Below are 144,179 nucleotides of genomic sequence, written 5' to 3'. Positions count from 1 at the left end.
GAGAACAAGAGGTCATATGTAGGAGGACAGAAATCCAAGGTCAGTCCTGGCAAAACAAGATCCTACCTGAAAAATAACTAAATCATAAAAGGGCTGGGTGTGTGGCTCAAATGGCCGAGTACCTGCCTAGCAAGAGTTCAAATCAAAGTACTGCCAATGAGCCCCAAAGTTGCTATGTCTTACCGACATAGCCAATGTATAGAAAGTTTCAAATAAAATGCATAACAGAACCTCAAAACATCATAGCCATTTTTTGTTAATATATATTCCAATTATGGTTGGACTATTCATCTATTTACTGCTGCTGATAGGACTTGAATTCAGGGCCTGAGTCCTGTCACTTAATTGTTTTTTTTTTTTTGGTTTGGTTTTTTTTCTCAATGCTGGCTTTCTACCACTTGAGCCACAAGGGGTTCCAGCTTTTTGGTGGCTGATGAACATGAAAGTCTCATGGACTTTGCTACCCAGTCTGGCTTTGAACCAGGATCCTCATATTCTAGCCTCCAAGTAGCTATTATTACAGGTGTAAGCCACCAGCACCAAGCACAGTTGGAAGAATTTCTGGCAGCCAGAGCGGTGCTCTGAGGTGCTCCTAGAGTCAGGTGTTCTCCAAGGCTCTATGGATAAATCTTGAACTCTGGGTAATTCTTGAATCTCTTTGGGCTTTACTTTCCCTCTAAGGTAAATGAGGATGACTATGCGGTCATCCTGCCAGAGGTTTATTTGCTAATTTAGCCAAGTTTTAGTGTCAGCTACTGGATTATTGGGAATTTCAACCAGCCAACTTCTCTAGTCCACGCCAGAAAGATCAAAACTTTCAAGTTAGCTAAAAGTATCAAGATCAGCGCCCAGGCCCAGAGTTCAAGCCACAAGACCAACAACAACAACAAAAAAAGAAAGTTATCAAGATCAAAGAAAATAAACTCAACAGACAGTCCTACACGATTTTAACAAAGCACTTTAGCCCCTCCCCCACTGGCCTTCCCCAGCCACCTATTAATCCAGCCTGGTGGGTGGTTGAGGGGGGCTGATATCTCTGGTCACTTAGAAGGAAATGGCTTAGGCTTCAGAAAAGACTTGTCCAAGGTAATCCTATGATGGCAGAGCCACATTGAACCTCAAGTTACAAACTCATGCTACTCTGCAGCACTGGGCAAGCATTTCCCAATTAAAATAGGAGGAATGAGCCAGTGAGGGAGCCCTCAAACCTGCAAGAGCCATCAATTCTCCCTCCCATTCCACCCTAGCCCAGCCCAGCCCAGCCCAGCCAAGCTTCCTCTGCAACAATTCCAGTCCTCACTGGCTGCTGCTGTTTTGGCCCCACCCAGCACATTCCAGAAAGCCTGCTGACTTCAGAATCCGGGGCAGTCCAGCCAGCCCAAGGCTGCTCTCCTCATCAGTAAGACCATCCACTACTACATTACTCCCAGGCTGTGGAACATATCCTCTGCTCCCTCTTTCCTTGGGAGAAAAGTTTGAGGGGCCCTCAAGAAGGTAGGACTAAAAGTTGCCTTGTTGGACAAAGATGCAGAATTTGAGCTAACACAGAATGATCTCCAAAATGATCTGGAATGTGAATGTGATAAATTTCTAAAGCCCAGAGCAGAGATCTGTTCTCAAACCTGTTGTGACCTTGAGATCATTGGGGAGCACTACAGGCACTACAACAGGGGCTGAAAGAGCCTTTCCTAGCTTCTTTGCAGCTTTCCTGCAGAGGAGATACCAATTCTCCAGCCCAATCCCCAAAGCAGGCATTCTCTCCCAACACCTATTTTCCCACCAGCCCCTGAGTTGACTTGTTCATCCAGTCCATATCACATCATTCATTGTGGCCAGCTACAAATCTGTCCATTTATATGTACCCCAAACGGTCCCTCCTTCAGCCACTACATCTCCCAAACCAGCCTGACACTGGAATCCCACGTTTCACCCTTTACAAAATGCATGGTTTGAGAAAGCATCCTAATTTCTTGGAGACACAAGTGCCTTTTTGCCAAAATGAAGATAATGCTACCTACCGTTGCAGGATTGTGGTTTGGAGAGGAGAACAGCAAGAAAACAGCGACTGATTATTAAGTACAGAACAGATCTCCAATAAAGGGTCCTTGTGCTGGGGCTGCTTGCAGTCACCTTTCCTTTCAGAGTTGCTACCCCACTTCCTCTAAATATGAGCTCCCTTTAGTTCCTCCGTGCTGCAACACTGAAATCCCGCCCTCTGCCTCCCTCCTCCCTTGCCATCCATCCTGCATAACCTTTGCCAGATTCATTTGCTCACAGCAATCACTCCTCTACTTACCAAATTATTCCGCATTGCCTACAGGATCAGGGCCAAACCCCTCTGCCTGACCTTCAAGCCAGACTCTCCCCACATGCTCCCTGCAGACTTTAAAGCCCTGAATCCACATGGGGTTTCTTTATAGGCAGAAGGAAGCACTCACCCACTTAGCCGCTGCTTACAAATGGGTTTACCTGGTGATCCTTTTGTCTCTCTCTTCCCCACCCCCCCTCCTCTCCCCCCCTCCCCCTCTCCCTGTCCCTCTCCCTGTGATTGTTTTTTTTCAGTGCTAGGAAAACTGCACATGCTAGGAAAATGCTCTGTCACAAGTCACATTCCCAGCCTTGGGAATCCTGTGTGTGTGTGTGTGTGTGTGTGTGTGTGTGTGTGTGTGTGTGTGTGTCTGTCTGTCTGTCTGTCTGTCTGTCTGTGTCTGTGTGTCTTTGTGTGTGTGTGTGTGTCTGTGTGTGTGTGCGTGTGTCTGTGTCTGTGTGTACCTATATGTGCACTGGTACTAAGGTTTGAAATCAGGACCTGGGCACTGTTCCTTTCACTAAAGGAGAGCACACTGCCACATGAGCCACAGTACCACTTTTGGCTTTTGTGACTAATTGATAAGAGTCTCATGGATATCTCCTGCCTGGGCTGGCTTTGAACCTCAATCCTTGGATCTTAGCCTCCTGAGTAGCTAGGATTATAGGTGTGAGCCACTACCTCCAAACCTAAGAATCTTCTTTGGAAGCCACTTACTACTTACTCCTCTCTCAGGCTCCCAGGTCTCCTTACAGAATATCCAAGGTGGGTACCATGCCTGCCTAGGTACCTGATCCAGTACTGATCCACTACTAGAAGAACATAGCAAGATCACAGACAAGGAGACAAGGCTCCATCTCTCCCCCCAGTTCAGATGAAGAACTAAGGTAGGTGTCAGTTATATAGGCACCATAATCTGTGTGAAAGGCCAAATGCAGAAACTGATGCTTGTGAGGGAATAAGAAAGAAACCTTATGTGGAGGGGTCAAGTGCTTTGTGTGTATCCTTAGATAAATCCCTTCCATATTCTGGACTTCATTTACCCTATCTAGAATTGGGAGATTGTCAGGCACTGTTGTTTCATGCCTGTAATCCTAGCCACTCAGGAGACTGAGAGATGAGGATCACATTTTGAAGCCAACCCTGGGCAGGAAAGTCATGGGGCTCTAATCTCCAATGAATCATCCAAAAGTGGAGCTATGGCTTAAGTGGTAGAGTGCTAGCCTTGAAAACAAAAACGCTAAGGTGGAGTGCTCTGGGACTGAGTTCAAACTCCAGTACTGACACAATGAGAAAGAAGAGAAAAGAGGGGAAGGAAGGAAGGAAGGAAGGAAGGAAGGAAGGAAGGAAGGAAGGAAGGAAGGAAGGAAGGAAGGAAAAGGAAAGGAAAGGAAAGGGAAGGGAAGGGAAGGGAAGGGAAGGGAAGAGAAGGGAAGGGAAGGTAGGGAGGAAGGAAGGCTCAGCGCACATAGTTGGTTGGACTGACTTAGCACTGCAAGCCAGATGTGTACTTTGGCCCATCCTCACTCCTCACACTTACCCTAACATTTTACTCTTTCAAAATGCAGTAGGCATGGCTCATGTAAGTATTTTCAACATATCCAGAGAAAAGGCCTTGAACTGATCTGGCCCAGCCCAGTCTTCCTTGAAAAGACCTGTAGTCTTCAGCAGGAAGGCCCGGCACATGGAGAAGGAATGCTAAAGACTACTGGCTAGAAGAAAGAGTGTTAGCATCAGTTTGGAAGCCCAGAGGAAGGAAAAAAAAGCCTTTAGGAGATGAAAGCAGTGAAAGATATCTGATTAGAAATGCAGATCAATCAGTGGCACCAGTGGCTCAAGTATGTAATCCTAACTACTTAGGAGGCTGAGACCTGAGGATCATAGTTTGAAGCCATCTCTGGTGGAAAGGTCTATGTGATTCTTATTTCCAATTAACAATCAAATGGCAAGAAGTGGAGCTGTGTATCAAGGGGTAACCTTAACAAGAAAAAAATCAAGTGAGAGCTCAATGACCTGAGCTCAAGTCCCAGTACCTGCAAACACACATAAAAAAGAAAGAATGAAATACAGATGAAAGTCCCAAAGGCCCTTGCAGGACCAGAATGCCTAAGACCGTACCAGCATCCCCCACTTCTAAAGACATATTCTCTATTGTCCATATTTCCCCTTAGTCCCAAAAGGGGATGTAAAGGAGCAATTCATAAACTCAGTTGGTTTCTGCACCTCTGCAGGGTTCTGGTTTTCTGCTGGCCTTGCTGGAGATACACTTACACATGCACAGGCAGAAGAGATAGATGAAAATACGGCAGTCAGATGAGAGAGATGAAACATTCTGTGATTATTGAATTCAGAGAACAGAAGTTGGGGGTGGAGAGAAGGTTTAGTGCCTGTAAAATCTCCAATGGATTTTTAAGCAGAAGAGCAATGGTAGGAAGCTGCTCTCAACTCCACCTAACACACACACACACACACACACACACACACACAGTGGGCAGGGGAAGATATAACTGGAGCATGCAAGGCTCAGATTAGATTTGAGGAAGAACTTCCTATCACTATATGAATATTTGAATGACCCAGGAATAATGACACAGGAAGGTTATAAAATAACCTCATCTGGGGACTTAACATTTATCATCTAGTTTATCTGCCCACACAAGATCTGAGGCAGATATTAATGAACTAACATCACCCATCCCTTTCCTTTTTAGCCGCAGCTAGCCTATTTGTTAAATGAAGGAGCTAGAGACCAGATCTTTCTCCCCTTTTGTGCTAGCTACTATTCCTCTATGTCTTTATTCCCCTGGGCCAGTAAAAAGGATGTTTCCCCACCCACACACTTACTGAATGGCTCAATGTAACAGTCCTTTAGGAATTTTTGACACCTCCACTCTACTAGAAGGGACATCATCAGTCTGCCAAAATTTTCCAATCCCTTCCCCTCTTGAAACTTTCAGCTCCGAGAGGCAAGGCAGGCACCAGGAACTCACAACTGTAAGACTACCTACTCAGGAGGCTGAGATCTGAGGATCATTGTTAAAAGACAGCCTGGAGGGGCCAGGATTTAGGTCTAGTGGTAGAGTGCTTGCATAGCATGCACAAAGACCTAGGTTTGATTTCTCGGTAATACATAGAAAAAAGCCAGAAGTAGTGCTGAGGCTCAAGTGGTAGAGATCTAGCCTTGAGATAGTGCTCAGGCCCTGAGCTCAAGCCCAGGACTGGCAAAAAAACAGACAGCTTGGGCAGGAAAGTCCAAGAGACACTTATCTCTGATTGATCACCAAAAAGCCAGAAGTGCAGGTATGGTTCAAGTGAACCTGTATGAAAAGTCTTAGCGACACCAACCAAGCCTTAACTTCAAGGACCAGTACTTTGTACAAGTGCACATGTGAGGGCGCACACACATGCAGGCGTGCACACACACACACACACACAAACACACATACACACACACACACACCTAAGAGGCAAAAGATACATGAAAAGGGTGTATAATCCCAAGCTAACTCAAAGCACATTCACTCTTGGGGAATAAGGAAGTGAGAGGGAGTGGCATTGAGCTGGATTGAGTGAAGGCTACTGGAGACCAAAGGACTTAAAGCAAACAGCCAACACAGCAGGCTTTGTAAGCTTAAGGACCTGCTGCTTTCCATGGCTGATGGTTCACATCTACAAGCAGGGATCTAGACTGCTGTTCCTTAAAGACTTGTCCAAAGCCAGGTATGATGGCTCACGCCTGTAATCGTAGCTACTCAGGAGGCTGGGATCTGAGGATGGTGGTTCAAAGCCAGTCAGGGCACTAAAGTCCCTGAGTCTTATTTCCAATTAACCACCAGAAAACCGGAAGTGGCATTGTGGGTCAAAGGGTAAGGCAGTAGCCTCGAGCTGAAGAGCTGAGGGACAATGCCCAGGCCCAGAGTCCAAGTCCCACAACTGACAAAAAAAAAAGAGATTTGTCTAGCTGAAAGAAAGGAGTCCAGCCGAGGCCTGGAAGATATGTCTCAACCCCCACCACATAACTATTTAGGACCAAGTTCATCCCTTTTCCAACTTGCCTTTGCAAGCCAAAGGGAGAATTACATAGTGAAAATTCCCTCTGGAGACAGTCTGCCCCCCAGCTCTATTTCCAAATCTAGAGGTGACCTCTATCCTACCTGAATCCCAGCACACTTCCTTCCAATCCCTAAGACTCCATTTACAAACCTTCTCAAAAACCTTGCTTATGGAGTGTGTGTGTATATGTGCATGAGTGTGTGTGTGTGTGTGTGTGTGTGTGTGTGCGTGTGCGTGCCTGCGCAATGCATACATGCATGCATATGCGTACCAGTACTGGATCCTGAGCTCAGGGCGTGGACAACTGTCCTGAGCTTACTTATTCAGGGCTAGCACTATACCACTAGAGACACAGCTTCACTTCTGGGTTTTTGATGGTTAATTGGAGATAAGAGGTTCCTAGACCTTCCTGCCTGGGATGGCTTTGAACTGCAATCCTCAGATTTCAGCTTCCTGAATAAGTTATGATTACAGGTGTGAGCAACCAGTGCCTGGTTTCAGAATCCTTGTTTTTATCACAGAATATTTACACACAGAAGATACTAACAGATCTCTTCATCTCCAGCTCTTCAATGTCCCCTTTCATCCAAAAAAGGTTAGATTATCATTTCATAGCCTGGTAATTAAGCCCCCACCACTACCTGACTCCAACCTCTGTTCCACATCTTCACTAGGTCTTACAATCACCCTGTTTGCCTCCCATCCTTAATTTTGTTTATGTTTCTCCTCCAAAAGCCCTGTTTGCACACAGCTTCTCAGGATGATACACACAGACTGTATGTATTTATCCTCTGCACATACAGCTTTCTCATTTCTGTCCCTGGCAGTTTGCCTCTAGGCTCATGAATCAGCAACCAAAGGTATTGCAAAGTCTCGGGTCCAACCGGTGCAGATCCTGAGACTGCTGGTTGAGGGAATATTTCATGATTTTTCTTTTGTAGTTGCAACCCAACCCCCTTCTCCACCCATTTTAAGAATTCTACATAAGTATCTGAGCTAGAGAACTGTTTCTTAAGTCACTTTTATTTGGGTCAGGACAAGCACAAGATAGAAGCATAAAGGTCCTCTCAAAAAGCTCCACAAAGATACCAAACCCTTTTGAAGCATTCATTAACTACTCTGTCCTGCTAGGTTTTGAGAGGGTTGTGGCTGAAGTCCAGGCTTTACAAACTCCATCCAAGAAGATTTCTGAGTGAACCCAGACATTCATGATATCAGAGAGACAAAGCAGAGGCAGGGAAACTTAATTACAGTCAGCCTCCTATTATAATTTAAACCCAAAAAATGCCCATGAGAAGCAGACAGCACTGGAGGAGTTCCAAGAGAGAGAGAAGTCAACCTGAGAAACAGTAGAGACCCCCAAGGAGAAGGCAGGCTGATAACTGGGGGCTGAAACTGAAGAAGATGTGGACAGGTAGCGGCTCAGTGAAATTGAGTGCAGGGAAGAGTTTGCATACAGCAAATATACTAGCCAGTGGTTAGGCTGAGGCAAAGACAGAGGACAGATGCAGCCCTGGGCTAGAGATGCTCAGCTTTAAAGTTAAGGTCTGTATTCAAATCTGATATGATCAATGTAAGTGATTGTTCAGTAACTTTAATCCCAGCTGGTGTCCAAAGGGTCCCTAAGCCTTCTCTTAAGTAAGCAATTTGCTGGATCTCTGCTGCCTCCACCTCAAAGATATGCAGGCTTTGCCTGAGCCCAGCAACTGACAGGGTTCTCCATTCTCATAGGCTGATCAACCATGCCAAGCCCCTAGGTCACTCCCTCTCTCTGGTTCCTCAGGAAGGCCTAGACAGCCCCACAGCCAGAGATACACAGTGGTGCAGTGGGTGGGGCCCAAAGAGCAGGAGCTGCACTGGGGGAGGAGGCTCTGCTAGAATCTCCTGGGTGGTGGTGCAGTGGGAGTCCAACAGCACAGTGCCCTCCACCTTGCTGGTGCCCATGGTGCTGCAGCTGGCACGCAGGCAGAGCTGTGGAGGGAGGTGTGTTGGTATGCAGGACAGAGCTACCTTGATCGGGGGAGGGGGTGGGGGGCAGAGAGCACACCAAGGTGAACCAGCGGCTGCCTAGGGCCTTAGGCTAGCGGTGTGTGTGGGCCCCTTGCTGCCAGGCAGCTCAAGCTAAGTCAGGCGATCCTAGTCCTGGCGGTCACTAATGTCAGAAGTGTGTGCAAGCAGACAATGACAGCAGCCTGGCGGGCTGGGTATGGGTATTTTAAGTAACTGCGAAGTTGGAAGGTTTGCTTACCTCACTGGCACTTTCAGACTGTGCATTCTTTGCTACCATAATTTCCATCCCTTGGCCTCTGGCATGGAATCCCCCTCCCCAAACACGCAAACACCACATCGTGACTATTGCTATTTTAAATGGGAATGTGGAGAGAAAAGGCGGTCAGTGTCTTCCAAGGGGGGGGGGGAAGAGGCGATGGTAGGGGGGCGGAGACAAAGCGGCCTTGCAGCTCAAACCCAAGGACTTTCTAGTGCTGCAGCTCTAACCCAAGGACTAGAAAAAGCCCACTAGTAACCCGCCCTCCGGTCCGAGGGGGCGGGAGCCAGATGCGCCTGGAGGCCCAGGAGGGAGGGAGCTGGTTGGGGCTGTAAGGCTAAGGATCCAAGGGAAAGTGAGCCCAACTGAGATCGCCTGAGGAGGGGGAAATTGTAGACACCTTCATTCATGCTTAAAGGCAGCAGTCTCCGTGGGCCCCAAGCTTGCGCACCGGCTTCCCGGGTCCGCAGAGAGGAGGGAGAGGCAGTAGATGCGCAGCAGAGGGGAGGGGCCGCGGCAGGGCCGCGGGGGTGAGAGGTACCCGCGTAGCACAGCTGTTCCAGCAAATGTGCTACAACAAAGCTGCGGAGCTCCTGGCCTACAAATGCACGGCTTGGGGTGCCGGTGAGCGGCGCCCCTCCCGGAACCGCGCGGCAGCACGTGTGGGCCCATCCCCGCCTCCCTCTGGATCCCCCAGGCAGAGCTCTGGCTAACCCGCCCGCCAGCCCGGCCTCTACCCCACCCCCAGCCTTGACCGCCCGTGTGCTGTAGACTCACGGCCGCTCCGTCCCTCACTGGACAATCTGCAAAGCGGATTCCAAGAGAAAGCAGTAAGCGGCCCGGACTCCGACCAGTCCAGCTCTCACTGCCCTCTTCCAGGAGACTAGAGCTGAGCACGCGGGAATGCACCCGATCGCCGGCAGGCGGAGGCTCCCGGTTTCGCGCAATGCTTACCCGGCCGGGTCCGTCTCCCAACCCGGTTATTGTCTGCTGCGCCGCTCTGACTAGGGCCGGAGCCTGACTAGGGCTGCTGCGGCTGAGAATGCCGCCACCACCACTGTTCCTGCTGCTACCGCCGCCGCCACGGCTACAGCCACCTTCTGCACTGACTCCCCTTCCCCAGGATCTGGGCAGCTCCCCCATACCCCCTTCCCCCGGACTCCACGGCTACAGGGTGGGGCGTCCGTGATGTGACTGACAAGCCTGTAGGCCAATCACTGCAATGGGAAGGCGTGCCTTCGCCTGCCCACTGTTTTCTTTGGTGCATTTCTCTTTAAATGCAAATAAGCGCGGGCGTGGTGTTGGCAGGGGGCGGAGAGGGTGCAGAACCCCTTGCTGGGGCTCCCCACTCCTGCTCTTGGCTGGGCGGGTGGCTGCTCTGTTTCGCCGTCGGCTTTAGAGGCTGGTCCCGCCCAGAGGGTGCTCGCCAGATCCCTGGAACTCGGTTTCGATTTTGCGCGCACTCCCATTTCCGTGGCCGCGGTGCCTACGTCTCATTGCTCCCTGGCAGCCACCTGGCAGTTTATCCCCAGAGCTGGAGGCCAGTGGGAAGAAGCTAGGCAGAGAAACTAGGAGACTTGGGTCAACTGTACAGCCCCATTGGCACTTTGGCTGGCCCATCTTTAGACGTAGTGCAGGGCGCCGGGGGCTTGATTTCTCAGGCCACACGGAGGAAGAAATCACCTGCCAGGAAAGCCGTACGTAGCTCCAGCAACTCTGCTCTCTGCCTCTTAACATACCTAAGTCCTTAGGGAAGGCGCCACAGAGGCCAACTCTGGTTCCCGGAGAAAGGAAGGCTGTTCTTTAGTCAGCCTGCCCAGTGACAAGGGCACATTTAGAATTCAAAGTCTTGGGCTCATACTGCAAGGCTACCGACTCTTTTCTTCTATGGGAAGATAGCTGGCTTCATAGTTTTGTCCTTCACCTAAATATCTCACCTTCCACAGAACAGACAGGATTGTCAAGGTCTCGAGAGCGCCCCCCTCGTTCCTCCCCTTAATTAGGAGCTTGGCTTTCTGCAGATCGCCCTCCCTGGAAACTCTAGATAGAAAAAATAAAAATAAAAAAGAATCTTGTCTGGGCCATAACCGGAGGCTGGACTGAGGACAGAGCAAAGGAGGCTTGTCTAACCAACCTCGGCCTCTACCTCTGGGTTTTGATGTTGAGGGGGAGGGGGACGGCAACTGAGTCTGCCTGAAGACTTTTAAGTGCCATTTGTGGCTGCCAGGGCCAGGTGAGCTGAGATAACAAAGAATCCAGTTCTACCACTAGCTCAAGAATGTTCAGAAATTCCAATCCGAAAATTGTAAATGTTTTAAAGGAGAGAAGGTGGATTAAAGTCGAGGAGGGGAGGGGTGTGTGTGTGTGTGTGTGTGTGTGTGTGTGTGTGTGTGTGTGTGTGTGAAGGATTAACAATGTAAGCTGTTTTTTTTTAATAGTCCGAGAGTATTCTATGCTGCTCCACTAGGTCCTGTCAGCCTTAGAAAGATTCAGCTACACTCGAAAGAAGAGGTCTACTGCCTGTGCTTGTGTGGAACACAGAAACTGACATGGCTGCTGAGGCTGTGCTCTGCCCTGCATTAGATTAACTATGACACCATGATCAATCCATTTTCCTCTCTGGGAAGTCTATCATTCTGTCTCCACAAAGAGTGTCTATGTTCTATCAGTTCAACTTCATTCGTTTTTATAATATTTCATTATACTCCAAACCTCTCTAGATATCTCAAAAAAATCGGCACTGAACATCAGACTCTCATTCTAGTTCTAAGTTCATGTCTTTAATCCTCGCTACCCAGGAAGCTGAGATTCAAGGGTAGTGGCTCAAAGCCAGCTGGGGCAGGAAAGTCTCTGAGACTCTTATCTCCAGTTAATCACAAAAAAGCCAGAAGTGGAACTGAAGCACAAGTGGTACAGTGCTAGGCCAAGAGACCACACCCAAATCCAGAGTTCAAGCCCCAGTACTGGAAACAAACAAACAAACAACAAATAAATTGCTGGTCTCTGATGGTTCACATCTGAAATCCTAGGGGAGACTGAATATGAAGACTGTATTTCAAACCCATACCAGGTAGAAAGTCTGAGAGATCCTTATCTGCAATTAACCAAAAAAGGCTGGAAGCAGAGGATGTGGCTCAAGTGAGAGTTCTGGCCTTGAGCAGAAAATACCAAGCAAGAGTGCAAGGTCCTGAGTTCAAACCGCAATACGATCACAAAAACAGATAGCTAGATGAATAAATAAGTAGGCTTGTTTTGATTCCATTTTCCCAGTTGAATGACTGGACAGTAATGTTTCTCTGTAGTTGTACTTTTCTAGTCTACAAAGTACACATTCATTTGTTGGACCTGATCTAGAAACAACTTTTCCCTGCAGCTCCCTCATAGTCTACCCCTGCTGCCTGAGCTCTTGGTCACTTACAGTCCATTCACATTTCCACTCAGAACTTTCATTCTCTCAGTTACACTATGATTCTAATGTGTGAAAAAATATGTCTTCCTAATATGGAGTCCAATAAAACTAGCCACCCGGCCAATTACAGCTATAGAAACATAGAGAGAGGTGGCATGCAAAGTAGTAAGGTCTTAAAGAAGCCCTGTCATTGTAATGCTGTTCCTCTCACTGGAGCTAGTCTAACTCCATGCCTTTGGCTCAGCTAGTTACCAAACCTTCTGCCATACCTGTCAATTTTAGAAATGACACGCATTGGGCTTAGCACAAAAGAACAAGGCTTCAGGAAAATAAAAGTAGTATTTGAAATGCTTAAAGAAGCTTCCTAATTGGACTCATTAAGGTGAGACTGTGATAGGTTGGTCAAGTTCTAGGATTCTGATAGGCTGGAGTCATTTGGGTAGTGATGAAAGGAAGAGCTAGAAATTGGACTAGAAAAAATAGATCTGAGGCCCAACTACAAAAGACATTTAAGAAACTGGAGGTGGCAGGGAGCTGGTGGCTCATACCACTCGTGCTTCTCAGGAAGCTGAGATCTGAGAATCGCTGTTCAAAGCTAGACCCAGCAGGAAAGGCCGTGAGACATTTATCTCCAATAAACTACTCAAAAAAAAAAGCCAGGGGCTGGGAGTTTGGCCTAATGGTAGAGTGCTTGCCTAGCATGCATGAAGACCCGAGTTCGATTTCTCAGTACCACATACATAGAAAAAATCCAGAAATGGTGCTGATGCTCAAGTGGTAGAGTGCTAGCCTTGAGAAAGTCCAAGGACAGTGCTCAGGCCCTGAGCTCAAGCCCAGGACTGGCAAAAAAAAGCCAGAATTGGCAATGTGGTTCAAATTGTAGTGTGCTAGCCTTGAGCACAGAGACTCTCAGGGATACTGCCCAGGCCCGGAGTGCATGCCCCCAGAACTAGCAAATTATAAACAACAGAAAGAAAAGAAAGTGGAGCTATGTCTCAGGCAGTAGAGTGTCGAATGGAATAAGCTGAGTGGGAGCATGAGGCCCTGTGTTCAATCCTCATTACTGGTACAGAAAAAAAAAACGCAATGCCTTCATTACTAGATGTGTTAAGGCTCAACTAGCTAACTTCATCCTTTCTGTGGAAACAATACAGAGAAGTTGCTTTGCATCCAGCTAGCTGGGCTGGACTACCAGATGTACCCCCTTTGGAACAATGAAATCTGGACAATTCACCATCCAAGTATCAATATTAATCTACAAAATAAAGATCCCGTGCCCTATATCATAGAGTTTTGGTAAGAATAAAAGAGCGATTTATGGCACAAAGCGTGATGCATACAAAGCTCTTAGGAATATAAGCTGCTGTTACAGTGGTGGTGAATTGCTATTATGATTTCTCATATTATCATTATTCTAATCTTCAAAGTTGCAAAACTCATACTGTGACTTCAAAATTACTTTTTTGGTCATATTTCATTTTATTTATTGTTATATTATGTAATCTTATGTTCTTTAAAAATTACATCTCTTTAGTTGTACAAAGAAATTACTTTTTTACATAATAACACATGAGCCTGTGGTTCTTTCTACACAGATTCCTTTTGATTTTACCAAGTCTGATTTTCCCAGAGCCTCTTGTTCATCTTTACACCCTCAGTCTCCACAAGAGTGTTAAGTACAAATTTAATGCTGAGTACATTATGTTTGCAAAACATAGTCAGATGAGACATTTTCTGGCCTAATAATCAAGATTAGGTGCTAGCATTCTCCAGTGACGTATGATGTTGTCAATCACTGAGGGGCCCTTCTGTGCCATATCCCATGTTAAATGCCACATTCATTATGCAAGAGGGTAAACTAGGCACAGCTTGTGCCACTCTAGTAAAGTATAGTAGAGGAGGAACACAAGTCAGTAAACTGCCTTACTGTACTTTCCAAGTTGAGCACAAAGCTGCCAGATGGTGTTGAATATAGGACCTGAATTAAGAAAACCTAGTGACCTAGTGATTCTTTTTGAAACATTCAGAGTTTTTCCCTATCAGAAATCTCACCTTCAGGACTGAGCGCATAGTTCATAGGGAGAGTACTTGCCTAGAAGGCACAAGACCCTAAATGTCCATCCCCTGACAGCATAAAAGCAAGTAAATGGGAAAAAAAATCAATAAATAGTTACGATGGTAAATTTGAGCCATATATGGTGGCATAGACCTATAATCCCAACGTTTGAAACCCTAAGGCAGGAGGATCAGGAGTTTGAGGTCAGTCGAGGCTGTCAAAAAAGCAAAATGGGAACTGGGAATGTGGCTTGGTGGCAGAGTGCTTGTCTAGCATGCATGCAGTCCTGGGTTCCATTCCTCAGGACCACATAAACAGAAAAGGCCGAAAATGGCACTGTGGCTCAAGTGGTCGAGTGCTAACCTTGAGCAAAAGAAGCTCAGGGACAGTGCTCAGACCCTGAGTTTAAGCCACAGTACAGACACACAAAAACAGCAAAAGCTCCAGATGCTGGTGACTCACCTATATTCCTAGCTACTCCAGAGGTCAACATCTAAGGGTTGGTTCAAAGCCAGCCTCAGCAATAAAAACCATGAGACTCTTATCTACAATTAACCAACAAAAAAGGCAGACGAGGAAGTTGAGCATCAAATGGTAGATCATCAGCCTTAAGGAAAAAGGCCAAGTGGAAGCAAAAAGTCCTGAATTTAAGACCCAGGACTGGCACACATAAAAAAAGAGCAAAACAAAAAATTCCATCCTAGACACTTTGCCCTTGCCATGTTTCTCTGCAAAAGATGTTTGCCCTCTGCATATGGGCATGGCTCGTGCCTCACTTTCCTGTGTCATTACTAAGGAGACTTTCTCTGAATACATTCCAACTTTCTTGACTTTCTCAGAACTTAATTGATGTTGCAGTCCTTTTCATGGTATTACCACCTCCTGCTACACCATGTATTACTGTTGTTTTTTCTATTTTTCCTTTTTTTGCTGGTCCTGAGGCCTGAGGCCTGGGCACAGTCCTTGAGCACATTTTCTTAAGGCTAGCACACTGCCACTTGAGCCACAGCATCACTTCAGGCCTTTTCTGTGTAAGTGGTACTGAGGAATCGAACGCAGGGCTTCATGCATGCTAGGCAAGCACTCTACCACTAGGCCACACTCCTAGCTCCTGTTTATCTATTTTCATTGTCATTTTTTTCTATTGTATTTTTAGCAATACTGAAATTTCAACTCTGAGCCTTGTGCTTGCCAAACAAGTACTCTTCCATTTCTTTTGTGGGTCATGAGGCTTGATCTCAGCCTGGGTCTTGTCCTTGAGCTCTTCAGCTCAAGGCTACCACCTTACCCCTTGAGCCCCAGCGCCATTTCCAGAATGCCCCATTGTGGAAGGTCGACAATGGTACAGTCCAGCCACCTTTGCCCTTCCAGGGAGGGGCAACCTTGACCTTCTCCCCACCTCCCATGAGGAGGGATATCCGCTTGGGTGGGGGTGGGCCTGCTTTGTGTGGAGACCTTCCCAATTTGCGGGCCACCTCCAACTAAAGTGATAGGTAAATTCAGACACTGGGCTGTAACCCTATTGGGTACTTGCATGTGGCTGGAGCTGGCTATGGTCCCTCTGTGTATGTAACTATCCCATTGGCCACCTGTGTGCGGCCCAGGAGGTTTTTGTCCTTAAAAACCCAGCTTCAGCTCTGCTCGGGGTCACAGCGTCAGCTGTGTCCCTGCACTGTGTCCCTGGCCGGTCAGTTCACCATCTATTTCCCCAATAAATTCACCTTTTTATATGAGACTGTCTCTGTGTGGTGGACTCTGGTGGGACGTGGAATCCCCACCTGGAGGGATGTGGAATCCCCTCCTCTAGACCCCAAAACATTATTGAGTACATTCTTGTCGAATACTGTTAATCCCTCCCTCCTTGTCTCCCACTTTCCCTTCCCCCTTGACTCCCCTCCCTCCCCAAGTTGTAAAGTTCCCCAAGTTGTAAAGTGTCTTCTGATATCACTGTTGCGTGTGTTCACCCTTCGTACTTTGTCTCACCATTTTGCTATTCCCCTTCCCTTACCCAATTTAGATAAAGAAGACACAGGATATCAAAATCAAAAATAATGACAGGGGATAAACCAAAGGGAGAAAAGAAAGCAAAAAGAAATAACTTCACGCACACATACATTTATCTAAAAAAGCAAAAATAAAATCTCTTGTGTCCATATTTTGGAGTTCACTTTCATTAGCATCATTTTTATATGGCCATATGTATATGGCTATTGAGCTATTGTGATCCTCTGTTAGGACTATCCTAAACATATACTAATTATTAAAAATGAGGGAAATAATGCAGCCTATGTTTCTTTGGTTCTGGCTTACTTCATTTAATATGATTTTTTCCAAGTCTTCCCATTTCCTTACAAATGGGACAATGTCATTCTTTCTGATGGCAGCATAGAATTCTGTTTTGTATATATATACCACATTCTCTCTGTCCATTGATATACTGAGGAGCATCTGGGTTGTTTCCCCTTTTTGCTTTATTTATTTTCTGGGGGCGGGTCGTGGGGCTTGGACTCAGCCTGGGCATTGTCCCTGAGCTCTTCAGCTGAAGGCTACCACCCTTCCCTTGAGCCAAGCCCCACTTCCCATTTTCTAGAAGTTCATTGGAGATAAGAATCTTGGGTCCTTTTTTGCTGGGGTTGGCTTTGAACCTTGATCCTCAGATCTCAGCCTCCTGAGTAGCTAGGATTACAGACATGAGGCACCAGGACCGGCACTTTCCTTATTTTTTTAATAGGGTTTCAAGTTTATACTTGACCTGGCCCTAGACCACTATCCTCCTGTTTATGTTTCCTGAGTCACTGAGATGACCATTTCATCCAGCTTCTATTGTTTGCAATGGGAGGTCAAAGGATTTTTACTCAGGCTGGCTCAGAACAGTAATCTTCCCTACTTTTACCTTCTGAAGAGCTAAAATTTACAGACATGAACCACCACTCTTAGCTTTTTTCATTGTTTTCATTGTCTGTTTTCCATCACGATAATGGAAGGCTAAAATGAAGGCTAACAGACCTTGAACAAATACATCTGTAAAGTGTGCATTAGGACAGATGGTGATAAATGTGCTGGAAAAAAAAACAGAGCGGGAGGTAGTATAGGGAGTACTAGGACTATGAGGTGGCTGTCACCCAAGAAGGTGATATGCAAGTAAAGCCCTGGAGGAACGAACTAAGGGAACAAACCACAAGGACATCTGGGAGAAGAGTTCAGGCGGAAGGAATAGGAAGTACAAAGCCTCTGAGGGGAAAACACATTAGGATACAGCCAGTGCAGCTGGAACAGAGGGAGGGAGGGGGGATGTGGTGGGAGAGGTCAGGGAGGGAGAGCATGGGGACAGGTGGTGTTTGGCTTTGTGACTCATTGTAAATACTTTGGATTCTGCAGGATTTAGAGCTGAGTGAGGAGTCTCATTATCTTAGTGAAATGTTTAGGTTGCCTTAGCAGCAAGAGCAGAAGCAGGAAGGCCAGGCAGGAAGCCCTGCAAATGATGTTCATGAGAGGTGATTGTGGTTCAGATCAAGGTGGGAAGCAATAAGGTGACAAGAAGTATTTGGATCCTGAATGTATTCACATAACTTAACTGGCTGCATTTTATGATGAAGGGTGTGAAAGAGAGGGGGGCCCTAAAAGGGAAGGATGGGCAAGGTGAGATACAACCAGGAGAGCTGGCTCTCCTAGAAGCCAAGGGAGGTACAAGAATACAATTCCCATACAAAATAAAAATAATATTTATCAAAATGAAATTCAGGAAATGAAAACAAGGATATTTTCTGGGTGCTGTTATTGTTTTCCTTTCCTTTTTTCTGTTTATTCAATTGTATTTTAGGGGAGGGGGAGTCGCAGAAATGGAGGGACAAAGAATGGACAAAAGCAGCAGTGGTCCTCACTATGTTGAAAATGAACCACACAACTTCTTGTGGGTGGGGATAAGAGGGGAAGGAATTGGTGACCAAAAGAAAATGTATACTTTACTTGAGTTATGTAACTAACCCCTCTATACATCACCTTTGTAATAACAATAAAAATTAAAAAGAAAGAATACAATTTCCAAGCTGAGTGCTGGTGGCTCATGTCTATAATTCCATTTACTTCAGGAAGCTGAGATCTGAGCATGGTGATTCAAAGCTACCCTGGGCTGATAAACTGGAGAAACTGTTATCTTAAATTAACCACCAAAAATCCAGAAGAAGAGATGTGGCTCAAGTGGTAGAACACCAGTCTTGAGTAAAAAGCCCTAGGGGAGAAGGCTCAAGGCCTGTGTTCAAGCCCTAGTACACACACACACACACACACACACACACACACACACACACACACACATATACACACAGAACACAATTGGTAAGAGTGCTGTTGGATACTATCCACAGGCCAAGCAAGACAAAAGTAGAAAATATACTATTGTATATGAATCTAGAAATTGCTGGTAATGTAGAAGGACTGGGTATATATACCAAACAGACTCGGGTGGGGTGTCAAGAGAATATGCTCTGATGAAAACAAGAATACATGTTACCTCTTTGTTCCAGAAGTTTCATGCAGAAAGGAGATAGCTAGAAAGAGCTATGCAGTTCGGGTTTGTTTTTACAACATGGAAGGATGTGAGCTTGTTTATATGCTGACAGGAAAATATCAATCAAGCAGAAGACACAGGAGACAGAATAATTGATGGGTAAGAGGCTATGAGGGGGGAGGGAATGAAATCCAAAGTACCTACATATCAGTTAGCCTTGGCAAGGAAGAGGAAGAAGAGAAAGAAGGAATGTCAGAGGATTGTGTAAAGTTTGTTGTAGAAAATTGAAGATGCCAGGCCAGGAGCATGGCCTAATGGTAGAGTGCTTGCCTAACATGCACAAAGACCCAGGTTCCATTCCTCGGTACCACAGATATAGAAAAAGCCAGAAGTGGTGCTGTGGCTCAAGTGGTAGAGCGCTAGCTTTGAGAAAGCCCAAGGACAGTGCTCTCAGGCCCTGAGTTCAAGCCCCAGAACTGGCCAAAAATAATAATAAACTCAGAAATTTAAAGGTGCTATGCTTAATGACCTCTACCGGCTCTAGGAGGTGGGTGTCAAAGACCTTCAGATGGACTGAGCACCAGTCGCTCACACCTATATCCCTAGCTATTCAGGAAGCTGAGATCTAAGGATTGCAATCCAAAGCTAGCCTGGATAAGTCAATGAGACTCTTGTTGCCAAGTAAACAGCAAAAAGCCAGAAGTGGAGGTGTGGCTCAAAGGGTACAGTGCCAGCCTTGAGCATAATAAGCCAAGGGAGAGGTCCTGAAATTGAGCACCAGTATCAGTGTACACACACACACACACACACACACACACACACACACACACACACACACACACACTAAATAATTAAAGCGAGGGCCTTACAACTCGGCTCTTTCCATAAATCTATCCCCTTACCTGAGCCCGTTCAGACTATCCCCAGTGTCTGGAGCTGTCATTTGGATTTAAGAAAGCAAGACAGGAGAGTGAAGGAAGGGGTGGCATTGTCATTGTCTACTCTTTACCTGACTTACATGACTGTAACTCTTTATGAATCACCTTTATAATAACAGTTAAAATTTTAAAAAGAAAGCAAGAACAAGGAAAGAAAGAAGGAAGGAAGAAGGGAAGGAGGAAGGAGGAAGAAAGGAAGGAAGGAAGGAAGGAAGGAAGGAAGGAAGGAAGGAAGGAAGGAAGGAAATCATCTTACCTAAAACATTGTTCTCAAAAGTAAATGATGGAGGTGGAAATAATTTGGTTTTTTTTGTGGGGGGTTGCCAGTCCTGGGGCTTGAACTCAGGCCCTAGGCACTGTTCTTGGGCTTTATCAAGGCTAGAACTCTACCACTTGAGCCACAGTGCCACGTCCAGCTTTTTCTGTGTATGTGATACCAAGGAATAGAACCCAGCGCTTCAATGCATGGTAGGCAAGAATTCTACTACTAGGCTACGTTCCCAGCCTCAGTGCAAATAATTTGTAAGTAGCAAAGCATTCTATGCCCACAAGAGAATGACTATTGTTGCCAGATTTTCCCTAGGAATCAGAAAATATGTTCTCAGTATATTCAGTCAGCCATTTCTATGACTCTCCATGCTCCATACTATGAAAAAACCTGCTAGGACATTCTCAACTTTTTCCCGTATAGTCCACAGATTATCCCTGTTCAAATACGCCAAATGAGCCAAACTGAACTAAATTCTCAAACTGCTCTGTCTTTATCTGTATCTGTGCTTTACTCACAGAGTTTGCATTCACTCTGATAAATCCTTTCCACCATTCAAAGCCAGATCAAAGATCATCTCTTCTGTCAGGCTTTCCATCAATTTAGCAGTAACAGGGGTACTTCTGATTTTTGGAGTCCTTTGGGCCATTTTCCGCATTGGAACTAGTCTTTAGGGGCCATATGTCTGAATAAAGTGAATGAAATTTTCCATTTCAAAGAAAGTACAGGCTTAGTGGAATATGCAAGGCCCAGATTTGGGGCACTTCCAGGGAAGAAGAAAGGGAAGCGTGTTAGTCCACTTGCATGGCTATAACAAAAAGTTTCAGACTACTTATCAATAACATGAATTTATTGATCTTAGTTCTGGAAGTGAGCAAGTGCAATGTCCAGGCACCAGCAGATCCCGTGTCTGGTGAGAGTCAATTCTTCCTAAAAGGTGTTTGCTACTTGACCTCCCATAGCAAAAGGGAGAAAGGGGAGCTCACTGGAGCCTCATTTAAAAAAGGGTACTAATCTAACTCATGAAGGTTGAAGCCTTCATGACTTAATCATTTCCCAATTATACCACATCCCTTTAAAATTGTTATTATAAAAGTGATGTACAGAGGTTACAGTTATATATATCAGGTGCATTTCTTTTTTGTCACCCTATCCCTCACTCTCTCCCAGTTTCTCCCTCCAATCCCCACCCACAAGTTGTGTAGTTCATTATCAACATAGTGTCTAGTGAGTACCACTGCTATATTTGTAATGACTCATATCTCAATATAGCATCAGATTGAGGATTAGGTTCCAATATATGAATTTTGGAAGACACTAGAATTCAGACCATAGCAGGAGGAAAGCTGGGGAGAAGAGGATGTGGAAAAGAAAGTCAGGATGAAATAAAAAGTGAAAAGAAGGGAGCAAAGGAGCCTGAAATATTAAGATACAGCCTTCTTGAAAGCTGGTGGCTGGGGCTGGGGGTGGGAAGGAGGGGGATGGGGAGACCAGACTCTCACTTGGAGTCAATATCAACTAGTGTCAAAAGATCTAGGGGGGAGGATGATATCACTCCAGGAACAGTAACATTCCCTCTACTTCCTCTTCATGTCTCCTAAGGAAAGTCAGTATTTGAGATAACTATAAATTCTGGTTCCATTGTCTAGATGGGAATGATTAGGCCTGTGAAAGAATAAGAACTAAGGCACCAGGTGTGTGTGTGTGTGTGTGAGAGAGAGAGAGAGAGAGAGAGAGAGAGAGAGAGAGAGAGAGAGAGAGAGAGAGAGAGAGAGAGAGAGAGAGAGAGAGAGAGAGAGGGAGAGAGAGAGAGAGAAAGAGAGAGAGAGAGAGAGAGAGAGAGAGAGAGAGAGAGAGAGAGAGAGAGAGAGAGAGAGCGCGAGCGCTCTGTGTCTTCAACAATGAGCCTGCTATCCCTGAGTTTTATGTGCTCAAGACTAGTGCTTTATTGCTTGAGCCACAGCTCCTTTTTCAGCTTTTTGGAGGTTAATTGGAGATAAGAGTCTTGCTTTGGCTGGTATTGAGAAATGATCCTCAGATCTCAGTCTCCTGGGTAATTAGGATTACAGGTGTGAGCTACCAGTGCTGGGTGTGGCACCAAGTTTTGAGATTGTATGTGCCTACTAGCAACATATGCAACTGGAAAATGAAGAGTTGAGAATAGTCTGGAAAGCTAGACCATTAAAAACATGAGACATTGAACTCTGGTAAGATCTCACTTTCCTCATGTAGAAAATAGGGCTCTTTTATGCCTTTCTTTTTGCCCAAAATTTGGTACACCCCTATAATGTCCTCATGTGTAAGTCTTTTGCAATCCCTACACAATCAGTATGCTTTCATAAGTTAGAGAATATGTGCCCCAAATGTCACAGGGAAAAATGACACCCCCCCTTTGATGTATGTGCTTTCCTAGGGGTTTGTAGCAGATAGGGCTACTGAACTTGACTCCAAATCCCTGAAGGCATTGACTATGGGAATAGTGGGCAAGGCCACGGGTGGGGTTCCAGACAATCCACACTTCTGGAGCCCAGATTGATTTAAAAGGTAGAGGAGAGCTCAGAATGCCTACTTAGAAGCCATTTGTGCTTCTTCAGCTGTCATTCTCCTTGGAGATAGACAGTTGCCTTGTTCTCCACAGTGCTACAGAATGAAAATCCAGAAGCTGAGCGCGACAGTATGGGTGAGTGGAAAGGAGATATGCAATTGTCTTGACTTTCTACAGTCTCTAAGGCACTAGTAGCTAGGCAGAATGGGGAGTATAAAGAAGAGAGACAAAGCAGTTTAAGGCCCCATCCCTTGCCTCCATTTTCCCATGATAGGGGAGCATGATGTAAGGGACTGTCAAGGCAGCTCGCAGGAAGAGCTCTAAATATCTACAATGCTTCCTGGTATACGTTATCCAGACTCGCTTCCTTCTTCTCATGTCCCTCTCATTAATCATCCATATCCCTACCCACAGTCGAATAGAAAAAAATGCAAAAAGGTCTTGTGGAAGGATGAAGACTTAGGTGAACATCTGAGTTAGCCCAGCATCAATTTGCTTCCTTCCTCAGCTCTGCTCCATATCACAGGGTTTGGGGGGGGGGTGGATGACTGCTGTGTGCTGTACTACTACTTCTCTAGTATATTACCTTCTGGTTTGGTTCAACCAATGGGAGGTACTAATCTCAGGAAAGGAAATATGGAGCAAGCAGGGTACTTACCTTCTACCTTCTCTTCACAGGCTGTGGCTCTGATCCTGCTGTGTGGTTGGAGCTCAGGTCATATCACTTTGCCCCATTATTCCTCCATTCTTTATCTCCCCCTGCTCTGCTGTATTACAATGGGCTGACCTGTTTGTTTCTCACAATATAATATTAGCTGACTTCCAGTTTCCACAAAGAGATAGACATCAGAGACAAATTAGAGGTCAGGAATGAGGAAATGAGAGGGCATTTTTTTCTTCTGTTTTGGACAGCATGTTTTATCTGTCAGTTTTGCTCTCATGGACAGACAGGCTTGTGATCCCAATTTCCACGAAGTGATCCTTGTCTCTGGACTCTAAAATACTTCTGTCACATCGCTAGCTAGAGATCATGTTTGTTTCCTCTTTTGTCTGATCTTTAGGTTATCATTTTGTCCTGTTTGCACTCTTAGCCTATGTTACTAATTTATTTTCAGCATTAAATTCTTTGTCTTGCTTGTTTATTTTCCTAGTGGATCATGACTATAAACTGAACGAGTAGGAATACATTCTATAATTTATAGTGAATGAATGAAAAGTTCATCAGTCATCTGACAGGGGGATATAGTGTTAGGAAAAGTTCCTTGTTCAGGGAAGTGGACAGAGGCTCACGGGTTGGCAGGCAAGCTGATACTAACCTTATACTCAGTTGGGTTTTTTATGGCCTTGTTTTTTTTGTCAGTTGTGGGGGTTGAACTCTGGGCATGGGCACTGACTGTGAGCTCTTCAGCTCAAGGCTAGTGTTCTACTACTTTGAGCCACAATAGCATTTCTAGTTTTCTGGTAGTTAATCAGAGATAAGAGTCTCATGGGCTTTTTTAGCTGGGCTAGCTTTGAAGCATGATCCTCAGAACTCAGCCTCCTGAGTAGCTAGGATTACAGGATTACCACACCCGGTGTTTCTGACTTCTTCTCTGGTGAAGAGGTTTAGCCATTGCCTTACTTACTTTTCTCTTTTGTTTTCCCGTGTTGTCACATGCCAGACCAATCCCATCCCTCCTAATAGCTGATCAGAGCCCTTGCCCCAGAGACTTTGTTTCTCCCACATACACAAACAGCAGATACCATAGATTGATTTTGCTGAGGATTTTTATTATGGAAGTCAACATAGGAGAGCAGCTCAAGATGAGTGGATGGAACAGCATAGCACTTTAGCTACCTGGGTCCCCAGGTGGTTTGTTGTTGTTGTTGAGGCCCCATGGATTCCTGATTACGGTAGGTGTTTAAGGTAGTTAATCAACACTGGAGGAATATCCAGCTGGTCAATAGCTTGTGGGTGGCTATTCTTGCGCATGGCTCTGCGGATAACTAAACGAGCCTGGGAGAGGAGCGATCGTGGAGTGGCTGCATCAATGAGAAACAGGTAATAATGAACACTTCTCAATGTAATTATCCAGCCCAAGCCTACAGCCACCCAGTCCTAGATTCTACTGCCCCAACGTCCTCTCCTGTTCTGAGAAATATCCCCTACCCCACCTCTACTGCATGCTGCTTCTGGTGATGCATAAGGCCTTGAACTTCAGAGGGCAAGTTCAAAGCCATAAAACAGTCATTAGCAGAAGCAGGGCCCAAAATTAAGCAAAAGTTTCCTCCCTCCTTCCCTCCCTCACCTTTAATAACTCTTATAATAACATGGAATCCATACTTCCTTCCCACTGGGACCCCAGGAGAAGAAGGAAGATGGTGTTTACTCCCGTTCATAGCAGAGGAATCATGTGGATGATCTGGGACTGTGGGCTCTACAAACTAGGAAGCTTAGGAAGGGAGCCCTGCTCCACCACTCACCTCGGGCCTGAAGCAGCAATGCAACCCCTTTATCATCTTGTGAGGTCAGTTCCGGAGGGAGAGATGGAAGATAGATGTTAGCACCAAAATCAATTAACAGCTGGATGTACTCTGGCTCACAATTATGGTGGATGCAAATTTCCAGCAGAGTACGGGGTCGTGGAACACGAGCCAACAGTCCCTGGTCAGTGCAGTTGTAATCAGGATCTGCCCCATAGAGCAAAAGCAGGCGGAAGCAGTCGAGGTGCCCGTAGACTGCAGCCAAATAGAGGGGGCCAGAACATGAGGCTACATTTGATGCCCACACTGGTAGTTTAGCCTTGACATTGGCTTCTGCACCATGGCCTAGAAGCTCTTGCAGGATGGCAACAGCACCATCACGAGCAGCAGCTAGCACAGGAGAACAGTTGTTGTAGATGCTCCCGCCAGGACATGCTCCTGCTTCTAAAAGCACACGCACACACTCCAGATGGCCATGACTGACGGCAGTAAAGAGTGGTGTCTGTGCCTTGACGTCCAAGCTGTCAACATCAGCGCCATGTGCCAGAAGGACTCGCAAACAGCTTGAGTGGCCATAAGAAGCTGCCAAGCGCAAGGGGGTCCCAGGTACACCCCAGCCACTCCTGCTGTTGATGAAACGTTTGTAACGTTCCTGGTGTAGAAGCTGGTCCAAGGTATAGGAGTCATTGTCATATACTGCTTGATTAAGAGCTTGTTTCTCTCCCATGTTGGTGTCCTCCTCCTCTTTTTCAGGCTGCAGGAGGGAGAAGATCTTGGTGATGTCCATGAGGTTCATCTTGGCTGATTGGAACAGAACTATTTTCATTATGAGGAGGAGGACATGCTAGATCTGTGGGTAACAAAAGATGGGGACTAAGGGTCCCTACAAACACCTACAATGTCAGCCTCCACTTGAGCCTCTAGCCTGTTGCCCTTCAACACTAGACTACTCACGAGTGGGTCTTCTGCTGTCATCCTCACTCTCACTGTTGTATTTCCTGCATTATGAATGGTGGTCAAAACCTGCCTGCCAGGCTATGTCACAGCTTGTGGCTTATGTAAGAGGCAACTTAAAAAAAAAAAAACTTGGTATTTTTTTTTCCATTGAGAAAGATGACTTTCAACTTGGGGCCCGTAAATTAACTGGGAGAAGGATCAAAATTAGGTATCTCAGATTTTTGTCCATTTTGTATCTATGTTCTTTGTCTTTCCTGCCGTCATTTTCTAGCCATCTTAGAATCCAGACAGGGCTAGACCATCTGACCACTGTTAACAGCTCTCCTTGTCCCACCTGAAACAAGAAACTGTCAGACCAACTAGCACCATGTCTGAACCTGACTTGGGGCTGTTTTAATTATATATACAATCTGTCACCTCTGTCCTCTTATACTCCTTATCTAATCTGAAGCCAATGTCTGTGTCCCTGAAAATGGCGGAAGGTATACTGAAGTGCTGTCTTCTCACGGCTTCCATGTAATAAATCTCCTTTTGCTGCCTTTTATCATAGCTCCTTGATGGCATATAGTGGGTGATCACAGGACCTGACATGTGAGACTCTTGGAGTCTGGATCTGGGGTCTAAAAACCCAGTTCAGCTTTGGTGAGTCAACCAGAAGAGAATGTACTCTTTCGGTGCAAGCCACTCTCAGCTAGTCCATCCTGGACAAAGAGGAAAGATGGAATTGGTTCCCTGGAGCTGCTAGAATCACTTTTATTGCAGGGATTTTTCTTTTTCTTTCCACTTTGGCCAGCATTGACTGCTTTGTACCACCATTTGGTGAGATGCATAAAAGGGTAAATTTGAAGGCCTTTTGAGTTGAATCACTGGCAAGTTCTTTCCATTAGCACACAACGACCTTGCTTTCTTGTGGTCTGAATAAGCCATTTGTTTTAGACAAGAAAAACAATGAAATCTTGTGATTGTTGTCTTGTTCCTCTCTTGTCAGATTCCCTTTTTGGGCTATTTGAGGCTTAGGCCATTTATTTCTAGACAGGGAAATTTGAAACTCTGCAGGACCAAATAGTAGAGACAAGGTATAAGGATATAGTTGCTTGGGAGATCGCTGCTATAATTTGCTTAAGAATGAAAAGTGCTAAATCTATCTTGCCCCAAAAGGAGAATTCTACCTCACTGTTCTACAAAAAGGAAAAAAGAAAAAAAAACCTGCCAGGTGTGGGTGGCTGACACCTGTAATGCTACCTACCCAGGAGGTAGAGATCTGAGGATCCCAGTTCAAAGCCAGCCCTGGCAGACAAATCTACGAGATTCTTATTTCAAATTAACCAGCAAAAAGGTAAAATTGGAAGTGCTGCTCAAGTGGTGGAGTACCAGCTTTGAATTAAAAAGTTAAGCAAGAGCTGGAGGCCCTGACTTTAAGCCCAATACCAGTAAAAATAAATAAACTATAGCAACAACACCAAAAACAAGCAAAAAGATAATTTGTCTAATAGTGGTCTCTGAATTAATGTAAATATTTTTGTGTATTATTAGTATTATTTGGTCGGTTGTGGGGCTTGAACTCTGGACCTGGGCACTATCCCTGAACGATTCACCTCAAAGCTAGTGCTCTCCCACTTTCAGCGACAGTACCACTTCTTGTTTTTGTGTATTATTTTTGTGTATGTTTATTGGTCTGTGTCTATGATGATTGGGTTGATGGAGGCAAACATTTTAACAGCAACAGCAACAGTCTTATTTAGAAATTCATTCTTGTTTCGACTACCAAGATAAAACCTCACAAAATAAATATAGGGCACAACTCAGTCTGTTTCTGGAATTCCAAGAAATAACTGACTGAAATATTTACAGTCACTACATTGAGTTTTTGCATTTCCTTGAGCTTGTTAGCACTTAAATGTAATGCCTAATATAAAATCGTTATTTTCACATATGTATATGTGTGAAATATATATTAATATTTTAGGATAATTCTTAATTGAAAAAAATTATGTAAGGATTTATTTTTTCCTTCTTTTATTCTCATTCTGTGTCTCTCTGTCTCTGTCTCTGTCTCTGTCTGTCTCTGTCTGTCTGTCTGTCTCTCTCTCTCTCTGTCATGCCATTTGTAAGAAAACTGGTTTTCCAAAGTTCTTATCTCAACTAGGTCTAACTAAAATAACTCTCAAGCCCAGATTTAAGGGTGGAGGTAGGTCATTTAAAACTTCAGGCTTGAAGTTAAAGCAGGATGCTGTGATTGCCTAATGCTTGCAAAAGGGCTGAACAAGTAATCTTGATTTGTTTCATTCTGTCCTCAGTATGATATGATCTCTCTTTTACAATATTAGTTTATCAATACACTTTTAAAGTCAATTTTTTTGTATACAGAAACAGTTTGGGATTGCTTTCTAGCTAAGTCTTCATTAATATATAAGGGATAATCAGATATGAAAGTTCATGCCCATCATCTCAGCAATGTGAAAAGCTTAACTAGAAGGATCAATGTGCAGAACAGCTCCAGTAAAAAGCCTTAGCTCAAAAATATTTTTTTTTAAAAAAAGAGAATTTTTAAGCTTGGCTCAAACAGTAGAATGACAGCCCAGGAAGCATAACCCAGAGTTAAAACCTCAGTTATGTCAAACTATATGCAAGGATAATAACAGTAGTTTCTTTAATTGAAAAATGAGCCAATTTTGTCTAAATTCAAAATTTTGTAAGAGTTATTTCAAATCGCACATTCATCAAAAAATAAGCAGGAACGATATACAGTAAGTTACTTGGACTATGATATTAGAGAAGGAAGTTAAAAAGAAAGGGAAAGCTCATATATGTGTGTCTGTTTTTGTGCCTTTGTGTCTCTGTGTATGTATGTGCATGTGTGCTTGAACTTAGGACCTGAGCACTGTCCTTTAGCTCCTTCCTCCCTCCCTCCCTCCCTCCCCTCTCTCCTGGGATTAAACTCAGAGCCTTCGCTCTGTCCCTAGGCCTCTTTGTGCTAAAGGCTAGCTCTCTACCACTTGAGCCACAGCACCACTTCTGGCTTTTTCCATTTATATGAATTGAACCCAGGCTTCATGCATGCTAGGCAAGCATTCTACCATTAAGCCACATTCCCAGGTTCCCTTTGCTTTTTCAATCAAATTTGGTGCTTAAGCAGACAACCTACACTTCTGAAGGAGTGATTTTAAGTGAGGGGTTTCTGGAGAATATGTTTTGTCCTAAAATGCTCATTCCAAAGTTGAAAAAAATAAAACAGGCTGAGACAAATATCAGAAGACTCAAAAAACCTTGTGCTATATGTGTGAGGAGTTAAATATGTGAAAGGTGGAACTTACAAAAATTTCATGTGTGTAAATTAAACTGGTTGGGGGAATGTGGCTTAATGATAGAGTGCTTGCCTAGCATGTATGAAGCCCTGGATTGGATTCCCAGTACTGCATGCATATACAGAAAAAGCGGGAAGTGGTGCTGTGGCTCAAGTGTTAGACTGCTAGCCTTGAGCAAAAGAAGCTCGTGGGCAGTGCCCAGGCCCTGAGCTCAAGCCTCAGGACTGTCAAAAAAATTTGACTGATTGTAGCTTAAATACCTGAAGAATTCCCTAAAATCAAAACCAAAACCTGATTCTCCATCAGCTGTCTTAAAGATATTATTCTTATTTTGTAATATTTGCAAAAATAGCTTAGAAAGAAGATGAATTTTATCAAGATAATTGCTTGTCTGCTATTTAAATATTTAGAAAACTCAACATTAAATCAGAGTTCATTTAAAACAAATGCCTATATGTACATATTGTGTGTGTGTGTGTGTGTGTGTGTGTGTGTGTGTGTCCCCATATATCCTGGAAATCAGGACCTCATGCTCTTGCTTGGCTTCTTCTCAACACTGACACTCTACTACTTATGCCACACTTCCACTTTTATTTTTGTTTGTTTTGGTCTTTTTTTCTGGCTAATAGGCAATAAGAATTTCTTGAACTGTCTACCCATGTTGGCTTTGATCTGGGATCCTCAGGTCTCAGCCTCTTGAGTAATTAGTACTACAAATGTGAGCCACTGACTCCCAGGCCTTATTTACCTTATTCAAAAAGATTGTTGCTGTTTTAATTGAAATAAGAGTTTCTTGAGATTTGCCTACCTGGGCTGGCTTCAAATGTGCATTCTCAGGTCCCAGCCTTCTGAGTAGCTGGGATTACAGTAAGTGCCACTGATACCTGGCTTTATAAGTATGTTTTTATTTGGTGTGCTGATCCTGGGGCTTTAACTCAGGGTCTGGCACTGCGCTTGAGCTCTTTTGTTCAAGACTAGTGCATTATCACTTGAGCCACAGCTCCATTTCTGGCATTTTGGTTTATTATTATTATTATTATTATTATTATTATTATTATCATTTCATTATCATTTTGCCAGTCCTGGGGCTTGTACTCAGGGCCTGAGTGCTCTCCTTGGGCTTTCTCAAAGCTAGAGCTTTACCACTTTGAGCCACAGCACTATTTCCAGCTTTTTCTATGCATATGGTACCGAGGAATCAAACCTTGGTCTTTGTGCATGCTTGACAAGCACTCTACCACTAGGCCAAACTCCAAGTCCCTTTGTTGGTTAATTATAGCTAAGGTGTCATGGACTTTTTGCCTAGACTGGCTTCAAACCTTGATCCTCAGATATCAGCCTCCTGAGTAGCTGGGATTACAAGCATGAACCACCAGTGTCCAACTATCGTCCAAAATTTTAACCGTGGCTATTCAAACTTTTTGTCATTGCATGTGGGTCCTTCTGGTACATTTACACTCAATTTCATATAAAAGACTCTAGCGAATACTTAACTGTCAAATGACTTGAGCAATTTTTTGAGAGATTACAACATAACCTACACAACAGACAAGACTAAATAAAAATGTCAGGTAGCTGGGCACTAGTGGCTTATGCCTATCATAGCTATTCAGCAGACTGATATCTGAGAATCATGGTTTGAAGCCAGCCTGGGCACAAAGGTCTAATCTCCAATTAACTATCAAAAGGCCAGAAATGAAAACAAATGTCATTTCCTAATTAAATGAAGTAGTATTGGAAAGCATCCACTGCAAGAAAAATGAAGATGAACAGATATCAGGAATCAGTTGATGCTTTGTGTCAATTCTCACTGGTGACAATTATTTTCTTCCCCAGGACCACTACAAGCCAAGGTATCCTTTTGATTTCCAACACCTTCACAATCCACTGATTCCAATCCTCTGAATGAAACATTACCCATGTTCTCTCTGTCAATCCAGCCTGGAATCTTAACACAACTCTCAACTTCTCATTCCATATCCCCCAGGCCACATAAAACACTCATAAGTCAATGGCTGACTCAAATTTTCGCAACCTTACCAATTCTGTTCCTAGTTTTTTTTTTTTTCAGTGTGTGGCCATCAGGGTAAGTTGGTAGATTTCTCAGAGCTTGAACCTCTCTTATTCATCCATATCCTGCAGCTGAAAGCCCAACACTTTCACCCACTTTTTATTCACTCTTCCTCCACACCCCTCTTTGTTACCCGGATGCCTCAGGTACTCTCTTGAAAGAAAGTTGTGAGGTGGATGAATGAAGTCACTCTCAATGTTAGGCCTCCCTCCACCTGACAGCAGCACTTCAATATTGAACTTATGTATTCATTGTATTACTTTTACAATGAGAATATAAGTTTGGAAATTCGGCAGGCCCTGATTTATAATTTAGCACCCCTAATTTGTAGCAAGTAACCTTAGAAAAAGTATCTTCCTTTCTTAGTGACTCAGTTCCTCATCTCTTAGACAGAAATGGTAGCTCATGCATTTACAAGGCTGTTAGGAGAAAGAAACTAGTCTGATGCTAGATCTTCAAGAGCATACTTCTTTTCTCTACATGCCAGTTCCTCTCCCTCAACTATCTTAGGAAACAAGATGGAAAAATCTGTCTATACTTCATTTGTAGATGGCTCCCATGGCTATAGCTCCATACTTAATATTCTATAATTTCAGAACTGGAACAGACCCTGTGTATAATTTAATTTCTTTGACTACAGATGGGGAAATCAAGGCTCAGATAGGAGCCAGGACTTTCCTAAGGTCACTTGGCTGTTACTGTGAGTTCTAATTCGTCTCATGCTCTTAGCCTTTTCTGCTCAAGGCTAGAATTCTTCTACTTAAGACAAACCTCCACTTTTGACTTGTTGGCTAAATGGAGATTTTGGGCTTTTCTGTATGGCTTTGAATCTCAGTCTTCAGACCCTCACCCTCTCACTTGGCTTGAGTGAAGGAGCTCAAGTTGTGTACTGTACTACTTGTGCCAAACCTCTACTTCTGGCTTTTGGCTGATTAATTGGAGAGAAGAATCCCATAGACTTTTCTGCTCAAGCTGGCTTTGAACCTCATTCCTTAGTTCTCATTCTCTTAAATAGCTAGGATTACAGACATGACCCACCAATTCCTGGCTTGAGTTGTTATAAAGAACCCAGAGCACACATATAACTTTATGCTTTTCAAAGTTATTCTTGCAAGTCCTGGGGCTTGAACTCAGGGCCTGAGCACTGTCCTTTGGGCATTCTCAAGGCTAACCCTCTGCCACAGCACGATTTCTGGCCTTTTCTGTGTATATGGTACTGAGGAATTGAACTCAGGGCTTTGTACATGTTAGGCAAGCAAGCACTCTTACCACTAGGGCCTCTAGTCCTTAAACTCACAGTCCCCTGTCCTTAGCCTTCCAAGTGCTGGGTTAACAGTCATGATCCACCACATTTGGTTCAAATCTACTTCATGTAGTGGGACAGATGGTATTAACCCCATTTATGGATGGTAAGAAGTAAGGGTAGAGGATATTAGATTTTGAGAGGTATGCCACATTAAGGCAACATTAGAGACAGGAACAGAATTCACATTTCCCTACTTCCTATCCAACATGAAACAAACAACATATACCCCTTTTCCTGCTTTAAGAAGTTACAAGGCAGCTCCAGGATCCCCAGCTTCTCAGAGTCACACCAAATTCCAGGGGCTTTAGTAATGGAAAGTTTGTTTGTGAATCATATCTCTGACAGTAGGGACTTCTTTCTTGCCATTGTATCTGAGGACTTGAGTTTGGAGAGCTGAAGAAAACAAGGAGCAGTGGAGGAAAATGCTGAAGCCCTCACCTTGGTCATACCATGAACCTAGAGTGAAGCCAATTGAATGAGTCTTCAGATCTACATGAAGCTATGGATGCCTGAGGATTTGCCACTCAGGTGAACTGTGCACCCATTAGACAGTGACAAGAAAATCCAGCTAGTCTATTTCCTATCCTGAGCTCATGCCTGTAATTCTAGCCATAATTCCTGAGTAGCTTGGAGACTTGAAAATTGGAGACCAACGCCAGGCTGGGCAGGAAAGTCAATGAGATTTATCTCCAATTAACAACCAAAAATCTGGAAGTGGAGATATGGCTCAACTGGAAAAGTGCTCGCCTTGAGAAAAGAAAGCTAAGGGGCAGTGTTTAGGGTCTAGGTTCTGAGTTTAAGACCTGCTACTGGCATACACACACATACACACACACACAAACTCACACACATATTTACACACATGTACACACAGAATTAGTGTGTACCATCTATAGACTAAGAGTCTCTGATTCCCAGTGTGCAGAACTGTGTGTGTGTGTGTGTGTGTATGTGTGTGTGTGTGTGTATGTGTGTGTGTGTGTTGGGTCCTGAACTCAGGGTATGGGCACTGTCCCTTAGCTATTCTGCTCAACACTAGCATTCTACCATTTCAGCCACAGCTACACTTCTGACATTGGAGATAAGTGTCTCATGGACTTTACTGCCAAGGCTGGCTTCGAATTGTAGTCCTCAGATCTCAAACTCTTGAACGTCTAGGATTACAGTTGTAAGCCACTGGTGCCTGACTCCAAAATGCATAGTTTTAAAAAAATGTCTTTCATGGCCTTGACACTACCAAAATCTATTCACCCCTTTCATTGTATTTTTAGGATATAAAATAACTGAATGCCCTTCCAACAAGTACTTAAACAAGGTAAAATATAAACAAATACATATGATTAAAAGAACATAATTATATTTAAAAAACTGCTATCAAAACATTTGTTGAGCTGGGAGTTTGGCCCAGTTGTAGAGTGCTTGCCTAGCATGCACGAAGCCCTATGTTTGATTCCTTGGTTCCACATACACAGTAACAGTCAGAAGTAATGCTGTGGCTCAAGTGGTAGAGCAATTAGCCTTGAGAAAGCCCAAAGACAGTGCCTACACTCTGATTTCAAGCCCCAGGCCTGGCAAAAAAAATGTTAACAAAATGGTATAGTAATAGATGCTCTATATTGATATCCTAAATAATAAACTCTACTGACAATTTCTAATTGAGGACAGCTTTAAATGAAACTTCAAGTTCTCTGCTAATGTAGTATGATATAAAATGTCTGTTATTTCTTCTGGTGACCAAGTTAGGGGAAACAGTAAAACCATGGCCGTTTGTTACAGCCTGAATTTATCCTTGAAATAAATGGTAAGCTTCAGTTAGAGATTAGAGGCTAGAAGAGGAAAAGTAATTGTTTACTCTTCCAAGTTTCAGAATCCTCCCTATTTTATCTTAAAATCCTCTTGGAGTCTTGGAGTCTAGATTACGAACTCCTCCAGGAGAACGGCAGGTTTCTGTGAGACAGAACATCCAGGCATTAGGAGACTATTTAAAACTCCCCATCCTCCTCCCCACTCTGAGGAGCTTCCTAGTCAAGCCCACTCTGTTTTCCCCTCTCCATACACAGACACACAAAGCCAAACCTTAAGCCTTTGCCCTGGTGTAGAATCTGCAACTGCCTCAAGAAGTACTTCCAGTCAGGCGCTGTAATCCCCACACTGAGAGGCAGAGGCCAGAGGACTACCAGTTCAAATCCAGCCTGGGGCTATATAGCAAGTTTAAGGCCAGCCTAGGTTACATAGCTTGAGCCTGTCTCAAAACAACAAAACCAAACCAAATACAATACACACACACACACACACACACACCACCACCACCACCACCACCACCACCACCACCACCACTACCACCACCACCCAAAAATGCAAACAAAAAACCAAGCAGAATAGGTCTGGGTATGTCAGAGACTAAGCAAACACACACTGGGACAGATAAAGCTGGAAGAGGGCTTGAGTTCTTGTGATCTTTTCTGAAGCTTTTTCCCCATATCAGCCTCCCAAATCCTCCCAGGATCAGAGCAAACAGCAATTATTATTTCTCCTTGGCTCACTGTTGGACCCTCGGCTCCCAGTACTTACAGGACTTTAGCAGCCAATGATGCTGTGTAGAACTGGGGTCCTCTTACTGCACCTCTGCGAAGTACTAGGCCCTGATGATCCTTTAACCCAGAGTCCTGGCTGTCCTAGGCTGGAGCACGCTGGATCTTCTGCTCCCAATGTTAACCAGTGAAAAGGCTATAGGCGTCAGCCTCTAGGCTGGCTTGATTCAAGGGGCTAATTTTAGGCTACCCTCCACCCCCCACCCCCACCCTGCTCCAGACCGTGTTATCTTACCAGTGCCATTCTGGGAGTGATCCCAGTGAGAAGAGGGAGGCCGCCCATGGGGAACTCCTGGAAGGACCAACAGAATGACAGGTGTTTGGTGAAGCAAGGGCTTCTGCTTGTGTCCTTGTACACCCTGCCCCATTGCTGAAATGGGTGACAAGGTGAGATCCCCTGAGCTGTAGATGATCTCAGTTCTATTGGGTCTGTAAAGGTCAGCTGTGCTCAGTATACCTATCTCAGAGCTGGTGCCTCTTGTTTTTCTCCTGAGTTTAATCGCTTTGGTTTTCTTTTTTTTTTTTTTTTTTTTTTTTTTTTTTTGCCAGTCCTGGGCTTGAGCTCAGGGCCTGAGCACTGTCCTTGGACTTTCTCAAGGCTAGAGCTCTACCACTTGAGCCTCAGCACCACTTCCTGCTTTTTCTATATATGTGGTACCAAGGAATCAAACCTGGGTCTTCGTGCATGCTAGGCAAGCACTTTAACCACTAGGCCAAATTCCTGGCCCTCGCTTTGGTTTCCTTTAGGGCTCAATATCACACTGTCCCTCCCTTCCCTCCCCCCCATTACCTAGAGTGAAGATGGAATATGGAAAGAAGCCCACATACTGGAACACATTCTCAATCAGTATTTCATGAAGTTTAGTATTTTATAAAGTATTTTGCTTCTTTGTGCTAGTACCAGACTTTGAACTCAGGGCCTTGCCTTCTCACTGCGGTTACTTGCCCATGGCTGGCTTTCTACCACCTGAGCCTCACTTCTAGACCAAGAAAAATGACCAGAAATCTACACAAAGTCCAGAGGATGACTTCTTTCTGTAAAAAGCCAGTCTGTGCGGCTTTGAAATTGAAGTTTTGTTGGTTGTTGCTGCTGTTGCTTTGATTTTCGTAACCATAGGATTTGAACTCAGGATCTCAAATTCCTCTACTTACTTGCTCATGGCTGATACACTACCATTTGAGCATCTCTTCCAGACCAAGAAAAATGACCAGACACCTGCATCAGAGGAGGACTTGTGTTGAGAGGCAGCCTTTGAGGCTTTGATACTGAGGTATTTCATTTTCTTTTTTTTTCTTTTTTTGTCAGGTTTGGATTTGAACTCAGGACCTCAAAATCCTCCAACTTACTGGCTCAATTGGCAGTCTATATCACTTGAGCTGGGCATCTTAACTCTATCAGTGTTTGTAAAGCTTGAGAAGATCTCAGTCTTATAAAGAAACTTTCCAACCCATTCATTCACCAGTCCCAGCCTGAAGAAAATGCCCATCATCTCTGACTCTTTGCAGACCTAAAGCAGCACTAGCATGTTAATGTGTCCAGGACTGGGAACTTTGTCAAGATCTCAGCTCTTAAGAGTATCATTTTATCTTTGGTTGCCTGTAAGTGATAGAAGTGGCAAAGGCAAAAATTTTTAGAAACAGTCAGCTTCTATTTTAGGTGTCACACAAAAAGAATCTGTGAACCAGCATCCTGCCTGCCTTGGAGTAAAAAGCCAGTTCAGCATTAGGTCTAGAAATCACACTATGATCTGATCATGTCAGAGAAACTGGAGAAACTATCCATGAACTATCTATAGATAAAGTATACATGCAGGGAAAACACTGAGAAAATGCAAGACATAATGTCCATCTTAAAAAGCTCATAGTCACGGGGCACGGGGCTGGGAATTTAGCCTAGTGGTAAAGTGCTTGCCTAGCATGCACTAGGACCCAGGTTTGATTCCTTGGCACCGCATACATAGAAAAAAAAAGCCGAAAGTGGTGCTGAGGCTCAAGTGGTAGAGCTCTAGCCTGAGTAAGTCAGGCCCTGATTGCAAGCCCAAGACTGGCCAAAATAAAATGCTCACAGTCTATTAGGAAAAAATATACACAGAAAGAACTAGATCTTTGGTTTGAGAACACTTAACATCATCTTCTGGTTTTGAATGATATATTATACTGTCATTAACTGTAGTCACAATGCCATGCAATAAATATCTTAAAACTGTTTTGAAACTCCTAAATTATCCACACTAAGCTTCTAGGAGAAAGGATTAAGATCTTCTACTGTGGTACTGGTTCATATTAGAGTTTGGCTTATGGATTTCTACTCTGGTAAATTTTAATTCTTCTGTAATTACTTGTATGTCTTCAATATAAGGGCAAAATTTTGTTTTGTGAACTCAGCCCCTAATGGACTTAAGATTTGTTATTCTTTTTTTTTTGCCAGTCGTGGGCTTGAGCTCAGGGCCTGAGCACTGTCCTTGGACTTTCTCAAGGCTAGAGCTCTACCACTTGAGCCTCAGCACCACTTCCGGCTTTTTCTATATATGTGGTACCAAGGAATCGAACCCAGGTCTTCATGCATGCTAGGCAAGCGCTTTAACCACTAGGCCAAACTCCCTACCCAAGATGTGTTATTCTTACTTGAATAGGAATGGAATGTTTCAAGCTTTTCACATGCTGAACTACAAACTGGAGGTCCTTTCATATGTTTTTAAATTTCCTTTGAGATATCCCAGATTACATAGAAGTGTATTTTAATATAAAAATGTTTAGACTTTTACTGTTATCTATTATCAACTTCTAGTTTTATTACTTTGTTATCCGATTTGCTGGTGTGCACAATTGCCATTCCTTTAAAATCAAGGCTACTTTAGTCCAATTAAATGGTCTCTCTTGGTATATGTTCTTTCAGAGATTGAAAAGAATATGCATTCTGCAGTTGTTGGGTCTAGAAATCAACATATGGTGGAAGTATTTTTTTCAGTTCTGTATGCTTGCTGATTTTCATTTATTAGTGGCTGAAAAATTGATGCTGAAGTCCCTAAGCATTCATTTCTCATTTTACTTCTATTTTATGTATTTTCAGTTGCTATTGTGATCATTTTTTTTCTGATAGTCATTATATTATGGCTCTCTTTGTATTAATTTTCTTTGCTTTTAAGTATATTTTATTGGATATAAATGGGCAATCTGTTTTTGGTTGTTGTTGTAGTTGTGTTGTTGATTGTGGGGCTTGAACTCAGGGCCTGGGCACTGTCTCTGAGTCTCTTTGTGCTCAAGGCTATTACTAAACCACTTGAGCCACAGTGCCACTTCTCTTTTTTGAGTGGTTAACTGGAGATACAAGTTTCACAGGGACTTTTTGCCCAGGCTGGCTTCGTAGCGTGATCCTCAGATCTCAGCCTCCTGAGTAGCTAGAATTACAGATGTGAGCCACCAGCACCCAGCTAGCAATCATTATTAACATTTTAATCTACCTATTTTTCAGTTTGAAATGACATAGATAAATCAAAGACAGAGCTATTTTTAATCAATTCTTACATTTAAGATAATTGCTGATATTAATTTGTATCCTGTGCATCACTTGAACATTTTGAGATTTTATGCTTTTTAGTGCATATCTTTGTATCATTTTTTAGTGGTTGTGAAATGACATTCAGATACACACAGGTTGCATATTTGACTTATCAGGACTGTAATATTCTTACCACTGCTTTTTAAATATTGCCTTTTGAGTATCAGATAGTATTACAATTTTCATTTCAATTATCAAAACTGTTAGAGTGGTTCCAATGCAAGTTTTATGTTTAAATCCTTTTGGCACTATTTTGGTCTTTTTTTTCCTAGTACTTCTGGGGCTTTTCCTGTTTTCTGTTTATGTTGAGTTGCCTAAGGGATAGAAGAGTTTTCCCTGTCTGTCATTGTCCTGAGGCACAGTTGAGATTCTCTGTGCTGTAGGACAAAGTGTCTTCTCAGACTCTTTATTTCAACAAACTGTAAATTGGATATTATACAGAATTTCCAGCATTCCTTGTCTGTCTGCCTGTCTCTCTCTGTGCTAGAGCTTGAACTCTGTCTCTGTCTCTCTCTGTACTAGAGCTTGAACTCAGAGCTTTGGCACTGACTTTGGCTTTTATGCTTAAGGCAAATGCTTTTCCACTTGACTTACACCTCAATTTTTAGATTTTTAGTAGTTAATTGGAGATAGGAACCTCTCACACTGGGTGCAGGTAGCTCCTTCCCATAATTCTAGTGACTCAGAAGGCTGAGATCTGAGTTCCAAGCCAGCCTGGGCAGGAAAGTCCCAGAGACTCTCTTTTTTTTTTTTTGCCAGTCGTGGGCTTGAGCTCAGGGCCTGAGCACTGTCCTTGGACTTTCTCAAGGCTAGAGCTCTACCACTTGAGCCTCAGCACCACTTCTGGCTTTTTTCTATGTATGTGGTACCGAGGAATCCAACCCGGGTCTTCATGCATACTAGGCAAGCACTTTAACCACTAGGCCAAACTCCCAGCCCCATCCCAAAGACTCTTATCTCCAATTAACCACAGAAAATTGGAAGTGGCAAGGTAGCTCAAAGTTGGTAGAGTAGCTTAAATACAAATATACTCATTACCTTATGTAACTGTAATCCACATGCTCATCACCTTTTCAATAAAAAGTAGTGGAACAAAAGCCTTGAGCAAAGAGCTCATGGATAGTCCCCAGGCCCTGAGTGAGTTCAAGCCTCACAATCAACAACAAAAAACAAAAAACAGTCTCATGGATTTTTCTACCTAGACTGGCTTTATATTGAGATCCTCAGATCTCAGAATCCTGAGTAGATAGATGTGGATGATGTCTGCTGGCTACTCAAATGTTGGTGCACAGGGAGAAAGTAGAGATGGAAAGCTACCCATTCACATGATTGTTTATGGGCAGTGGAATTTTGAGGATGTCTCAGTAAATACTGCTTGCTGATGCTGTCAGACTCACCTCTTGCTGGGGGAACTTCTACATGATCTAGAGAAAGGATGAGTCTTTGATTTTTCTGGAGGAATTCCTTCAATTGTTAGATTTGGGGTTAAGAAATACTTAGCCTGGATTGCCTCTTTCTGCAGACACCTAAGAGGCCCCTAACTGCTATGTTGTATTTCAATCTTGGGGTTCTTTCTCCTTAACTACTTTTTACAATTCTCCTTAACTGCTTCTTAATTATTTCAGTTTGCATTTTGTTAGAAGGAGCAGAGAGAAATCTCCATCATCTTGTCTTGACTTGAAGTTCAAATAACAGAATCTTATAGTATGAAATTCTGCAAAGGGATAATACTTTAGGCAGTTCAGGGTTCTAAGAGTCTATATAGAAGCTTGTTGATTTTGATACAGGATTTCTTCAGTTATTACAGTGATATGAAATACATTTAAAGATTCCAGGCACAGTAGAGCCATTCAAAAGGTACTTAATTTATTTTCCCAGAAATCATCTAGCTCAAACCATCTGTTGTAAAACATAAGACAACAAAGGCCTAGAGAAAAATAATGGAGTCTTTCACATGTTCTGCAATTCACATATACCCACGTAACATTTTTTCTCCTACATTCCCCAAGCATACTTTTCCTGGCCTTAAATATTTGGTTTCTTACTTCTATTATGACAGTTCTGGCTCAGTTGGATAGAATCTGAACACTGAAAGTAGTAACACCAATTTTTACTTGAAAAGTACTTCAAAATTCACCAGGTTCTTTTGTAGTTATGATTTCCCTTGGTGTCACAATCACATGAGACTAAAACAAGGTAGAGATTATTCCTCTTACAAATAAACATGGTAGGAAATCATATTCATCTATAATTGATTCATTATTCAGGGCTTTTTCTTGATCCCCTTCCCACATGAAATTAGTCCTTTACTGGGTCATAGGGGACTAAAGATAGTTGATTCAATGGACAATATACCAGGCTCTGGGCCAGTGAGTTACTCCGGGATACAGTGAATAGATTCCAAGTTCAGGATTATATTCTGCATAAAGTGGAATTCAAGTTATCAGGAATTCAAGTTATCAAGTTTTTTTTCTTAAAAAAAAAACCCTCCCAAAGGTTGAATGTGTTAATACACACCTGTAATTCAACAACTTGGGAAGTTGAAGCTGGGCTACATAGGAAGATCCTGTCACATATAATTTCCTCCATTTTAGGATGAATCTGTCACCTCAGACAAGGTGATATTTCAGATCAGAAGGAATTTACTGAATTCCAATTAGAAACAGGGCAGTTTTGAAAGGCAAAACTGATATTTGACATAGAGGATGGTTTAACTTGATCAACAATATAGCTGAATAAGCTATAGCACATATAGTAAAAATTATGTGTCCACTAAAACTGAGAGACCTATGTATATTGAAGGGGCAAATGTTCAATATTAAGAAAGACTATTATATCAGAGTTCTTACTATAGTCCTGTTTTTTAGATTTATTTCTGTATAGATAGAAAAGTTAAAGCATTCTACAATTAATGAAGATTTATTGATTGCAATAATCATGTGTGGACTAGGAAGTAGGCTGTGGCTCAGTGGTAGAGCACTAGCCTTAAGTTGAAGACATCAGGGACAGCACTCAGGCACAGAATTCAAGCCCTACAACCAATAAAAAATGAATCATGGACTACTACTGCATTGTAATCATATTGTATTTGTAAATTAACTGTTTAAAGATTATGTGTCAAGAACATTAAGGGGGCTAAATGAAACTAAGTAAAAAGGAAGGTGAAGAGCAGGGATTTGTCAGTTTAATTAGAAGCATCAGGGCTGAAAAGTAGAAAGAGACAAAGAGACTGGCTGTGTTTTTATATGTTAGGAACTTTACAAGTTACCTTTGCATGCTAGCTTGGTTAATTTACACAAGTACCCTGTGTAGTAGGTACAATTATTATCCATGTTTAAAGATGAAGCTTCTGAACTATATAGACAGAAAGTGATTTATACAAGACCATACATATAGTAAATAGCATATGGTTCCCAGAGAGAGTGAGTAGCTCCTCGGTGGAAACTCTTTCGCAGTCTGAAGGAAATAACTTTTGAGTCTATGACCCCTAAGTTAATTTGTGAAATTTTTTTGCTTGACCCTGGGGAAGAGTAAAGAGCTTGGTCAATGAACAGGTCTGTCCCCAACTTGAATGAACAAACTTGCATACTTTTGTGAATTAAGTTGGTGTTGGTCTTGTCCTCACAGCTGGTCACCAACAGAACCCACACTCTGGGGTTGGGAATGTGGCTTAGGGGTAGAGTGCTTGCCTAGCATACAAAAACTCCTGGGTTCTATTCCTCAGTACCATATAAACAGAAAAAGCCGGAAGTGGCACTGTGGCTCAAGTAGTAGAGTGTGAGCCTTGGGCAAAAAGAAGCTCAGGCACAGTGCTCAGGCCCTGAGTTCAAGTCCCAGGACTGGCACAAGGAAAAAACCGTACTCTAGAGTGATCTTAAGAACCAGCTTCTCTTTCTGATGCCTGTATTGTCTTTAATAAAAGCACATTTTAACCCACCTGTAGCTTCTCTATCTTTGTAAAGCATTTCATCTATTCAGGGTAGATTGGGTACTATTTGGGGGAGGTCTGCTACCTGTCTTAGCTAACATATATCAAACACACACACACACACACACACACACACACACACACATGCACGCATGCACACACATGAAAGACTGAACATTTTTTAAATTTTAAACAAAAATATATCAAAACCAAACATTGTCTGATTGGAACACAATTACAAAAGAGAGCTAATGAACTCTCTGGCAGTGGACAAAACAATTAGCAGTGAATATCCCGAATACCTGACACATCCATACCGCAGCACTGTGACAGGCTTAAGGTAACACATAACCAACATGACATTGAAATTAAATTTATCACATTACTGTACTTTGGCAAATTCACACTTTCTGCTGATGTGACCGTGTTATTTTGTAAACTCAGAACAAGTGAAAATCATGTTCTCAAGGAAACTATACATTGCACATCAATTGTACATTAATTGCATGGTGTTCAGGCAAGTCTCTACCTGACATTAACATACAATACACATAACACTGGCCTACTTCTACAGTTGTCTGATGGATACACCCTGGAGAGAAGGCTAATTGCTTCACTTTGGTTTGTATCTCTGCCTTGGCAGGTCACATTACTGGATAATATCAGCTAGATGTTTAACACCAAAGTCTTGAAAATTTTTTCTTCATCTGAATGCCTAAGTGACCTATAGGACCAGGTGCTACTGGTTACAGTAAATACATACAAAGAGTCTTACTATGAGTTACTTCGCAAAAAGACTAAAATTGTTAGCTGTTCTTAAGCCGGAGGCACTGTTAAACTAGAATCCCGAACGTTGTATTTCAGAACTAGCATACAGATAGAAAATTATAGATACTTTAAGAGAACTGCTATAGCCAATTGTATGTGATGTGACATTAGACAATTTGGTCTTTAAACAGTGATCACTTAGTGACTTAGTTGTACTATTGTTTGGCTAGAGAACCAGTCATGTTTCAGGTATAGAAGCAAAACGAAGGCTCATGTGTCACTTTCCTTGAGGACACACTAACCTCCCCTGACTCTAAAAGTAAAGCCACAAGCACATCTTCCAGTAGAAAAACACATGGACAAAGAAAAAGAAAATATACATCTCATAGTATTTTTTTTGCCAGTCCTGGGGCCTGAGCACTGTCCTTGGATTTTCTCAAGGCTAGAATAGAACTCTACCACCTGAGCCTCAGCACCACTTCCAGCTTTTTTTTCTATGTAGGTGGTACCAAGGAATCGAACGCAGGTCTTCATGCATGCTAGGCAAGCATTCTACCACTAGGCCAAACTCCCGGCCCCACATCTCGTAGTATTCTTGAAAGATATTTCTAACAGTATAAAGACAGCCTTGAAAGAAAATATCAGTCATAATAACTGAAGAAGACCCTTTTCTTTGGACCTATTGTGAACAATCCATTTTCTAAAAGTACATGCAATCTTAACTGATTAGTTCTATTTCTGTATCACTTTCTTCCCCTTCTGCAACCATCTCCATAACTGAGACTCTAGAGGGCTGGTATATGGTACTTAGAGTCAGAATAAAAAGCCATGGGAATATTTGAAAGGCAGTAAAGTTTGGAAAGAAAAAGATTCAGTTTACTTCCAAAGCTTTAGAAAACACCAAGAGACAGCGCACTGAACGTAACCTAGAAGCCATTGGTTTCACACATGCCAACTTCTGAACATATTTTGCTCAGCTCTTACAAGATACATAGGCCTAAATCAGATAGCTGCTTTTAAAGCAAACTTATCTTTGTGAAGACTAGCTGCAGAACATGTAACATGATTTATTTGCGTTGATATCTAAAGGAGAAGTGGCCATCATGACTAGTGACAATAGCAATATTTCCTATTAAGGAAATTGCATAGAGCTTGAAAAGTAAAATTTTTTATGCCTTGGAAAAGCTTCTATGTTGCCATAAAATACAGAATTTCCTTTAAAAGGTATCAAAACCATCATCCTTTATGAGCCACAGTATTTCCCTTTGCCTTGTTTTATATCATTTGCTAGGCCAGACATTTCTTCATATTATATTATAACCCCAGAGGACAAATTTAAGGCTTAATCCATGTCTACTTTTTGTTTTTCAAAGATCCATATAAAAATTTAGCCCAGATTTGGCACTTAGGAAAAAGCAACTGGACTGGGCTAATCCTGTCTGCTCTATTATGCATTTCTGAGAGGGAAAGACTTGAGGGTGGAGAAAGTTTGGGTAAAGGTATTATTAAACCATTGGGAACTATGAGAGGAAGTGAACGATGTGAGGAAATGAACTTGGAACAATCTTTCCAAGTATAAACCAAAGCACAGTAAACCATTTTGAGAGAATTATTTTTCTTAAAGATAATTTACATTTCTCTAACAACTATTTACAAAAGGGCCAGTGGTATAAAATAGAAAAGTTTGCAAATTATATATTAAAGCCTAGTAATATGAAGAAAAGTTAGTGTATGTTTAATAAAACCAGTAGATAAAAATCTGACATGAGAATCCTTAAATGTTTCTGCTAAATTCAAGCCAAGGTTATTTTGTTTTGAAAGCACCTTTTAAAAAGAGTTGGCTTCAGGCCAGGCATGGTGGCTCATGCCTATAATTCCTGCCCTTGGGAGGCTGAGGCAGGAGGTCAAGAGGCTACCCTGGGTCACACAGTGAGTGTCAGACCAGCCTGGGCTACTGGGAAATGTCCAACTTCCTGTGAAGTGAGAGAAATGTATTTCAGACAAAAGGTGTCTGCAGTCAACAACTGATTTGATGGTGATTTTACAAAGGTACCTGTGCTCAGCAAATGTATCATGGGCTTGCTTTGCATTCTTGCTCGGATAACTCTAGTGTCAGGTATTCTTTCATACAGTCCACCCTATTCCTGAATTTCTTTAAAAAGTCAAGCCTGTTAGATGTTTCTGAAGCATATTATTTAGGGTTGCTTTTATTATTTTGTAAATCTGTCATTCCATCAACTAAGTAACTTAAAAAAAGAAGGGGGGGGGTACATACAGAATCTGAGCATGGCCACCAGCACATGAACAGAGCCTGACTCATACTTGGAAAAGATAAGTAGTGACCCTAAGACCAATGAAACTTGTATAGGAAATAGACAGAGGTCAAGTTAGTGGATAAGACAGTGGCAGGTGGTTAAATGCCTTCCTATTTAAGTAAGGTAGTCATATGAGAATGGAATTTCTGCTTGAGGATCTGGAAGGCAGGACAGTGGGGTAAGGGTCACATTTCTGTTACAGCATAGGTGCTCTATGAGAGTATGAAATAAAAGCTATAGTAGAACATCATTTTTAATATTCCTAAAACTTTCCTTCAGTAATCCCTTCTCTATAGCTGGGCTCCTGTTGCAGATAATTACTAGGCTTCTAGCAATGCATATATATTTTGATTCTCCCTTAACCATTTTCTTCCCTTATATCTTTAAATGACTATAAAAACAGAGGTAGTTGGTGATAAAAATATATATTTTCAAGATTTTCCTTGAACAAAATGATAACACAACATGTAGAGAAGATTAAACAAACTGACTATACAGATTCTAACATCAACACTGATTACATGGACTTAAATACTCAACAAAATATAAAGCAGTCGTCTGAATAAAAAATCATTTTGATTTTGGATACTGACATTGGGAAAATGTCTTTTTGGGGGTTGTACTGGGGATTGAAACCAGCCCTTGCACATGACAGTCAAGAATTTTACCACTGTGACTCATCCTAGTCTTATATTACTTTTGAAAACTTCCTTCACAGAGGGTATAGCTTTTTGACCAAAATGATGCGCAGAAATATCAATTATTTGTAGAAATAAATCAAATAGATAACTAGAAATTACAGACAATTTGGTATATAAGCAGAGGTCCAAATTATGGAAAGAGGGGGATCAGAGAATATCTATGAAGAGATCTTAATTTTAAGGTATTATTTTAATACTTTATTGTATGTGGTATGCATGACTGGGGAGGCTGAGGAAGGATAATGAATTTGAATGAAGCCCAAGGCCTTGTCTCAAAGAAAACAAACACACAAACAATAAGTGAGAGGTAGAAAAATGGTCCCAATTTATGAAAAGACCCAAATTAGTTCTTTAAAAAAAGAAAAAAAAACTACAAAAGGAAATGAGTAAAAAAACAAGGCTCAAATTTACATATGAAATAAATCAACCAAAATTAATTATTGTTCTCTGGCCAGAGAAGGTTATTTTTTGGGTCCATCATTTATTTGAGGTTTGGGTAAGAAATTGACAAACGGTCTCTACTATTCTCTTCTACCGCTAAATTATACTCCTAAAAGGATGTCTTCCTTTCAGAGAAAAGCAAAGTGGTTGGTCCTTAAGGTACTTGTGTTCATAACTGGATGTGACAGTCAAAAGGAATGTCTGTTTAGGTCATCTAATTTTTATTTAGCTTAAAAATACCCACAGTGTGTTGAGGATCTGGATTTCATTGGCATTGATAGTTTTGGAAATGCCAATAATATTATAAAGCATGGTCTAAACCACTGGAGATCTACTCTATGCTTAGCATGTGGAAGTGTCAAAACGGACTGAATATCCAATAGAAAACATGAGAAAGGTCAGCAAGTATATCAATACCAAGGTGAAAATTTCTTTTTAAAAAGAACATACTTCTTGTTCAGGATCACAGACACATATTTACATTATGAATAAAGTCAAATTGTGCTTGAAAAAATAAAAAATAAAAACATACTCCTTTGTGCATGAGTGGTTAGACTCAAAGAATAAACTTTTAGAAGTTAGACATTTAGACAAAGTGAAATATCAAATTTAAAAGACAGTGCCAATTTATAATGAAAAGTGCATAAACTTTAGGTGATATTTAGATAAGCAAAATTACTGACCTTTTTTTAAGTAAAAAGTCCTAAGAAAGGGTTCGATTTGCAAAATATACAAATAACTACATAGACAATATCTCAGGCAAGTATAGAACATTGAGGTTTTCAGTTGCTTCCTAGACTGATGCTGATGATGCTATTATTAACTGTTTGAAATAGGGAAGGGAAGGGGGAAAACAAGATGACTCGGAGGGGGTGGGGGGAATGGGACAAAAACATGAGAAGTAATGTACCTACTACCTGACAAATGTAACTGCAACCCCTCTATACATTATCCCAAGAATAAAAAAATAATAATAAATCTATTTAAATATCACTTAGAACTAAAGACTTGATATTGTAGTGGGTTCAGTACAAAAGAATGGATTGACTAAAAAAGGTATTATAACAAAACTGAATTGGTGTATGGGTAGAGAATAGAGATAAATGTAACAAGAAAGTTTCTTCTATATTTTAAACCTCCAAGCACCCATACTGCCAATTTTATCTAGCACCCCTTGACTCAGCATATCTGAAAGTGCTTTCTTTTATAATATTTTGCGATTCACAATATCATATCTCCATCCTTTCAATCAAATTGTAATTTTCCAGTAACAACATTTCCACCTTGTTCTCAGGCAGTAAAGTAGTTGAGGTTTCTTATTTAAGGAAAACAGTAGAACCAATCTCATAAACATCTCAGCTCAAAGGCAACGTTTCTAAAGTACAATTTCATTTTAGAAGAACCCATTCTTTCTCTTGCCTATACTCTGGACTTCTTACCAGGCAAATACTGGCCATTTAAATCAGTAAATGTCCTAAATCCCCCTCTAAACTCTTAAGGGGGGAAAGTTGTGTCCTGGTCGGACACATTTAAATCAACTAAAAGCAGCATAGCCCTGCTTGGTACAAGGACAATTACAGGCGCTCCTAGCACAAAACCTGGCAAGTGAATAGCTCACTTTTTATCAGAATAGCCTGTCTCCTTTATGTTGGACTTAACCTGGGAGATGATTATGCCTTCTGGGAGACCCATGTCTTCACAGAAGCCCCATTCCTCAGAACTATCCAGGATTTCATGGATGTCAGTGTCTATATCTCCGGAAACATTCATAGATCCAGAGATGTTCACATCTCCAGAGATATCCATGGCTCCAAATTTGTCCACGACCTTGTAAGTGTCAGGGTGGGGCTCTCCACACTGGTCTTTTGCTTGTTCCATCTGAGCTCGAAGGCCTCCTTCCCTGGACAGGGTGCGAGTCTCCATCAAGGTATTTAGGTCTCCCTCAATGCCCATAAAGCCAGGAGGATTGGTCAAAGGACTTCCCAAATGCTGGGATACTGCATCCCCAGAATGAGGGAAAGTATAGGTATCTTCTGGTAGCTCACCACGAATTTTCAGTTTCTGTCTCAGGAGCAAAGAATGGTTGAAAAACAATTAAGACAAAGAAAAACTGGGCAAAACCACATTGATCTACAATCTTATTGCCATCATTTATATGGTAGCAAATTATCTTTTCCCCCATACTGCTACACACCTTTTTTCATTATTTGCCATAGTGCTTTAAAGTCTATGCCATTAATGATCTTCAAAAGAACTAAAAGCTCTTATATCTATAAAAGTTTTCTTTCTTTTTTTTTTTTGCCAGTCCTGGGCTTGAGCTCAGGGCCTGAGCACTGTCCTTGGACTTTCTCAAGGCTAGAGCTCTACCACTTGAGCCTCAGCACCACTTCCAGCTTTTTTCTATGTATGTGGTACCGAGGAATCGAACCCGGGTCTTCATGCATGCTAGGCAAGCACTTTAACCACTAGGCCAAACTCCCGGCCCTATAAAAGTTTTCTTATTAACATATTTTTGCCAGTTCTGAGGCTTGAACCCAGGGCCAGGGCACTGTCCTTGAGCTTTTTCAAGGCTAGCACTCTATCACTTGAGTCACAGTGTATGTGGTACTAAGGAGTTGAACCCAGGGCTTCATAAATGCTAGATAAGCACTCTACCACTAGGCACTATTCCTGGCTTTTATTTATATAATTTTATTACTGGGATAAAACAGGAAAAAAGAAAGGATCATAAATATTGAATGTCTATATATGCCAGGTACTTTATGTAGTTTCCTTTTATCTTTATAAGACATTAAAGATTAGCTTTATTTTATACATAGGAAACTGAGGCTCAGAGAAGTTATATATCTCAAATTCACATCTGGGAATTGGAGGGCTGGGGTCTGACTGTAGACTGTACAACCTTTTGTTTGCTTTGCCTGTTCTGGGGCTTGAACTCAGGGCCTGAGCACTGTCCTTGGGCTTTCTCAGGGCTAGAGATCTATCACTTTAGCCATAGCACCACTTCTGACTTTTTCTATATATATGGTATCGAGGAATCAAACCTGGGTCTATATAAATGCTAGGAAAGCACTCTACTACTAGGCCAAACTCGGTACATTTTGGTATGTGTGACAATACTGGGATTTGAGCTCAGGGCCTCAAACTTGTTAGCAGACACTCTACCACTTGAGAATGCCTACCCGGAAATGCTGAAGTTCTAAATTCAAACCCTAATACTTCCAAAAGGGGTAGTGGTTGCTATAGGCAAACAAAAAAGAAATATCTTATCTGTATTATAAGTAGGTTCACACTCAGTTCGTAAATAGTATGGCCTTTCCAAGAATTACTTTCTAAGAATTCTGTCCTTCAGATAAACTGCTAGCGATGTATACATTTCCTAAGCAGCTCAGTATTTTACAAGTTTTAGAAAGAAATCCTTGTTAATTATTTGACCTGTAATTAAACTTTGGTTTTGCTGTGGCTGTAAAGCAAAATCAATAAATAGCATGACTGGACCGGGAGTTCGGCCTAGTGGTAGAGTGCTTGTCTAGCATGCATGAGGACCCGGGTTCAATTCCTCGGTATTACGTAGCCAGAAGTGGTGCTGTGGCTTAAGTGGTAGAGAGCTAGCCTTGAGGTAAGCTCAAGGACAGTGCTCAGGCCCTGAGTCCAAGTCCCAGGACTGGCAAAAAAACCCAAATATATCCATTTCGTTATTCTGATAAGTTCACTCAAAATGTTATTCTTTTGATGAATAACAAATACTGGTGGGGCCGGAAATTTGGCTTAGTGGTAGAGTGCTTGCCTAGCATACACGAAGACCCAGGTTTGATTCCTCGGTACCACATATATATATATATATATAAAAAAAAGCCATAAGCGGTGCTGAGGCTCAAATGGTAGAGCACTAGCTTTGAGAAAGTCCAAGGACAGTGCTCAGGCCCTGAGCTCAAGCCCAGGACTGGCACCAAAAAAAAAAAAACAAAAAAACAAAAAAACAAATACTGGTGTGATTTCCTAGTCATTCCCTTTTTATCCTCCTAATCATTCTATTCAATCTTGGTGTCTCAACTATCTAGGTAAGATATTTCCCACACTATCTGAAGAAAAGGAGTTATTCCCTGAGTTCTGCAGAATGGACACTATGAAGCCAAATTAGGTAGCTTTTCACAAGCACCAATTCAACTTCAAATGGGCTGGGTCTATCCAGAAGGGGCAAGAGAATCTCTTTGGGGGGACCTTTCTCCTCACCTTTTCTAGTTCATGCACCCGTGCCTCCAGCATTGTTTGCTGTTTCTTCATTTCCAAAAGTCTCTCTATTATACTCTGTTTGGGGTGTAGCCCTTTGTCAAAGCGGTTATACATCCCACACCAGAACCTTGAATTGACAAAAAGAAACACAAAGTGGGTTAGGGTTAGTGGGTTAGTTTAGCTAGAGGAACTGCAACATTTTCTTTTTGCCAAGAAGAGTGTAACCTGGTGGGAGGAAAGATATCAAAAGTTATATGAATGTAATGACATTAAAAGATGGTAAATACAGCTGGGCACAGATGATTCACAGCTGTAATATTAGTTACTCAGGAGGCTGAGATTGGATGATCTACCAGCTGGGGCAGGAAAATCCACAAGAATCTTAACTCCAATAAACTATTAACAAATTCCAGAAGAGGGATGAGAATGAGGCTTTGTGGTAGAGTGCTTGCCAAGCATGCATGAAGCCCTAGGTTCAATTCCTCACTACCACACAAACAGAAAAAGCCAGAAGTAGTGTTGTAGCTCAAGTGGCATAGTGCTAGCTTTGAGCAAAAGAGGCTCAGGGACAGTGCCTAAGCCCTGAGTTCAAGCCCCAGGACTGGCAAAACTGGTTCAAGTGGTCGAGTGCCAACCTTGACCTAAAGAAGCTCAGGGAAAGTGCTTAGGTCCTGAGTTCAAATACCAGGATCAGCACACACACACAAAACAATCTGAAGAATAACATTTCTAGTAGAAAGATCTCTATCAAAGGAGATACTCTGGACTCCAGAATACTTGAGGTTCTGCACACTGTGACAGAATTCTGGAGCCTTCAAAGTATATTGTTGCTATGTATTCTAAATATTGTTTCCTAGATAGATGAATAGTTGGTAAAACATTTTCTTCAATTATATAATCTGTCTCTTCACTCTCTTCAGGATTCCCTTTGTTCAGCTAAAACATCCAAGTTTGGTATTAAATTACTTGTCTATGTTTGCAAACTCCATTATAAAATGTAATTAATAAGTTATTTTAAAAATAAAATAATTAGCTGGGTTCAGTGGCTCATACCAGTAATTCTTGCTACTCAGAAGGTTGAGATCTGAGGATTGCAGTCCAAAGCCAGCCCAGGCACTAAAGTCTGTGAGACTCATCTCCAATTAACCACTAGAAAACCAGAAATGGTGCTGTGGCTCAAGGGGTAGGGTGGTAGCCTTCAGCTGAATAGCTCAATGACAGTACCCAAGCCCAGAGTTCAAGAAAATAGAATATTGGAAATTAAAAAAAACCCTGAGGTTATTTTTTTGAAAAATCAACCTTTATTGAGTGTTTTTTTTAAATTTATCTTTATGTAGCTGTACAAAGGAGTTGTCATTCAACAAAGTGGTTTATGAATATGGTGCATCTTGATCAATGTCACCCCTTTCCCCACTCTCACTCACCCCACCCAATGCACCCAAAAGGTTGAATAGTTTTTTAGGTCTGAGACTAGGACTCAAACTCAGTATCTGCTGCTTTTACTCACTGGCTGTACTATACCAAATGAGCCACCATTCCAATCCCCAACCACTGATTTTTCTTTTGGCACTAAAGTTTGATCTTAAGACTTTAGACTTGATATGCAGACACCATTTACTTTGTAAGCTGTGCCTACAGACGCAAATTAAAATTTTAATTTGAGATAATTACAAATTCATACGTAGTTTTAAGAGATGCGAAGTGACAGCAAAATGGCAGATTACGAAACCCTAGATTTACCTTCCTCTCCATAGTCACAATGATTTAGCAGCAACATCAAGAAGCAATTTCCTTTGTGAGAAGTCCAGATATTAACTGAAGTGTTCTCACACCTTCTGGTCAGTGTGAAATTGGCCACATTGAGACTAGTAAGAAAAGCAGAAGTAGCTGAGCACTGGTGGCTTGCTTACTCCTGTAAGTCTAGCTATTCAGGAGGCTGATGAGGATTGAGATTCAAAGCCAGCAACAGCCAAGAAAGTCTGTAAGACTCATCTCCAAATAAGCAAAAAAAAAAGTCAAAAGTGGAGCTGTGGCTCAAGTGGAAGAACACAAGCTTTGATCAAAATAGCTCAGGGACAGTGCCCAGGACAAGCACAGAAGAAAAAGAAATGCAAATCATAAATACTCATCATAATACCCATCCAGAGCACAGTGCCACAGTATTTTGGGTAACCTTGAAACTCAACTTCTGAGGACAGAAAGAACTGAACCATGTATCTAATACTCTAACTTGTCCAGGTGCTCACTGAGAGACTGGCTGCTTTCTCATAGAGCTAACCGGGTCTGGAATAGCTGGAGCTCATAAAGAATCAAGTGGCAGACTCAACCATAGCTCTTGCCCCCAGTTTAAGGAAGTGGCTGAAAATTCTGGCTCCAAACTTTTCTCTGGGTAGCCAGATAATGAAACATTCCAATTTATATAGGAACTTCCAAAAAAATGACATTGGTTTTAAAATACTGATGAAACTGGGCAGATACTAGATACCTGGTAACTACTTGCAACACGACAGTTTAGCACAAATACTTGGGAGGTCCATAGAAGCTCTGGACAAGTTGACTGGTATTTTCCTGCACAGGGCTAATCTATAATACTGGGGAGGAGACATTTTTTCTGATGCGAAGATACAAATACAGAGAGCCAAGGAAAATTTGGAAATATAAGCAATCCAAACAAAGGAAAGAGCTAAAACTCTAGAAATTAACCATAATGAAACAGTATGTTAATCACCTAATGGAGACTTAAAAATAACCATTATAGAAAAGCACAAAAAGATATGGAATAACTAATGAACAAAGTGAACATTCCAACAGAAACAAATAATTGAAAAAAACAGAAAAATACTGGAGGTATGGCTCAAATGATAGACTGCCAACCTCCCAAGCATAAACCGTGAGTAAAAACTTCAGTACTACTTCTCAAAATATTATGCTTCAGTCATTACTTTAGATTCTAGTCTCTTATAAAGATCCCCAATGCACATGTAAAATTAATAAAACTTTGGTAGGTGCCAGTGCTCATGACTGTAATTCTAGGTACTTAGAGGGCTGTGAACCAAAATTCAAAGCCGGCCTTGGGTAGAAAAGTCTGTGAGAGTATGTTTTCAAAATAACAAACAAAAAACTAGTCTGAATGTATGGCTCAAGTGGTCGAGTATCAGTCAAGCAAGCAATGTAAGCAAATGTCAAACTCTGAGTTCAAGCCCCAGTACCACAAAAATAAAATTCAGAATGCTTAAAGTGAAAAAAAATCTAACTAAACTAAAAATTCAATATAGGTGTTAAACAAAAGCCTATAAGAAGCAGCAGAATCAGCAGACTCAAAAGGAAGGTTATTTGTAATTATCCAGTTAGACGAGCAAAAAGAAAATGAGGGCTTGGGTGCATGGCTCAAATGGCTAAAAGATACAGGTCCCTGATTTCAAATGCTAGTATTACCAAAAGAAAAACACTGAAAAGAATGATAAAGAACAACATAGCATAAGAAAGTATGCAATTTGTCTGAGCAGAGTAGCTGATGTTTGTACTCCTAGCTTCTTAAGAGACTGGAAGAACAGAATGTCATCAGGAATCTACTCTCTTCAGAAATAATTCTCCCCAGAGATAAGTAACTTACTCACTCAGTTGGTAGGGCAGATCTCATGATCTAATCACTTTTAAATGCAGCTATGATGGGAATTATTTTTTTTGCCAGTCTAGGGGCTTGACCTCAAGGGCCTGAGCACTGTCCTTGGGCTTTCTCAAGGCTAGAGCTCTACCACTTGAGCAACAGCACCACTTCCAGCTTTTTCTATGTATGTGGTACTGAGGAATCGAACCTGGCAAGTTTGGCCTACCACTAGGCCAAACTCCTGGCAATGTAATTAATTTTAACAAGTTTTAGAGGAGTTATTTAAAACATAAAGAACACCATATGGAGGACAAAACAGTCACTTACTTTTTTTTATTTTTATTTTTTTGCCAGTCCTGGGCTTGAGCTCAGGGCCTGAGCACTGTCCTTGGACTTTCTCAAGGCTAGAGCTCTACCACTTGAGCCTCAGCACCACTTCCAGCTTTTTTCTACGCATGTGGTGCCAGGGAATCGAACCCGGGTCTTCATGCATGCTAGGCAAGTACTTTAACCACTAGGCCAAACTCCCGGCCTGGAAACAGTCACTTACAAAATGGGAAAAAACCTTTACAAATTAATGTGTAACAAGCAATTAACATACAGAACATTTAAAAATTATCACAACAATAATAATCAAACTCAAAATGTGCAAAGGACCAGGATACATATTTTGCCAGAGTTTCAAGTAAGCAATAAGGAAATGAAAAGATGTTAAACATCATGAATAATCAATGAAATGTAAATCAAAAGACCCAAATCACTTCATACCTATTATAATGACTAGCTATAAATGGACAAAGCATCAATGTTGGCAAGGATATTGAAAAATTAGAACTTTTGTGTATTTCTTCTGAGATCATAAGATGGGGAGGGCAGTATGGAAAACATGATGGTCTGTTAAAAACAGATTTAACATATGCTCCATCAGTTCTACTTCTTTTTATATATTTTCCTGTCCTTGGACTTTCTCAAGGCTAGAGCTCTACCACTTGAGCACCAGCACCACTTCCAGCTTTTTTTTTTTTTGGTCTATGTATGTGGTACTGAGGGATCGAACCTCAGTACCACATACATAGAAAAAAGCCTAGAGAAAGTCCAAGGACAGTGCTCAGGCCCTGAGCTCAAGCCCAGGACTGGCAGAAAAAAAAGTTACTTTACATTAATGTTCACAAAAGCACTAATGCATAAATGACAGAGGAAGCAACCTAAGTTTCCATTGATAGATGGCAAAACAAAATGCATTATATACTATCAATAATGATTTCTCTCTGAAAAAGTAAGAAATTTTGATGCTTATTACAATATGTAGGACCCTTGAGGACATTAGCTAAGTGAAATAAACTAGATAGAAAAGAACAAATATCAAGTTAGGGGCTGGTGGCTTATGCCTGTAATCCTAGTTATTCAGGATACTGAGATGTGAGGATCATGGTTTGAAGCTGGCCAGGGCAGTAAGTCTGGTAAATTCTTAATCTCTAATTAACCACAGAAAACTGGAAGTGGAGCTGTGGTTCAAAATGGCAGAGTGCTAGCCTCGAGTAAAAAAAGCACAGGGACAGCACCACGGCCCTGAGTTCAAGCCCAATGAATGACCTAGTTAAAAAAAAAAAGGATAAATTTTGGTGAGTGCTGGTGGCTAATGAGATGTGCGAATCAAGAATGGAAACCAATAAAGACAGTAAAGTCCATGAGACTCTTCCCTGTAATTACCAATCAACATAGCCAGAAATGGAGATTATAGCTCAAGTGGTATAGTGCCAATCTTGAATGGAAATGCTAAGGGACAGCATGCAGGACCTGAGTTCAAGTCTCAGTACTGGTATTTATACACAAAAGGACAAATATTATATAATTCTATAATTCCATTTATATGGCTACCTAAAGTAGTCAAGTTCACAGCCAGATAGAATGATAGTTACACGAGGGTCTGAGTGGAGAGGGAAACCAGAACTTGCCATTAATAGATTGCCACTTTTATAAGATGAAAAAATTCTAGACATATGGTACACAACGTAAATATACTTAACATGACTGAGATATACACTTACATTGGCAATATGATCATATTATGTATATATATTTTACAATTAAAATTTATAAAAGAAATCATGTTCTATGCGCCTTCTACTCAATTTCCCAAATACTAAACTTTAGTATAATAGCACAATGATACTATCTTAACTACTGACGTAACTATAAATAATTTCATCACACAAGTGCACCCCTGTTGTCTAACAGCTATACTCATCCTTTGTCCTGAATCCTTGTTAATCGTAACTTTTTAAAAATTTTTTTCAATATTGTCTTCTCAAAAATCTTGTGTAAATGGAAAGCCCATATGTCCTTCAAATGAATGTTTATAAATAACTATGGTATGTTTGTACATATAACCTAGAGAAGCACAAGCTTTTGGTCACAGTATCTCATATAGATTTTTTCATGTAACAATATGAGATAACCAAGGGACAGCAAAAGAGATGAGAGATAACATAGTACCTTAAGAACAACAATCATTCATTATATGGCTTATGTTTCTATATCCTAGAGATCCTTTCATTTAGCGTCATACTATATGGCCTTTTGTATCAAGGTTACCTGATATATCAGATATATTTGTATTTGGTTATTTGAAATTGGATAGGGAAGGGGGGAAAACAAGATGAGGGGTAGGGGTGGGGGGGAGGGAAATGGGGACCAAGACATGTGAAAGGTCATCAATGTATGGGAATTAATGCACCATATATCTGGCAAATATCATGTAACCTTTCTATTAATTACAATAAAATATATGAAAAAAAGAAAAGAAAAATCTATATGAGCAATATTCATGGTAATTTGTTATAATAGCTTCAAACTAAAGAAAAGACAAACTACAGTAAAAAAAAACCAAATAAAAATATTCTATTTTTTTGTTTTTGTTTTTTGCACTAGTTTTGAGCTGAAAAGCTCAGGGCCAGCACCCAGGCTCAGACTTCAACCCAATGACCGACAAAAACAAAACCAACATTAAACTGTTTTTTGTAGTGTGTAATTCTATTGAAACAAGTTTTTTGAGAAGACAGTACTGAAAAAAATTTAAAAAACAAGTTATAATTTGAAGGACATATGGGCTTTCTTTAGTTTGAGGCTATTATAACAAACTACTATGAATATTACTCATATAGATTTTAATGTGAACAACAGCTTTTGTTTTTCTAGGTTATATGCCCAGGAATGAAATTAGTTAACTGTTGTAGCATAGTGTATATGTATATTCTGGTTTTCAGTAAACTCACAAACTCTTTGTCAGAGTGGTAATAGTATTTTATCTTGTAACTATATCAATGAGTTAAAGATGGCTTCTGTACATTGGCCCTGTGTTGCTTATTTCTACAGAACAGACTGGGAACCCATTCATTTAAAAGCCACCAACACCAAACTCAAGATATTATACACATGATTGTTTTAAAAAGCCTAAGTAAGCACTTCTTTAGCCATTTAGAGCTTGTTTGACTTGCATACCATGCAAAATTGCACCCAACATCTGCTAATCTTAGATAAGGTAAACCCCAGGGTAAATAAAAAAATCCCATTTTGCAGGTGCCCTTTGGAATTGTCTGACCCTGACTCTGTGCCATGCTGCCTAGTGATCTGGGCAGGTTAAGTCCCCTCTTCTTTAGTTTCTTCTCCTCTCTGAATGCTGCTGATCTCTGCATTCAGACTAATCCATTAAAGTGTTGCTTCTATTATTATTGTACAACAGTGAAATAATCTTCTCCAGACACATCTCATCATCCAGGTAACTTATATGTGTATTAATAATGATGAGGATAAAGTAAGATTACCTGAAAAAAAACCCACAAATGTATTTAATGTAGCCATCTTACAGGAAGCAGTGGTGTAATGAAGAGTTACTGTTGATGTATGTAAGCTCTGGTACACAGATGCCATTTTGTTGTTATAGCACAATAGTGAAATACATTAAAACTTTAAAAAGTATTGCATATCACACACACACACACACACACACACACACACACACACACACAAAACTAATTGTGTATGACTGCAATTTCCTGGTTGTATCTTTTACTTGATAAACCTGGGATGGCCTGAACTCACTCAGGAGATAACAAAGATAAAATTTTGGTGATGACCATGAAAATAAAAATGAGGTCCTACAAATCAGTAAGAAGATCAATTAGTACAACAATTCTGAATGGTCTTATGATTTTGTGACTGAAAGTTCAGAACACTGTTGTTCTCATGAATCAATTAACATCACTAAGAGTGGGTTAGTTATCATGTGACTTTGTTGGAAAAGTGAGTTTGTTTCTTCTTGATTTCACTCTCACCTTTTCTTTACCTCCTGTCATAGGATGACATAGCATGAAGGCCTTTACCAGATGCCAACACCATGTTCTTGGACTTCCTGGTCCCCAGAACTGAGCCAAACAAATTTATCTTAAGTATAAATTACCTGACATGAGCCATGCACAATGCCTCACACCTGTAATCTGACCTACTCAGGGTAGAAAACAGGAGAATCATGTTTATTTTTGCCAGTATAGGGCTTGAACTCAGGGCCTGAGCACTGTCTTCAGGCTTTCTCAAGGCTAGAGCTCTACCACTTGAGCCACAGCACCACTTCAGGCTTTTTCTATGTATGTGGTGTTGAGGAACTAAACCCTGATCTTCATGCATGCTAGACAAGCACTCTTACCACTAGGACAATCTCCCAGCGAGAATCAGGTTTTAAGGCAAACCCTAGCAAAAAGTAATGAGACTTCATCTCAGTCAATAAAGAATTGGGCATAGCTTGTTATCCCAGCTAGGCAGGAAGAGTAAATAGGATGATTTTAATCTAGGCCAGTTCAGGAATACCCATAAGATTCTGTCTCACAAATAGCTAAAATAATATTGAATACAATGCATTTATAAATGATGATTCTATAAGGAAACATGAAATCTCTTAATAGGGGAGATAAGATAATGAAATACTATAGTGAAAACTCTTTGTAAAATTAATATGTACTAATAAAATCCATCACAGTAATATAAGACAGGTTCTGTTGGGCATGCATACCAGCAGAAAACAGGAGTATGAATGGAGAGGGTGAATGAGGGTGAATATGGTTAGAATACTATGTATACATGTACAAAAACAGAACAATGAAACAAACAAAAATAATCAAAAGGAAAAAGGGTTGGGAACATGTCACAGTTGGGAGAGTACCTGGCTAGCAAGGCTCTGAAGTAGAAATCTGAGTACCACCAAACATTAATAATAATTTATTATTACTATTATAATAAAATTACTAGTCTGAGATAATATAATAGTGCAAAATGGACCAGGACAGGACCTGCTTCTAGGAACCAATGAAAAAAAGGGGACTGCATGATGACTATCTGGCAGGAATGAAACTCCACTGTGTATGACAGAGTACAAGATGGAAAAAATGTCACTGTTAACAGATCCTGCATGATTGTGAAGGGTAGAAATGACCCACAAAGGAGGCTTTGCAACTCATTCCACATACACCTTGTTGATGTAGACATTTATGGATTGGAGGGCTGCCCATTCTATATTAGGCCTCATAAAGGTCTGGGCAAACTATCAATGGAAAATGTTAACAGAAGCCAAAGATCTCTTCCATCAGCTAGAGATGTCCAAGTGGGCTTATCGGACAACAGATGGTGTTCAGCATGATGACTTGGCAAGGCCAGATGAGAATGAATTGAGTCCTGAGTCTGCCCAGTTGTTTCTCAGGAGGGCTCCTGACAAATATAAGTTCTGTTTTCAGGCAAGAATGGCTAATGCTAAAACAATTTAAGAAGTCATAGATGACCTGGATCTAAAAGAAACTCATGAAGGACAAGCTCAACTCCTGTCTATTAATTCCACAAATTCTACTCCACCGGGCCTAAATCAAAATGACTTACCAAAAGGGATTCTGCACCTCTGAATGCTAAGCAAACAAGCAAGTCAGACCCTTGTTTACATGTGAAATGAGATAAACAAAAGAGGTTATTTTGGATCCTGGGGGACAAAGAAGATCTACACCATATGATATTTTCTGTAACTTATTGGAGAAATAACACTTAAAGAGGGTAAGACTCTAATCTGGTAACAGGCATTAAAAGATAGCCTTGTCTTCGAAGCCTGTTCCTGATCACCTCCAGTGACAGGAATGTACTGTCACATAGGGATCTGATAACTAAAGAAGTTGGAAACTTCTAGCCAACAACCACCATTTTATCACATTAACTGTAGTTTGGCTCCCAAAGCTAAGCAATTCTGTCCTGCTCTGTTGGAAATGAGTGCCTAGAGCTCTCCAATCCCAGGAATTACTCCTGATCTAAAGGAACCCTCTCATCCCTTTCCCTTTCCTAGAGGTGATCAACTTGATAGATTTAACATTAACTCACTTTGCTATTAGAATTATTCCAGTTTTACAAAAAGAAGTATTGATCCTGGTTATACTCTGAGATTATTTGTTCCTCCATTATTATGAATGGACTACTTCAGCCACAGAATAATCTTATGGGACAAACCTATGGTTTTTATGATACTCTTAGTTATCATTTGCTACCTTCCCCTACTGGTGCAGGTAGCAAATATTGCACCATATCGACTAAGACAAGGCATTGAAGAGCATAGCCAGTTTAACTGTTGTTGTTGCACTTATTCCTGTCATATCATTTTAACTGAGAAGTTTCTGATACCTAAAAACTTGCTTTCTGGAGCCATTTGACTAAATGGACAAGAAAAATCAAAATAGAAGAGCCCAAATTCTTAGAGAACATGGGCCAAATCTTTATTTATTTTTTATTTTTTTGTTGTCAGGGTAATGTATAGAGGGGTTACAGTTACATTTGTCAGGTAGTAGGTGCATTATTTCTCACACATTGATACCCCTTCTCATGGTTTTTGTTCCTATTTCCCTCCCCCCACCCTCTCCCAATCATCGGGACCAAATCTTTGTAACAGTATATCTGGCAATTATTTTTTTTGGCTATACCACCACAAATCTCAGGCAACAATGAGAAAAAGGTCTTGATATAATATCTTTATCAAAATTAAAAACTCTTGTATCTCAAAGGCATAAGCAAAAGAGAAAACCAACGGGGCCTGCTGGCTCACACCTGTAATCCTAGCTACTCAGGAGGCTGAGATCTGAGGATCACAGTTTAAAGCCAGCTGGAGCACCAAAGACCATCAGACTCTTATCTTCAGTTGAACACTAGAAAATGGGAAGTGGTCCCTGCTGATAAATCTGTGGTTATTATTTGTATTTTTAAATAGGAAAGGGAAGGGGGAAAAACAAGATGAGGGGAGGGGGTGGGGGAGGGAAATGGAGACAAAAACATGAGAAGGGATATCAATGTGTGTGAAGTAATGCACCTTCTATCTGGTGAATGTAACTGTAACTCCTCTATTAATTATAATAAAAATATATGAAAAAAAGAAAATGGGAAGTGGGGCTGTGGCTCCTGGGGTAGGGCAGTAGCCTTGAGATGAAGAGATCAGGGACAGTGCCCAGACCCAGAGTTCAGGCCCCATGATCCACAAAACAGAGAGAGAGAGAGAAAACCACCCAGAGAATGCTGGAAAATATTCACAAATCATATATATGGTAAGAGACTAAAACCTAGAAAATGAAAGAACTCTTAAAATTCAACATCATAATAAAAACATGAAGAATACTGAGCACCTTATTTTCATATCTATAATATTAACTACTCAGGAGTTTGAGATCTGAGAATCCTAGATTGAAGCCAATCCAGATAATAGCCATTTAAAACCAAAAACCCAGTAATGGAACTGTATCTCAAGTGATAAGACTGCCAGCCTTCAGTGAAAAATATAAGAAACAGTGTCCAGGCACTGAATTCAAGCCCTAGTACCAGCCCACATACATGTATGCATGTGCGCAAGCATGCATGCACATGCACGCACACACACACACACACACACACGAGTGAGAGAGTTGAATAGAGATGTCTTCAAAGAAGATACACAATAGTCAATACGCAGATAAAGTTAGGCTCAATGTCACAAGTCATCATGGAAATACAGATCATGATAACATACTATTTCACACTCATCAGAATAGCTACTATCTTAAAAATGGAAAAAAAAAAGTTGTGTAGATGCAGAGTAACGGAGCCTTTGTGCACTGCCAGTGGGAATGTGAAACAGTGAAGAAATTGCAGAAAATAGCTTAGTAGTTGTTTCAAAAAGTTCAACATAAAATTTCCATGGGTTTCAGCAATTCTACTAGGAATATGCCCAATTAACTGAAATCAGGAACTGGAACTGACACTAATGTTCACAGCAGCATTATTCACAAAAGGTGAGCAGTAAAAGCAATTTAACTTCCCATTAACAGACAAGTGAGTAAATAGGATGGAGTATTAGTCAGCTCACAAAAATGACAAAAGGATCAAGCATGGTGGCTCACTCATGCAAATCTACATGCATAGATGGGAGGATCACTTATATCTGAGGACTGCCCTGAGCAAAAACCTCAAGGCAATATCTAAAAAACAACTAACAGCAACAAGTGAGAAGGGCATGGCTCAAGTGCTTGAGTGTTTGCCTAAAAAGTACAAGGTTGAATTCTACTCCTGTATACGGTGCACACGCTCTCTCTCTCTCTCTCTCTCTCTCTCTCTCTCTCTCTCTCTCTCTCTCTCTCTCTCTCTCTCTCTCACACACACACACACACACACACACACACACACACACACACACACACACAATGACAAAAGGACAAACTGAATGATTCCAATTACATAAGGAACTTAGAACAGGCAAACTCATAGAGACAGAAAGTAAAATGAAGTTTGCCAGGGGCTTCAGGGAGCTACTTTATTCTGAGTATGCAGTTTTGCCTAGAATGATAAGTTCTGGAAATGGACAGTCCTGATACATGGACCATACAAAGAATACCATTGGATTATATACTTTAAAGTAGCAAAGCTTATTTGATATGTATTTTACAAAACAAATGAATAAAAAAACCTCATGGAGGTAGAAGATGGACTTCCATAGATGAGTCAAAGACAGACTGTTGACTTCATTGAACACTGGAACTCCATTAGCTCAAAAACCTCTCTTTATGTATCAATCTCAAAATTATACATATATAGTTGTTTTAAACACAGATAACATGAGCCTATTTTCAGCCACCAGCTTAGAGCCCACCAGCTTCACATATCCTGCAAATGACACCAAATATATGCTGCCCAAAGATAAGATACATGCAATCATGACCCAAAATTGCTGCTAGCTTTCAGATCTCTTTGACTCAGAGACTTACCACTGTGCTACTCAAGTGCTCCTCCCCTTCTGAGCAGTATTCCACTCTACAAAGGCAGAGTCTGAATGGTCTCACACTGTGAGATTTCCCTGTTTGGCTCAAGGGAATCAATCTGATTAAAGTACTGTATATGTATTTCATGTGTGAAATGCCAGGGTAAAATCCCTGTAAGCAACTCATATATAGTTAAAAAATGAATGACAGGAATATAAAACAGATACTGTCAGTGGAGGAAGGTCAATATACTTTATGTACATGGGTAAAAATGGAACAATAAAGCTTGATGAGACTGTTTTATAAAGCTGTGAAAAGTACCACACAAGGCTCACTGTGTGCTGTCACCTGTAGTTGGTGAAGGTCTTAGGAGTTTATCTTAGGGATCTATTACTTAGATTCTCCCATCCCCACGTCCTTGATCCGTCCTTGATCTTTGAATTCAGAAAAACATTTGTAGAGAAGTCAGGAAAGAAAACTAGCCAGATTTATTGAGCAAAAAAGCAGACCCTGTGTCTTGTATATATGTTTACCTGATTTGCGTAAATAACCAAATGAAGAAACAAAGGAGAAAAGGGTGAATCAATGTAACAGGGATACCTAGAAAATACTAAGTTGGAAATGAACTCTACAACTTAGGGAGGGGAAGTAGGGGAAGGGAAAGTGGGAGAAAAATGAGGGAAGAAATAACAATATTCGACAAAAAAATGCACTATCTTATGTATCTGTAACCCTCTATACATCACCTTTACAACAAAATTAAATTTAAAAAAACTCACAGTAAAAAAAAAAAAGAAAAGCAGAAAGATAATTGTCTAATAAGAGAAACATGGATACATGGATGGGCCTGGAGCATGGCCTAGTGGTAGAATGCTTGCCTAGCATGCAGGAAGCCCTAGCTTCATATTTCTCAGTACCACATAAGCAGAAAAGGCTGGGAGTGACGCTATGGCCAACTGGTAGAGTGCTAGCCTTGAAGAAGCCAAAGTATACTGCCCAGGCCCAGAGTTCAAGCCCCAGGAATGGAAAAAAAAGAGGAACATGGGTGGCTCCAGAGACATTTATGGAAAAGAAATAAGGTAGGTTTTAGTCAACACTCCTTGAGATAAGTGCTTTCGTTTGTTCTGTCCATCAGGCACTATGGTTGTCCTTGCTAATATTATACTCATTTGACATTATCAATTGGATTTAGAGAAATCAAATCTGTCTAGTTTAGTTAACTCGGGTTATTTTTTTCTGCCAGCCTTGGGGCTTGAACTTAGAGCCTGGACACTCTCCCTTAGCTTTTTCTCTCAAGGCTGGCATTCTACTGCTTAAGCCATAGATCAAATTCCAGAATTTGGCTGGTTAATTGGAAATAATCTCTCAGAATTTCCTGTTCAGGCTTGCTTTAAACTGCCATCCTCAGATCTCAGTCTCCAAAGTAGTTAGGATTACTGGCATGAGCCACTGGTACTCAGCTTTAAATCTGGTTGATTATAGCACAGATGTATGTTCTCCGTGAGCACCCATTTAATGACGGGTATCCTTTAGATTTACTGCATTTGTAAGAATTTCTGCAATTCAAAAATTATTTTACCAAATTGTTTATTTCCCAGGAAAGTGGCTTTCTCTAAGATATTTTTACTTAGTTCCGAGAGTATAGTAACCAAGTGAGCAAATGAGCAAGGTCAGAGGGAGAGAGCACACCACAGGAATATAAAGTTCAAAGAAAGCAGGGCCTGTGTGCTTTCAACCAAGCCTGAAAGAACAATGTTTATCTTGGAATTCTTCGCCCCTGTTTCCCACGACTTACTTTCTCTTATCAATCCTGCTTCCTTACAGTCCTTTATCAGACACAAAAGTTTGCAAAGGCATTAAAATCCCTACCAGCAATGCATGAAAAATTCAGTTTTACAGTATCCTTACCACCACTTGGTATTTTCACTTGTTTTCTAAATTTTAGCCATTTTCATAGGCATGTTTGATCTTTTAATTTCCCTAAAGTTTAATCACGCTAAACATAATTTCATATATTTATATTTTCACCTGTATATCTTCTTCATTGCAATATTAGTTCAAGATATTTGCCCAAGTTTTTTTTTGCCAGTCCTGGGCTTCAGCTCAGGGCCTAAGCACTGTCCTTGGACTTTCTCAAGGCTAGAGCTCTACCACTTGAGCCTCAGCACCACTTCCAGCTTTTTTTTTCTATGTATGTGGTACCGAGGAATCGAACCCGGGTCTTCATGCATGCAAGGCAAGCACTCTACCACTAGGCCAAACTCCCGGCGCCATTTGCCCAATTTTTAACTGTACTTGCTATTGCTAATAAACATTAAGAGTTATTTATATATTCTACCTAATTGTTTGATGTTGGATAATGATTTACAGTATTTTCTCCTATTTTTTGTTGTCAGTCCGGGGGCTTGAACTCAGGGTTTGGGCACAAAAAGGCTCAAGGAAAGCATACAGGCCCCAAGGTCAAGCTCCAGGATCAGCCAAAAAAAAAAAAAGCGCATGACTACCCATGTCACACATCAATTCATGAATGATTCATTCCCATAAAAACTCCAAAATATTTAGGAAAAATGAATAGTAATATTAAACAGAAATACCAATCATTAAACAAGAACATTACATAAAACAAGGTTAACAATTGAGTCAAACTAATTTTGGAGGCAGGCACCAGCAGCTTATGCCTGTAATTCTAGCTACTAAGGAGGCTGATATCTGAGGATTATGGTTCAAAGCCAGTTTACTCAGGAAAGTCTGTTAGACCTCATCTCCCATTACGCACCCAAAAAGCTGGAAGCGGAGCTGTGGCTTAAATGGTAGAGTGCCAGCCTTGAGTGAAAAAGCTCAGGGACAGTGCCCAACTCTTGAGTTTAATCCCCAGGATTGGTGCATGCTCATGTACGTGTGTACGTACACACACACACACACACACACACACACACACACACACACACAATCAAATTTTGGAGGGAAGGCTAATGAATTGCCTTCCCTAGAATTATCTATTGAAAAATCTGTCCTTCCTTTATTGGATGGATTTTAAAGTTAATTGAGACATACTTATTTAAGTTCTGGGTTCTCTAGCCTATTCTGGTTGTTTTTACTTTTTGAGACAGATTCTCAGCATGTAACTTAGTCTTAGCCTGGAACTCACTATGTAGTTTAAAACTGCCACAAATTTACAGTGCTCCTACTTTGACCCCACCAGTGCTGGGGGCATAGGCGTGCATCATCATGCTTGTCTTAAAAGAGTATAGTTGGAAATATCCTTAAAAGAGTATAGTTGGAAATATCCTAAGACAGTATGATTGAAATATACTAAGTTAAAAATCATTTAATATATAAACTCCCAAACATCATAGTTTAACATTTTATACTGCAAAGCACCATTTCTTTAGCTTTGTGATCACGTGGGCTGACTGGAGCTGTAGGATACTGCTATTACCTAACATCCCAAGAGAATATTGCTATCTTAGGAAAAGATCAAAATTTAAAGTATTCTACTGAATGCTTATCAATTATATACCAAGATAAAAATTTGTTAAGTTGAATTGTATTCAGTTGGAGACTGTCTGTGGTTTCCTTTTATTGTGTTCATGTCTGTAGGATGTGTACAGATATTCTTTGCTTCATTCTAGGCTCTTTTGTCCATCTTTCCTTTGAGTTATGGACTTTATATGTTATAGGCAGTTTAGAATAGTTGAGACTTGAGATTGTGTTTCATCAATCACCTCAACACTGCTCTATGTCTCACAAATTTTGGTATGTTACATTTTCATATTTCAATTTAATTTTCCTTGAATCTATGATAGGACATACAAGATATTTAGAGCTAGCTTAGTTCCAAAGTATTTCTAGATTTCCTGTTGTCCTTCCATTATTAATATTCCAGTTTGATTCTATTTGGGTCAGAGAAAACATTAGAATAATGTTTTAATTTTTAAAAAGATTGGTGAGCATTTAGGACATGATCTTAGTTTATGTTCATGGTGCTTGAAAAATAATTTTCTGTCAGGTGAAGTGTTATATACATGTGGGACAGATCCTGCTTAATGATTGTGCTTTTGACTTCTGTGTTCTTGCTGCTTCTCTGTGTAATTGTTGAAAAAGGACTGTTGATATCTCCACTTCTAATTAGAAGTTTCATAGAACTTTTTTTCAGTTTTGTTTGCTTCACATATCTTACATCTGTTGCTTCATGAATATTTACATATTATACATATTCTCAAATTGACCTTTTTTTAGCATACATAAGGTCTCTCTTCATTACCTATTCACTTTTTGTGCCAGTATTGGGGCTTCAACTCAGGGCTAGGGCATTATCCCTTAGCTTTTTTGCTCAAGACTGGCATGCTACTACTTGGAGTTACAGCTCCACTTCCGGCTTTTTGGCAGCAAACTGAAGATGAGTCTCAAGGACCAGAGGGTTTTTGTGCCTAGGCAGGCTCCAGATTACCATCCTCACACTTCTGTAGCTAGGATTATAGAAGTGAGTAACGGGCACCTGGCAATCTATGGTTATTTTTGACAGGAAGAGAGTTATTGTCTAAAATTTTCTTATCTTACTAGTCTGCCCCATTTTTAGTTCTTTGGTTAGACAGAGCAGTGTTCTTTGTGGGTTTTGCCTTGGTGGCCTTGGAACCCCTAGATTGCTAGCTTCTTTAGCTTTAAGTCTAGGCTATCAGGTAATAAGAAAACCATGGCATTCACAATTATATTGTACTTTCATTTCCTGTGCACTTTATTGAATTTTTATTTTTGCTCTGTCTTTTATAGTAGTTTAATGTTTACTTTGTAATGCCTGGGTGTTTTACTTTTACTTAGTGGGGAAAAGAAGGAAATTATAGGATATATATGTTACTGATTTTTTTTTTGTTTGTCGTGGTACTTGAACTCTGGGCCTGGGTATTGTCCCTGAGTTTTAAAGCTCTCGGTTCAAGGCTACCACCCTACCCCTGAGTCACAGAGCTAACTACTGTTACTGCCACCTCCTGTTACTGATTTTTTTCTATGTCATGGGGCTTGAACTCTGGGTTTGGGTGCTGTTCCAGAGCTCTTCAGCTCAAGGCTAGCTTGAGCTACCGCGTCACTTCCTGTTTTCTGGTGGTTAACTGGAGATAAGGGCCTCATTAATTTTTTTGGGTATGAACCACAATCCTTAGATATCAGCCTCCTGAGTAGCTAGGATTACAGGTGTAAGCCGCCAGCACCCAGCTAGTTATTGCTTTTTTGTGAGCCAGTGCTACGGCTTGAACTCAGGTACTGGGCACTATTTCTGAGCTTTTGTGATTGAGGCTAGTGTTCTATCACTTCGTGCTACAGTGCCACTTCCAGCTTTTTGGTAGTTAATTGGAGATAAGAGTCTCATGGACTTTTCTACTTTAGCTGACCTAGAACTGTAACCCTTAGATCTCAGCCTCTTGAATAGCTAGGATCACAGGTGTAAATCACTGATGCGTGCCGTTTTTTACTTCTTAAAGCAAAACTCTTAAGACTCATATTTTCAAAACTGAAGAATTCAATAAAAATTTTATAACAATGATGATAATCACCAAATGAAAAAAATAGGCTACTAAATTTTAGTAAGAGCATTAGAACAGTTAGATTTATCTCCCTGTTATTTTCCCATTCCGCAGTGAGTATAAGGCCCTGACTTCAAACCTTAGTACTGACAAAAGCCAGAAACAAAATAACTTACTGAATGTTGTAGGGTAGCACACTAGGATTGAGGACTCTATATATAGCTTTGCCTTTATATAGAGGATTCCTGAAGTCTGCTTTCTTCTGAATCAAGAAAGGCCACACGGAATGTGTTTTATCAAGAACTCTGTTAAAAAAGAAAAAAATGCCAAAAATGTATAAGCAGAAAGTAATGTCAGTAGTAATGCTGAACTTGATCATCAGTTGAGTTTAACTAGTAAATAGCCCAACTCAAAAGAATGATAAAATGATAGAGGGAAAATAGAAAGAAATGACTGATGAATGTTTCATCCATATTTAAAATGAAAAAGTTTGGAAAGAGTTCTCCATAAAGAGGTTCTAATTTCAGTCTCTGCTAGTGAGTAGCTATGGGACATTAGAAAAGTCCTTAGCAATTTCTAGTACAATATATATGACTTGTTAAGTTCGCTTCCAAATCTAGAATTCTATAAAATGATTATATTTCCAGTTTTTAAAAGTTCTGGAAATGTATTTAGAGGATGTGGTGTTTTACCCCTGTAATCTCAGCTACTCAGAAGGTTGAGGAAGGAGAACTGCAGTTTAAGTCCAGTCCAGGCAAAAATACAAGACCCTTTCTGAGAAATAAACTAAAAAGCAAAAGGACTTGGCATGTGGCTTAAATGGTAGAGAGCAGAGCCTGGTTCAATCCCTAGTATTGCTAAACAAAACAAAACAAACCCAGAAATCTCTGGTAAGTTAAGATATAAGGATCCTACAGTGTAAATTTCTTTTCTTTTTTTTCTTTTTGCCAGTCCTGGGCTTGGGCTCAGGGTCTGAGCACTGTCCTTGGGCCTTCTCAAGGCTAGAGCTCTGCCACTCGAGCATCAGCACCACTTCCGGCTTTTTTCTATGTATGTATTACCGAGGAATCCAACCAGGTTTTCGTGCATGCTATGCAAGCACTCTACCACTAGGCCAAACTCCCGGCCCCTACAGTGTACATTTCTGGCAATTCTATATTTCTTTTTATTTATTCACCTCTCTTCTGAAGACAATGGCAATTTATACTAGTAAATGATCATCAATTATCTTAAGTGGGGAACCAAAGGTTATAGTATTTACTACTGCAATAAGCTCAAGCAGAATGTGGTTAATGTGGATGAAAACGTGTGGATATATTGGTTCCCAATGAGAATTTTAGGAAACTAGGTGGGAAGGTCTTTTGCAGGCATGTGTCAAAGAACTCTAGAAGAGAATGAAAAGCAGAAGTATGGTTCTAAAATTCTGGTCCTGTAGCTTTTACTGAAAAGCAACATGTCCTGAATATCCAACTTTCTCACCCACTTTGCTTAAAAATAGAATAAAACACTCATAGAATTTAGTGACTAATATTTATTATTTATTATGGGTTAAACACTGTTCCAGTCACTGCGCAAAATACTTCCTTAAATGTGCATGATAAAATTTCATGGTGTTTTAGTTTCAAAATACAAGTAAGAAAATGAAAACCATTGACACGCTAAGCATCACACAGCTAATAGAAGACAATCTAAGTCTGAGTCTGGATCTGCCTGATTCCAAAGCCCCTGCTTTTCCCTTCATGAAGAAATGACTTTTTTTGCCCGTCCTGGGGCTTGAACTCAGGGCCTAGGAACTGTCCTTGGGCTTTCTCAAGGCTAGAGATCTACCACTTGAGCTAAAGTGCCACTTTTGGCCTTTTCTGTATATGTGGTACCAAGCAATCGAACCCAGGCTTTATGCATGCTAGGCAAGCACTCTACCACCAGGCCACACTCCCGGCCCAGGAAATCACATTTGTGCTATCTTAAGTAACTACCATTTTAAATGTTTCTAAAATGTTTTGTACAACAGTAATATTCAGATTTATGTGAGAAATGGATCCAGAGACAATAATCTCTAAGAGGGTAAAATTTTATAGGAAAAATCTTGCATTTTTAATGTTTACTCAGACTGGATGTATGTAAAAGCACATAGGAAGGGAATAACTAGAAGAAGAGAATCGTGTATGACAGCAACCAAGTAAAAATGGTAAAGCAGAAAGACCACTATTGTCTGTGTTACCAAAAAAATGGATTCTCAGAGAGGTGATGTCATGATATGGCCTAAGAACATAGCTAACAGCTAACAACAGCTATAAAACTGTGCTGTTTTGCATTTTCAGCTAGTTTTTTCGATTTTTCTGGTATAAAAAATGATTACCCTTTCTCATGTAAAAAATATATGGAAAAAATAAGATTACTGTTTATGTGTGTTCTATCTTGTCAAATTCAAAAAGTATGGTTTATTTTAGAGATGTTCATTTAAATTAGTGGTAAAAATACAACTGAACTGCCTACAGGAACTGCACAGGTAACATTAGAAGTGGGCCAACAAAAAAGCCATGGCGGGGGCTGGGAGTTTGACCTAGTGGTAGAGTGCTTGCCTAGCATGCACAAAGATCTGGGTTTGATTCCTCAGTACCACATACATAGAAAAAAAAAGCTGGAAGTGGTGCTGAGGCTCAAGTGGTAGAGTTCTAGCCTTGAGAACATCCAAGGACAATGCTCAGGCCCTGAGCTTAAGGCCAGGACTGGCAAAAAAAAGCCATAGAAAGTAGCAAGAACTATGACCAATAAGTGTTAACTTGGGCCTCATGGCTCATGCTTGTAATCTCAGCTTCTTAGGAGGCTGAGATCTAAGGATTGTGGTTCAAAGCCAACTCAGACAAACCCAGGACATGTTACTTCCAATTATCTAGCAAAAATCTGGAATTAGCAAGGTATGGCTTAAGTTTTAAAGTGCCAGCCTTTTGTAGAAAAAGCTAAGGAAAAGTGAGGACCTGAGTTCAAGCCCCAGTACTGAATCAAAATTTCGCTGAGTTCTTCATTTTTCAGAATTTCTTGGTATACTGGCTTATCTACTTAAGGAAAAAATGCCTAAATTAGTTGGATTTTTATGTAAAATCCCTAATATTTTATATTCTGGTAACTGAATTCAGTTTAGAATAGAATTCCAAACTAGATGTGGTAGTATACATCTGAAATCTCAGCACATGAGAGGCTGAGGCAGAAGAGAATGAATATATAGCAAATTCTAGGCCACCCTTAGACAGTGAAATCTGTCTCTAAAAGACAAAAAAAAAAACGCCCACTAAAACCAAAAAAAATAAACCTATGCAGACTAACCAAACTATGCCTGTTAGGCTAGGGTAAGACTAAAGGTTGCCAGTTATTTCTGATAAAAGCAAAAAGAACTGTAGACAATGATACTTTAAAAAGTCCTTGCACACCCACCATTTCATTCGTTCCTCAGCCATGGAGTGCTTCATACTTTAAAAGTTCTTTTCATTATTGTTACCTCCTCTTCTGACTGGTATTCTAAATTTAGGGGCTGGCTGCACTCTTTTTCACAGACTCCCTTCTTCCCTATTTAGTGTTTTCACACGAACTGAAATTACCTTAACTCTTCTCGTTCCTTTGGACAGTTCCCAAGGAAGTTTCCAAACTGGCAAGAAAAAATATGGTCATGGATCTCCAGCAGGAAATTTTCGTTAAATTCAAAGGCACAAGGAAACTGTTCCATTAACTGCCAAACACAGTCTAGGAACTGAGTGAAGACAGGAGAAACTTCTCTAGCATCCCCTTCCATGTGGCCACATCTAAGAGAAACAGGTAAAGATACTGGTTAGCATCAAGGATTACACTATTTGAGCTGGGTGCTAGTGTCTCATGCTTGTAATCCTAGCTATGCAGAAGGCTGAGATTTAGAGGATCATGGTTTAATGAAAGCCCGAGCAGAAAAACGTATGAGATAGCATCTCTACAATAACTACCAAAACACTGATCTGGAGGCATGGCTCAGTGGAATAACAGTAGAGCAAGCAAGCTAAGTAATCAAACTAAGTGAATGTGTAGCCCTGAGTTCAAACTATAATACAAGCAAAATAAGAAATTACTACTACTACTACTACTACTACTACTACTACTACTATTACTACTACTACTACTACTACTACACTGTTTGGAATATGCTATGAAAGGTCACCTTTTGTCTCTGTTGGCTTTGGCAAAGAAATATCCCATGGAAAAATGTCAGCCTAAAGCTCAAAGCTACTTGATTTCAGGGGGATTCTTAGCCAATGGCATCCTTCACTATCATCTAGACTATAAACCCTTTGAACATTGTCTATTTTCTTTCTTTTTGTCCTGGGGATTGAACTTAGGGTCTAGACACTGTCCTTGAGCTTTTTCCTCTCAAAGCTGACCCCCTACCACTTGAGAGCCACTTCCAGCTTTTTGGGTACTTAATTGGAGATAAAGAGTCTCACGGACTTTCCTGCCTGGGCTGGCTTCAAATCACGATCCTCTGATGCCAGTCTCATGAGCAGCTAGGATTACAGGTATGAGCCACCTGCACCCAGATATTTTCTTTTATACTCTCTTTCCAGCACAACTTTCTACAATTATGGAAACATTCTATAGTTGTGCTGCAAATATGGTAGTCACTAATGGTTAAGATGTGGCCTACTGACTAAGGAACTGATTTTTTAGGCACATTTAACTTACACTAATTTAAATGCAGATATTCTCCTTTAGCTTAATGTGACCCCATCCAAAATGCTTATTGCAAAGTACTTGATACAAAATAGGTTAGAAAAAAGTATTAAATAGGTGAACAAAACATCCTCAACAATGTGTTCTTTATCAACCCTACCATCCATAGGAAATACAGCATTCCTATCCTCTATGTTGAAGGTTCTCCACCTAATAATATTGTTGCCCGAATCACAAAGGATATGATCTCATATTGGAGCTCAAATCAGAGAATGCTTATCATTCCACTTTCTACATATTATGACCTCAAACAGAACTCAGGTGGGTTCTGCTGATTTCTTTGCTAATATTTCTGCTTTCAAACTCCTATACTTCCTGTTTTCCAAAAGTTCCACACAGGTCATGTTGTACAGCTCATACACTTCCCCCTTTTCTCAAAGGTGTCTTCTAAAACCTCTGGGTCACTACTCCACATTCTCTGAAGACTTTGACCCTTGTCTTAAGCATTTATCTTTGTTGCTGGCTGATGACCTACACTGACTAAACTGAAAGCTTCTTTAGATAACTCAGATCCAAATATTTTTCTAACCTTAATTCTATTGCTCTTCATTCTCTAAATCCATTGCCATAGGATGGTTCTTGAGCCTATTTGGAAGGTCTTTTCCTTTGAAATTCAAATGCTAGTATCTCATTCTGAAGAGCACGTTATTATATTTCCAAAGGTTTATAACCTCCTCTCCCAATTATCACAGAACCTCTTTGCCAGCTAGGTTCCTGAGATTTCCACTGTTTATCCATTCTTGACTTTATCATCTATTCTGTCAATTATTCTCTCTCCATTTACTTAGTTTTCTGGCCTTTCTTTTTTCCTCTAAAACCACAGATAAGCTGAAAATACTATATTCTCTGCTCCCACATTCTGGTTTGTAAAAGATGGTTTAAGAGAAAAGTACAGATTTTAAGCTAACTTCTTGAACCTTGTTTCTATTTCATATCTTCCTGTACAGAAGCTTCTATAGTTTATTATAAAAAATGGAGAGTGTCAAGTATATAATATCCATATTATACCTTCTGCACTTACACAGTTCATTTTTTACCTGTTTTCCATCCAGTCTCAAGATGAGTTCATTTTGAATAGTTCCAGCTAATCTGGAGCTTTCATGTTTTCTTATCTCCTCAGGAGAGTTCCTCCAACAAAAACAATGTGTGTTTCAAACCTTCAAGTTTATCTTCTCCAAAATTCACTTCCTTCTCAGCAAAAGAACATGCTTAAATTTCTTCTTTCTTCAAATACCTTTCTTAAAATTCGCAATTCTATCTAGTAACAATCTCTTATCTACATCATTTATGGTTGGAAAAGATATTTAAAGACTCATATTCTACTTTCTTAGAAGAAAGAGAAAAACTGAGATCTTTTATTTATCTCCTTAATGGATTCATTTTCCTGGACTCATTTCCTCTTTCTCCCTATATACAGTATAAGCCAGGCACAATGATCTACATCATCCTGTTTCATATTTTTGCAGTTTTACATACTAGAATGCTTTCCTCTTTTCTTTTTACTTTTTTTTCAGTTGTGTGGCTTGAACTCAAAGCACTTCAGCTCAAGTCTAACTCTCTACCACTTTGAACCACACCACAGTGTCAATTCCAGTTTTGGGGTGGTTAATTTCGGTACCACATACATAGAAAAATTTTTGCTGGAAGTGGTGCTGGGGTTCAAATGGTAGAGCTCTTGCCTTGAGAAAGCCCAAGGCCAGTGCTCGGGTGCTGAGTCCAAGCCACGGGACTGGCAAAAAAAATAGAGCCTCATGGACTTTTGTGCCTGAGCTGGCTTTGAACCTTGATCCCCAAATCTCAGCCTCCTGAGTAGTTAGAATTACAGGCTTAAAGGTATGAGCCACTTGTGCCTGGCTGGTTTCTTCTTTGCTAAATAATAATTCTTTTTTATGGGTCCTGGGCATTGTTCCTGAACTCTTCAGCTCAAGGCTACCACCCTACCCTTGAGCCAAGCCCCACTTTCCTTTTCTAGAGGTTAATTGGAGATTAAAGTCTCAGATCCTTTTGTGCTGGGGCTGGCTTTGATCCTTGATCCTCAGATCTCAGCCTCCTGAGTAGCCAGGATTACAGGATTACAGGCATGAGCCTCTGCATGCAAGCTAATTAGTAATTCTAATTCAAATTTTAAAACTCAGTTAAATTTGACCTGTTCAAAAATGGATCAACTTCATTTGTTTATAATTTCCACTCTCTTAATACTTATGTACTCTCACCACTAATACTTTTTCTTTACAAGAATGGATTAGATCCTTGATGCAATCCTGTTCCCCTAGTTTCTGACAATTGGATGGGCCCAATGTTGTGGATGAAACAAAGTAGAATCAAATAGCAAACAAGTGGTAACTGAATGAAGATAAACTGATGTATCTCAATGGGGAGAACTATAATTTCCTTGAATGAGTTCCTTGAACTCATTATTTTATTTATTCTTGGGACTGGCATTGTCTGATTTGGTATACAGTGCATCACTAGTTATTTGGTAAGTATTTATTGATCTGGTATCATAGTAAACCTTCATGAGGTGGCTTAGTTTAGATTATATAATAGGTAATGGTAGTTTTTACCTCAACCCCTTCCTAGAGAACATGAATATACACCAGACTTTTTATTTACCTTTATTTTGTGTGTGACAGTACTGGGATTGGAATTCAGGGCCTTGAACTCTTGCTTGGCTTTTTACATCAAGGCTGGTACTCTACCACTGGAGTCATACCTCTATTTCTAACTTTGTGATGGTTAATTGGAGATAAGTGTCTCACAGACTTTCTTGAATGGGCTAGCTTTGAACTAGGAGCCTCAGATCAGCCTCCTAGGAAGCTAGGATTACAGGTATGAAGCACCAGTGCCTAGCATGCATCTAACAAAAAAGTTAAGTGGTATATTATCTAAGACACTAATCCTCTGCTTAAATGTCCTTTTCCATACACTGTTTTACCAAACTTCCAGTCATCTACAATAATTTACCCTCAAATGATGCCTACTCTTGTAAGCCTATCCTGACTTCATGCAGATAAAAGGACTTTCCTCTTTGGGCTTGTAATGACTTTTCTTTCCCCAAGTACTTAACAGTTTGATGTAATTACCTGCATTCCTTCAAAACAGACGACTTTCTAGTCCCTTTTGTAGCCTTAGTGTCCTGGAATACTTATTTCTTGATAAAAAAAAATAAAGGACTTGTTCAACTTCCTGATCTTCCTCCACAAATACTTGGGCTTTGATAAACCTTACCTGTGAAATATCATGGACCCTCTCCTTTAAAATGAAGATAGTTTTACCTTTCAGAGAACTTGTGGCCCATAGATATCCATTCCTTTTCTATTAGGATCTTCATTTTTATTTTAAAAAAATAGAAGAGACTGCGTTAGGAAAATTATTAAAGGAGTTAATTAAACACACATGAAAATAAATATACTTGGCTGAAAAGACAATAATAATATAAATTTCCCCAGTGATGACTAAGTAAGTAACTCAGATTTCAGTAATAGGCCTGCACAGACTGTCTCCAAACTTCATATACTCCTAGGAGAAGTTATTTTGGATTTACATCCAGTGTCACATTTCTTTTGGTTACATGATGCATGCAAAGCTATGGAACCATAACTAAAAGTAATTCTGATAAGCACGATATTAAATTCAACCTCTGGAAAATAGGAATCCAAAAATAGAATTTGAGGTAGTATCAATAAGTAAATCATTTTCAACCATTAAAAAGATAATTCCAAAGAAATGAAGTTAAAGTACTATCATGAGACCTATTTCTTAGGAAGACTAAAAAGCCTTGAATGAAGATTCCTTTCTGGTGCTGAATTCAATCTGAAATTCACACAGACAACATGGTGAACATTATAAGACCATCAAACAACCTAGCTAACTGTCCCCCATTCAATTTTTAGCCTTTTCTAGATCTTACAATAGCGTATTACATGCAATTTACTTTCTGATATGCAATAAAGTATGCTAAAAGTATGATCTTACAATAGCGTATTACATGCAATTTACTTTCTGATATGCAATAAAGTATGCTAAAAGTCCAAGTATACAGAATATACATGGCTTTTTAATATTAGCTAAATTGGAAAACAGTGCTATTTTATAGACTTAGAGCTCATTCTTGTAAATTAATAAATTGGTTGAGAGTTCTTTTAGATTTATTTACCATCTGTTACACATACAACAAATCAGAATGATTTGCTCACCATGAGTCCTTTGATGGTCCTATAAAATGGGTCTAGGATGATGCATGCCACTGAGCAGACTTGTGATGTCCGATCCCAACCATCAGAACAATGGACTAAGACACTGGTCTTTTCTTCCTCTACTGCCTGTTACGACAAGAGGCAAAAAGTATCATAAGCAACCTTTGTATATATGCAGGGTTAACCAAAAGTATTTCCACATACTGTTCCCTATAACACCAAGAACTTGGTCTAATTGTGCCACATTAATCACTTCTCATTTCATCAGAAAGCTCTACGGGTATGAAAAATAATAATGGGGTACAAGAAGATGGCTTACTCATAGGAAAATAAAATTGACCCACGTAGGACAAAAATAAGAATAAGGAAGAGGTCTAAATTCACAGAACTTCTAAAGAGACAGCTCAGAGGAAAAATTAGGTAAGAGGAAAGAGAAGAAATACAACCTCAAAAACACAGGAGTATTTTTCATCTTAATCCAAACCTGAATATGATTTCCACTAGCCATCTAATCTAATTTTTTTGTCAGTCATGGGGCCTGAACTTAAGTCCTGGGAACTAATCCTGAGCTTTTTTCCTCAAGGCAAGCATTCTACCATTCTGAATCACAGTACCACATTTAATTTGCTGGTGGTTAAATGAAGATAAGAATCTCATGGACTTTTCTGCCCCAATTGGCTTTGAACTGTGATCCTTAGATCTTGGCCTCCTTAGTAGCTAGAATTGCAGGCATGAATGACCAGCCCCCAGCACCATTTCCAGTTTTCTGGTGGTCAATTAGAAATAAGAGTCTCACAGACTTTGGTGCCTGGGCTGGCTTTGAATTGTGATCCTCAGATCTCAGCCTCCGGAGTAGCTAGGAATACAGGCATGAGCCACCTGTGCCCAGCACCATCTAATGTGATAAGTATAAACCCTTCCACCTGAAAATGGGTGAGATTGCTTATCTTAGGTTGGTTTCTGTGCTATCAGACTGATAGATCACAACAATTATTCAGCTTGGTTAATTTGGGCAATTAGTGTTGCTCATATACGCATTCATTCTTTATGTATGTGTACACGCATGTGTATGTACACACTCAATTACCAGTACTAGGGCTTGAATTCAGGAATTCCAACCTTGACTTGGTTTTTCCTACTCAAGGCTGTGACTCTATCACTTAAACTGCAACTCCACTTCTAACTTTCTCATATTTTGTTAGAGATAAGAGTCTCATGTACTTTCCTGTCTGGGCTGGCTTTGAAATGTAATCCTCAGATCTCAGTCTCCTGAGTAGCTAGGGTTACAGGCATAAGCCAACATCAGCAGACTTAGTTATTCATTAACAATTAATTGTGTACCCTTCTGTGCCAGGTAGTCTTAGACAAAAGAATTGTAGGATAGAGGGAATAATTTGGGGAGTGTGAACCTTGATGACAGTGTAGGAATTCCTCAGGTAAAGAAAGCCAAATATTTAATGAATCAATTTACTTATTTATCTGCCTCTTTAGCCAATAATTGCTGAGTGACTGTAGGGATGCACTATAGTATGTATGTATCAGGAATACAAAGGAAACAAACATTTAAAACAAACTGAGAATTGATAGCAAATAAGACAATGGCATAACATAATCAAGAGGAGAAAATAGTCAAGTGAGTCTTGTCAGATGCATAAGCACTTGCTAGATAAATAGGGAGGAAAGTACATTTCATCAGGGGAAAATGACAGCATACACACAGGCAAGAAGTCACAGCACAGGCAAAAAAAACTCTTTAGTCACTTTCTAATGATAGAAATTGGGCTGGGAGTAGGAGTAAGGAAAGACAGAGCTATCTGGTCAGGAGACCAAGGGTCCAGAGAACAAGTGTGCATTTTATCTTGTGGCAATAGGGAACTACTATGATGATGAAAGCAGAGGAGTGCTAGGATCAGAAGTTCATTTTCAAAAGATCATTGTGAGCCAGGTGCCAGAGGCTCATGCTTATGATCCTAGCAACTCAGGAGACTGAGATCTGAGGATCAAAGTTCAAAGTCATCCAAGGAAGAAAAGTCAGTGAGATTCTTGTCTCCAATTAATCACCAAAAATGCTGGAAGTAAAACTCTGACTCAAGTGCTAGAGTACCAGCCTTGAGTGAATAAAGCTAAGGGATGGTGCCCCAGTACCAGAAAGTACACACATAAAGACCAAAAAGAAAAGATCATTGTGGTGGCAGAAGACCAAAAAGATTCTCCATTCATGGAATTTAATGATACCTGAAATATGGGAGCAGTAGGACTCTGGAAAAGAGGGTAAATATAAACATTTAACAGAACATAATGATAAAATAGATGGGAAAAATTAAAGATAACCCTGAAATATGTAGTTAATAGCTAAATTATAGTACCATTATTTTAAAGAGTAAACATGGAAGAAGCAGCAGCAAGATTTAGATAAAATACAAAGGACAAATGAGTAAAAGTCTCTAAAAAGCAGAGAACCTTAGGGTGGATATAGTTAGTGGCTCACACGTGTAATCTCAACTATTTGAGAGATGTAGGTAAAAGGATCAGTTTAGGGCCTTTCCTGGAAAACAATCAGCAAGACTTTATCTCAACATTCAAGCCGAATGCAGTGGTATACATCTATAATTCCAGCTAAATGGGAGGTGTAGGTAAGAGGCTCATGATCCAAGGTTGGCATGTGCAAAATTGCATGACCTCATCTAAGAAAATGAAAAGAGTTAAAGCCATTGCTCAAGTGATAGAGCATTTGCCTAGCAAGCACAAGGACCTGAGTTCAACCTCCCAGTTTCTCTTTTCTCCCTCCGTCCCTCCCTCCCCCCCCCTCTCTCTCTCTCTCACACACACACACACACACACACACACACACACACACACACACACACACACACACACACAATGCCTTTGAAAGGTAAACTGATGGAGTGGTGATATTGCAGTGGTGATATAGGATTCAGTATGTATAGAAGCAGAATGAATGTAGAGAGAGCCAGGATGGAATGGTTGGATTCAAAAGAATATCATTTAACAGGTTCTATATGAAATGAATCTACAGTACAAAATACATTAGAAATATATTATGAAAGGTCACAATGAAAGGTTAAAAGTGATCCTTCGAGTCATATGCACAAGCATAAACATATTAATTATGGAATATACAGGGGACAATTCCAATGGTCTAACTCTTTTGAACAATTAACTCATAGCTTAACAAAATGAGTATCAGAAAGCTGGAACATGTACTGTTGGAAAGATGAGGGCAAAGTAAAGAGGGCAGACAGAAGAAGAGTAGAAAGGAATGCACTCACAATATGCAATACATATATATGTGAAAATGGTACCAGGTAACTTGAATGAGTGGAGTTGAGAGAAAAGGAGAAAATTATGGAAAGGATGACAATGATCAAGATGCATTGTACTTATAAAGCAACATGCTGAATTGAAACCCCATTGTATAACTACTTAAAATAATTTAAATAAGTCAATTTTTTTCTTTGCCAGCCCTGGGACTTGAACTCAGGGCCTGGGCACTGTCCTTGGACACTTTTTGCTCAAGGCTAGTGCTATGCCACTTGAGCCAGAGCACCACTTCTTGCTTTGTCAGTGAATGTGGTACCGAGGAATCGGAACCAGTGCTTTGTGCATGCTAGGCAATCACTCTACCACTAGTCCTGGTCCTAAATAAATGAATTTTTAAAAAGTGACACTTAGATCTGACATGTAAGAGGTTCTTAGTGACCCCAGCAAGAGTAATTGTAATGGTGTGAAAATAGAGTCACACAGGGGTGAAAAGTGAAAAAAGGTGAAATGCTAATGGTGAAGGTTAAATATATGTGAGAAGGCTCTGAGAGGAAAGATGTCATATTTCAGTCTAGTTTAGTTTAGAAAGAGGATGCTATAGTTTAGATATGAAGCATTTTCACAAAGGCCTGGGCCCTATCTCATGACACTGTAGAGAAAGAAGGCCTAATAGAGAGAAGTCAACTGGGGATCGCTCTTGTAAGACATACCAGAACTCTACATGTCATTCCCTCTCTGCTTCTTGTTTAGGAATGTGCAACCTTCATCATGTGCTGCCTCACAGACACAAAAGCAATGGGATAACAAACCCATTCTAAAACCATTAGAACTGTTATCTCAGATACTTGTCACAACCAAAAAAAAAAAGCTAATACAGAGAAGAAAAAATTGAGCATAGTTCTGTAGGAAGATGCTATTAAAAATAGATTGGGGATTAGAGACCTGGCTCAATTGGTAGAGGGCTAGCCAATGAAAGAAAGCATTAAGTTCTGACTTTGAGTCCCAATCTCAGGCCAAAAATGAAAGGAGAGAAAAAAATAGGCTGGTGAGGGCTAGAAGTGTGACTCAAATAGTAAACTGTCAGTAAGCGTTGAACCCATGTGCCACACAAAAAAGATTAAAAATGAAGGAGAAAGTTAGACTAATTGATAGAGCTTGTTCCTTATGGACATAGAAGAAGATGAAATTTAGAATATAGGTAGAGGGCCTAACTATACACTGATGATGCAACATCATAGCCGCTGTAACAGCAAAGAAGAAACCATTAGAAATCTGGTAAAGATAAAAGTGGACAGATGAGAGATCAGTTTGATTTTCTATGACACAGGATACAAGTATGAGTATGTGCCCATACAAGGGGGAGATAACAGTAGCATAACCAGCTTGCAAGCACAGTACAGATTAGGAATACATACTTGGTAACACAGGACTGAAACTCAATCAGGGGTATGCCAAGTAACTGCTAAGTGGTCCTAAAACTTCAGCTATTATTAGAGACCAAAAGCTTGTTATAGTACCAATTAACGTGAATATGGGATTTATTTCTGTACAGAAATGCTCATTAGTTAGGGTGTAGAAGAAATGGATCTCAGCTAGGTGTATGGGTATCAGAGAGAAGAGGGAAGACTAAACAAAAAGTGTGAATGAAGATGACTAAGGTATAAGTAGTTTGGTTTGCATATATAAAAACACAATAATGAAGTTTGTTTAAATTGGAAGGGAATAAGGTAAGGAAGAAAGATAGAGAAGAGCTTGGGCACTGTCCCTGAGCATTTGTGCTCAAGGCTAGTGTTCTACCACTTTGAGCCACAGTATCATTTTGGGGTTTTTGGTAGTTAAATGGAGATGAGTCTCATGGACCTTCCTTCACGAAAGACTGGCTTTCAACCTTGATCCTTAGATTTCAGCCTCCTGAGTAGCTAGGACCACAGGAATAAGCCACCAACACCCAACTAATGTATGCTGCCACCAACACCTAACTAATGTGTGCTATCATTGACACCTGGATAATGTATGTTAATTTCATAAAAGTAAATGACTCTATTTGGCAGGGTAGGTAGACTGGAAGGGAAAAACTTATGATGGAAGGTACAAGTTGCTACATCAGGTCTTAGTAAATAAGGTAGAAGGCAGAAAAAAATGAGTTGAACAAGTAGAGATTTCCAGATTATAGAATTATGTTCCCTGGATGTGAAAGCTAGATTATAAAACCTCCAAGCTTTAAGCACTGAAAGCTCAACAAGTTATACATGCTTCTTCTAATCTTGTGGACTAAAGGGAATAATCGCTATGGAAAAGAAGGTGGTCAGGTCAACCCCAAAGTAATGAGGAGGGAGAATAACCAGAAAGGGTGCAGAATGTTATAAAGTTTAGGAAAGAACAAGAATATTGAACCTTTACTGTATCCAGATGTTCTTAGATCATGGAAGAAGATATGGAACTTTTGTAGTAGTGATGTAAAAAAAGGTGTTCCCAAAGGGTAGTCAGGTTGCAGATAAGAAAGGAGTTGAAGAATCTGGGAAGGGTGTTTTCAACATTTTTAGTTCCTTCATTCAACAAAAGCCTGAAAGCAACTGTACTTTTCAGAAATCCAAGTTGATGGGAAGTGAAAAGTGGATAGAAAAAGATGTTCATTTTCATTACGAAAAAGAAGCATAAATGTAAAACATAGTATAAAATATATAACTAAGAACAGTGACAAAGACTTAAAAGATTGATGATAGGGCCGGGAGTTTGGCCTAGTGGTAGAGTGCTTGCCTAGCATGCACAAATACCTGGGTTTGATTCCTCGGTGCCACATACATAGAAAAAAGCTGGAAGTGGTGCTGTGGCTCAAGTGGTAGAGTTCTAGCCTTGAGAAAGCCCAAAGAAGTGCAGTGCTCAGGCCCTGAGCTCAAGGTCCAGGACTGGCAAAAAAAAAAAAGAAAGATTGATGATAACCATTGTCATCAATGTGGAAAAATAGGCAGGGTTGTGCAGGGAGGGGGGCAGTCACTGAAACTATTGATGTTCAGAAAGCAATTTAGCCACATCATTAAAATTTGAAATATCTGTACTTCTTGACTTAAAGTCCCTACAGATACACATGCATTTTGTGTGTATGTGTGTGCTGGAACTCAGAGACTGGGTGATCTCAGTTGGCTTTTTTTGCTCAAGACTAGTACTCTACCACTTGAGCCATACCTCTGCTTTTTGCTCTTTAACTGGAGAGAGTTTCTTGGATTTGTCTGCTCAAGCTGGCTTCAAACCTCAATCCTCAGGTTTCAGCCTCTTGAGGAGCTCGTATTATAGCCAGTATTATAGCCACCAGTGCCTGGCCTAAACACACACACACACACACACACACACACACACACACACACACACAGAAATTCATATTAGTTAAAACTAGACAAACTGATATTCTACCAACACAGAATACAGTATAAAGGCACTGAAAAGAATAAGGTACTACTACTGACTCAAGTAACCTTAAAACTACTAATTATACATAAAGTATAAATAAGACAATTGCAGAAGTGTATGTAGAGTTCACATTTTTTGGGGGGTGGGGCTCATGGGGCTTGAATTCTGGGCCTGGGTTGGGCTCCTCAGCTCAAGGCTATAGCACTACCCAATGAGCCACCACCACTCCACTTCCCCTTTTCCAATGGTTAATTGGAGATAAAAGTCTCTCTGTCTTTAGTGTCCAGGCTGGATTTGAACCTTGATCCTCAGATTTCAGCATCCTGAGTAGCTAGGATTACAGGTGTGAGCCACCATGTCCAGCTATAGTATACAATTTTTACAAAGTACTTATACAAGAAAGTATATGAATTGAAAAACTCTAGAGCTCTATTGTCCAATATTAAGTCATTAGCCACCTATAGCTACTTAAACTTCAGTCTTGCTAGGCACATTTCCAGTGCTCAAAATTGTCATACATGGATAGTATCTATTATATTAGTACAAATGTTGAACATGTGTATTATCACCGAAAATTCATATGTGGACAGTGCTGATTAAGAGGCATGAAGATGAAGTACAATGTGTGCTTTGTTTAAATTTTTATTTTTCTGAAATGTTTCTTTGATAATGCACGTGTTGCTATTATAATGAGAAAAAATAAATATTTTAAAAAAGGAAGTGTATTGTGTTAGAGAATAGCAAGAGGTCCTCTCTAGCCAAGTTGGGTTAACATTGAGTATCTTATGAAAGACTGAATATCAAAGACCTACAGAGTTTTACAGGCAAAAGAAAGGGGAACTACTGAAAGATGTTTTAATTTAAAGTAACAGCACATTACTTTAATGAAGCCAAGTGTTAGTGGCTCATGCCTGACATCGTAACTCCTCAGGAGGCTAAGATCTGAACAACTATCATTCTCCAAAGGCAACCCAGGCAGAAAAGTTCACAAGACTCCATCTCTAAAATAATCAGCAAAAAACAGGGCTTGGAGGCATAACTCAAGTAACAGAGCATCATTCTAGCACATATGAGGCTCTGAATTTAAACCCAGTACTGCTGCCTCCCATAAAAAAAAGAAAGGAAGAAAAAAGGAAAAAGAAAAATGACATTTCAAGCAAGTCACTGATCGAGGGAGCACTCAACTCGGGAGACAAAGAAGACAGGGTTATTAGAGTACTTTGAGAAAGGATGTTAATTAGGACCTTAATTAGGTGAGGAGCAGCAGAAACTGGGAAGAAACTACAAATATAAGAAACATTTTGAAGGATAACTGATATGACTTGGAAATTGCCAGATGGAGGAGAATAGGGAGAATTTAAGGCAGAGAGAGGGTATTTCTGCTTGGAATACTGGATCCACGGTGGTGGAATAGGGTTTCGTTTTTGGTATATTCATGTGAGCTTGCACTATGAAATTGCCCTCTTCTCCATGCCTATTGTCTTTGGTCTAATAAACGTAGCTTCAGAGAGGAGGTACAGATATATGGGTTATAGGATAAAATAAGGAACAGTATGCAAGATATAGGTTATAGTGAAAAAAGGAACAGTATGCAAGAGTTATGAAAAAGGAATTAGAATAACCAATGAAATCACACAACATAACACATTGCAATTAAAAGTGTAGGCAACAAGACTAGGAAAAGAATAAAGCATACGGCAATAAGGCTGGAGATTTAAAACAATAAACTACCAATATTCCCTTCAAATCTTTTAAGCCAGAAATTATTGTTGTTAAGTGAGAAAGCGACATAGTATTTAAAAAGTCATTCTTTCCTTTATTTCTGTCAAACAACAAGGGTAAGTAAAAGGAGAAACTCCTCATGTAGGAATATACAAAAACAAACCTTCAGGCTGGGAATGTGGCTTAGTGGTAGCATCCTTGCCTAGCATGTATGAAGCCCTGGGTTCAATTTCTCAGTACCACATAAACAGAAAAGGCCATAAGTAACACTGTGGCTCAAGTGGTATAGTGCTAGCCTTGAGCAAAAGAATCTCAGGGACAGTGCCTAGGCCCTGAGTTCAAGCCCCAGGACTGGCAAAATAATAAAAATAAACAAAAAAAGCTTCAAAATGAAAAAATGTATATATTTCCTTTAAAAATCATATAATAAGCTGGGTTCTTGAAGCTCATGCCTGTAATCCTAACCATTCAAGAGGCTAAGATCTGAGAGTCAGGGTTCAAAGCCAGTCTAGGAAGAAAAGCCCTTAAGGCTCGTATCTCCAAGTAAGCACCAAAAAGCTGCAAGGGAAGGTATGGCTCAAGAGGTAGAGCAAAAAAGGTAAAGAACAAGGTAAAGAACAAAAGGTATAGTCCAAGCACCAGTATTGGCAAAAATAATTCACATAAAGGACACAGAGGCAGGATTTGGAGGTTAGGAACTAAGAGGTTCAAAATAAATACAGGGTGATAAAGCCTGCCTAGAACCTAACCAGAGGCAGAACTATACAAGGAAGTCACAGGAAAGTCTTGCTAGGGACTCCTGAGCTCTTAACATCACAGATACACAAGTTCTATATTCATTTTACAAACATTTTTACTTAAATTTGATACTTTGGAATTAACACAAAAGATTCAGAGTAACTGATCTGGCACAATTATTACAGACCATCTAAGGGTTTTGAAACTGAGATCCAGGCAGGGCTTGTGGTGCCCCTGAAATTAAGGTCCATTTTTTGTATATATGCATTTTCCAAGGGGGGTGAGTAATAATCATATTCACAGAGTTCTATGTGTTCCCCAGAAATTATGGCAGATTCTAATCTAGCCACTTAATTTTACAGACTGAAAAACGGAAACCCAGGAAGGAAAAGACCTGTCTAAAAGCATAAATTAGCGGCAGAAGTCAATGGGGACAACAAAACCCAAACCTTGTTTCTCTTTAATATACTTTCCACTGTGGCACGTTTCTACTTAAGAGATCCCATAATTAAAGTTAGTGCAAATGCTTAAAAATCCTGATTATTACCTTTGTAATGAAAATTCCAGCTTCCATAATACTTTTAATGTGTCTCAACCACCCTGAGCTGTCCAGGCCAATAAGAAATTCACTCATTGTTGGATTTTTCAATTCACAAACTAAAGCAGAAAAGGAAGCAGAGATTGAAATTGACAAGCACCTCAGTTTATTCATCAGGAAAGGGAAGAAAAGGGACCCTTACTTTGTAAATGAGGAAGCAGAGGTAGAAATCTAAACAATTAAATAGAAACCATAGAGTGAGTCAAACAGGACAAAAGCTAAAAGCCTACCAGATTTTGCAGTGTAGGTCTATGTTTTGAAAACTAAGTCAACACCTACAAAGAAACACTCATTAATCCCTTGATTAAAAAAACATATTTGATCCCTATACTCATCCCACCCACACATTCTAATTCTGCAGGCCATTGACATCTGTCTCTACTCCTATAGCTCCACCTATTCCCTATAGTTCTGCTTTGTCTCAATGGTTTGAAGAAAAAAAAATACCAATTTCCATGTACTTTTGGTTATCCAGCAGAGGGCAATATTTTGTCTCAAAAAATTTAGTAAAGCAAAGTCTGCTTCTCTTGCAGCATATTCTAAGGCCAAAAGAAAGCGAGAAGAGACCCATGGAAAAGGTACACTCAATAGCCTAAAAAGGGATTCATACGGAAGAGACAAAACCTGAAAAGAGATATATATATAGGGGAGAGTACCTTGTAGATTATACCAGTATAAAAAATGAAAAGACAGAAAGAGCTTACTAAATAAAGAAGACAATTTTTCACTATCTTTCGTGAGTTGGCATACTATATCATAGAATCTTGGTTTTTAAGGAGAATAATGTTACAAATCCAAGAGTCCTACAATGTTCATACATCTTGTTCCCATTCTGATCCCAGCACAGTGATATCAGACTGACTTCTTATAGCTAATTATATGAGGTGATTTCTTACCTTAAGGATGATGAATCCAAGTCCAAATTCATTAACATTTATAATGGTCTACCACTCTGAATACTTGACTACAATTCTATAAAGAGAAATTATTTCCACATGATCTAGACGCTTACATACTTTACCAAGTTATGGAAATAAGTGCCTGCCAGACCAGCACTATTATAATTCTGTAGTATGTAAGTGAGGTTCATACGACCATTAAACCCCTGATTATTGATTGAATCTGCTCACCTGCTGGCTTTTGTGTTCCACCCCAAGTCAGGTATGATTTCTGCTTAATGCAAAGCTACAGCCCCTGTACCTTCCAAGAGTTTCTGCAAGCTGGTCCGCATCACATGGATGTTCTCAATGCCCAAGAACCTGAAGCGAATGTTGGCATAGTTATCTTCATTTTCATATCCCTTCCCAGCTGCTCTGTTGGCCATGGCATTGAGCTGTAATAGTGGAAAACATAATCAGAGCAAACAGGCCAGATGATGAAAGAATGGGATTAATCAATCTCAGGGCCTCATTCTAAAGAATTTAAATTTCTGCTCAATGAAAAAGAAATTGAATCATACAGGGTAGGTTCTTGAATAGAAAGATTTCAATGGTTATTACATTAGGTACCTCAGGTAAAAACTGATACAAGGAAAAAAGGAGACTCATTTTTATTTTTTTTTGTTTGTTTTACTAATGCCTGGCCTAAGAGATGAAGGATATGGAAGCTATGAAGGTATCTGATCTCAACAACAGGAATAATCATTTGAGCTGCCTATCACAAGTGATTTTCTCAATGAACCAGCTTCTTTTTTCTATGATGCTTGGTACTGGGGCTTGAACTTCAGCCCTTATGTTCTTGCTCAGGTCTTTTGGCTCCCTATTAGCGGGCACACTATTGTTTGAGCTACAACCTCCAATTCAGATTTTCTTGTTAGAGATTAAGAGTTTTGCAGTCTTTTCTGTCTGGACTTTCTTCAAATTGTTATTCTCAATCTCAGCCTCATGAGGAGCTAGAATTAGAGGTTTGAGCTACTAGTGCCCAGTTTCAGAAAATACCAAGAAATGAGAACACTAAGAAATATGAAAAAGTTTAAAAGCTTGTTTAAAAAGTTTAAAAGTTTGTTTTGGGGCCAATACTGAACTCAGAGATTGGGCCTTGTCCTTTAGGATTTTTGCTCAAGGCTAGTGCTCTACCACTTGATCCACAACTTCACTTCCAGTCTTTTCCAAGACTCACATGTCCTAATTGGATATAACTGGAGAAAAGAGTCTCAGGGACTTTCCTGGATGGACTGGCTTTGAGTCATGATTTTCAGACCTTAGTCTCCTGAGAACTAGGATTTATTGGTGTTAGTAACCAGTGCCCCACAACAAGAGCTAGTGGTTACCACTATGTTCAGTTTGTGGTGGCCATAAAATCTCTGTCATATGAGGAATACTGGGCAAGATAGGGAGAAAATATGATTTATAGAAAGAAAACATTAATAAAATCATGGACAAGATACCATCTATGATGATGATCATATTAATAATTGAGTGATTTAATTTGTCTGGGCAAGTTTCTCATCTCTGAGTATTATGTATTTCAGAAGGCAGAAAAAAGATTATGTGAACAGGGTATAGCTTTTTACGTTTCTTTCCAATAACATGAAATTCCAAAGTACAAATTATCAAATTAGCACATATAAAGAGAAAAATGCCAACATGGTAAAGGGATAAGTGTCAGTGTGATAAAATATTAATATTGCTGTCACAATGTCACTGAGCTTTCATTAAATTAATATCAATGTCAAAGGAACACATATGAAAGCATAAACAGCAACATAGTAATAAGGAAGTTTTCTATGAGTGTCGCTTTGCCAAATAAAAACAGTAGTTACAGCAGTCCCTATCCATGTACTGATTGGGCTAATGCAGAGAGAGCAACACTGCCAGTACATACTCTGAAAATTTGTCTGGCAGATCTGAAGAACAGCTGTATGTTAACATTTAGGTGAAGAGATACCATATTTACTGAACTTCTGATACTGGGCTAGATCCTTTATGTAAATTATCTCATTTAATTTTCACTCTAGCCATCTCCAGGTGGCTATTATTATTATCCTCATAAAGTAAGTTCCAACAAGTAAATCTACCTAATATAATAATGATAATGGCTTAAGGTCCTATTTCACCTTAGGTTTGTCTGACTCATAAAGACAAATTCTGTCAAGACAATATAGTTTATACTAACAATATAGATCTAGCTATCCAGAAGAACGGGGTTCTTGTTCATTTTTAATTCTGTCATAATTTGCTGGGGATGTAGGTAAATGGTAGTGCTTGTCTAGTATGCCAGGACTCTGGGTTAGATTCCAGGTATTATACACACACACACGTGATCCACACACATATTTGACACACACAATATTTGTGTATATGTTTATAACTTCATTATCTTTATTTGTTGAAATTGGGAGAGGACAATGGGATCTGTTAAAAGTGTTCCTGCATCTGGGTTTCTCCTAGCAGAGGATCACAATAGCTCAAAAGCAATGTACATATGGTCATAGAGGATGAGACTAACCGAAATGAACTCTAGTATATGGAAACAAGAGGTTTATCTTTGTGATTGTTGTTCTTAATGTACTCTGTGGAGTTAAAAAAAAATAGTGTTCCTGGTATTGGATATGAACATAACCAATCTTTAGTTTTATAAAAAGGAATATATATATTTAGTTTTTAATAATCTTAGTATAGTTACCCTTGGTATTTTAAGATAACTTAATAATATAGACTGGTTAGGTATGTTGACCCATGCCTATAACCTCGGCTACTTGAGAGTCAGAAGATGAAGAATCACAGTCCAAGGTTTGTCTGGGCAAAAAAGCATAAGACCATCCTATGTGAAAAATAAATTGAAAAGGGATGGAGGCATGAGACAAGTAGTAAAGTGTTCTGAGTCTAAACCTTAGCAGAAAAGAAAAAGGGAAATACAGTCCTAATTAAACTCTATCCAAGCTCATAATGTGAGACATAGTTATGGCTGAAGCAAATTAGCAAGCTTCAGAAAAACAGATGAAGCTGAAAGACAAATTTCTTTCTTAAGCCCAGCTCTGGAGGAAAGCTATTGAGAGGCCTCAAAAAAGGAGCAGAAGCTGTGCACTGGTGCTAACACCTGTTATCCCAGCTACTCTGAAAGCTGAGATCTGAAGATCCTGGTTCATAGCCAATATAGGCAGAAAAGTCTCCATGAGTCTCTTATCTCCAGATAATCACTCAAAAAAACCCCCAAAAAACAGAAGTGGAGTTTTGGCTCAAAGTGATAGAGTGCTAGCCTTGAGTCAAAGAACTCAGCGACAGTGCTCAGGCCCTGAGTTCAAACCCCATGACAGACAAAAAAAAAAGCAGGGGGGGCGGCAACAGCTATCTAAGGCCATGATTGCTCAACTCAAGCACAATCATCTGGCATAGGCTTAGCTATAAATCAGTGATTGAGCAATCAGTAGTTAACAATGAAACCTTCAAGTCAGTTACATTTAACACATTAAATTATTTCTTATGCCTTTAATAAAAATGACATTTTCACTTTTTTATTGATTTCACCAAAATGACATTTAATAAAAAAAATCTGTCCTCTGTAACTTTATAAATCACAGTGAATTTCTTCTGTATCTTTTATAGCACTAGACTATTAAAGGTCAAGTCATTAATGCAGAGTTTAGGCTGATATGTAAATTGATCTAAGGACTCCATTTTCAATGACAATAGGATTTAAAAGCGACAAAGTATGAGAACACACATTGTAAAAAATCACAGGTAAACTAATTCCAAAAAGCATCAGGTTCTTAGGATTGTCAAGTATTTAAGTGCATGTACACTACTGAAATCCAGGGAAAATTTATGTGCCTGGCCTTTTCTTTCCTTTTGTTGCCAGTCCTGGGGCTTGTACTAAGGGCCTTAGCACTGTCCTTGGACTTTCTCAAGGCTAGAGCTCTACCACTTGAGCCCCAGTACCATTTCCAGCTTTTTCTATGTATGTGGTACTGAGGAATCGTACCCTTGTCTTCAAGCATGCTAGGCAAGCACTTTACCACTAGGCCAAATTCCTGGCCCCCTGGTCTTTTCTTACACTCTGGGATCAAGACACAAACTGTTCTACCTCGAATTAGGAAAGAGTTACATAGCTCATAGTTCTGTCAAGTAAAGAATTACTATAGCCAGTCAGGTTTTTTGTGTGTGTTAATCATACAGACTTAAGATTTTTTAATCCTGTTCCTCAAACACCAGAGTTAACCAACTATGCTTTAAAATCTTATTCACAGCCAGGTGCCAGTAGCTCATGCCTATAATTCTAGCTGTTCAGGAGGCTGACATCTGAAATCATGGTTCAAAGCTAGCCCAGGCAGGAAAGTCTATAAGACTTTTATGTCCAATTAAACACCAAAAGGCTGTAAGTGGAGCTGTGGCTCACGTGGTGTAGTGCTATTCTTGAGCATAAAAGCTCATGAACAGTGTCTAGGTTCTACATCCATGCACCAGGACAAACACACACACACACCACAAAAATATGCACAGAAAGATATACAATGGTACTAAGCCTCCAAGGTCAAAATTGCAGTTAGTTTTTAAAGTAAATTTAGACCATACAGGCAACTACCGAAAATCTTGCTTAAGGAATAGATTTAGTGAAAAATATGAGATGTTAATGAGCCTTTAACTCAGAATTACACTGAGGTAGCAAAGCCAGGCTGTTCAACATACCATCTCACAGTCTCATTTGACAGCGAGGGGCTTACAAAAGGCGTACTAAGTCTATAAAAGGTGTACTAAATCTACCCAGAATAATACAGGTCAGCATATAGTAAAGACACTTGTACATTCATGTTCACTGCTGCACTATTCACTATAGCCAAGTTATGGAAACAACCAGATGAGTGAATAAATAAAATGTGGTATTTTACTCATCCACTAGAAAGAATAAGGTTAGGTCATTTGAAGGAAATGGATGGACCTAGAATAAATCATGTTAAGTGAGGTAAGACAAACTCAGACACAAACTGCACATATTTTCTCTCATATGTGGAAGTTAGATCTAAAATATAACTGGTCATAATAACCTATACAGGACTCTAGGCATTCACACACAAACAGACTAAAGGAGAATATCCTCACTGGAGGAACCCAAAGGTTTACCTATACTGCACACTTTTTTGGTTAGTTATTAGACTTGAACTCAGGGCCTAAGCAATTTTGCTAAAGGCTAACAACTTACCACTTTCAACGATAGCTCTACTTTTGTTTGTTTGAGTGGCTAGTTGGAGATATGAGGGACTTTTCTGCCTGGGCTGGCTTTGAGCCACGATCCTTATATCTCAGCTTACTGTATAGCTAGGATTATAAGCATGAACCATGGGTGCCTGGCTCTCCTATGAATACTGAAAATATTATTTATCAAAATGAATTCCAGAAAATGGAAACATGAAGGGTTTTTTTGTTATTATTGTTGATGTTGTTGTTAGTTTTTGCTTTGTTTTCCCCCTCTTATGGGAGTGGGAAAGGGAGGCCCAGGGAGGAAGGGCAAACAAAAGCAAACATACAATTCAGTACACATTATATGGTAAATAAACTATGTAACTTGTGGGGAAGGATGGGATGAGAAAACTGAGGGAAACAAAGAAAGAGGTAACATTCTCCAAAAATAAAAATGATTCATTACCTGACTTAGTATACCATCTGTAACAACATAGGGGATAACCCCTCTGTACAACATACATTAATCACAATAAAATTACATTTTAAAATACAAATAAAAAATTTAAAACAGTATGCCAAGCAGCTTACTCAAGTGATTTTACATGTCTGACATAATGAACCCACATACACAAACTTAATTTCTCAAGAACACTACAAGTCTCAGCATGCAAAGAGAGGGATTGACAAAAGACAGCGGTAATAAAGAAGTTATTGGTACAGTACCTTTGGTCTAGTGTCTACAACATACATAAATTTGCTCCCAGGATTTGCTCGGCTAATGGCATCTAGCAAGAGTTCATCATCAATGCAGCGAGCATAAAATCCACAGAGAGGTTGACTACAGCGGCAAATGGAAGCCTATAAGGAAAAAGTATGTCAATTGAGCCATGAAGTTCACATGTGATCAAAATCTTCCTTGATTCTAGGAAAGTGAGCAGAGGGAAAAGGATGTGCCAACTCACAACAGTTTCCAAAGCAAAGAGAGATGTGGCTCTAAACCCAGGCCATTCTACCGATACTGTGATCAGTCTCTTGCCTCTTGCTCCCTTGGATACAGGGCCAGTTCTTAACCCAGTCCTGGCAAGGCAGACCACAAAGAATCACATCTAGTGTTTAATAATATCCTATTCTTGATATGTAATAGTTTCATTGCTTTTCTGAAACTATCTCAGTTTTTACAGTCCCCACAATCGCATCCATGTAAAACAGGCTTTCAGTGGCAGAATTCGAGATACCGTAATGATCTAGAGATTTCAAGAACAGTGTTTAATACTTTCAGGAGTCATTGCCAAATCAGAGGTCCGGTATGTTTCAGACCATTTCAATATGAAAACTGCATAGTTAATGGACTTTATAATTTGATGTGGTTTTAAAGGAGGCTGTTCATTCAGTTTGATACTGACACCAAATTATATTGTGTGTTCTCTTTTCCAAGCTGCAGTAGTGGGGCTTGAACTCAGGGCCTGGATACTGTTCCTGAGCTTTTTTTGCTCAAGGCTAGCACTCTACACTTTGAGCCCCAACTCTACTTCAGGTTTTCTGGTTGTTAACAGGAGATAGGAGTATCATAGACTTTCCTGCCCAGGCTGGTTTCCAAAGTCCTCAGATAGCAGCCTCCTATGTAGCTAGGATTACAGGCATAAGCCACCAATGCCACCAGCACTGCATTATATATTCTTTGGCACTGAATATTTAATTTGAGGACTTGACAACTATCTAGCCACAGAACTCAATGTGATCTTTAGAGGTGAAAACTAGCCAGGTGCTGGTGGCTTAGGCACAAAGAGGATCATGGACAGTGCCCAGGCCCTGACAAAAAAAGAGGTGAAAACTATTACCATTTCTTAGTTAAATGGAGTCCAGTAGGCCTTTCCTTCCTACTATCTCATTATATGTATATGTACACACACATATACACACAGAGAGAGTAGAAAAGAACCCTTGACTTCCCAAGTACAATTTCATGAAACTCCTTTACATTCTGCAACTTCCCACCACATTGGTACCTAGACAAAAGAAATGAACAAACTAACATGTTACCTAATATCTGTATAACATTTTATAGTTTATAAAATAACCCGTATATTTTCTTCTCATGTAAACCCCTCATAAACTCTTTGAGGGGGCCTAGAGTTTGGCCTAGTGGTAGAGTGCTTGCCTACCATGCATGAAGACCCAGGTTCGATTCCTCGGTACCACATATGTAGAAAAAAGCCGGAGTGGTGCAGAGGCTCAAGTGGTAGAGCTCTAGCCTTGAGAAAGTCCAAGGACAGTGCTTAAGGCCCTGAGCTCAAGCCCAGGACTGGCAAAAAATAGAAAAAAAATTCTTTGAGGTACTTAAAGTTCAAAAAAGTTAAATGATTTGCATAAGGTCACACAATTATGTGTCAGGTAATACTTAAAACCAGGTCTTCTAAAGCCAAGGTGAGTTATTAAACAAGTCTGCTTAACTCACATTGTTCTCTTTGTAGAAGTATGAGAGCACAGGAACACGTTCTCTGCTTCTGAACCTAGAACTTGCAATCACTGTGTCCAAGGAAATAGATGTAGGAATCACTAAATGATGAGGGTAGGTATTGCATATCTAAAAGAAAAGAAAAACTTTTTTTTATTACAGTTTATTGCTTGGTAGCAACAGACTAGGATTAGTAATTGCTGAAACATCAGCTAGTTGGCTGGTATTTATCTTCCAGAGTCATTCATTCCTTAGCAATAGGAACAAAAAATATTGTTGGTAGCAGGCACTGGTGGCTCATGCCTGTAATTCCATGTACTCATGAGGCTGAGATCTGAGGATCATGGTTCAAAACTAGCCAGGGCAAGAAAGTCCATGAGATTCTCATCTCAAATTAACCTGTAAAAAACCAGAAATGGATGTATGGCTTAAGTGGTAGAGCATGAGCCTTAAATAAGCAAGCTCAGGGACAGTGCCTGGGCCCTGAGTTCAAGTCTCAGGACCAGTGCAAAAAGAAAATACCATTTGCATAAAGGTTTTCCAAATTAAAAAATATTGAAATGAAATAATATAATAAAACAAAATCATTTTAAAATATAATATCAGTTTCCCAAAAGGGACTGATGAACACAAGAAAAAATGTACCTTTAGAATAACTAATACATGTACATACATACATATATGCAGAAATACATATGTAAGTTAAAGGTGAAATGCTTGCATTTGCCTTCTAGAGCAAACAAGAGGTAATGTAAACAAATAATTTACACAAATAGACTCAAATGTAAAGCATATGATTTACCATTTCATAAATTACATGATGGTTTCCTAGTACACATAGCTGAGAGGCCTTGAGCATGAAAGTGAAATTGTTGACATTTTAGGTATGACATTCTATAAAAAAGACTGATACATTTTCTCAAATTTATCAGACTTGACATGGCAAAATTAACTGTAATCATTCTCTAAGAATAACCCCAAACATGGACAACATATTAGAAAGAATTTCAGCCAGGTGTTAGGGGCTCATCACTATAACTCTAGCTACTCAAAAGTCTGAGATCTAGAGGATTAGAGTTTCAGGCCAGGTTAGGCAGGAGAGTTCCCTTGACTACATCTAGAAAATAATAAAAATCAGGGCTGATAGCATGGTTCAAGTAATAAAACACCAGATCAGCAAACACACAAGTCCCTAAGTTCAAACCCTGGCACAACCAAAAAGCATTTCAAGGTACTTCAGTTGAAGAACATTCTATATAACTCATTATGAGAGTCAAAGACACAAGAATGAAAAGACCATTTGAAAAAGAATTTATACAATTATCAGCAATCTTTTTACTTGAATTTTAGATTTTAGAGAAGCAAATCACACAGAGATGCAGCTGTCCCTTGTGCTGACAAAGGCATAAATATCCAAAAGTTTATCACAGATAATTCAGACCTCACTCAGGAAGACTTAGACACATATTTGAGCACAGAACTCACCCTATCTATACTCATTCCTGATAAGTAAAACCGTAACAAGCCATCTAATAGATGGTCCTTCTAAGTGGTAGCTCATCAAACCTCATATATAGCGACCACTCAAAGCTGTGTTACCAGAAAACCATCAGAATTAATAACTTATTATATATGACAATAAGAAGCTGCAAATAATTTTTTATTGGTTGTGGGACTTGAACTCTGGGCCTAGGTGGTTTCCCTGAGCTCTTGAGCTCAAGGTTACCGCCCTACCCCCTGAGCCACAGTGTCACTTCTGGTTTTCTGGTAGTTAATTGGAGATATGAGTCTCATGGACTTTTTAGTGCCCGGGCTGGCTTTCAACTGCAATCCTCCGTTCTCAGCCTCCTGAGCAGCTAGGGTTATAGGTGTAAGCCACCATGCCTGGCTGCTAATAATTTTTAATCTAATAATTCAAGGATATAATTTAAACATCAATAACTAGGAAGTTACCAAGATAGGCCTGACTGCTACCTTTAGAAAAGTCTACTTCCTTTTTTTTTGTGCTGATCCTGGGACTCAAACTCGAGGCCTGAGCACTATGCTCAAGTTTAGTGCTCTACCATTTGAGCCACAACTCCAATTCTGGCTTTTTTTGGTGGTTAATTGGACGTAAGAGTCATACCAACTTTTCTGCCCAAGCTGCCGTGGAATGGCAATTCTCAGATCTCAGCCTCCTAAGTAGTTAGGATTATAGGCAAGAGTCATCAGCACCCATGGAAAAGCCTACTTTCAAAGCTCGGCTTTCCCTGGTTGATGTCTGGGAACCCAGATTTCAGGAGGTAGACCATTGCCCCAAATCTCTTGGATCAATTAATGTGGCTTATGTTGGACATTTGCTTTCCATATGGGCATCTGGAATTCTGCTATACATAAGGTAAAGTGCCCACATGAACAACAATAAACAAAAACCCTAGGAGTTTCCCTGGTATATATTTCACATGTATTGACTCAATTTGTTACATGAGGAATTACAATTCTGTGATTACACTGGAACAATTACTTTTTCTTGGAATACTTTCACTGCAATAAATCAGAGTCATTGGTCTGACTATATGCTGAGTCCTGTGAGAACACTCAATGAATCGCAGGTCCTAAAAGATGATCTTGGAAACCCTCATCATAATCTCACATTCCCATATTCAGCCCAGAGCTCTTTCTTCAGATCCAGACACAAATGCTCAATATCAACATTTGTATCTTTTGAATTCAGGATCATGTTCACATTTCTTAATTTGGCCACAAAATCCTTCATGATTGGGCTTCATGTTCTTAACTCCTATCTCCCTTTGCATAAATGAGGATAAAATTCTTTCACAAGTAAGTGAAGTAAGCTAGGTTCAGAGAAACAACACATATACAGGGCTCCATACACTGACACAAACTGACTAAAAGATGGAATCTTTAGGGGAGAAATACAAAAGTGTAGCTCCTTTGGACAACTGTTTATCAATATGAATATCAGGAGGAATGTAAGCAAATATAGTTACTCTAACCAATGTATATCATGTAAAAATTGAACCACATAGCTTGAGGTTAGGGACAGGAGGAGGAAAATGGAAAAGAATGAAGGAAAGGATGACACTAAGAAGCACTATACTTAAAACCTGACTTATGGAATGTAAAATTATATAGCAATTATGTAATAATGATAAAAGTTTTATTTTGAACTAAAATGTAAAAGTAAATACCTTCACAAGGCAACACCTCAAAGCATCAGACTATCTCTAGCTTACCAAGCTTATTTTCACAGCTGCCATCTATGTTCCCACAGCATTCTATGCTTTAAACCATGAGATCTCTGACTCTGTTCCTGCTGTTGAGCACAGTAGGAACCCAAATAAATACTTGCTGGATGTCTAAATGTCCAATGAAAAATAAAAATTATGAGGGATTTCCCCTTTTTTCCAGATCATATTTGCTGATATTCTGCCATTTTAATTAAATGTATCTAAAGGATAAAAGTAATCCCAAAATTACCTCATATTTTCTGTTGGCATCTGTTATGGTCCAGTATCTATTAGGTATTCCCATGCGCTCAAAGTCTGATACTGGGTCAATCAGTTTCCATCCATTTTCCCTTGCCCCTTTTGAGGTTTTGGGATTATAGGAAAAAGCATAAAGATCTTCAGGTGACACTAGAGAACAGACATGGAAAAAAGTAATGATAAGCAGAACTTAAAGACTACCAAACAATGCAAAGAAAGGTTTCTTTTCCCAAAAGGAATGCTTGTCAAACAGTCCCAACAAAGGTTAGCACTTTGTGTACATGTCTGCCTTTACATAAAGAATAAGAACTGGAATAATGTTTTAGATTCTTCTCTTAGAATATTTTTAGTTTTTTATACTTATACCAATTAAAAACCTTTCTCAAGCTCTCTTTAAGAATAATGACAGAGAATTGACTTGATCTTAGGCTGTTGTATTAGGAAACAGACTTTACCAAAAGTTTTAAACTTGGCTCTGATGTCCTAATTGCTCTGGTTATTGTAACATATTACACAACATTAACAACTGCATTCTATTTGTCAGGCCAACACTAGCTTCTGGCTAATAAATAGCCATTTGTCTTTTCCCTGTCAGTTGTCCTTCCTCCCTTTAAAAGATGCAACATGAATCAATGCTTATTTGATCAATTTATGTGGCAATGACTTCTCCCAAAATGAATGGAAGTCTATCAGAGCCTTATAAAGTGCAGAGTCAGGTAACTCTTGTCAATAAAACATCAGTTAAGTACTGAGGAAGTAGTCTGAGGAAAGAGAAGGAGAAAATGAGAGGGAAAAGTTAAGAGCATGGAAATTCCAAATCCTAAAGACTAAAAAACTAAGAGGAGGTTAACTGTCTAGGAGTGAAGGTTTGAATGAGAAAATGAGTCTGGAAGAAATAGGAATGAATATATCATTAATGGCTTTGCTTAAACTGCCTCCATCTTCTAACTGAAACTGAAGGCAAGGATAGAAACAATGGGCTAAATATAAAGCCTACAACAACATGAGAAATAAGAAAAGGGAGTTATCTCAAATATCTACTATATACTAAGTACATAGTAAAATGTATGAATGTATCTAAGTCTGAAAAACTTTTATTTACTCCAGTTTAACAAGCAATCAAGCTAAATTCAAAAGCTATATAACTTGCCCCAAACCCATAGATGTGGTAAGTGGCAAAGCCTAAATTTAAACTGTAACTCTATAGTCTATGATCTGTTCATTATGCCGTTCTGTGGGGGGGGGAGAGAATAAAATAGTTTTAAATCAAAATTATATCAGCAAGGTGTTGATGGCTCACGCCCGTAATCATAGCTACTCAGGATGCTGAGATCTGAGGATCATGGTTCAAAGGCAGCTAGGGCACGAAAGACTGTAAGACTCTTATCTTCAACTAACCACCAGAAAAGCAGATGTGGCCCTCTCGCTCAAGTAGTAGAGAGGTAGCTTTGAGCTGAAGAGCTCAGGGAGGCCTAGAGTTAAAGTCCCATGACCAGAAAAAATGATTTCATTATGTGTGGGGATGGCAGGGAAAACTCAGAGAGTAAAAGAAGAGGTGACATTGTACAAAAAGAAATGTACTCATTATCTGACTTATGTAACTGTTACTCTTCTATGCATAACTTTTATTATAACAATAAAAAAATTTAAAAATGCTGTCATAACTACCTGGTTTAGAAAGTTTGAGCAGTGAAACATAAACCTCCTGGCACACAGGGTCAGAGTCTAAAACAAAGTGTGCTACCCGGAAGTTCTTACAATGAAGTACCAGTGGACAGCCCATGCTAGTACTGGATAACTTCTCCACAGTGGCAATGTGATGGAGTGCAATCTGCAAAACATAAAACAAAACCAATGAATATACAGTGTGCACTACCTCTATCATTATCAGTGAATTTGATTCTCAATTATGAAAATAGTACCACCAGACACATAATCATATCTCTAGCCTACAAACATCCACTATATAAGACACAATGAAGTTTCTCTCACTTATAAATAAAGCATAATAGTAAAACAATGACAAATTGCAGTTTTAGGAGATATGTCTCTCCTGAAAGATGCAACATTACCAGCTTTGGTGGCCATAGATGATACAATTCAGAAATTACAGATAAATTGTCACAGTGGAAAATATGTTTCTTTCATTCTACCAAATTACTAATTAATGACTGATAATCAGTAGTGTACCCATGAATATTAGCTCAAAGCTCTGAGAAGTGAATTCTTTATACAGAATCTAGAAGCAGCAAGAATAGAATTTGAATCATACAGGGTAACTCTAGGTCTAGCGTTCTTTCTGTTAGAATTCTAAAATACTCTAGATCTGGAATTAAGATTGAACTATAAGCATGCTGTTTCACTCTACTTATAGCAAAAGAAACAATATAGAATAATTATTCCTGTTTACATTGATGCCAGGAAAGGAGAAAGGGAAGAAAACAAAAAGAGGGAGGGAAGGAGAGAAATGTTCCAGATATTATGAAAGGCGCTGGTTCTTTTTTTTTGCCAGTTGTGGGGCTTGAACTCAGGGTCTGATCCCTGTCCTTGGGCTTTTCTCAAGGCTGGAGCTGTACTACTTGAGCCTCAGTACCACTTTCATTTTTTTTCTATGTATGTAGTACAGAGGAAACAAACCCAGGTCTTGGTGTATGCTAGGCAAGCACCCTACCACTACATTACCATACTCCTGGACAAGTTGCTGGTTCTTGAATCTCAGGTTATTACTATAGCCAGGCTTTAAATTATGTAAGAATGTTTACCCTCTAGCTGGGTTCAGAAAATGAACATATGTCAGATGTGGTAGAACATGGTTATACTCTAAGCAGTAAGAAGATAGGGACAGGAGGAATAGGAATTTGAAGCCAGCCTGAACTACTTAGCAATATCCTGTGTCAAAAGGAAAAATAAGGGCTGAGGAGTAACTCAGTAAAAGAGCACATGACTAGCACACTGAATACTTGGGGTTTGATCCACAGCACTGAACAAAGTAAAAAAAAAATCTACGTAAAAATATTTAAGCTTAACCTTTAGGACTACTCCTATGTGGTCTAGAATGACTACAGCCAATAACTTGAGGAAAGAGTTGTCCTAAGATTTAAACCAACAATGGACTCCTAGAATAAGCAATTTGAAGAAAAATTTTTATAGCCAATTTAATGATGCCACTTGAAGTTTTAAGAAACTACCATATAGAAGGCAATATATATAACTATTTCTTCTCAAACATACCCATGTTTCTTTCCGGAACGCAGCACAAGAACCCTCTTCTACATAGATCAGGTGGGTTGCGGTAAGATAAAGAATCCCATTAACTGGTTTCTTCCCCTCATAACGATCCAGTAATTTCACGTTCTCTACCTGGTATTTGAGGACAAAAATAACAGTACAGACTCATCATCTGTGATTAAATCGGGACAATCTGGAACAAGAAAAATACTATTAATACCCTACTTCCTTCCAGGTAGGCAAACTAGTATAACCTGTACTTTCCTGTCCTAAATGAACACTGGAAAAGATGTATGTAATCTAGGAAAGGTTTAAATTCTAGACAATGTTTACTGGTATACATGTGGGTAGAATATAGCCTAAGGCTTACTCAGAGGTACTTAATCTTGCTAGAGGAAAGGTGTGGCTACTCAATGCATGAAAATAATTGAGAAGTGTAAATTAAAGGATAGATGTTAAACGTTACTGAGCAATCCGGCACAAAAATCCATGAGAATCTTATTTCCAATTAACCACCAGAAAACTGAAAGTGGAGCTGTGGCACAGGTGATAGAGCCACAGCTTTAAGCTGAAGAGCTCAGGGACAGCACCCAGGCCCAAAGTTCAAGCCCCAGGACTGACATACACACAAACAAAAAGTTACAAGAATACATTAAAATAGGAAACAAAAAGGAAATACTATAAATGGAGACTATAAAATGAGATGGGAAAAATAAATCCCAATAAGTAGTAATTTTAATGAATGTATAGATTTTCATTTTTAGGAGATGCTCAGGGTCCTAGTGCTCTCAGCCAACTCATTGAAGAGATGATCTACAACCTACATCTTCCACAGCCCACATTCTTATGGCCAAAATAGCAGCCCCAAGAAAGGTGGGTGCAGGAGGTAGGAGGCTGGCAGGTACAAGAAGGTGACAGCATCCTCCGCCTTGGTGGAGTAAGGAATAATTCTGATAAATACTGGAATTATGGGGTAGTTGTCCACATCAAGCTATTCTGTCTCTCTGTCTGTCTGTCTGTCTGTCGGTCTGTCTGTCTGTCTGTCTCTCTCTCTCTCTCTCTCACACACTCACACACACACACACACACACACACACACACACACACACACACACACACACACACACACACACACACACACACACACCCCAAATGGTGCTGGCCAGCTAGTCCTGCAAACAGATGGTCAAGAAGATGGTTCTGGTGGCTGTGACTGGAGAGGAGAGATTTTAAACTGGTTCAAAAAGGGAATCTCCAGGTGTGTTCCATCCAAATACTACTAAAACCATACAATTTAGACAATTTGCAAGACCTTTAAAATTCACTCCTGTTATTAGATTTAAGATGTGGGACCTTTGGGAGCAGACAGTTTATTTGTGCAGAGATGGATGGATGGATGAGTGAGTTATGAAAGCAAGGAACCTTGTTTCAAAGCTCTGGGTATTATGTTTTGCCATGTTTTTACCATGCCCTGACCAAGTAGGAAGGTCCTCAGCAGAATGAAAAAAAAAAGATGGTAACATCATTTATTTTTATTTTCCAGAATACATTTATTTATAAATTACATAGTCTTGGGTATTTTGTTATAGCAACAGAAAAGAAACACAAGACAGAAATTTAAGGAATATACATGAACTAAAAACTAATACTCATAAATGACCATTATGTTTCAAAGTATATATTCAAATGAAAGTATCATCACATTAAAATACTTGTCTATGATGTGGTATGGGGGAAAGCAGGCTAAATAAAAATAAGAGCTAACCTTGCATAGGCCGATGATGATGATATACTGGGAAGGTTTTTTGGGTTTTTTTTGTTTGTTTTTGTGTTTTTTGCCAGTCCTGGGCTTTAACTCAGGGCCTGAGCACTGTCCTTGGACTTTCTTAAGGCTAGAGCTCTACCAGTTGAGCCTCAGAACCACTTCCAGCTTTTTTTCTATATATGTGGTACTGAGGAATCAAACCTGGGTCTTTTTCCCATGTAGCTAGGATGATGGGATGTACCACTAAATTCAGCTATTGGTTGAGAAAGGGTCTTGAGTACATGCTCAGGCTGAATTCGAATCCCGATTTACCTATTCAGCTTCCCAATAAGCTAGAATGAAGGAAAGATCTACCAATGTTCAGTACTTAATAGTTATTAAGAAAAGCATCACAACCTCAAGGCATAAAATGGCAAAAAAAATCCCTAAACAGATAATTCACATATGGGAAAATGAATAAAAAAACAGAATCTATTTTACTGGTAATGACAAATGTAAATTTCACATGACAAGTGTGTAAGAGGCAACTTAAAATATGCATTTTCTGGGTCCCTTGAATTAACTAAAAGTCTCCCAACATTGAATTTGTGCCCTCTAATCTGAGCTATTCTATGCTTCAGTCAACTTGACAATTACCATGGGCTCCAAGATTGGATTAACAGAGATCAATTTTGTGTGGAAGGAAAATTGCCCCTTAACAACGAATGATTTCATGTTAAAGCAAACAGCCAAAAAACTCAAGACCACCTTGTTCTTGTTCTGTTTCAGTAATCATCTCTCCAGAATTCCTCCTGAGACAAAGTCTGAAATAATGGTCAACTAGGCCACAGCTGTATGTTAGGACTGTTTCGACTACACATAGTTTTCTCACCCACTGTCCTCAATTCTCCCTATTTAACCTGAAGTTAGTGTCTGTACATCTTAAGATGGCTGAAAATGAAGATCTGTCTTCCCATGGCTCCCATGTAATAAATCTTTCTCTTCTCTTCATATCTCTTCATTTGGCATATGGAGATGAGTGGGTGGACCTATCTTGAGTCTCTTGGACTTTGGCCTGGGATCTAATAGCCTGGTTTCAGATAAACTATTTCACACTTGTTAAATCGAATCACCCAATATTGGCACAGTTGTGGCAAAACTGGAATGATTATGCATTGCTGATTATAATTATGACCCTTTTAGAATGCAATATGGAGAAATTATCAAGATCATTGCTATAGATTAGATATGAAATGCTCTGCAAAGGTGCATGCATTGAAGGCTTGATATGGTACCACTAGGATGTGGTAGAACCTTAGGAGGAAAGACCCAGAGGAAGACAGGTCACTGGGAATGTATCTCTGAACAGGATGTTGAGACTGAGGCTTCCTTTCTCTTGTAGTCTCTCTCCCTCTTCCCCCACCTCTCTCTCTTTGCTTCCTATCTGCTATATCCTTTTGTTCTGATGTATTATGCTGCCACAGGCCCACAGTGACAGGCCAGGAAACACTGCACTGAAGTGTCTGAAAATGTTTCCTTCTTTTAAGTTGATTCTCTCTCATTCCCCTCTTCCCCCTCCCCTTTTTTTTACCGTACTGGAAAGCTGATTAACTCACAAAACCAGTGCAAGAAGCAGGGTTATAACTATGGACTACACTTGACAATGTAGAGTTCATAAGCTTTTGGAAATGGTTTTAGGAAGGAATTGGAAATGATTAAAGAAGCAAGCTAAAGAATCTAAAATTCCATACATGACAGTTCTAGTGGCAACTTAGACCAGGTAGCTAAGAAAAATGCAGACAGTAAAGGCTATGCTATGAGGTTTCAGATGAAAATAAGGCTGCTACATGGAATTGGACTAAATATCACCTGTGTTACACTTTAAAACTTGCCTACATTTGCTTCATGTCCTAAAACTGTGTAAAGGTGAGTTTAAAGGTGTTAGGCTGGTTTATCTGGCAGAGAAAATTTTAAGGCAGCCAAGTATTATGGCAGTGGCATTGGTATTATCACCTGGTTTAGACTAGATTTATGGTAAGGAACAGATGTAAAACAACAAAAACAAAAAGAACAGAATAAGAAACATAATAAAACTTTGGACAAAAAAAAAGAGTACAAAGATTCTGCCAAGAAGAATGGAGTTGCCAAAGAGATTAATGCCATTAAATAGAGGCCAAGTGCCAGTAACTCAGATCCGTAATCCTAGTCATTCAGGAGTCTGAGATCCAAGGATCAGGTTCAAAGCCATCCTGGACAGGAAACACAATCAGACTCTTAGCTCCAAAAACCAGAATAAAGAGTTGTGGCTCAAGTTGTAGAGTATCAGGCTTGAGCAACAAAACTCTAGGACAACATTGAGGCCCTGATTCCAAGCTCTAGTACAGACTTGACATCCACTGGCCTTTAGGGCTTATACATAAGGTAACATGGAACAATATTTGATCATGATCAGAAGAATGGAACACTATTTTCTGAGAAATATTTGTCACTTCCTAAGTTGGTGCTATGATGGTTGTTAGCATTTTCTGCCAGTCCCGGGGCTTGAACTCAGGGCCTGAACACTACTCTTGGGTGTTCTCAAGGCTAGTGCTCTACCACTTGAACCACACTACCACTTCTGGCTTTTTCTGTATATTTAGTACTGAGGAATGGAACCCAGGACTTCATGCATATTGGGCAAGCACTTTACCACTAGGCCATGTTCCCAGCCCCTGCTAGCAATTAAAATATTGAAGTTGTGAAACCCAGGCACTGGATCCTTCAGGCACTATTTTCAAGGGCACAATCTCTCTCTTCTCAAAATAGATGCTAAGAGGAGAAACAGGTTTCACTAGGTTGAAGGACAAAGAGAAAGAAGACATGGGAGTCTTTCCCCTTCTACAGCATCTTTCCCCAGAACCCAGACTTTCACGTATTGAAGTAAAACCCAATTTGCAGACCCAAACTTCAGTTTTAAAACATTAGAATTACTTACATTTTTACAAAACCTGCTGGAGAGCTGGATACTAGTAACTCACTAATATAATCCTAGGTAGTCTGAAGGCTAGCCCTGATAGGAAGCCTACGATATGCCACCTCTAATTAACTAGCAAAATGCTACACTGGAGGCATGGCTCCACCTGAATTCAGGCAATGATTTAAAAAATCTGCTGGTAAATGTAAACATTTCTTAAATTCTCTGGCCAGCAGTTCGGCCTAGTGGTAAAGTGCTTGCCTAGCATGCACAAAGCCTTGGGTTCGAATCCTCAGTACCACATACATAGAAAAAGCCAGAAGTGGTGCTGTGGCTCAAGTGGTAGATCTCTAGCCTTGAGAAGGTACAAGGGCAGTGCTCAGGCTTTGAGTTCAAGCCCCAGGACTGAAAAAAAAATCTCTGCTCTGGTATCCTCAGCCAGAAAGAGATGCATGCTGTAGTCAAGTTTACATATACCAACTGTGTAGGCAGCTCTTTAGACTGAGGAAATGAAAAAGACTGTGCCAATGAGAAAGTCGGTAGCAAGAGTTTTCCTATCAGGCCTGTGGATGGAAACCTTGTTCTAGGTTTATTCCAAGGCTTGATACCTAGAACTTTCAAAGTCCTCACTAGACTTATATTCTACCACAATTTCTCTCTCCTGTATTTGTAAATATACTTCTACTTATGTTAATATTTCAACCTTTAGGCTTTATTTTTTGGCAATACTTGAGTTTGAATTCAGAGCTGTGTATTTGCTACCGTGTGTTTGTTCTACACCTTGAACCATGCACCCAACAGGCCCTTTAAATTCATTCTATATCAGCTAATTGATTTTGACTGAGATTCCTTTAGAATTTGGTAATAACTCCAGAACTATAAGAAAATAAATTGGTATTTCTCCAAAAAGGGAAAATAATAGTTAACTAATCTTCCTTGAATACATCCCACAGATTTGCATACTAATAGGTAGGAAAGTTTGTGAGACTCTTATCTCCAATTAACCAGCAAAAAGCTGGAAGTGGGGCTGTGGATCAAGTGGTAAAGTAACAGTCTTGAGCAAAAAAGCTCTCGAACAGCTCTCAGGTCCTGCGTTTAAGCACAGTACACACACACACACACACACACACACACACACACACACACACACACACACACACACACACACACACTCATGCACACCATCCTCTATGTGAAGAAAACTTTAAGGAAAAAGAAACACAATTGCTACTTGGGAGCCCACCCTAATGATCTATTTAATTGGAGTGGGACCCTGGGATTGGTTAAGATGATTCTAATGTGTAACCATCATTGATAACCATTCAATTAATCCAGACGTGTTTAGCTGGATAGAAATCAACTGGGGAAGTTACTAATAAAATGCTAATACCGTAATGTGACCATTATACATTGTGGACCACAATGTATCCTCATAAATATGTACAATTATACAATAATTAGAAATAAAAATACTGATGCCTGAGTCCAGAGATTATGATGTAAGTAATCTCAATCCTGAGAGTTAGAAAAAAAGTTCCTCAGCTCAGTAGATACCATGTTGGAAAAAACCTGTACAACTTGTGGGTGGGGACAGGAGGGGAAAAACTAGAAGAGAGTGAGGAAAGGGGGGAACATTGTCCACTTATTACCTGACTTCTGTTACTCCTCAAGTATCACCTTTATAATAACAATAAAAGCAATATAGATAGCTTAACAGAGGAAAAATGTGGAAACCTATAATCAACCAAGATGACACTGAAAAATACATCTTTAAAGAAATTTATCTTAGAAAAAATCATATTAAGTGAAGTAAGCCAGACTCAAAGGAACTTAGGCTCAATGGTTTCCCTCATTCGTCATAATCAGTAGAAACCTTGGGCTCTACTAGCAGAGATCTGCAATAGAGCAAAATCTTGATACATAAGGCCATATAGTATGAAGCTAATTGAAAGGACCTCCAGGATATTGAAACAAAAGCCATATAATGAATGATTGTTGTCCTTAATGTACTATGTTGTCTCTCATCTCCTTTGCTGTCCCTTGGTTATCTCATATTGTTATAGTATCTCACTTTGTTATTGGATATATTGAATTTATTTGTATTTGGTTATTTGAAATTTGATAGGGAAGGGGGGAAAACCAAGACGGGTGTGGGGGTGTGTGGGGGGGGTAATGGGTACCAAGACATGTGAAAGGGTATCAATGTATGTGAATTAATGCACCTTCTATCTGGCAAATATCATGTAACCCTTTTACTAATTGCAATAAAAAAAAGAAATTTATCTTAAAACCAAAGTTCTGGGGCTAGTAGTTTGACCTAGTGGTACAGTGCTTGCCTAGCATGCATGAAGACCTGGGTTCAATTCCTTGGTATAACATACATAGAAAAGCTGGAAGTGGAGCAATACACTTGAGAAAAAAGCCGAAGGACAGTGCTCAAGCCCCACGACTGGCAAAAAAAGTTTCACATAATAAAAAATAAAAATAAAGTTTTTCTTTTAAAAAGAAAATGTTCCTCGAGTAGGTTTAGTATATACATAAAGTTGAGAGTCACATGCATAAGAGAACCACAAATTCATCTTATTGTTTTCCAGGGCTAGACTCTAAGGTTCAGAACTCCTAAATATAAAAATAACCACTTTGATAACAAAATAGGGACATTACTGTTCACCAAGTATTGAACTTTTTATTTTAATTCTTATTATAGCCCAGAGGCAGTTCTGCTTGAGAGAAAACAAGATCTTTTGATCATTGGTCCACAGCAATTTGTCCTGCAAAGTCATTCCTAAAGTTGCTTTCCAGCCTCAAGAAATGAAAGTCTTATTTTCTTATGTAAGCTAAGAAAACATTAACTCCAGTGCAATGCTATTTTTGATGCAAAAATATATACTATTAAGTAAAACTGTGGGTATATAACAGAGGTTCATTAGAAATTGTCCCTTGTTTTTTGTCTTCCACCACTCCCTAATCCTTTATGCTGAAGAGAAGCTCTTCTTAGATTTGAGTAGCTAGATTCATGAAGAAAAAAACAAAGCAAAACAGTGATGTTCTAGCTCTGTTCCTGAACTTTTGTGCTCAAGGCTAGTGTTCTACCACTGGAGCCACAGGGCTACTTCCAGCTTTTTGGTGTTTAATTGGGGAGAAGAGTCTCATGGACTTTCCTGCCCAGGCTGGCTTTGAATCATGATCCTCAGATCTCAGCTTTAGTAGCTAGTGAGCCACCAATGACTGGCTTCTCCAGTCGTCTTTTGAGACAGATTGTCTTTTATAGAGCTGGCTTTGACTGAATCTTTTTCCTTCTACCAGTTTGTCTCCAGGATATTCTATAGAGTGAATAATGCAAAGCTTAGATTTAAGTAGTAGGATAATATTGATTTCAACTAAGCCCTAGCAGTAGGCTCCAACAGATTGACCAAAACAAAATACACTTCTTCAACTTAAGTATCACTTTTAGTAAAACTATAAGGAAGAAGAGCTTCCAAATAAAACTAGCTTTTCCTGAAAACAGGATATTCTAGTCTACCTGCATCAGAATAATGTCCTCTCTAGCTGGGCACAAGTTGCTCATTCCTGTAATCCTATCTACTCAGGAGGCTGAGATCTGAGAATTGATGTTTGAAGCCAGCCAAGACAAGAACGTCCTTGAGACTCTTATGTCCAATTAACCACCAGAAAACCTTAAGTGGAGTAGTATGGCTCAAACAGCAGAGTGCTAAGCCTAGAACACAAAAGCGCAAGGACAGTGTACAAGCTGAGTTCCAGCCCTCTCCCCCACACAAAAAGCCCTCTCTCAATCCTTTCAAGAAATTAACTTTAACAGAATGTTAACCAATCATTTTTTCCTGTTGTTCCCCTTCCCACCATACAAAATCCATTGTTCTGGTATTACCTAGTGGAACTATTTTGTGGAAATGGAGACACTCCATTCAATCATTTGTGGAAACCAATTAGGCTGACAAATATACCTGAAAAATTTTGTCTTTGGTCAATTCTAAGGTAGCTAAAGAGCGGTTGCAGTACAAAAAAAAAGAGAGAGAGAAAAGAATTGGACAATAATTCGCCAAGTGCAAAGGAATGGAAAGGGAAACAAATCAGAGGCAGAAAATGAAGTTATTAAGCAAAAATTCCTAAGACCTATTGAAAGAGAAACAAAATATTCTCAAAACCCAAGAGAACTTTAGGGCTAAAAATTCAGATGGGGAAGAAAGGGAGAAATAAGAACCCACACTACCCTTTAGATACAGGGCAGTTGATGTGCAGAAAAGAAAATATTTATAGTGAACACTACAAGCATCACTGCTGCAACAGAAACATGAATACAAAGAAGTTCCAGAGAGGCATTGTGCTCACGTGAATGCAGGATATGTACATTTGATGGGAGTGGTTTGGTAAATGCCTGTGATTACTTCATTTAATTGAAGGTTAAAAGAAAATTTCCAGGCACTCAGTGATTCAAGCCTGTAATCCTAGCTACTCAAGATGCTGAGATCTGAGGATTGCAAACCCAGGCAGGAAAGACTGTAAGGCTCTTATTAACTACCAAAAAGCTGGAAGTAGATCTTCTCACACAAACTCACACACACACATACATGGGGGTGAGGGGGAAGACGTAAGCTTATCATTGCTAGAGGAAGTATATTGCAATAAGATTAATACAAGAAATGAGGGTTAAATGGACAGGTGCTCACCTACATTCAGTCCCAGAAGCCACAGTTCAAGGGGGAAATGAGAAAGAGGTATGGAACCAGAATTGAAGTAGTAAAACGATTTTAATTTTCTCTCCTACTTAGTCCAGTGAACCTTGTGTGTCCATGAAGAGCAACAGATATAAACAAAGGTGAAACTGGCCATGCAGAGTTCTTAAGACCCAGGGCAAGATCTACCCAAAAGGTACACAATTCAAGTACAGAATATACCACCTGGAAGGTACTTTCTCAGGCAGCTTCAAGGAAGAAAACTCCATAACCAGGCTAGATTTCATATAGGCCTCCATCAAGTAGGGAACTTGTGCCTCTTATTAGGGAGAATCTTCTAGAAGATCTTGTCTTGTTTCTAGTCATGAGCACCAAGGCCCATTCTGGTTTTGAGAAAATGTGGAAAGAGTATTACTTCATCTGATGTGCTAATTTAGCCAATACAAATTTGAGTTCTGTAACAGATGTAGAGAAGAGAGAAACAAGATTTCAGGAAGAGACAACAGGAGAGGGGACAGAGGGAAAAGGGGAGGAAGGTAGTGGGAGGGAGGGAGGGAGGAAGAGGGAAGAGGAAAGGAAAAGAAGAATAAGAAGGAAAAGAAGAGAAAGACTAAATAGCAAAGAAACAGCTAGGTGCCAGTGGCTCATGCCCATAAATCTAGCTACTCAGGAGGCTTATATCTGAGGGTCAGTCACAATCCAGCTGGGGCAGAAGCGACTGTGAGACTCCTATCTCCAATTAATCACCAGAAAACTGAAGTGATGCTGTGGTTCAAAGTGGTAGAACACTATCTTTGACAGAAAAAAAGCACAAGGACAGCTCCCAGGTCCTGAGTTCAAGCCCCATTTCTGACCCCCCCCCCAAAAAAAAGCAGTGAAATGAGGTGGAAAGAAGAAAGGAGAGAAGAGGCTTACCACAACTATATACTCCACAGTCAATTCCTATCATGCTACTATATTTGTTAGTTTTGCACCCATTGGCTATAGTTAGTGGGGTCTGGGATTTATGAGAGCTTCACTATTGAAAAATCTCCACATTTCAAATTTGTTTTCATTACTCTTCCAGGAAAGGACAAAGGGAAAATCAGGTGTACTTCAAAAGTCCCCATTTGTCACTATTATTGCAATAACATGGATATTCCATAAAAATAACATGAGATTTCTGGCTACAAATTACCCATGTTGCCATCAGCTGCACAAGTCTTGCCCCTAGTGGCATTACTTCCAACTAGATGCCATTGGCCATGAAAACATATCAACAAGTTGCTCTCTTGCTTTCAGGACAAGACAAGCGTGTCTCCCTCTCTCTCTCTCCCTCTCTCCCTCTCTCCCTCTCTCCCTCTCTCCCTCCCTCCCTCTGCCAGTCCTGGGCTTGAGCGCAGGGACTGAGCACTGTCCTTGGACTTTCTCAAGACTAGAGCTCTACCATTAAGCCTCAGCACCACTTCCAGCTTTTTTCTATGTATGTGGTATCGAGGGATCGAACCCAGGTCTTCGTGCATGCTAGGCAAGCACTCTACCACTAGGCCAAACTCCCTGCCCAGGATAAGCATCTGTAAGCTAGGTCTGTTTTTCAAAGGAAAAAGTTAGACAACATATAATTTCATAGAGAAAGTGAGAAAGGTAGAAGCACATGAAGTCTTCTGTGTTGATATGTATGTACAAGGTATTTGAAGCAAGTATTAAAATGCAATACAGGAGTGTAAATGTCACAATGAAATCCCCCTGTACAATTAATGTATGTTAATAAAATACAATACTTATGCCTCACTACAATGGAAGCATGTTTGCCTTAGAAAGGAAATGTGAATCTCAGTCTCTACACCTACTATTACACAATCCTAGGAAATAGAATGTACCTTCCAGATAACAATAGCATTTCTCAAAGCATGGTCTATGAATCCTAGTTCCACAACATGTCAATATATGTTCATATAACATGCATTCAGGGTTTTCAGTTTATTAGGATAATATCCATTACAAATCTCCACAATTTTTGTCAAGTCAACATATTTTACTTAAAACCCTTTTATCTTTAAGTAGTTTTTCAAAGGGGTTTCAATTCAACATGCTTAAAATGAGTACAATGTCTCTTGATCAATGTCACCTCTTTCATCATTCTCCCCCACCCTCTCAATACTACCCATCCTTTAAGTAATCTGGTTCCATTTACACACATACACACACTATACATATATTATATATATTATATGATATATGATATATATATATTATGATTGAATCTGCCCGCCCTTCCTTTCTTCATTTATTTGCCCTCTTCCCATTGACCACCTTCTTCTTCCTCTCCAACCCCCCAGCACTCCCCGTCCACCACAAAAAAAAAAATCTGGTATTCGGGGCCGGGAGTTTGGCCTGGTGGTAGAGTGCTTGCCTAACATGCACCAAGACCAGGGTTCGATTCCTCGGTACCACATATATAGTAAAAAGCCAGAAGTGGTGCTGTGGCTCAAGTGGTAGAGCTCTATCCTTGAGAAAATCCAGGGACAGTGCTCAGGCCCTAAGCTCATGCCCAGGACTGGCAAAAAAAAAATCTGGTATTCATTTTGTTAAACTGTTAGTGGTTCAAAGGAGTTACACCATTGTAGTTCTTCCCTTTACTTCACATCTTTGTGTACATGTAAATATGACCCTGTATATATTTACATATGTATTTATCAATTACATCTAACTTCCACATGAAAGAAAGTATGTGTCCTTAATCTTTTGTATTTTCAAACAAATCACCTTGTAAGACTAGTTCATAAGGAACATAGTTTAGGTTATGCTGGTATAATCCAATCTGTTCATTTTTTATTGAAGCAGTATAATTAAAGGGTTGAGTACATATTTTTGAGTTATAGACTGTCTGGCTTCAAATTATTTACTTTCCTGGATGATATTTTTTATTCTTTAAAATGAACATAGCAGTATTGCTGTAACCATTAAGTGAATACATAAGTATGTGATATTTAATGGAAAGCACTTTGAATATTATCTGGCATACAGTAGTTCTGTAGGGGTTAGATATTTTAACCACAGGTCAAGTGAATTATAGAGAGGTTAAAAGAACACAATTTAAAGTGACAGTACATCAATATCAAAGCTGAGGTCAGAATCCAGGTCTCCCAACTCCTTCTCAAATATTGGTTTCAAATAATGAAAATTAGCTTAGAAGTTCTCAAAAAATCTTTCTAAAGCACTTAGATAACACACCACAAAGCATACATATGCATAAACATATATACACATATATAAACACACTTACATACATACACACATGCCCCCAAAACATGTGGTTTCCAGGAATAAATGCTTTAGTTATATTTTCCAAAGTATAAAATAAAGTTTAAGGAGGTTTGGTGGTAAAGAATACTACTCCATTGTGCATAAAAGAGTGCCCAAAAAGCTAGACCACTGCTACCAGGGCTTTCTAGATAGCTTATTTTTGCTTTTGCTGTTCAAGTTTGGTGCTATGCCACTCGAGTCAGACCTCTACTATTGGCTTCTTGGTGATTAATTGGAAATAAGAGTTTCACAGACTTTTCTGCCTGGATTGGCTTTGAACCTTGATCCTCAGATTTCAGCTTCTTAAGTAGCTAGGATTATAGGTATATATAAGATACTGGCTATCCTAGGATTCTTATTCTTTAAAAAAGTATTTTGAGTTTGGCCTAGTGGTTAAAGTGCTTGCCTAGCATGCATGAAGACCCGGGTTCGATTCCTCGGTACCACATACATAGAAAAAAAGCCGGAAGTGGTGCTGAGGCTCAAGTGGTAGAGCTCTAGCCTTGAGAAAGTCCAAGGACAGTGCTCAGGCCCTGAGCTCAAGCCCAGGACAGGCAAAAAAAAAAGTATTTTATTTTTGGGGTTGGGAGTTTGCCAAGTGGTAGAATGCACGAAGATCAGGGTTTGATTCCTCGGTACCACATACATAGAAGTGGTGCTGAGGCTCACGTGGTAGAGGTAGAGCTCTAGCCTTGAGAAAGTCCAAGGACAGTGCTCAGGCCCTGAGCTCAAGCCCAGGACTGGCAAAAAATATTTCATTTATGTGGTACTGAGGAATTTAATCCACGGCCTCATGCAGGCCAGTCAAATGCTCTATCACTAAGTTATATTGCCAACATCTTAAGATTTTTTTTTGTGAGTCATGGGGCTTGAACTAGGCGTGGGCACTGTTCATGAGCTCTTCAGCTCAAGGCTACCAGCCTACCCCTGGGCCTGGGCAATGTCCCTGAATTCTTCAGCTCAAGGCTACCAGCCAAGCCCCACTTTGCATTTTTCTAGAGGTAATTGAAGAGTCTCAGGTCCTTTTGTGCCTAGGCTGGCTTTGAACCTTGATCTTCATATCTCAGCCTCCTGAGTAGCTAGGAGATAACAGGCGTGAGTCACTGCACCCAGCTCCTAAGATTCTTTTTTTTATTGTAATTAGTAAAAGGGTTACATGATATTTGCCAGATAGAAGGTGCATTAATTCACATACATTGATACCCTTTCACATGTCTTGGTACCCATTTCCCTCCCCCCCCCACCCCCCACCAGTCTTGGTTTTCCCCCCTTCCCTATCAAATTTCAAATATCCAAATACAAATAAATTCAATATATCAGATAACAAAGTGAGATACTATAACAATATGAGATAACCAAGGGACAGGAAAGGAGATGAGAGACAACATAGTACATTAAGGACAACAATCATTCTTTATATGGCTTTTGTTTCAATATCCTGGAGGTCCTTTCAATTAGCTTCATACTATATGGCCTTATGTATCAAGATTTTGCTCTATTGCAGATCTCTGCTAGTAGAGCCCAAGGTTTCTACTGATTATGACGAATGAGGGAAACCATTGAGCCTAAGTTCCTTTGAGTCTGGCTTACTTCACTTAATATGATTTTTTCTAAGTCTTTCCATAAGATTCTTATATACTAAAAGCTCTACAATTGTTTGGTCCTTGTAGAATAAAAGGAGAATATTCAGCTTCTGAACACTTAATATGTGCTAATTCCTCATTATACCGTGTTTTAATCCTTTTCATAGTCTAAACAAGCAGATAATATTCTCATTTTAAAAACAAGGATCACAGTCTCATAGTACTGAAGTGATTTGCTCAAGAATCCAGAGCTAATAAGTAATACATCTTTAATTCAGATCAGATCCAGGTATGTGTTTAGTACATGTATAGGAATCATTCTTTACACCATACTACCTCCTAAAATGAAAAGATCAAAGTGAAGTCAAGTAGATTTTGGAGCACAATTCTCAACCTTAGAAAGTCAGTTTCCTTCATAACAAAAAAGCCACTTTTTAAAGCCCAGCTTTTTTTTGCCAGTCCTGGGGCATGAACTCAGGGCCTAGGCACTGTCCTTGAGTTTTCTTAAAGCTAGAGCTCTACCTCTTGAGTCACTGTATCATTTCAGGACTTTTCTGTGTATGTAGTACTAAGGAATCAACCCCAAGGCTTCGTGCACGCTAGGAAAGCTTCAAACTGTAATCCTTGAGAGTAAGTAGAGTTGATTGAAAAGCACTTTGTAATAATATAAACTGTTACTACTTTAAAAAATATTAGGCAAGGCCGGGAGTTTGGCCTAGCAGTAAGAGCGCTTGGCTAGCATGCATGAATGAAGACCCGAGTTTGATTCCTCGGTACCATATACATAGAAAAATCCGGAAATGGTGTTATGGCTTAAGTTGTAGAGCTCTATCCTTGAGAAAGTCCAAGGATAGTCCTCAGACCCTGAGTTTACGCCCCAGGACTGGCAAAAAATGTTTAAAAAAATATTAGGCAAAATAGCATTCTATGCCCACATGAAATTCCAATTATATTGTCTGTTTTTCTATTATAACACCACATATTTAAGAGTCAGAACCAGCCTTGCATACTAAACAACTACAAGGTAATGCTGCTTCTGCTAATTGCCAGATACTTGCCCTTGGACAAGAAATGAGTTCCCTTTCCCCAAGGTTTCATACTGTGAAATTAGAGGCTTGGACTATGGGTAGATGATCTTTACATATATATGTATTTGCACCTTAATTGAAGTTGGTCATACAGGTAAGTGACACTCATTTTAAGTGTAAAATTACTTTCAGTCAGTTTACAATTGCACAAGTATCACCCCAACATGATTTTTGGAGTACTTCCTATCATATCAGATACCACACCACATTTTTTTCATATATTTTTATTGTAATTAATAGAAGGGTTACATTATACTTGCCAGATAGCAGGTGCATTAATTCACATACATTGATACCCTTTCTCATGTCTTCGTCCCCCTTCCCTTCCCCCACCCCACCCACATTTACCACACCACATTTTAATTCTTCTTTTAGACAATCTTTTTTTGCCAGTCCTAAGGATTGAACTCAGGGTCTGGGCACTGTCCTTGAGCCTTCTCAAAGCTAGCTCTCTACCACTAAAGCCACAGCACCACTTCCAGCTTTTTCTGTGTTTGTGGTAGCAAGGAATCAAACCCTGGGTTTCTTACGTGCCAAGCAAGCATTCTACCACTAGGCCACCCTCCAGGACCTAGATAATCTTTTAACATGTCTTTTCTGGTCTGGCACCAGTGGCTCATAGCTGTAATACTCAGGAGGCTTAGATCTGAGGATCCTGGTTTGAAGCTAGCAAAGGAAGGAAAGTCCCTGTGACACATATCTCCACGTAAGCTCATGTGTGCAGGTGTGCACTTGTGTGCGTGCATGTGTGTGCACATGTATGCACGCACCCACACACACACACATACACACACGCACACACCCAGAAATAGCAATTGATCACTTGCCTAAAGCCAGAACGTAGACCCTCAGGTCAAGCCCAAATGTGCACTCGCACACACACATGCACATACACAATGCCCTTTCTACCAGCAACTCATAAGCTCCTAGAAGCTCTTCACATAATTGGAGGCGTGGTTTTAGTGGTAGCGTGTCAGTCCTGAGTGAAAAAGCCATCCAAGAGCACAAAGCCCTGAATTCATGTTTCAGTACTAGCACACGCATGCGAGTGGATAGACAGAGAGAGAGAGAGACAGACACACACACACAAACACACACTCCTCTCAGACACAATCACTAAAATATTAATAAAATGTACTTTTTAGCTAGGTGATGGTGGCTCACTCTTGTAATCCTAGCTACATAGAATGAGATCTGAGGATCAGGGTTCAAAGCTAGATCATGCAGGAACATCCATGAGACTCTTAATATTTTCCAGCCGTGGGGCTTGAACTCTGGGCCTCGGTGCTGTCCCTGAGCTCTTTAGCTTAAAGCTATTGCTCTATTATTTGAGCCACAGTGCCACTTTTGGTTTTCTGATGGTTAATTGGAGATAAAAGTCTCACAGATTTTTGGCTTTGAACCGCAATCTTCAGATCTCAGCTTCCTGAGTACCTAAGATTACAGGCAAGAGCCAACAGCGCCCAGCAATTATTTAAATTTTTTCAGTACTTAGGCTTGAACTCAGGGTATTATGCCTGCCAAACAGGTACTCTACTGCTGAGCAATACCTCTAGCCTTCTAATCTTAGTTTAACCAGAAAACAGAATTGAAGTTATCTCCCAAATGGTATAGCACCAGCCTTGAGTAGAGAATCTAAGGGACAGAGCCCAGGTCCTAAGTTTAAGCCCCAGTACTGGTATCAAAAAATGTTCTTTCTAACTTGCACATTTCTAGACTTTGTTGGCAGTAGAGAATTTGAACTAAGGTTAGACTAACAAATCTTTAGTAGTTCATTATTACTCATGGAAACAAGTTCAAATTCCTTTACAACCTATCAAACCTACCTTTCCAATTCCATTTCTTTCAAAGTACCTCTTACCACCTTTCCTTAATTCTTGTGACAGGAAGTTCTCCTTCCTTCACCAATTTTTGAACAGTTAAGTCCTAAATATTATTTAGGTTCAGTTTAAATGTTATCTTCTCCAAAAAGGTTTATTTCATATTCTTCCCACTCACCTGGAAACACAATATTATTTGCCTTTAAATTGCAATAGTATTTCATTTGTTCCTCTCATAGAAGTTCTCATTTTCATTCTTGGATCTTATACTTGGCATTTTACCACCTCCATTGATTAAGAGAATTTAAAGGGAGCAGATGCTATATAGCTAAGCCAGCTTTCTGCCCTCAACTCCCCGTGTGGTTTCCCCAAACAATACCGACTACTAATGATAATAGTAGTTGGTAGCTAAATTAATCATTTACCATGTAGTAGGCAATATTTTAAGCACTTTTGCAACTATTATTTAATTCTTACAACAATCGTGTAAGGTTACTATTATCACCACCAATTTACAGAAAGAAAAAAAAAACAGGCACAGAGAGGCTGCATAATTGCCAAGATTACAAAGCTGGTTGAATAGCAAAATAAGATCTGAATTCAGACAGTCTGGCTCCAAGGTATCCAGACTTAACCACAGTAAATTTCCTTTGAAGCTTAATAAATGTTAGCTGAATAAATCCTAATTAATAAGGTTCCATTCCAAGAAGGAAAGGTAATTAAGATCTCTAGGTACTAAGTCACACAGAAGTAAGTAGGGGAAAGCACAAGGAACAACTCTCATTCTGACAGGAGACTCAATGAACTTTTAGGTAGGGCTGAAGTACTTCAATAATGAGCACTGAACCTGAAGTAACTATGTTTCTCATACATAGGTGAGAGGAGTGTAGATTGGTAGTGTCTAGCTAAGGATAGGCATATTCTATGACTTAGAAATTCTACTCATATTTATCCCAACAAAATGCACATTTATAGTCATCAAAAGAATGCTCTATTTGGTAATAGCAAGATTTGGAAATTGCCCATCAGGGTCAGGAGTGGCCTAGTGGTAGAGTGATTCTCTAGTGTGCACGAAGCCCTGGCTTCGATTCCTCAGTACCACATACACAGAAAAAAAGCTGGAAGTGGTACTGTGGCTCAAGTGGTAGAGCACTAGCCTTGAGAAAGTCCAAGGACAATGCCCAGGCCCTGAGTTCAAACCCCAGGACTGGCCTCCCCCCCAAAAAAAAGAAAATTCCCCATCAACTGAAAAAATGGATAAATCATATGTGGCATATTAATAAGGATTATTTGTATATAGAATAATAAGTATAAATCAATATTGAGCAAAAATCAGACACAAAACATTATTTTCTTCATAAAACCATTTAAATTAAGCACAACAGGGGTGAGGAGTTTGGCCTAGTGGTAGAGTGCTTGCCTAGAATGCACAAAGACCCAGATTCAATCCTTTGGTACTATATACATAGTAAAAGGTAGAAGTGGTGCTGTGCCTCAAGTGCTAGAGCGTTAGCCTTGAAAAAGCCCAAGGACAGTGCTCAAGCCCTGAGTTCAAGACCCAGGACTGGCAAAAAAATGAGCTCAACAAAAGAGAAACTGAGTATATCCTTTAGAAATCAGGATAGTGGTTTACTCTTAGGTGAGGGAGTGACAAAAAGAGCACGTTTTTCTTGATTTTTGTGCTACCTATCTGGGTATGTCCACTTAGAAAACTTCCATTGAACTATAAACTTACAATGTATGAATTGTGTGTCTATCTTGTATGTATTGTACTTCAATACATCTTCTAACATCTGCCCTCAAAGAAAAAAGACTCAATCAAAATCCAAAGTAAAAGTCATTTTTGTATTTGAAATAAGAATGATTGATAAACTCAGTAATCTCTTCATCCTCAGATAGACAAGGTAGTTAATTCTCCCTTTGTGGAAACAGTGAGCTACTGAGAAGGCCAATGACCAGATTGTGATTTATAGCCATTAGTGAAACTTTAATCCTTCCAGAAATTTAGAAAAAAAAATGAGAGCAATACACACCCCGTGGGCACTCACAGTCCTGCCAGACACCAGATGAAATGTCAATTTGTTTAAAGAATGAAATCTTCATTTGGAGTTTTTTATTCATATTTTAAAGAATCACAATATCACCCACATAATACATGAAGAGAGTCTGGTTACATGCCAGCTAAAATTTTCTTTTTTCTCTTTTTTTTTTTTTTTTGCCCGTCCTGGACTTGAGCTTAGGGCCTGAGCGCTGTTCTTGGACTTTGTCTACCACTTGAGCCTCAGTACCACTTTCAGCTTTTTTCTACATATATGATACTGAGGAATCGAATCCAGGTCTCCGTGCATGCTAGGCAAGCACTCTTACCACTAGGCCCAGTACTAGGGCTTGAACTCAGGAAATGAGAACTATCCTTTAGGTTTGTCCATTCAAGGTAGTACTGTACCACTTGAATCACAGCTCCATTTCCATCTTTTTGCTAGTTAGGGATAAGAGAGTTTCATGGACTTTTGCTGCCTAGGCTGGCTTGGGAATTGCAAAGTTCACAGTTCAGCCTCCTATGTAACTAGGATTACTGGTATGAGCCACTGATGATTATCTCTACAGGTCTGTTTCTTCATCTTAATGTGGTAATAACATTAACATCTCTCACAGATATTTTTCCAAGGATTGAAGATCTAATTCATACAAAACAATTAGCACAGTGCCTGTCACATAAACACTCAATGTATCTCACCCATTATTAGTATTTATCTGTCGGCCATTTAATGGTTGCTTCTTCTACTTATTCAGTGCCATCTTAGTTCAAAGGTTTAATTCTCCCCTTCTACAGGTAGATTTAAATATTTTAATTAATATGAATATTTACTTTGAATATTTTAATATTTTAGTCATCAACGACAAAGGCAGGTTTGCTTTGCTCTTTTTCCTAGTCAAAAAGATTATTCAGTGAACTTATTAACTCGGCAAGTAAAAAGTAAGTGAGTTGCTAGAAAAGCAAGTCTGGATCAAAGAAGGCCTTTTCTTTTTTTTTTTTTTTTGCCAGTCATGTGGCTTGACTTAGGGCCTGAGCACTGTCCTTGAACTTTTCTCAAAGCTAGAGCTCTACCACTTGAGCCACAGCACCATTTCCAGCTTTTTTCTATGTTATGTGGTACCGAGGAATTGAACCTGGGCCTTCGTGCATGCTAGGCAAGCACTCTACCACTAGGCCAAACTCCCGGCCCAGAAGGCCTTTTCTTTTAATTAGGCCATCACTTCATACAGTACAAGGAAACCTAGTGTAAATGACATGACCTGGAAATGAAGGGCTTCAGAAAAAGGCAAGGAGGCATGCTACAAGGAATGTGGTTAATCTTCCATAGAGGGGCCATGAGTAGAGACTAGTGAGAAAAGAAAATGTGTGAAGGCTGTATATCTTGGTTTTCCCATCAGGAAGTGTCAAAGTCTAAACTCAACAAGTAGGAAAAGAAGACTTAGATTTTTGTAAAAAAAAATAAAATAAAATAAAGCCCGGCTTAAAAAACAAACAAAAAAAAACACTTTCAAACAAAAAGTTGGTGGGCTATGGCTCATGCCTGTCATTCTAGCTACTCAGGAGGCTGAGATTTGATGATAAATATTTGAAAGCAACAGGGCAGTCTATGAGACTCTGATCTTCAATTGATCACCAAAAAAAGCCAGATGTAAGAGTTGTGGCTTAAGACAGTAGAGTGGTAGCCTTGAACAAAGAAACTAAGGGACTGTGCCCAGAGTTCAAGCCTTAGTAAGTGCTAAAGCAACAACAAAACTTTCAGCTGGGCACTGGTGGCTCATGCCTATAAATCCTAGCTACTCTGGAGACTGAGATTTGAAGATAGTCCTTAAACTAGCCCAGGCAGATAAATCCTCAACATGATTATCTGAGAGCATTGAGCAAAAAAAGCCAAATTAGAGCACGAAGACATGAGTTCAAGACCCAGTACCAGCACATACATACATACATACACACATACATATATATAAAATGAAAAAATACTTTCATGCATATTCTCTTATTTCATCCTCAAAACCACCTTTATTCAGTGAGCAGCTCAGTTTCATATTCTCATTGGGTAAATGAGAAAAGTCAGTCCTTAGAGTGGTTAAACAGTTTGCCTCAAAACATCAGTTCATATGTGGTGAGACCTAGCATCCTATTTAAATATTACCAACTTCAAAATCCCTGCTCTTCTGATTTAAATATGTAGATTTTTTCCAATGGACTTGTTAGCTTAAGGCATGTCTGGTACAAGCAACGGAAAAACATTAACCACAGGCTAGTTGTGAAATCTTCGATGTTCCACGATCCTACACAGGACAAGAAAATTGTCAGTAGGAGGGTGGAATTGGGATACACAGGGGTTGGCCTTGGTCTCAGAGAAGATAGTAAGACAAAAGGGTATGGGGGGGGGAAGAATAAGAAGAAAAAAAAAAAAAAAAGGAAGCCGAAGCGGCTCTAACTAAGTGCGGACAACAGGTAATGCTGCTTGTAGAGCTCTTCCTCCCACCGTATCTCCTCACGGCCCCGGGCCCCACTTCTGTTCCGATGCGGCCGGCCCTCTACCCCCACCCGGACCGCCACCCTCTACTCAACGCCCCCGACCGCCGCCGCCCGGTAACCACCCCCACCACCGGCACTCTCTACTCAATGCCCCCAACCGCCACCCGCTACCCGGCCCCCGACCCCCACCCTCTACCCAACGCCCCCGACCGCCACCCGCCAAAAAAAAAAAAAAAAAAGCTCCCCAAACTCCACAGGCGCTGGGAGGCCGCCGGCGAGGCCAATTCAAGGAGCGGGGCCACCTGGAAGCGATTGGGAAAAAGTCACACTCCACTCGCCAGGGGCCCTGAGGAAAAGTGAAGTAAAGGCGGGTGCGGAGGGACCGGCTGAGGTGGGATGTGGAGTCCCGTGGGGTCAGAGGAACACGAGAGACCCGAGCCGGGACGGTAGTGTGTGCGGGACAGCGACACAGAATGCCTTTCTCCGCTCCGCGGCCGGTCCTGAGCTGGACAGCTCAGTTTGGCTAAAAAGGGGGTGTGGACTGAGAAAACGCCCCGACTCCCAACACAGAAAGGGGGCGTCAAAGAGCTCCCCAAGAAAGCAATGGGGTGTACCTGAACTCCCGGCTGAACAGCAAGAAAGACTCCGCAGCTCCCAGCCTTTTCTAACTTTGTCTTTACCTTAGGCAATGTGATATAGTCCATGGCCGCAGTTCCCGCCAGCCCAGCCCTTCACCACTACTCGGGCTGCAGCCGTTGCTACTACTCCAACCCGTCACGAGTCTAACGACTTTTATCCTCCTCCCCCCTCCCCCTCAGACTCCAACTCTCGTTTTTCTAAGCCTCGCCAGGGCTCCTATCGCGATAGTTCTCCTGTAGCCACGGCCGCCATTTTTAGTTCTGGCAAATGCCCATTTTCTATCGGGAGCGCTTTGAGATTGGCTTTCATAGAGAGCCAGGCACAGATTTCATGCTATAAAGGCCTCCAAGCTCCGATATCACTCCACGACTGTAATATTACACACAGAATATAGATTGGCCTGGAGCTGCCAGATGGATTTCTAATTTTTTTTTAAATGAGACCTTGGACAAGTCACTGTAGAATTCTTTCAGATTACATGCAGATTAAGTGTATGCACTTCGTGCTGTGCTATGAATCCGATTTTTTTTTCCACTCCTGGGGTTGAGCCTAGGGCTTGAGCACTATCCTTGGATTGTCTCAAAGCCAGAGCTCTACCACTTGAGCCACAGCGCCACTTCTGACTTTTTTTTCTATACACGTGCTACCGAGGAATCGAACCCCAGTCGTCGTGCAAGCTAGGCATGCACTCTACCACTAGGTCAAACTCCAGGCCCCTGGCATCAGATTTTTGAGGGAGAAAAAAGAACAACCTGGGAACTGAAAGACCTGGGCTCTCTTCTTCTAAGAACAGCTAATCTGCTGTGTGATCTCAAGGATATCATGCACATCACCTGGCCTTAATGGACCCAGGTTACAATGGCACAACTAGCTCTACTGTTGCATTGATATAGAAAACGAATTTATGATCTCATATCACCTACAGACTGTTAGAAATAGCTCCGCATGACGTAGAAATAAGGACACCAACTAGAAAGGAATTGGAAAAATCAAAGTTTATTTTTGCAGAAGGGTGTGGCAAAAATCTAGCAGCCAAACACACAGAGTAGGCAGGCTGCTCCCTTTTTATCCCTATCCCAGAATTCCCTGCTCCTCTGCTCACATTGAGTTCAGTTTCATTATCTACAAAAGGATGTAGGTTAGTTAACATGCTATGATTAAAATTCAAAGCAAAAATATTCAGAAAAACAATTCTCACAAGATTAGCAGAAAGAAAGCAAACTACTTTCATACAAAGTAGAAATTGGAGCCTGGGTTGTGGCCGGGAGTGATAGAGTGCTTGCACAGCATGCACGGAGAGGAGCCCAGGGTTCGATTCCTTGGTAACAAATATACACATAAAGCTAGAATTGGTACCGTGGCTCAAATGGTAGAGTGCTAGCTTTGAGAAAGCTCAAAGACAGTGTCCAGGCCCTGAGTTCAAGGCCCCAGGACTGTCAAAAAAGAAAAGAATGTATAAATCATTTGTGATTTTTTTCTTGAGTATTCACAACTTTTGCTAAGCAAACAGTCTTCTTTTTTTCTTAGCCTAAAATCCTGTCCCTTGTTACCTGTGTCTGTTTTTCCTAGAACTGTCATTATATCACGTTCAATTTTTAATGTCAAACATTGCAAAAGAATCAACTACTTATTATGTCTACTTAGCCACTCCCCTCAGGTGGCTTTTCATCATATTCAATTCAATTGCTGAATGCAGCAACTCTTCTCAGTCTCATTTTGTTTTGTAACATTTGAAACTGTTGATTTGCATTTCTTTTCAAAGTTCTTTCTTCCCTTAGCCTTTTTGGAAAAAAAAAACTTAACTTTCCACAAACAAATCTGTAGGCCACCCTGAATGTGAATCCATGTACAATCTGTGAATCCATATGAACTATTCCAACAGGTGTTGGTAGGTCATGCCTGTAATCCTAGATACTCAGGATGCTGAGCTCTGAGGGTTAAGGTTTAAAACTAGCCCAGTAGAAAAGTGAGGCTTTTATCTCCATTAAACCATTAAATAAAGCCAGATGGAGAGGTGTGGTTCAAGTGGTAAAGTACCAGCCTTGAGCACAAAAGCTAAGCAACAGCACCTAGGCCCTGACCTCAAATCATGCAGACCCAAAACAATAATAAACAGTTCCTGAGCTTTCCTAAAGCAGCCCTTTCACTTGTCCACTTGGTTTCATCTTCTCTCACCTACTCAGCTATCCCATGATGGTTAAATTTGACTGTCAACTTAATTGGATTGCCAAGCACCAGAGAGATTAGTAAATCACACCTCTGTGCTCACCCATCTGTGAGGCTGTTACCAGAGAAGAATAAGGGGAAGAGTCACACTGGATGTGGGTGCCACTATCTCAAAGACTGAAATGTAAGCATTTTCACTCTTCTTCCTGCTTGCCATGATAAAACTATTCTGCTCCTCCAAACGCTGTCTATCATGAAAGCTGGAAACCTCTAAAACCACAAATAAGTTCACTCTCCATTAAGCTGCTACTCTCAGGTATTTAGTCATAGTGATGATAACAATAACAAAAAATTGGTAGTGGAGAATTAGGGTGGTTGCTATAACTAACCCTGATCATGTGGAGCGCTCTCTCTCTCTCTCTCTCTCTCTCTCTCTCTCTCTCTCTCTCTCTCTCTCTCTCTCTCTCTCTCTCTCTCTCTGTCTGTGTGTGTGTGTGTGTGTCCTAGGTCTTGACTTCAAGGCCTGGACATTATACCTGTGTAATTTTTGCCCTAGGCTAGTGCTCTACCACTTCAGCCACAGCTCTACTTCCAGTCTTTTTTGCTGGTTACTTTGGGATAAGAGTCTCACAGACTTTTCTGCCCAGGCTAGCTTTGAATCATGATCCTCAGATCTTAGTCTCTCTAGTAGCTAGGATTACAGTCATGAAGTCACCATCATGGGGTCTCTTTATTTTTTTTTCACAATGTTGGCGTTTGAACTCAGGACCTCAGGCTTGGCTGTCTTTGCTTGCTCAGCTGCTATTTTGCTAATGAGGTATGCCTCAGCCTGACTTTTTGCTCATCATTTTGGAGATGAAATATCTATAACCCTTTACCTACCTACCTTTCTTTCTTTCTTTCTTTCTTTCTTTCTTTCTTTCTTTCTTTCAGTAATGGGCTTGAACTCTGTCATGGGCTTGAACTCTGGACCTGGGTGCTGTCCCTGAGCTCTTCAGGGCAAGGCTAGCACTATACCACTTTGAGCCACAGTACCACTTCTGTTTTTTTAGTGGTAAATTGGAGATAACAGTACCATGGACTTTCATGAACAGGCTGGCTTTGAAGCATGATCTTCAGATCTCAGCATCCTGTATAGCTAAGATTGCAGGCCTGAGCCACTGGTGCCCAGCTCAAGGACTTTTCTGCCCAGATTGGCTTTGAGGTTCAATCCTCTGGCTCTCATCCTCTTGAATAGCAAGGTGTGAGGCCCTGATGCTCTGGAGCCATGTGGTTCTTAAGACACATATGGAAGGCATATGCAGGAAAAAATTTGGAAAATATTTGAGAAGCATGCAAAAGAAGTCTTAATTCATCAGAGCCTAACGGGTGATTCTGGTAGAACGTGAGATGACCAAAATGGTGGGAATATAGATAAAAACAAATGTGCTTATTAGCTAGGCCCTGATTATATGACCCTGAACATCCATGCCTGTAATCCTAGCTACTGGAAAGATTAAAAATCATATCTCTAATCAACTAGAGAAAAAAGAAACCAGAAATGGATTATGGCTCAAGTAGTAGAGATTGCAATCCTTGAGGAAAAAGGCTAAGGGACAACTCTCAAACCTAAGTTCATGCACACACACACACACACACACACACACACACACACACACCATATTTATAAGGTTTCATATGGAAACAAAAGCTCTACTAGGAATTGAACTAAAGATCATTTGTAATACAATATGGCAAAGAATTTGTCTCCATTTTGTCCATGTTCTGATACTTCATGGGTGACTGAATATGAAGGTAATAGACTAAATAATTTAATTTGGGGGAGCCAATTCAAGGCAGTCCAGCATTCAAACTATAGCATTTTTATTGATGTCTGCTTTTAGTCAGGTGCACATATTTTTTTCCACCATGTACAGTTATTCTGTCTAACATTCCTTATTGTGTGTGTGTGTGTGTGTGTGTGTGTGTGTGTGTGTATGTGTGTGTGTGTTGGTACTGGGGCTTGAACTTCAAGCTTGAGCACTGTCCCTGAGCTATTGCTGAAGGGTAGAGCTCTGCCACTTAAGCTACAGTTCCACTTATGGATTTTTTTGTGGTTAATTTCAGTCTCTCTGACTTTTCCTGCCTGGGGCTGACTTCGAACTGTGATCCTCAGCTCTCAACCTTCTGAGTAGCTAGGATTATAGGCAGGAACCACCAGCGCTAAAATTCCTGCTTTAAGGCAAGTTGGTGTCATTTTAGAGGAAACAGACATACTCAGTGAATTACCAAGGGAAATATACATGTCATGAGTTAAAAATGGATCCCCATAGAAGTAGAGAGGCCTGTGTATTAATGAAAAAGAATCAAAAATTTTATTTTTTGATGGGCGCTAAGCTCATAAAATACTTTCAGTGAAGGGATAATATAATGTGCCACTTATCTCTCCCCATTAAATTTCAGTTCCATGAGGCCTGTGGTTTGTTATGTTTTGCTCACTGATGTACCTAGGTACTTAGAAAAACATTTGGCATCTAATGAGTACTTTATATTTACTAAGTTGCTGATAAGAAGGAAAAGCTCTAGAGTTAATGCAGGCTGTAGGATAAACTAGAATATTGATCCAAGAAAAGCACTTGGAATTCTCAGCACTGGTGTCTCATGTCTGTAATCCTAGCTACTCAGGAGCTAAAGACCAAAATTCAAAGTCAGCCCAGCCAGGAAAATCCATGAGAGTTTTATCTTCAAGTAAGAACCAGAAAAGCAGAAGTAGAAGTGTTGCTCAAGTGGTACCAGTGTAAAAAGCTAAGCAAGAGTCTGATGGCCTAGATTCAAGAGACTATATTGACAGAAAGAGACAGACGCAGAGAAGGAGAGGAAATGAGAAAGGAAGAGAGAAAGAAGAGAAGAACGTCAGGAATCACAAGAAATAAAGGAAACTAAATATGAGGCTGTTGTGGTTATCCCCAAAGAAGTAAATTGGTAAAACCATGGGCTTTATGACCTTACTTTGAGCTCAGGTCTCAGCAAGATTAATCAATAGACTATAGGTATTCTCTCTCCCCTTGTGTCTGCATCTTACTGCCATGATGTGAGCTACTCTGTTCTGTCTCTTCCTTCTCTGACATGATGGTACAAAACCTTTGAAAGTGTGAATTAAAAATCATTGTAGGAGCTAGGAATTTGGTCTTAGTTGTAGAATGCTTTCGTAGCATGCACGAAGACCCTGGTTTGATTCCTCCATATCACATACATAGAAAAATCCAGAAGTGGTGCTGTGGCTCAAGTGATAGAGTGCTAGCCTTGAGAAAGCCCAAGGACAGTGCCCATGCCCTGAGTTCAAGCCCCAAGACTGGCAAAAAAGTTTTTTTTCATTCTACCTTTAAATTGTTTCTATCAGCTGTGTATCGCAGCAACGTAAAAACTAACACAATAGTGAACATAACTAATTCTTTGACATAGCAACAGTTCAAACATAGCCACTTTTGTCACACTTTGCTACTAAAATTTCTTTCCCTGGCTTTTTAGTTGAACACTCTTTGCTAGTTATTCACTTTCCAAGTCCCAGAATAAAGACAACTTTCTCAGAGAAGCATAACATATGAAGATCAGTTTCCTTTATTGTAAATTCTCCTCTCACTTGAATCTTCTCATTCTTAGAAATATTTACATTAGAAATTATTAATGTAAGCCAGGCGTGGTGTCTCACACCTATAATCCTAGCTACTCAGGAGGCTGAGGTCTGAGGATCAAGGTTCAAAGCCAGCCTGGGCACTTAAGTCCATGAGACTCTTATCTCTAATTAACCACTAGAAAATGGGAAGTGGGGTTATGGCTCCAGGGATAGAGTGGTAGCCTTGAGCTGAAGAGCTCAGGGACAATGCCCAGACCAGGGGTAGTACAGGAGCCTTGAGCTGAAGAGCTCAGGGACAGTGCCCAGGCCCAGAGTCCAAGCCCCACAACCGACAAAAAGATAACAAGAAATCATTAATGCAGATGGACACTAGTGGTTCACTGTAATCCTAGCTACTTAGGAGGTTGATATTGGAGGATCAAAGTTCAAAGCCAGCCCTATCAAGAAGTCTATGGGATTATTTATCCTCAATTAATCACCAAAAAGCCAGAAGTACAGCCATGGCTCCATTGGTTGAGTGCCAGCCTTAACTGAAAAAGCTAAGTGCAATACGCAGGCCCTGAGTTCAAGCCCAGGAGTAGCACCAAAAAAGAGAGATTACTTGTGTCTCTTCTCCATGTTAAGACACCAAGCATATTAAGCGCATTGGTCTATAAGAGAGAAATGCAAACAAATAAAAACTTAAATAAAAGACTTTGTGGTTTTTGTTTTGTTTTTGCCTTGCTCGTTTATCTGTCCTTGGGAGGGTAAGAGGGCACAGAAATGGAGGGACAAAGGGTGAACAAATGCAGCAGTGATAGTCACTAGACACCATATTGAAAATGAATCATACAGTTTGTGTATGGGGACAGGAGGAAAAAACTGGGAGAGAGTGAAGGAATGGGTGACATTGTCCAAAGAGAAATGTATTCACTACCTGTCTTGTGAAACTATAACCTCTCCATACATCTCCTGTATAATAATAGAAATTTTAAAATTAAAAAATTAGCTAGCATATGAGTTACTAACCTGTGTTGTTTAATACCCAAGCTTCATTTAGCATCCCATTTTGATCTCCTTCTAAAGTTTTCCCATTGGAGGTTGAGGATTTTCTCATGGTAACTAGCTTAGAGACAGCCCCAGCAAGTTGCTACCAGAGTCACAGTAGATGACTATTCTATAGAAGTCACAGAGCCTTTGTGACCTCATTCCTGTTTCCAGAATATAAGTCACAGTAGAGAGTATCTTGGGAACAGCTTCACACAAGTTGACAAGGCCTCCTGCATCTTGTGGCTGGAGAGAGAGCTTAGGAAACAGACTGGATTTATTGGTAATTTCAGTCCTAGCTGATAAGACTTTTAAAGCCAATAGCCAACAAACTTCCGTGGAAGACCAACCCCTAAAAAGCACTTAGTTCATCTTAGAGACAGCTTACTGGAATCATGCAGAATATTGAGGATATCAGCGAAGAAATCTGGCAGGACTGTATCACTGCCTTCCAGCAGAATGACATGTGCTCTGATGTGGCCATTATCACCAACAGTCCACCCTGGGTGTTAGCGTGTTATCCTCGAGGTAACTTGGCCAATGTGACCCCAGAAGAAATTCAGACATTCCTGCGCCAAGAAGAAAGGGAGAAGTTTTTCATGCAGGGAATTACCCTCGCTGGAATCAAATGCCTGCTTATTCGAGACAATCTGTACACAGAGGGTACCAACACCATGGATCTGCGTACCAAAGGTCAGAGTCGAGCCAGTCAAGCTGTGACAATAATTCTGATTGAGTCAATGTGTCTTGTGGTGGTTGGTCAGAAAGGCGCAGAAGGTGGACCGCTCAATCTCAAAGCTTTTGAGATGGCAAATTACATCCGAGAAGCCATTCTTCAGCACACAACTGGTATTTAACTCAATAACAATGAGTTGCCATTTCATAAATTAGTAAAAAAAAAAACGAGTTGGCATTTGATAACTCAATAAAAACGAGTTGGCGTTTGACCTGTCATCTGAGTTCAGTGGTATATTTTTCGCCTGCTCAATTAATAAATTCTTAAGGGACAAAGCAAAGCAGATGCCAGATTTAAAGGATGTGTGTGTTGGGGGAGGGTAGAAAACAACAGTTTAGGCATTTGAGCATTGTTTATTTTGAGGGTGTGGTGGAGGTGGTAGTACTGGAGTTTGAATTCAGGATATCATGCTTGAACCACTCTACCAACTGAGCCATTTTCAGATAGGATCTTAATACTTTTTTTGCCAGTCCTGGGCTTGAGCTCAGGGCCTGAGCACTGTCCTTGGATTTTCTCAAGGCTAGAGCTCTACCACTTGAGCCTCAGCACCACTTCTGGCTTTTTTCTATGTATGTGGTACCAAGGAATCAAACCCGGGTCTTCATGCATGCTAGGCAAGCACTTTAACCACTAGGCCAAACTCCCAGCCCAGGATCTTAATACTTTTTGCAAAGTAGTGAGGATAGAATCTTTCTACTTATGCCTTCATGTATATGGGATTACAGATGTGTACCATCATGCCTGACTTTGTTGAGATGAGGAAATGGGGTGGGTAGGATGTCACTTTTTACTTGAGCCAGCCTTGAACTATGATCCTGTGGATCACTTCCTAAGTAGCTGGGATTACTAGTGTGAACCACTGTGCCCCCCGATTTTTTTTTACATTATTTTGCACTTGGAATATCATTCCTCTCTTCTTAGCACCTGGTAAAGAAAGTAATAGGCTATGAGGCAGAAAAGTCTTGAGCCTAATCCCAACTATTTTCCATAATCTTGTTCTCTGTGTGTGTGGACCTCAGTTTCCTTATATACATAATGAAGAATATACTATGTCTCCTAGGATCCTTCAAAATCTAAAATTTCAGGATTTTGTAAAATCACATCCTTCAGGAGACAACTCAAGCCCCACTTCCTCCAAGAAGCTTTCTCCTGACTACCTCAACCCCAAGGACTGAGGTAAATGATCTGGGTCATTTCTTGGATGACTATTCTGTGTTCTTTTCTAGTGACATATCAGTTATACTTCCCGACTTGCTTTTACTCTCCTGGAGGTCATAATTACTTCACTATCACTTTCCTGAAATGCCACCATGAAGCTTTGCTCCATTTTTTCAGGCATAAAATGAATTATGAGGCAGGAATAAGAATTCAGAAGTGGGGTTTTTTCAGGTATGAGTACCCAACATACTTCTATACATATTTTCCTTTTACACTTTATAGCTCACCTGTGTTTCCATTCTTTTGCATTTTTTGTTTAAATACATTTTAAGTACTGTTATTGATGAGTCTTTGTATGTCAGCATCCATTTGGTGCTTTGGCTCAGGAGATGACCAACTGCCATAACTGTAACTTCCACTCTGGCCAGAAGAAGGAAGGGCACTGCAGTCCAACAAAAGACATGTGATTGGTTGAAAAAATCTCATTTGCATAGCAAGCTGGACTTTACTGATCCAATCTTGAAAGGATTCCTTATTCCCTTCCCCTTCTGATGTGGCTCTCTTTTTGAACCTTTATCCTTTTATTAGTCAGTGGGCACATGGGTGGGTGGGAAGCAAGAAGAAAAATGAAAAATAAAGTAGTTACTATTGTTTGTGACTATGTCTTGAAAATGTATGGTGAGAAAAGGCAGAAATGAGAAAGATGACTGAGTAGAACTCCATAGTATTTATTTTACCTTCTTGTCATCAATCCTCAGGAAAAGGAATTATAGAGAACCCTCTATTATGTTAATTACAGGATACTCTCTCTACCACTCACCCATACAGATACATACTTCACATGCTTGTAAAAGTCAATGCTTTAGCATGGGATTACCCAGAATCTCCACAGCAATGCTTTCCACTCCATTACTAGTTACATATATAATAATAATAACAATATTAATAGTGAATCTAGTAGACACATTAGCAAAGAAGAAAAAAGAGGTAGATTTAATTGTAAGAATACATTTTATTGTCAGGCACCTGTGTCTCATTCCTGTAATCCTAGCTACTCAGGAGGCTCCTAAAGATTGCAGTTCAAACCAGCCCATGAAGACTCATCTCCAATTAAACACCAGAAATCCAGAAGTAGAGCTGTGGCTTATCTGGTAGGTTGCTAGCCTTGAGGAAGAAAGCTCAGGCCCTGAGTTCATGCCCCAAAGCTGGCACAAATTATATAGTTCAACCCAAAACACCTAAGAACCTAAGATACTATTTTAATATATAATCAGTGAAGTATTTTACATATTTTAGCATCACGGCTGCAAAACCTATGGTGTATTTTATGTCTGTAACACATCTCAATTCACATAAGCCTTAAATAAATTACTCAGCAGTCACATGTATCTACCAACGTCCATATTAGGCAGTGTCTGTCTGGGTCAACCATTATCTAATGTTAAAAACTTCTCTACAGCAGCCAGAAATGTTGTCTAGTGGTAGAGTGTTTGCCTAGCATTCGTGAAGCCCTGGGTTTGATTCCAGGGTACTACATATACAGAAAAGGCTGGAAGTGGTGCTGTGGCTCAAGGGTAGAGTGCTACCTTGGGAAAGCTCAAGGATGGTACCAGGCCCTGAGTTCATCCCCAGGACGGAAAAAAGAAAAATTTTTGAGCTGAGTTCCAGTGGCTCAAGCCTGTAATTCTAGCTATTTAGTAGGCTGAGATATGAGAATCGAGGTTCAAAGTCAGCTCCGGCATGAAAGTCTGTGAGGCTTTTTTCTTTTTTGCTAGTCCTGGGGATTGAACTCAGGGCCAAGGCACTGGCCTTGGACACTTTTTACTCAAGGCTACCGCTCTGCTACCTGAGTCACAGCACCACTACCAGCTTTTTCTGTGCATGTAGTACCAAGGAATAGAACCCAGAGCTTCATCTATGCTAGGGGAGCACTCACTCTACCACTAGGTTATGCTCCCAGCCCATCTTGGAGACTCTTATCTCCAATTAACTGTGCCTCAAAGTAATAGAGTGCTAACCTTAAGCTGAAGAGCGCAGAAACAGCACTCGGGCCAATAGTTCAAGTCCCATGACTGACAGGTGGTGGGGGGAACCATTTCTGCAGTGACAAAGGGCATGTATTTTGTTTTATTTTCCTCCTCTCATATTTGGAATAAAAAACAAATTTTACACACACACACACACACACACACACACACACACACTATACAGGGTAATGTGAAGCTATAAACAAAGCATTAATTAAGCGTGAAACATACACAGAAGAATTCCAATGATGTAAATCCTTTGAACAAGTAATTTATAGTTTAACAAAATGAATACCAAGATGCATTGAAGGAATGGATGAGGGATGGATGGGGTGACATTGATCAGGATGTATGTTTTATATTAACAAACTGACACGGTGAATTGAAATGCCTTTATAGAATAATAAAAAAACAAACTCTTTACAATGTGCATGCCATTACATTTATATACCCAATAAACCATGCATGGCAGGTATTGACTTAGTAAAGAAAATGGTAAGAAAGAAGACAAAGAGGCTTTGGAAATAAGAATCTCATGGACTTTTCCCCCCAGGCTGGCTTTGAACTTGAATTCTCAGATCTCATCCTCTTGAGTAGCCAAGATTACAGGAATCAGCCACCAACACCCAGAACCCAATTCGTTTTGCTTTGGCTATTTTTGAGATAAGGTCTTGAATTTTGCTGGGCCAGCCTGGATCATGAATCTTTCTAATCTAGGTTTCCTGTATAGTTGGGATAACAAATAGGCCACTGTGCCCAGTTGCTTTTTTTTTCCCATTGAGATGGGGGAAGTTTCTTTGTGAAATTTATATTCAGGCTGTCTTCAAATTGTGGTCCCTGTGGCCTCAGGCCTCTTGGGTAGCTGGAATTACAGGTATGAGCCACTGAATCTGACTGTGAGAGGCTATTTAAGTAGCAAGGTTGCAGAGACAGAATTTGTGCAGAGGCCTAGGAAAGTGAGGGAAAGAGAACTGAAAGTGGTATTTCAGGCAAAGAGAAGAGCCTGTTCAAAGGTGTTGAGGCTGGACCATACTAGGTATGGTGAAGAACTATGAAGAAGGCAGTATAGAGCAGTCTCATGAGGCAGTATTCTCTTCCTTCTCCACCTGCAACATCCTCAAACTTGGTGTGGAGGCAGCAGGTGCTGCCTCTCAACCTCGCAGGATAGAGCAGCAAAGCAAGGAGAAAATTCTTGCCACTCCCCCTCCTCTTGGGCCATCTCTTTTTGATTGAATTGCATTGACTTTTCCTTTGGCAGGCACATCACACTAGTGACTCATTAGAGCTTGTAGTTAACTAAACCCTCTAAGGCTTTTCACACTGGCAGCTGCTTAAAAAAAGAGAGCCTCAAAAGTAGAGCTATGGCAATGGTCCAGAGGAAAATAATTATATGTGCAAGTGGCCCCACTAGGGTTTTTGTGTTGAACAGAGCTTCCATGTGATATGATATACATTCCTGTCCAGGTGTGGGTGGTTCACATCTATAATACTAGCTGCTTAGAAGACTGAGCTTTGAGGATCATGGTTTGAAGCCAGACCTGGCAGAAAAGTCCATAAGAAGTTTATCTCCAGTTAACCACCAAAAGAGCCAGAAGTGGAGGTGTGGCTTACGTAGTAGAGCAGCAGCCTTAAGCAGAAAAGCTAAGGGACAGTGCTCAGGCTAAGGGTTCAAGCCCCATTACTGGCACACACATACACACACGTAATTAAATAGTAAACATGTTGCTTGTAGCCCACATCTCCCATGTAAAGATAATAGGGCGGTTAGATATTCCCAGAAAAATCACTAGAAGACATTCTAAAACATCCATATTACCTATCAAAAATACATCTAATTGGATCTTCATTTGACTGAGACCCATAGATGATAGGATGGGAAGAGAAAAGAAACCTAGTTGGTTGTCTTTCTGGGAAAATCCTGCCATTTCTAGCCCGGGAGAAATATTTTCCTTCAGGACCAGGTGATGATCCTAGCTTGTTTCCATGGTAAAGTCTTTCTCTGGGACTGAATGTTCCTTGTATAATTAAGCTTGAAATGAACATGAAGAGAAATTCATGGGGCGGTGTTGTTTCCAGACGTGATCATTGAAAACCATTATGAGAATTCTTAGGCTAAGTAAGAAAATTTGGATCTTGTTGAGAAAATCCACAACCTTTCCCTATCTACCCTGTCAACGCATGGTGTTTTGAGTGTTCTGGTCTTTTCAAAGCTAGTCTTAATCTTTCTGTGACTACTGGAAAGCCACTGTTCTCTCACATCCTGTGCTTTAGTCATATTAAGCTCCATTTAAGACATGTTACACAATTTCTACTCTGGTATTAGCAGAAATAACCAGTCACAAGCTGGGCACTGGTGCCTTATACCTGCAATCCTATCTATTTAAAAGGCTGAGATGTGGGGCCGGGAACTTGCCTAGCGGTAGAGTTATGGCTAATTTGCATGAAGACTCAGGTTTAATAACTCAGTACCACATAAAAAAAGGCAGAAGTGGTGCTGTGGTTCAAGTGGTAGAGCTCTAGCTTTGATAAAGCCCAAGGACAGTGCTATGGTCCTGAGTTCAAGCCCAGGACTGGCAAAAAAAGGTTGAGATGTGAGGATCCTGGTTCAAAGTCAGACTAATAAGGAAGATCATGAGCCTCACTCATCTTTAACAAACTACCAAAAATCTAGATGTGGAGCTGTGGCTTAAGTGATAGAATGCTGATCTTCAATTCAGAAGCTAGAGGACAATGCTCAGGCCCTGAGTTCAGGCCTCAGTACCAGCAGAAATAAAATGACAGTCACTGCATGCTTCTGTACTTCAACAATATTAAGCCCATATCCTCAACATTTTTTCTAGGTTTAGCCACCATTCCTCTAAGGACATTCTCTATTTCCTATAGGTAGTGATGGTCCCTCTTGTCTTAAAATCCCCCAGCTTTGTTCTTTGCACCTCTCTTAACACTTAATGCTTTCAACTTTCAACTCAAGCTGAATACAGAATTTTAGACTTCAACTCAAAGTCCAGGAGTCCCAAGTTAGATTCAGCCACTCACTCCCATAAGGTGAAGGGCATGAAGGGCAGAAAGACTGATTACATAGTAGCTATGGAAGACAGCAATTCTGTACATGTTCAGCCATCTTCAGGGACACAAACATTTGCTTTAGGTTAACTAGGAAGAATTGGGGTCAGGGGGTGAGAAAGGTATGCGTAGTCTCAAGTCACAAGTATGGCCTGATTGACCATTAGCTCAGACTTTGTCCCTGAAGGGGTTTCAGTTTTTATTAGTTTATTACTAGAACAGAACAGGGACAAAGTGGCCTCCTGAGATTTTTGGTTGTTTGCTTTAAGATGACAGGAAGAAGACATTGTTTGAGGGGGTATATTACCTTCCACACAAGATTACTTATCAGTGAATCTTCTTTTTTCTCTTGCAAATAGGTGATTGCAAAGGGATTGCAGCAGAAAATAGCTCAGGTCAAAGGGCATTTTTTAGGTAGTTCACAGGACCAGCAAAAGCATCTTCTATATCACCTCTTTCATGACTATATATGTAATAAGCTTGCAAGTTTCTTAAGAGATTGCTATTTCACTGGATCCTCCTGTAGCATGTTTTTGTGATTAAACATTCTTAATTAAATGAGTGTGTTGGTGAGAAGGTTGTTGATGATTCCTCTTTGCTTCCTCCAGTTTTCCAGTACTAGTAACTAATTCCTTTGTATCTAGGCACCAGGAATGTGGGGAATGTCTCACTGAAATGAATTTTTGAGACTAAGTAACTAATCCATACTATGCATAAGGTGAGTGATAAGAAGAGTGAATGGTAGGTAGTTGAGTAGAAAATGGGCTAGAGGACTACCTCAAACAGTAAACACCAAGTTAGCAAGCATTAGGAACTTTTTTCAAATCCAAGTACCTAAAAAAACAAAAACAAAAACAAAAACCCTTGGGGATGCGTGGGGTTGGCAGAGATGAAGAGAGTAATGAAGGAGTGACTTTGATCAAGATGCATTGAAACCACTTTGTACAACTACTTAAAGATAATTTTAAAAAAGGAAAAATGCCTTTAGCATCCTTTGAAATATACATACTAATACACTGTGCTAATCAGTGGTACCTAAAGCTTCACAGGCATTTTCATGTTTATTTTCTTGTAGGATTGTGGATAAAGGTATTTTTATTACATTAAAGTAGGCTTGAATTGAATCACAGCCTTGAGCTACTACTTATTAACCCTAAACCATGTCATATCACATCTAATAGCCTCCATATTTTGAAAATATAGGCAAGATTATTATAGGGATCAAATAAAAGAATAGACATGAACTACTTTGTACAATATTTTACACCAGGAAAAGGGTAGGGTAGGACCCAGGGCCCCTGGGTAACACCTTGTTCTGCTAAGTAAAAAGGGAGAACACAAGGGACAGCATTGTTGCAAAAGAGGTTCCAGCATGAAGCAAACAGCCTGCCTCACGCCCTCTCTAGCCCCTTTAGTTTCCTAAGTGTTAGTGGTTTTCCCATAACCCTGGAGGGCTTGCTGAAGGGACCTTATTAGAAATTTAAAAACTATTTAGGACTTGACCAATGAAAATGTCACCTTCTAAAAGACATCATCTTCCAAATACCTAATAGGGACAAGTAATTAGAGCTTAGTCCAGGGCCTGGGTTTATTGAAAAAAAAAAACCAAACCCTAGGTTCAGCCACTTAGAGACAAAACAGCACAGAACAATAAGAGAAAAGCAAAGGCTATCCACAAGCTGGGCGCCTGTGGCTTATACCCATAATCCTACCTACTTTGGAGGCTGAGATCTGAGGATTGTGGTTCAAAGCCAGCCCAAGCACGAAAGTACATGGGACTCATATCCAAACAGGCCCTGAGTTCAAGCCCTCGTACTGGCAACCCCCCCCCCCCCGGCAAAAGAAACATCCCAAACCCAGAAAACGAGTAGTGGTGCTGTGACTTAAAGTAGTGGTAGAGTGCTAAAGAGCTCAGGGACAGTGGCGAGGCCCAGAGTTCAAGCACCAGGAGTGACAAAGACAAAGGCTATCCATAGAGCTCGTCTAGAGTCTTTCATTGTCCATGGGCTTCATTCTTTGAATCCCTAAGGCAAGAAGCCAAGAGAATAATAGTAATATGAAGTCACAACATTAGCTGGTATTACCTAGAACAGGGCTACAACCCTAGTGGTCATTGTGGACTTACAGAGTCAAAAGGGCCATGATAGGAACTGGCTGTGCACTTCAAAAACAGCAAGGGAAAATGTTATCAAGTCAGGTGCTGGGGGCCCACACCTGTAATCCTAGCTACTGTAGAGGCTCCTGCTACTCAAGTGGCTGAGTTCTAAGGATCGTGGTTCGAAGCCCGCCCAAATTAACTACCCCCAAAGCCAGAAGTGGACCTCTGTCTGAAGTGATAGAGCAGTATTCTTGAGCACAAAAATCTTAGAAACAATGCGCAGGCCCTGAGTTCAAGCCCCAGTACTGGAACAATTTTTTTTAATTCACAATTTAGCATCAGGTCAGGTATAGTGATTAAAGAGTCCATTAATGTTCCGACAAGAACTTGGAATTAGGAAGAGAGTCAGATATTTTGTGGTTGCCAACAGTTTGGAAACTTTATGTAGTACCTGTTACAGCCAGGCATTATGGTGCATGCCTATAGCTGTAACTGCTCAAGAGACGAAAATCAGAAGGATCCCATTTGAGAGTAGCCTGGGCAAAAAGTTAGTAAGACCCCCATCTTAATCTAAACACCAAATGTGGTTGAGTGTGCCTGTCATGACAGCTATTAATGAAGCCTTGAGTAAGAAGATGGCAATCTGAGACTCATGCCAAACAAAAGCATTAAGACTCTACCTGAAAAAAAAAAAGCAGAAAAAGTACTAAGGGTCTGGCTCAAGTGCTAATGAGCCTGTCTAGTAAGTACGAAGCTCTGAGTTTAAACCCCAGCACTGTCAACCAATAGCTAATTTTAATTAAAGCACAAAGGTTAATAGTTTTGAGTGGCAGAAGGAGGGAGGATGAAGTACTATATTTTGCAGGAAAGGTGAGTGGAGTCTAATGAGCAGCAGCAAAACTCCTCATCCTTCTGTCTGCATTGTTATTTCATCTTTTCACTCAATAAGTAGATAGTGAATAAAGAAAGGAATAAATGAAAAACAAAAGCTTTTTTAAACTGCAGAATATTTTATTCAGTTGTGCTTTATTAGGAAACAGCCATGTTGTTCCATTGCAAGACAGAAGGATGAGGATGTTTTGCTGCTCTTTCTTAGACCCATTCTTACCTTTTCTGCAAAATGTAGTCCAAGAGAATAGGAGGACCAAGGAAGCAGCAGAGATCAGTCAACAGGCTACTGCAAATGATCCAAGTGAGAATGAGGGCATAGACCAAGTTGGCAATAAGGGAGATGGTAATAGAGTTTGAATGTCTTTTGAAATAGCTAAATAGGATATATGGTGGATTAGATATGGGTTGTAAAAGAAAGAAAATATTCAAGGATAACACTAATGCTTTGGACCTGAGCAATAGAAAAGCTTGCAATTTGCTAAAGGAGATGAGATAATCAGAAAGTTTGTGGCGGAGAGAGTGAAGGGGTTGAAAATTCAGAGCTTGAATTTTGATCATTTTAAAGTTGAGGTATCTATTTGACACCTAAGCTGAAATTCTTTATGAATTGGGGGTCCAGGAGAGAAGCCTAGATTGCAGATAATAAATGTGGGAGCTTTTGGAATCTATAATATCTAGTATTTGTTTTTGAAATATTACTTTTTTTTGCCAGTCCTGGGCTTGAGCTCAGGGCCTGAGCACTGTCCTTGGACTTTCTCAAGGCTAGAGCTCTACCACTCGAGCCTCAGCACCACTTCTGGCTTTTTTCTATGTATGTGGTACCGAGGAATCGAACCCGGGTCTTCATGCATGCTAGGCAAGCACTTTAACCACTAGGCCAAACTCCCGGCCCCGAAATATTACTTTTTTTGTGCCAATCCTAGGGTTTGAATTCAGAAGCTCCACTTCTGAATTACTGTTTGTTAAATGGAGATTAGAGTTATGGACTTTCCTGCTCAGGCTGGCTTTGAACTGTGATCCTCAGACCTCAGCCTACTGAGTAGCTAGGATTACAGATATAAGCCACTGATACCCATCTAGTTTACTTTATTTTTGTCAGTCCTGGGGCTTGAATTCAGGGCCTGGGCTCTGAGTTTCTTTTGCTCAAGGCTAGTACTCTACCACTTGAGCCACAGCACCACTTCTGGCTTTTTCTGTTTATGTGGTGATGAGGAATCAAACCCAGGGCTTCATGCAAGCAAATCGAACATTCTACCAGTAAACCACATTCCTAGTCCCTACCTTATTTTTAAATATTTTTGTGCTAGTACTGAAGCTTGAACTCAGGTCCTCACATTATCACTTGGGTTTTCACTCAAAGCTAGCACTTTACCAGTTGAGCCACACCTTCGCCTTTTTGATGATTACTTGGCCATGAGTCTTATAGACTATTTCTATCCAGGCTGACTTCAAATGAGGATCCTTAAATTACAGCTTTCTGCGTAGCTGTGATTACAGATGTGACCCACCAAGGCCCAGTTAGTAACCACTATTTCAAACCACAAGGACTGGGGTTGGGAGATTTCACTCTGAAAAAGCATTGAGTTTGGTCCTCAGCTCTGAAATAAAAAAGCAAAAAGCACCAGGATGAATGAGATTATCAAAGTTGTGGTTATAGATAAAGTTACTTGGTGGCAGAAGTGT

The 144,179-nt window shown here is 40.2% G+C and overlaps 3 protein-coding genes across 5 annotated transcripts; 1 reads left to right on the top strand and 2 right to left on the bottom strand.

Moving 5' to 3' along the window:
* Nucleotides 1-24,135: 24,135 nt before the first annotated feature.
* Asb12 (ankyrin repeat and SOCS box containing 12) lies at nt 24,136-31,205 on the bottom strand. 2 transcript variants are annotated; one of them, XM_090325985.1, is made up of 3 exons: nt 31,116-31,205; nt 24,814-25,663; nt 24,136-24,372 (listed from the first exon to the last, which is right to left on the bottom strand). In XM_090325985.1, exons 2-3 carry the CDS (start codon nt 25,637-25,639, stop codon nt 24,239-24,241), a joined length of 960 nt encoding a protein of 319 aa, XP_090182111.1. In that variant the 5' UTR covers nt 25,640-25,663; nt 31,116-31,205; the 3' UTR covers nt 24,136-24,238. The 2 variants fall into 2 exon arrangements, with proteins under 2 accessions (XP_090182111.1, XP_090182112.1); XM_090325986.1 differs by having other exon boundaries at nt 24,814-25,614; nt 31,116-31,196.
* Nucleotides 31,206-46,037: 14,832 nt separating this feature from the next.
* Mtmr8 (myotubularin related protein 8) lies at nt 46,038-125,841 on the bottom strand. 2 transcript variants are annotated; one of them, XM_090326302.1, is made up of 14 exons: nt 125,760-125,841; nt 103,394-103,522; nt 101,831-101,993; nt 100,155-100,312; nt 96,675-96,803; nt 94,943-95,077; nt 89,304-89,436; nt 88,053-88,162; nt 78,359-78,484; nt 77,438-77,487; nt 73,007-73,207; nt 69,587-69,715; nt 50,989-51,115; nt 46,038-48,816 (listed from the first exon to the last, which is right to left on the bottom strand). In XM_090326302.1, the coding sequence occupies exons 1-14, from the start codon at nt 125,781-125,783 to the stop codon at nt 48,370-48,372; spliced, it is 2,061 nt and encodes a 686-aa protein (XP_090182428.1). In that variant the 5' UTR covers nt 125,784-125,841; the 3' UTR covers nt 46,038-48,369. The 2 variants fall into 2 exon arrangements, with proteins under 2 accessions (XP_090182428.1, XP_090182427.1); XM_090326301.1 differs by having other exon boundaries at nt 125,694-125,835.
* Nucleotides 125,842-132,714: 6,873 nt separating this feature from the next.
* Nucleotides 132,715-133,465, top strand: LOC150040998 (profilin-1-like). The gene has a single exon (XM_090326391.1). The coding sequence runs from the start codon at nt 132,919-132,921 to the stop codon at nt 133,378-133,380; it is 462 nt and encodes a 153-aa protein (XP_090182517.1). The 5' UTR covers nt 132,715-132,918; the 3' UTR covers nt 133,381-133,465.
* Nucleotides 133,466-144,179: the final 10,714 nt, after the last annotated feature.

The sequence above is a fragment of the Megascapheus bottae genome, chromosome X, assembly GCF_031878675.1.
Source record: "Megascapheus bottae isolate mThoBot1 chromosome X, mThoBot2.hap1, whole genome shotgun sequence".
Classification (NCBI taxonomy): Eukaryota; Metazoa; Chordata; class Mammalia; order Rodentia; family Geomyidae; genus Megascapheus; species Megascapheus bottae.
This window is presented reverse-complemented; position numbering and strand designations above follow the sequence as displayed.

Bases quoted from the DNA above. Each gene is read 5' to 3' on its own strand.
- Asb12 (XM_090325985.1), bottom strand. From the start codon at position 25,639: ATGAAAATAGTTCTGTTCCAATCAGCCAAGATGAACCTCATGGACATC. The intron at 24,373-24,813 runs GTGAGTGGTGGA...TCATTGATGCAG, and splicing joins ATTGCTGCTTCAGGCCCGAG to CCACTCCACGATCGCTCCTC.
- Mtmr8 (XM_090326301.1), bottom strand. From the start codon at position 125,783: ATGGACTATATCACATTGCCTAAGGTAAAGACAAAGTTAGAAAAGGCT. The intron at 89,437-94,942 runs GTACTGTACCAA...CCACTATTACAG, and splicing joins TTGTAGACACTAGACCAAAG to CTCAATGCCATGGCCAACAG. The intron at 51,116-69,586 runs GTAAGTTATTTT...TGTCAATTCAAG, and splicing joins GTGCTACCCTACAACATTCA to GTTCTGGTGTGGGATGTATA.
- LOC150040998 (XM_090326391.1), top strand. From the start codon at position 132,919: ATGCAGAATATTGAGGATATCAGCGAAGAAATCTGGCAGGACTGTATC.